Source organism: Peromyscus californicus, unplaced genomic scaffold (genome assembly GCF_007827085.1).
Source record: "Peromyscus californicus insignis strain IS unplaced genomic scaffold, ASM782708v3 Scaffold_8__1_contigs__length_139910024, whole genome shotgun sequence".
Taxonomy (NCBI): Eukaryota; Metazoa; Chordata; class Mammalia; order Rodentia; family Cricetidae; genus Peromyscus; species Peromyscus californicus.
The window spans coordinates 5,512,832-5,653,810 of NW_026294606.1; the positions used below are offsets into that span (position 1 = coordinate 5,512,832).

At 45.4% G+C, this 140,979-nt stretch overlaps 1 protein-coding gene across 1 annotated transcript; it reads left to right on the forward strand.

Moving 5' to 3' along the window:
* Window positions 1–55,957: 55,957 nt before the first annotated feature.
* Slc28a3 (solute carrier family 28 member 3) lies at window positions 55,958–109,579 on the forward strand. Its single transcript, XM_052729274.1, has 18 exons — window positions 55,958–56,068; window positions 78,024–78,113; window positions 82,032–82,117; window positions 82,730–82,821; window positions 84,436–84,625; window positions 87,015–87,159; window positions 89,519–89,632; window positions 90,518–90,595; window positions 91,765–91,845; window positions 93,132–93,212; window positions 94,891–95,016; window positions 97,591–97,721; window positions 99,455–99,623; window positions 100,465–100,662; window positions 106,059–106,140; window positions 106,670–106,768; window positions 106,992–107,103; window positions 109,390–109,579. The coding sequence occupies exons 1-18, from the start codon at window positions 55,958–55,960 to the stop codon at window positions 109,514–109,516; spliced, it is 2,112 nt and encodes a 703-aa protein (XP_052585234.1). The 3' UTR covers window positions 109,517–109,579.
* The last annotated feature ends 31,400 nt before the right edge of the window (window positions 109,580–140,979 follow it).

The window sequence follows — 140,979 nt, forward strand, 5'->3', positions numbered from 1 at the left end:
AAACTAGTGACGGCTAGAGTCACAGGTGCTGCTGACAGCCTCGTGGGGATGGAACCTGGGACCTGAGTTACCAGAACACAGCAAGAGAAAGGGGATCCGGGTGCTGTGAGTCAGGCACCAGGTCAGTGTTTCTTCTTCAGCCAAGAGTGATTTTCCTGTATGGGGCTGAGCTACCGGGGTAAGGGTCCCTAAAAAGGAGGTCTCCCCTAATGTCACTGAATTCTTTCACTCCTTCCCTGGCTTGAAGCAAACTGTGCTGTGGGAAGACTTCACAGGGAGTAAGGAGAAGACTGTGGGAGCTAAATTCTACCAAGAGCCTGTGGAGCTTAAGAAAGAACCCAGGGCAGACCAGAGGGTCCAAAGTACCATGAAACCCCTGTGTCCTGAGTTCAAACCTGGGAGCCAATAGTCAAAGCCTGAAATCTCTCCTAAGCAAAGTCAGGTCTGTGAAACAGAGAGCAGACAGAACTGGTCTGAGCACTTGGTGGCTGCTCCTCGTGGACAGCAATAGTGAGGTCCCCAAAGGAGACAGAAGCTGTGTCTGTTGGTCTTCTGATGGAGAGTCGGCAACATCAGGTCTACAACATTCTCCAGATCTGCTTTGAGCAAATGGCTGGGCAAGCAAGGGCATGGAGGTCCACAGCTAAAGCAAGTCTCCTTTTGGAACACGTACAGCCACGATCCTCAAGAAAGATAAGGGTGAGACCTCCTTTGGGAAGTTCCAGTTTTCACTTTGGCACATACATTCTCTTGTTTTATCATCACCAAAAGATTTGTTTTCATAAAAATCACAAGTTTCTCAGTCTCATCAGCCTCAGTTCCCTTAGACCCATCTCGGTGAGACCAGGAAGCAGGCTAGACCCTTCTCAGTGAGACCAGGGAGCAGGCTAGATCTTTCTCAGTGAGACCAGGGAGTAGGCTAGAGTCCTTTCTCCATAAGATTGTCATATAGGTAGAACCAAATCAAAAGACCATGGGACCCAGTTTTCATACACACTATTTCAGATTGATTGGGTGAAATACTCAGTTTACAGTAAGGACATGATTCACGTTCTGTCAAAATCCATATAATTACAAAAATGTGTTTAAATCATATCACATGTCATTTGTTAGGAACTGAGAAAGAGAGTTCTTTGCCATCTGAATGAACACCTGTTTCAGGCAGACAGGCAGACCTACAGAGCAGCCACACAGCATGAGAAGAGGGTGCCGCTGAGTGTGGAAGGGAAGGCGTGAGGACAAGAGGAGGAAGAGGGGAATCTTTAAAAAGCAATAAACAAATGGAAATCAAAATCAGAGTGAGATGCCACAGCCTGCCTGAAGAAGAGCTAAAATTAACAGTCCGACTCCAGCAAGGTAGCACAGGCCAACTACAATGGGCCCTTCACACATTGCTTGTGGACTAGATGGTACAACCACTTTGGAAACATTTAGAAATCTCTAGTAAAATGTGCAAAACCATCCTGAAAACAATACATGCTGCTGAGGGTTCAGTGGGACAGCTGTGCTTGGAGAGAAACTGGTGTGGCCTCTACAGACATAATAGAGGTTCCTCAAGAAACTAAATCAGAACTCCCATAGACTATAGCAGTCCCCCGCGTTCACCCAGAGAGCTCTGATGTGGGCATCCCACAGAGAGGTTCGCTGTCCATAGCTACCGATGCTCTTTACACTCCAGCAAAGATGTTGGACAAGACGAGGTGCTCATCCACAGGGGGACGGATGGAGAAGATGAGCTGTAAACACACAGTGGGGTTTTATCCAGCTGTAAGGAAGAATGAAATGAAGGTGTTTGCAGGAAAATGTGTGGTGCTGGAGAGAACACGCTCAGTGAATAAGCCAGACTCAGAAAGACAAATTCCTCTGCGTGCATGCGTGCGTGCATGGGTATGTGCGTGTATACGTGCATGCGTGTGTGATTTATATATGACAAGAAAGCTGAAACAGAACTACTTGGAAGAGGGATGGGACCAGAAAGGGGAACAGTACTGAGACTAAATAAGAGCAGATCCAGCAATGCATGAGTATGAAGACATCCTGAGGAAGCCCATTGTGTCCTATGCTAACTTGAAAGAACTGACTTTTTTAAACCTCAGATGGTGTTGCTCCAAACTCCAAAGCTGTCTACCACACCCCATATAGTTTCTCACATGGCCCTGGGTGCCTTTGACTTTCACCCATAAAGCCACCTTGTAAAACTTGAGCCCTCATAAATACCACCTATAAACAGAGTGGCCCAAGGTGGTTTCCTAGGAACTTTATTACATTGTGTTCTGTTGCCATTTACAACCCAGAAAACACCCACAGTCTTTACTCCTAATAAGGGTAAAAAAAAAAAAAAATGAGGGTCCAAATTACACAGTTCTTAGTAGCACTTAATTGCCTGTGCCTGGGATACAGCCAGCCTCCCACCCCCACCCCAGGCCTTCTGCAAAGGGAGACTCACCAGGCCACATCACTCTTGTAAAACTTTCCTGATTGGAGGTGTTTTATTATTCATATAATTTTAATAGCATCTCAGTGATTGTTTGAGGGGCCTAATACAACTTAAGTGAATGCTAAGGACATTACAAGTAGCTCCTTTTAAATTTTTAACCAGAATAGAAGTTTACAAGAAGCATACACTCTGAAACAGCAGGACAGGAGTCGAGAGAGTTTAACAAAGCAACTGAATTCTTCCTGGGGCCCACCTGCACATGCCCCTAACAACTGCAAAACTAATTGCTTAGTGATTTTTCTACTACAAGGTTGTGATGTTTTCTAACTTACAGACCATTGTCAGGAAGAATTATAAGGAAAAATATAGCAAGAAAATATTCTGTTTTTCTTAGACAGAAGTCGATCAAAAGCCACTGGAGAAGAAAAACACTGACTAAGACACGTGAGAACCAACACTGTATGATACAAATCTCCTTAAAGCACCGAAGTGGCCAGGCTTAGAAGAGGCCAATGGTCAGCTTTCATGGATGGGAAATGAGTTTCATTAAATACACAAATAATGCTAGCACGTTAATAATCAAACCATAAACCGTTCCCAGCATCCCATCAGATGTGGTCTATCAGCAACATTCTACATGATGATGACGTACATGATCCTGCTGGTACATTAGGAAACTCAGAACAGAATCCCTCCCAAATCCAGATGCTTGGGCCCCAGCTGTGGGATAGTGAGACATCTTGAGAAAGGCAAGGTTGAAGGAAGAGGGCCATGAGCAGAATCACATTTAAAATTCTTGTTTACTATTAGAGTGTGTGTGTGTGTGTGTGTGTGTGTGTGTGTGTGTGTGTGTGTGTGTGTGTTTGCAGACATGTGGCCTAGCACATGTGTGGAGGTTGGAGATGACTTTCAGGAGTCAGTTTTCTCTTTCCACCAAGGTTTTCAGGGATTGAACACAGGTTTTCAGGTTTGAGCAGCAAGTTCTTTTACCCACTAGGCCATCTTGCTGGCCCTTAATAAATATTTTCACATTTACTAAGACACAATAGTAAGGTAAACAGCACACTGTATTGACTGTGGACAGTAGTGATCTTACACATCTTGGATTAGCAATAGTGGTCTCTGTGCAGTTAATCTCTGAGTTCTTGGCTCCTCGCTGGTATTTATTATGATTCCCTTCCTTCAGATTTCAGAAGGACACTGTGGGTTCTCTGTACTTGAGAAGGCAATACAGACTCCATCTTAGGGAAGGGACACCTGCTGTACTCAGTTCCAGGAAGGACCTCAGGAATGTGCCATGACAGCTAGAACAGATACAGGACAGTATGCTCCTGTAGACATTCTGTCTGTGGTTTGTGGCCCTTGAAGATATCTAGATAATCCTGCTGAGCAGCCCAGATAATCCTGCTCAGCAAGTTGTGGTTCCCCACCAAAAAGTCCAACCCAATAGTTTCAATGTGGTTTTGCACCAAAAGGCTAGACCAATAGTTTCAGAAAATCACCTTGCCAAATATCCCTTCTACCCAATCCCAAGTTGCCAAAGCATGTAATTCCAGGCTTGCAGTTTTTGCCCATAAAAACTCTCTACCCCTGGGCCCTCAGCTGCCACCACTACATTTCCCTACATCTGCCTGGTGGTGGCCCAGGTTCAAACCTGACAATAAAAGGACCCTTATGTGCTTGCATCGGACACTAGCTCCTTGGTGGTCTCTGGGGGTACAGGTACAACACACTCTTGTAGGTTTCCTCTCTTCAGCTTTCCAATCAAACATATTCCACCACACAGATTTGACAGCCCAGAGCCACAGCCACCTCCTCTCCCAAAAGACTATCTGCCTTGGTCTTTGAGAAATTCCAGAGTCTTTTGTTTTCTTCTTAATGCATTTTTGGGGTTTTCCTGCATGTATGTAAGTGCACTAAGTGCAATGCCATGCCTACAAAGGGGTCCCTTGGAACTGGAATCACAGATGGCTGTGAGCCACCGTGTGGGTGCAGGGAATCAAAACCAGGTCCTCTGGAAGAGCAGCCAGTGCCCTTTACTACTGAGCCATCTCTCCAGATCCAGAGTTTATTTTTCAAACAAAACCTTTTAAAATGTCTTGAGCTGATGTATGCATCCACTCCAGGTATCCTGCTCTTCATACATTCCTCCTGATTCTCAGAACATCAACTTGGAGGCCAGTGTGTTTACCCTCCTCCTGTTTCCTCTCCATACCAGGGTCTGTTTTGGAAATCCATCTTTTCTTCTCCTCTTCTTTGGCTGCCTGGCCAGCAACAGTGGAGCTTCACCTACCATAAATGATGGTTAGGTTTCTGTGGCAGCCTGGCTTGTCTATGGTACTCATATTTCAGTGAAACGCTGGTCTTGGTGTTTCTGAGATTCAACTGTTCTGTAGGTAGCATTGGCAATGGATGGCTTTAAGACGATTATGGTGTGGGTGGGCCTCAGGTTAAAGCCTTCAGACCAAAAAAATAAGGTTTCCCAGAAGAAATTCTGCCTTAAGACTACAAGTCTCACTGCATGGTGATGGCACACACCTTTTATCCCAGAACTCAGGAGGCAGAGGCAGGTAGATCTCTGAGTTCTGAGTTCTGAGTTTGAGGCCAGCCTGGTCTTCAGAGCAAGTTCCAGGACAGCCAGGGCTACACAGAGAAACCATGTCTTGAAAGAACAACAACAACAAAAAAAAGACTACAAGTCTCCCCTTATCTGAGGTTTATGTTGGAAGCAACTCAATAACTATTTGAAGCCATACATGATAACAAATTTGCACTGTTTTTGTTATGTATGCAGCCCTGATGAAGTTTAATTTACAAATTAGACATAAAAAGAAATTTAAAATAACATGTAAAAATAGAGCAATTATGAAAATGTATCCCATAATTGGGTCTTCTATTCATCAGGAGCTGGACTTTGAAATGGGACCTCAGCCCCTCCCTCTCCACTCTCCTTCACTTCAGCCATGAAAGACAAAGCTTTGTTCTGATCAATCATGGGCCTCAACCTCCAAAACCAAAAGCCAACATAAGCTGAGCATCTCTAACTGTCCCAGAGACAGAAAGCAATGCCATTCTTTCACTTTCCAGTTTCTCTCTGAAATATCCATTCAGTCTCCATCTTTACCTCTATGGGATTTGAAGGCTTATTTTCTTTTTTAGGAAAGTAAAGGTTACCTAAGCACAGTTCTGTAGCTAGAGTTTTCCTGCCTTGCCCACAGTCAGGACAAATTTCTGTCACCAGCCAGTCCCACAGCCACTCAGGCCCAACCAAGTAAACACAGAGACTTATATTGCTTACAAACTGTATGGCCGTGGCAGGCTTCTTGTTAACTGTTCTTATATCTTAAATTAATCCATTTCCATAAATCTATACCTTGCCACGTGGCTCGTGGCTTACCGGTATCTTCACATGCTGCTTGTCATGGCAGTGGCTAGCAGTGTCTCTGACTCAGCCTTCCACTTCCCAGAATTCTTCTCCTCCTTGTCCCACCTATACTTCCTCCTGCCTGACTACTGGCCAATCAGTGTTTTATTTATTGACCAATCAGAGCAATTTAACATACAGACCATCCCACAGCACAGTTCCTGTGACACCATGATAGAGTGGAGATGATGGGAAGGGATTCACATACTGGGTAGGAAGAAGGGGGACAATGAGAGATATCATCACACCTTCAGAGTGACGGGCAATGTAAAAATTAATTGTTTACGTGGGAGCCCACAAAGATTCCAGCTTGTGATTTGACTTAAGGTCAGAGAGTCAGAGTTTATGTTGCTCTCCAAGGCTGCATAATAGGGTGCAAAGGCATCGTTACCAGGTGTCTTATACTTCAAGGCCGAATCACAAGATGCTTTGCCGTGGGGCATGGTTACCAGGTATTTTGAAGGTCTACACTTGGTTGTATGTTGTGCTTTGATCTTGAAAGGTCTTTTGCCTCTCCCCTTGCTAGTGTATAAAAAGCCCATTAGAAGTAAACTTGAGGCTGCTGGGTATTGACCCAGGACCCTTCCCAAGCTATCGTGTGTCTCTGTCTTTCTCTCTGTCTGTGTCTATATTTCTTCCTACTACTTCTCAATTCCTCACTCCTCCTTCAAGGGACCTTCAACAGGTCAGAACTGGACCCCAACACTGGCCGCTGACATATTTGTGGCTAGAATTTTCTATTTAATATTTTCTGGCTATGTGCTGTGGATAGCTTCAACTGTGGAACACAAAGCCATATGGAAGGGATGACTACCACACAGCTTCAACTCCTGCCCAAATTCTACCTGCCAGCCTGGCCTGGGATTGAGATTCTTTTGCTTAGAGTATTTGACATTGCTGCTGCTGTTGTTGCTGTTATAGCAGTGGCGGCCACCACTGCTACTGTTTCTGGGATTACCATTTCATAATTACTTACTACAGCTAGCACAGTGGAGACCCTGGCAGCAAAAGTAGCTACAATGGTTAATTAATCTTTCATTCTATTGGGCATGATAAATTTAATTCAATAGTTATATACATTTCGATTGGCTTTGAAAATTATAAATTTATAAACTCAAGTTCCATTTGCTTTTGGGATACCATCTTACACGGACTCCAATTTGCAGTAAGGCTCGTTAAGGAAGGGAATGGCTCAGTTGCCTTTAGCCTACTGGCTATAGGTGGGTTAGGACTTCTGTTGGTCTTTTCTGTGTCGAACACACAGATTGCAAGCCCAGTGCCACTTTGAGATCTTTGGCAGCAGTTAACTCTGCAACTCATACACGATTGAGCCTGTATAATAATGAGTATTCAGAGATGGGTAATGCTTGGGGGGTGCTCATCAACCTAAGACAGAGCGCCTGTGTGGCCTGGGTAAGGTGACCTGCTGACTTCCCATGCAACCTAAGTCAGAAGCTCATTTTTTAGTAAAAGGGGGGACCTATAGGTCCCTGACCCCCATTTTCGGTAACTGTTGCCTTGCTTGCTGACCTTGACCTTGATATCCTCCCTATGCTAATTCCCTGCCGGGTTCCACCCTCCTGGGTGCTTAAAGGAAGTTCCTTGTCTGTGTATCCTGCATAATGGGCGTTAACAGCTTAGATGCAAGATTGTAAAACATCAGTAGCGAACTTCTGTCCTCAGGGTTCTCCCATTGTGCTGTAAGCCTGTATTTAAGACCTCTTCCCTCCTTCAATAAACAGCATTTGTCATCAAAAAAAAAAAATGAACGTAGTGCATTCGTCTTGGATGGTTTCCCCTCTAGGCTGGTGTGCTGATTCTTCATACTTGCCAGGTGTGTGGCTGCACTTAATTGTTGACAGGCATCTCCAGGTTGCTTGGAGACACTGGCTGATCCAAGGACAATGAAAGCTGCTGTTGTTGCCACAGCCACCACCACCAAAAAAAAGAAAATCTCCAAAGGTGCCCAAGTCAGGCCTGACACACCCACCTTCCTTTTTATTCTACCACAGCTGATTGATCCAGAGCAGCAGACTCCTGGGTCACCCATCTTCAAAGAGGAATCTCACGGTACATATTAAATTTTATCTCTTTTTTTCCCATATTCCCACCCCCCCAGCTAAGGACCGAACCCAGGGCCTTGCGCTTGCTAGGCAAGCACTCTACCACTGAGCTAAAACCCTCAACCCCTCAATTTTTATCTCTTAATATTCCACTGGTAGGAGATTCTTAAGTCCTGCAGTATTGCTATAATTTAATATTACTTCCTCTATTTTCAAACTGACCTATAATTTAAACAAACTGCCTGGTTACTTGATCGTCCGCCAACACTGGGTTTACACTGGGTGATGATTCAGCCAGGGTAGATGTCTACATCACACAGTGCTGCAAGCAGAGGCAGTATTTTCTTGGACTTAAGTTGGGAGAGGGTTCTAAGTGTTAGAAATCCAAACCCCTGATCAAAAGCTAAGCATTTTTTCAAAACAACTCTTCTTATTTCTAACTACGTGGGTCTAAATACCTCTAAATACTTCAGTCCTCTGCTGGACCTAAACAAACAACATACAACCTACCTTATTCCCAGTAGAAGAATAATCATGATGATCAAGTCATTGGTGGTGTGCTTATTGACCTGGAGAATAAAACTAATGAGACCACACCACCCACAATGTATGTTGTCAGGATTAACCACCAAGAACCATTAGTGGGGGAAGACTGTCAGCCAAGAGAGGGTGCCTAAAATATCCTTAGATATTTTATCCATGTAGAACTGGCCACACTCCATCCTGGTGCCCCACAAATGAACACTGAAGGAAAATTGTTCCGCTCTCCCTGGTCATTGAAAAGACCAAAATATCACAGAAAAACATGGCGGAAGTGAAGGTCCCATCACCTCTCAGCCACCCGAGAAGAAGACTGTAAATCCCATGACTGTGCAGCTCCCACTTGAGGCCCTTGGCCCTGTGGGGGCCTTTTGGTTGCCCCGTACAGATCCACCCCTGAAGTTCTCATCTTGGTTCTCCCTCACACTGCTGTAGATGCTGCAGAAAAGGAGCCCCAAGTCCAGCGGGTGAAGCGCTGTGTCTCTCAGGCAGACCTCCATTGTGTATCAGCAGCTAGAACCAACTTGAAAGTTAACCAACCCCAGGAATAATGGCGTAGGTTTGCGATTCCAGCACTCACCCTTTAAGAGAACTGAGCAATAGATCACAACTTCAAGGCCAGCCTGAGCTTCACAGAAAATTCCAGGCCAGTCTAGACTCTAAAAAAAAGAAGCAAGAAAAGTTTTAGGAATGGGATGGGGTGTGGCTCGGTGGTAAGACACTTGCCTAGAATATTCAGAGCCCTAGGTTTAATCCCAGCACTTCAAAGAACAAAGGACCGAACAGTCTTCCATCAGACCAAAGGAACTACTGTGCAAATGTGCAAAGATTCACTGCACAGCCCGAGCTTTCAGCAATACGTGTAAAACAGTTTGTCTGACTATGGGTGAACCGCTGTTCTCTGCTGTATAATGTGAACAAGGCAGGTTCTTCAACCTCACCAGCCTTCTCTCTGGTGGAGCCAACAGCATATGTTAGTAAATTTTGCTTAGTTGCCTAAGACAATCCTGTAGAAATCCACAGGCAGAAACGAATTTGAGAAGGAAAACAGAAACTCAGTTTTGGTGATTTTCCCCTGGAAAGTCAAAAGACAATTAAGTTCAAGGATCCTTAGAATCAGAGGAGGCCCGGGCTGTGGTGGTGCATACCTTTAACCCCAGCACTCGGGAGGCAGAGCCAGGGGATCACTGTGAGTTCAAGGCCAGCCTGGTCTACAGAATGAGATCCAGGACAGGCACCAAAACTACACAGAGAAACCCTGTCTCGAAAAACAAAATAAAAAATAAAGAATCAGAGGAGAAAAGGAATAGAGAAAGTTCCATCGACACAGGGTGTGATGGTGTAACCCTCTGATCTTGGCACTTGAGAAGCTGAGACAGGAAGCACAGGGCCAACCTGGGCTACATGAGCCCCCAACAGCATGGAAACTTGCAGACTCAGAAGGCCAGGATAGCAGAAGAGACATTTTGGGGGACTTACAGACTGAACCGTGATCCTCATTTTTCCCTAGTCTACTAGGGAATGCTTGAGGCAGGAAACTGTCTTGGATGCTCCGAGCAAGACTGGCAGGATCCCTTTGCCTCTGAGACATGTGAATCTTAGCAACTACAGCTGAAGGACTATTTCTAATTTAAAAAAACAAAAAACAAAACAGAAAACCTAAGATGATCTGGCCACATGTGGGACAGTAATACATTTCTAAAGTGACAGTAGGGTGCATAAGGGAAGCAGTGACTGTCAATCTGCAGCTCCGAGGGGGTCAGTGAATCTGGCCCCCTCCTTCCCTTGTGTTCTGCTGTTCAGTCCCTGTTCCCTCTGCCTCAAATACCTTCTTAGGGCTCACACCAATGCTCTCTCCCTGAGGAAGCCTGTCTGTCTCTCTTGGCTCACTTTGCTCTCAATGCAGGCCATTCAGTGAACTAACCTGATTCCCACAGACTGGGTGGCAGAAATGCTAGAAATTTATTACTAATTTTTGGAGGCTTGAATGTGGAGGCCACATATGGCCACAGCTTCTTCTCAGTTCATCTTTATGTCCTTGTCTGGTTGTACTGGCTGGTTTTGTGTGTCAACTTGGCACAAGCTAGAGTCATCAGAGAGGAAGGAGCCTCAGCTGAGGAAATGCCTCCATGAGATCCAGCTGTAAGGCATTTTCTCAATTAGTGATCAATTGGGGAGGGCCCAGCCCATGGTGGGTGGTGCCATCCCTGGGCTGGAGGTCCTGGGTTCTATAAGAAAGCAGGCTGAGCAAGTCATGATGAGCAAGCTAATAAGCAGCTCCCTCCATGGTCTCTGCACCAGCTCCTGCCTCCAGGTTCCTGCCCTGCTTGAGTTCCTGTTCTGACTTCCCCTAATGATGAACTATGATCTGGAAGTGTAAGCCAAATAAACCCTTTCCTCCTCAGCTTGCTTTTTGGTCATGATGTTTTGTTGCAGCAATTAACCCTAACAAGAACCTGGTGGGCAGGACAAGCTAAATACCTGTGATCTCTTTTATAAGGGTGTAAACTCCATTCATGGAGGTTCCACACTCACAGCCTACTTCCCTCCCCGAAAGGCCCCTGAGGGTCACGGTTTGTTCGGATCTGAAACATCCCTAAGAGTTCACACGTGAAAAGATTAGTCCACAGTGTAGCCGATCAGAGGAAGGGCTTTAAGAAATGAGCTTCTCCTGAGGGCTGTGGCATCATGAATGGAAACCTGACTCTGGTCCCCTGGGAGAGAAGTACACACTCTTAGCTGCTGAGCCATCTCTCCAGCTCCTACAAGATTCTAACTCACAGGGTGAACAGGACTAGAGATGCGGACATGTTGGGGGGAGAAGTGGAGCCCTGACTGAGATTGAAAAGGATGAAGCCCAGAGTATTATGAGCCTGATGTGGGAAAGTGCTAAATAGTGAATGTGGAGATGTGGGTGTGTAGAACCTTCCTTCATACAACTACCCCAGAGTACTGCCGCCTCCCACCTGCGACACTAGAAAGCCGTTCTACAGTTTTTGGACCCCAAAGCCCGAGAACCAGCCCCACAGTGGACACGCAGAAAGCTTTCTGATGCACTGTGTATTAAGTGCATTATACCACACGCTTCATCAACTCCAGCCCAGAATGTCAAAGTTCTCCCAATGCAGAAACCAACTGAAGACTGCTCTCTAGTAAAGGACACCAGCTTGACCTCAGCCTGCAACCAAGTTCACTCAGACATTTTAATCACCCTCCTAGTGTCCCTTTATCCGGTAACTTTTAACAATAGGCTGTTGTTTGCTGCTGGGTCTCCCTCTGCTCTGGAGGTGCACTAACTTTCTGTTGTTGCTTCCTCACCACTGAAACAAACTCTGACCACTTGCTTGCTCAGTTTTTAAAAAGTAATGTATTCCTTCATCCTCTTTAAGACAATCCAATTTGTTCACACCCTACTGTCGTTTGGCATTGTCTTTAGCTATCATTAAAGATCATGTCCACCCAGAGGAGACCACTCATGTGTGTTAGACTTTTCACCACTAGGACAAACACCGAAGAGAAACAATTCCAAAAACAATTATTTGGCTCAAGGATTCGGATGTCTCTGCCCGGGCCTGGCTTGTTCCACTCTGTGTGAAAGGTTTACAACAAGCCCCCACGGTCAGGCGTGTCTGCCTATGCCTGGCGGATACTTCCGCCTGGCTAGGTCCAGGTCCAGATAGCCATTTCCGGGTCAGGGCATCTCGCGGGACCAAGATCCATGACGTCCCACTAGCCACGTAAGCGCGCAACGTGGCCATGTGATCTACGCGCTTGCGTGTAGTAGTGACGCTGATCTGTCCACGCCCAGCCTTTAAAATCAGGCGCCATGTTCCCGGTTCCTTCTTCCTCTCCACACACGTGTTTCCCACAGGCCTGCTCACTCTCTGTCCCTTTAATAAAACTCTTGTTAGCGGATTCTGTCGTGTTTCGTGGCATTTCCTTGCAGGGTAAGCACACAACGCAGTCGAAAAACTAACACTGTGGATCTGCAGTGAGGTAAGCATCACAACATCGGGCAAGCGTGGAACACAGATGGGCCTGTGCTGGGGGCTCCTCCTCCTCCCCTCTCCTCCATTGGATGGTGCCCTCTCCTCTTATTCTCTGTAATTTCTCTCACAGACATTCCCAGAAGTGTGCATTACCACTCTCCTAAATATTCCTAAATCCAGTCAAGATTACCAGTCACACCTTGATCATGAGTGACGCCATTCCCTGAGGCAGGATCCTGAATTGAATTTAAAAAAAAAAAAGCTAGCAAGCTAAGTACCAGCATTCATTGCTCTTTGCTTCTTGCCTGCAGATACAGTGTGACCACTGCCTGATGCTCCTACTTTCCTGATGGACAGCACCCACTAACTGCAGGTACAGGGTGACCACTGCCTCCTCAAGCTCTTACTGACACGACTTCCCTGTCCCCAGGGACCACAACCTCAAACCTCAGAGAGATGGCCCAGTGACTAAAACACTTGTTGCTCTTGCAGAGGACCCATGTTCAGTTCCTGGCACCAACATGGTGGCTCATAATTGTCTATAACTCCAGTTCCAGGAATCTAGCATCCTTTTCTGGTCTCTGCAAGCACCAGGTGGCCTTGAATCCCAGAAAAAAAAAAATGTTAGATTTTTGGACACTTGAGTAGTGTTGGGCTGTTAAAAGATGGGAACTTGCAAAAGTGAACTGAATATGTTTTCCATTATGAGATTCCCATAAGCCAGGGGTGGGATGTGATGCTTTAAATGTGATGTGTTTATACGGCTGTAGAGATGGAGCAGCATTGTCTCACACAGAGGACTCAGTGCATCTCCCCGCATCTGCATCAGGTAGATCACAACTTCCTGTAGCTCCTGTTCCAGAGGATCCAGTACCTTCCCCTGGCCTTTGTGGGTACCTGCACCATGTAGTGCACAGACACACACACACACACACACACACACACACACACACACACACACACACACAAGTGCTAAGTTCAGCTAGGCATGATGGCTCACATCTGTAAATCCCAAGACTCAGGAGACAGAGACAGGAGGATCTCCACAAGTTTGAGGCCAGCCTGGGCTATGTAGTGAGCACCTGACCAGCCCATTGTACAAAGAGATTTGGTCTCTAAAAAAAGAAAAAGTGATCTATGATCTATTAGGTGCCAAGGGGTGGAACTTTGATAGTTGATAATTATCATCAACATGGATGGACTTTTAGGATGGCCCAGGAGACACACTCCTGGGTGTGTCTATAAGGGCGTTTCCAGAGATCTTTAAATGGGGAGGAAAGACCCACCCTAAAAGTGGACTGAGTAAAAAAGTGGACCAGGGAGAGGGGCAGGGAACTGTGGCAGCACCAGCATTTACCTCAGCCTCCAGAGCAGCTGCTAGCCCTTCAGCATGCCTAGACAGATGCCCTCCCTCCCTTAGGGCTTTTCGGGGTGTCTTGCTGTGACAACAGAACATTTAAAGACAATGAACCAGTCATGGGTGCTGGGAGGCGTGAGCAGTGGCAGAGGCATATTTTCACTCTTGTCACAGTAGGAAGCTGACTGCCCCATCCAAAATCGAAAGCTACAGTTTTGAAAAGTAAAAGCTATTCCAGCCTCTCCACCATCCTTCTCTGCCTTCACTCCCAGGAAATATTTTAGGAATGACACCAGGAACGGTGAAAACACACAGTGTGAATCTCGGCAGATTCTGCAGCCTCATTTCTGCTCACTCTCTTCTGCGAAACTTAAGCTGAGTTTGAAATATGTCGACATACAGTTCTCTGTTTTAGGAAAGCATTTTGTGGGTGGGGTAGGTCCATGGTAGAGCACCAGCCTACGACATACAAGGCCATAGGTTCAGACCCAACACTGCAACGGTAAATTAATTAATTAAAATGCCCTTACTCATATGAAATTGTTTCCCTTTTTTCTCTATGTGGTGATACTTTGTTTGTGATCTAACAAAAAAGCTTGCCTGAAGATCAGAGTGCAGAGCTAAGCCACTAGTTAACCACAGAGGCCAGGCAGTGGTGGCACACACCTTTAATCCCAGCTCTTGAGAGGCAGACATCTCTGTGAGTTCAAGGCCACCCTGAGCTACACAAGATTGATCCAGTCTAAGAGAGAAACAATGCCAGGCAGTGGTAGTACACACCTTTGATTTCAGCCCTTGGGATCTCACACCTTTAATCCCAGCACTAGGGAGGTGGAGACAGGAAGTGATATGGCTGGCCAGAGAGAGGAATATAAGGCAGGAGGAGACAGGAGCTCAGGTCTTTTTGGACTGAGGAGTTGATGAGGTGAGAGGTGGCTGTGGTTTTTTCCTTTGTCTCTGTGATCTTTCAGCATTTACCCCAATATCTCCGGCAATATACCAATAAAGATATGAAGAGAGTAAAGTTTAAATATTTGGAGATGGCATTGCATTTAATATAGTGAGGGTAAGTTTAGAAATTGGCAAGCTATAACCTGCAGGTTGAATCTAGCCCTAAATAAAATTTTATTAGAACATGTATTTCCATATTGTCTGTGACTACTTTCACATTGTTACCAGTTTCTCTATCTGGACTCTCCTCAGCAGCCACCATACCTCCACCCCAACGACCTTCGGCCTTTTGTAATCCAGGGCCACACCATTTTGAAAAATTTCTCCATTTTGTTTAAACCTTGACAACTTCAATAATAATGATAGTTTGGTTTCTATAAGTAAAATAACTTCCTTCTCTAGATTCTTGACTCCCTGGCCCTGTGAACCCTAGTAAAGGCCACAAGGAAAGATGTCTGCTGGTTACCTAATATCTTTAACTGACGATGCACTGGTTACTCCTAGCCGTGGCCAATCTTGAGTCCAAAAAACAAATTTACAAAATGGAAATTCAAATCTCCTTCCCTGCACCCCTTCAGTCCTGCAGCTCTCCAGCATGTAAGCGTTCCGGTGGAAGCTCCACTTGGCCCCTGGCATCCGTATATCCAAAGAGTCTGGGATGTTCCCGTGGAAGACCCACCTCAGCACCTGGCACCCATGTACCCAAAGAGTCTGGAATGTTCTGGTGGAAGACCCACCTCAACCCCTCTCCCCCACCACTCTCTCCTCAAACCCTGCCTCACCTCAGAAAGCCTGCCAAATTCAGCTCCTCGCCCAGAGATGCTCAAGACCACTCCCACAGGGTATTTAAACTGCCCCCCAGAAAACAGATACATGGTTTTTTTTGGTCTCTCTTCCCCATCTCCTCTCTGGGGGCCAGAAAATCATCTGGGAATGTTTTAACCATTAAACCTGGGCTTTCTCTTAATTCGGTTTGATTCAGTCTGATTTGGATTGCTGCGTCGGGGGAGAGGCTTTTTAGTAAGGAGACAGCAGGCTCTGATTTTACAGAGATGCCCTCTGCAGGCTTTTTCCCAACATAAAAGCCTGTGCTGTCTTAGGTGGCTTATTCCTCACGTCTGTCCTTCTCACTGGCCTTTCACTTGTAACTGCCATCACAAGAATTCAGATGAAATACACAAAATGTAGCATAGAAAATGAGCAGAATTTACTGCAGAAAAAGTGGTACAGCCTCTTCCTCTGACTGTTACTTGGGGTCCTGCGGTCCCATGTCCTTAGTTTGACAATCTGCTACTACCCGGCCATATGCCTGCCCTGCTCTAATTGCAGTGTTTGTGTTGGGGAACCGGAGGTTCTTCTGTTCCCCATCCCCACAAACCGGGTCAAAGAGACAGATTTTTTTTTACTCGTGTCTGAGTCTGAGGAAAAAAGGAAATGTCCATCTCAAAAAGATGCCTCCTTTTCCAAACAGAAAAGAAGTCTCGGAGGTTTTATAGGATGAGGGGTGGGAGATCTAGACAACTCCACAGTCACTTCCTTGGCTGACAGAGTTCTTTGTCTGTATGTCCATTGCTTAGACAGATAAAGGGTAGGGGCTTTTATTTTATATCTCTTTCTTGGAAGGTCACCTTCAAACCTGGAGTCCTGATTGCTTGCTCAACCTGTTCATTTTGCATGTGCTGAAAAGAAAGGTGACAGTCTGGTGTCTCTTGTAGCTGAAGGGAAGTATACAGATGTCTCTCCTTACACTTTGCAATGTCTCCTCTGGACCATTACAAAAAAACACAAGCAGTGAAAATTCACAGTTGTGGACGTCACTCCCAATGGCTGCATCTACCTACGAAACAGCTGTGGTACCTAAGGCTCAGAGAACATTGTAGAAGAGGGGCTGGAAGGATCATAAGAGCCAGAGAAACAGAGAACTTGCTGTAAGACTGTGGCTCCTAGGAGCGTCAGAAGCGACACCCACAAAGTCTCACCAACACGACTGCCCAAACGTGAGCTGAACAAGGACGACACCAAAGAACACGCCACACCGGAAAGAGAAAAGCCACCCATGTGTCTTCAACCCTACACAAAGATCTACAGGCAGCTAAGAAATGCTGAAAGTGGAGAAATAGTCTCCCCCAGGGAAGAGCATACCAATTGGGTATCCAAATCCAAATAGTCAGCCCTGAAAATGTACATACGAGTAACTGTGAGAGCCAAAGTTACATTTTAAGTTTTAATTACTATGCCCAAGAGATCCATGAAACAAACATGTCCCTGATCTGCAAACCCCTTGCCCAAGGACAGATAGTTCCTGAAATGCTGGAGGCTGCTGCTTATGGGAGACAAGTTTGTTTGACCCATCTGCCCCAGATGTGCTTGATCACAAGTAAGTGGGAGGTTCACAGACAGGAAATACATCAGGATATATGCCTGCCCGATTGGATATAGGATGGAGGTACATCAAGATGTATGCTTGCTCCTGATTGGACCTAATGGGAAATACTTAAGCTGATGCCAAACTTGATTCGGAGCCATTTTTCTGGGCAACCAGAGATGGACCTGGCCAGAGCTCATCCTCCTGGCCAGTATTTAATTAAAGCTTACTTCAAATTTGGCATTAAATTGTGGTAGTAGTCTTATTCTCAACTGGTAGGGTTCACATAACATTATTCAGACTGAGCAGGTTATATTTAGGAATATATATGTGTGTATGTGTGTATGTGCGTGTGTGTGTATGTGTGTGTGTGTGTGTATATATATATATATGTGTGTGTGTGTGTGTGTGTGTGTATATATACATATATATATGCCATGAATTTGAAAGAGAGCAAAGAGCAGTATATGAGAAAGGGAAAGGAAAATGATGTAATTATAATCTCAAAAAATAAAAGAAATAATTAAATATCTCCTCAGTCCACCATTGTCCATCTCTCAGCATGGGATCAGTGTTGCATTTAGTCACGGCAACAGTCTGCAGAAGCTAAGTTACCATTTGTACATTTAGAGCAAAGGTTCACTGAGCCCGACCTGCAGGAGTGAGACTCAGCGTGGAGGTCGTTTTGTTTTAATGTTTTCTTTTTACTTGTTGTAGTTTCCTAACATTTTTAGTAAGTACTGTCACTTTCAATAAGGCAGTAAATCCAGGTCTGAATTTTAAAATGACCATCAGCACCGCCACACTTGTATTTCAATGTCCTAGTTTGCTTAGGGCTGAAAGAGAGGCCACCTGACTTCCCAGCTTGCCTTGAACTCCATTCCCTCAAGAACAGCAGCTGCCATTTGAAAAGCAGGTGCTTCTGTGGCGAAGACATAGAGCAATGGGAGCTCTTAGCAGCAGAAATCCATAGTTCATCAGAAACCTGTCCAAAGGAACCAGATGTGCCAATGGTTTGGGCCATATACTTCCATTCAGCACCTGCCAGCATGAGAACCTTCAAAAAGTACCATACAAAACAAACAAACAAAATCTACTCATACACTGAAACTCAGATGGAAGGGGTCGAGAATCAGGAGAAAGGACGCTAAGGAGTCTGCTCATGTGTCTACAGTCTCTCCACCGCATGTTAATTTGGGGAGGGGCAAGTAAAGGCCTTTTGTGAGGGTTTGAATCACTAAATCTTGCCATCTCCACTATCCAAAGGACACCAAGTCTGCGAAATCGCCTCTGATCCACCTGTGGGAGACTTTGTCAAACTGAGGATGAGCTGGAAAAGAGATGGGCACCATGTGACCCCTGCTTTGCACCTCTGCTCTTTGGGTTCTGGCCTCTCACCCAGCAGTTTGTACCAAGCAGACCACCGGGACAGCATCAGCGGACAGAGCAATTTCCGCATGGGATGGACAACCACCCCATTCCAAGCCTCACGCAACATAAGTGAATTCTTAACTAATTACATAGCGTTCCAGGGGCACAGAAGGATGAGCCACAGGGCCAGCCATTTGCTATTATAAACAGGAGAATGATTAAAACTCATGAATTAAGAGTTTTCATGATTCACGATGTTTTCTGCCTTAAAAAATTAATAATCTTGATTTTATTCCCTCCTTGAATAAATGTACTTATTTCAAGAACAGTAAATCTTCCCAAATCCAATAGAAATCACTATAAAAAAGATTTTTAACAGAAACCTTCTGCTTCCTTTCTGATTAAAAAGCTTTTACTTTTGACCTAAAGGAAAAAATCTATAGTGAGGGTTTGCTTTTCCTAGAAATGCCACCAACCCCCTAACTATGCCACAAAACAGAGGCCTACAGACGGTGATTCTCCACACTGTCACAAGAGAAACCAGGGCCCCTCTTGAGAACTTAGTCTCATTAATAAGGGAATTTAAGCACAGACTCAAAAGGAAGTTCAATGACAATTTTATTAGAGTTTAAAAGAAAAACTCCAAAGCAAGCTAGCTCTACCCCCAACAGCTGCCTACTGGGATGGGGTAGGGCAGAGGAAGAGAGAGAGCCATGCTGTTTGGGTTAGGCGTAGAGGTTGGACACATGGTAGAAAAACAGGATGGGGTAGGACAGAGGAAGAGAGAGAGCCATGCCATTTGGGTATAGAGGTTGGACACATGGTAGGCAAGCAAGCAGGAGGCAGGGAGAAAGCTGTAAAGAAAGAGTGAAGCCCATGTGTTAAGGAAACCATGCTTAGAAAAGATAAGAAAAAGGGGGGGCGGGGGGAGAAAAGGGGAATTTACGTTTTCCAGAGTGATTCAGAAACATTCACAGTCCTAGGAAGCTCCATGGCTGCAGCTCTGGAAATAGTAGCACCTGAGGAGTAGGTGCAGGGAAGGAAGACTATGTTGGCTCATTTAAGGGATAATATTCCTCCCATCTCATTAGCATGGTTTAACACAAATCCATCCTCCTACCTGAGGGTTGTCCTTTGGCCAGATGATTGACCCACCCAAGTGGGGTAGTTCAAAATGTTAAATGTCCACCCAGGCCAGAGAAATAGTTTTCCCCAAAGGGGCCTCCACAGAACCCCCTAGTTAAGGCTGCTATAACAAAACCTCAATGAGTTTCTTCCACAATCAGCAAATTTAAGGTTTTTTTTGGTTTTTTGGGTTTTTTTTTTTTTTTTTGGTTTTTGGAGACAGGGTTTCTCTGTGTAGCTTTGCGCCTTTTCCTGGAACTCACTTGGTAGCCCAGACTGGCCTCAAACTCACAGAGATCCGCCTGGCTCTGCCTCCCGAGTGCTGGGATTAAAGGCGTGCGCCACCACCGCCCGACCAGATTTAAGTTTTAATGAATGCATGTTAGTTGATTTTTCTGTGCCTGTGACAAAGAAACCATCTTCAGGGAGGATGTGTTTCCCGTGGCTCAGGGTTTCAGAGTTCTCAGCTGAAGATCAAGGGATCAAGAAGTTTGTGCCTGGGGAGAGGCAGAAGAACGATATCATGTGGTAGAAGCTACTCACCTCACAGTGGCTAGGAGAGGTGTGGGAGGAGAAGAGAGGAGAGGAGAGGAACCCAGATGAGACACAGCCTCCAAGTACACACCTCCAATGACCTACTTTCTCCAACTAGGCCCCACCTCTGAACATTTCCAACATATCACAATAATACCATCAAGTTAAAAATTCATGAAGCTAGTCAGAGACTCATGATGCAACCATCTCTCCATGACTGGATCCACCAGCTGGGACCACACCTCTCACACGTGAGCTTTGGAGAGATGTTTCACAGTCGAATCATAGCAAGGCAAATATGAAAATAACTTAAAACACAAGTTAAAGTTGTATGAGAAAATTGCTTATAATTTATACCATGAATCAAGAAAGCTGAAAGGTATTTCTCCTGAAAGTTTCAGGTTTTACACTAAAGATGGAGTTCTTCTGCCCTCTTCAGCTGTCTAGATGTTCAGTGAAATCTAGAATATTCACCCAGTGCATACACTCTGAATCCCCCCCAATACCTACCTTAACCCCACAAAATCTCTTCTGAAAAAAGAAAGAAGAAGGGAGGGGTGACTGGAGGGAGAAGGGGAAGAAAAGGAAGAGAGGGGACCCTTGGACATTTTTCTGAACAGTGTCCCCCAATTAATCCATAAAGCACTGTCAGTTAAGGAAACCAATCTTCCTACAATTGCACACTTTCTAGTCGAGGGAGATGAGTCAGGACAATAAGAACAACTCAAAAACAACTTGTGATCCTAGATCAGAGACCCAACCCAGTGTTGAAGCCCAGAATACCACCACACTCCACTAATCAGCAAAAACAAGCTGAAATACCCCAACAGAAGCAACAAAAAGAAGCTTGGCATTTCAAATGATAAAGAAAGCCTATGTGTTTAACTTTATTCTTCATAGATCTAGAGCTTTTTATTACATATTGTCCGGCCATAAATACGTGTAGCCCTCAAAACCCACACACTGGAACCTAGAACCTGATCTAGTGTGATACTATTAAGACAGGGCACTTTGGGGAAATGACACATGGTAGAGAACCTGACTTTGTCTCCCTCTGCACACGGTGGCCTTTTATTCTGCTAACCAGCCGAGTTATGTAACATGCCATCATCGTCGTGATCCTTCTGAATTCAGGGTTTGGGCTCTAAGGTGGACCTACATCGTCTTTGCTCAAGTCCTGACAGTGCTCATGTCCTCACTCATGGAGCATAGCCCTCCTCTCACCGTGGGTCTTTTAGGGTTCCTACTTGGGCAGGATCAGAACCCTGACTTCTCTGCAGCGGGGTCTAAAATCACAGTCCCCTCCTGGGCCCCATCGATACTGGTCTCATCTAGTCTTTTAGATCTTTGTCAGTAGATACGTCACTAAAGATGTGCCAGGGACCTGAAGGAAACTCCCAGATTGTGGTGTCTCTTGAACGGCCTCCCCTAGCATACCAAACAAGCCCACAGCCTTTGCAACCTCTGTCTTCTCTCTGTCTCCCTTCCCCCCACCAGCAAGACTACCACTCTGCACTCTGGTGAAGCTCCTGTTTCCTGAAATTAGGCAATACTTCAAACAAAAAGGGAGATGAACATGGCCCTTGCCCTCCACACATCCCTCTCTCAAGAACCGCAACCAGTAACATCTACTGTGAAAGCCTACCAGGAGCTGCCGAGTCTTTTGCTTGATCTTTTAGCTGCTACTGATAGAATTAAACTTGTTACTCTGTCTTGGCTAGAAATGAGAGTCCTACATGTTTTAATACTTCAGTAATCTTCAGGAGTGTAATAATAACACGAAACTCTAAGCAAATGTTATCAAAAAGCAATTTGGAATGAGCCCCAACCTCGGAACACAATGCCCAAGCTCCCACCTGGGCTCTTGCTGTCCCAGCTGTCACACGAGCTCCCTGACCCTCCCTTTGATAAACAAGCCAAGCACATGACTGCTGATGCCCCTTCCAGCTCCAGTGTATTAGGATGCCTCCATTCCCATTAGCTAATTGGATTAATGGGATGGACTACTTCAAGAATCAAATCAGCAGTTCCTTGGGAAGGGCAGGTTATTTCTGAAGCTCTCAGTTCATAAAGATCTCATTGACCCCCCTCCTGCCGTCTCTCCACAATCCCCTCTGAGGGCTGAATTATGTCGGGAGAGGTCCAAGACAGCATAGGGCTCAGGCTGGAACAAGGCAGATGGGCCGTGCGTAACAGACCGAGTGAGACCTCGGAAGCCAACCGACGCAATTTCTAAGCTCATGCACATTGCGGTCTGGTCATCTTGGAGCCCATTTCTCGTCTGTGAAATGGCCACAATGCTGCTGCCCTGCAAGGCTGCTCAGGAGACCACAAAAGATAATAAACATGTTTGGGGTGATGCAAGGAAGACCTCCTCGTGGCCCACTGATGTTTAAGGATGCTCATAAGTCCACTTATGAGAAATGGCAGCTCACACATTAAGATTTAAAATGTCAGCCGGGTGGTGGTGGCACACGCCTTTAATTCTAGCGCTCCAGAGGCAGAGGCAGGCAGATCTCTGTGAGTTCAAGGACAGCCTGGTCTACAAAGTGAGTTCCAGGACAGGCACCAAAGCTACACGGAGAAACCCTGTCTCGAAAAACCAAACAAAAGACAAAAAAAAAAAAAAAAAAGATTTCAATGTCTTCCTCACCATGCTGTCTCTCTACCACGCCCCTACTACTAACATCCCTTCTACATGCTACCTCAAGAAGGGAGTAGGGGCCAGCGAGTTGGCTCATCATGTAAAGGTCTTTACCACACAAGCCGGTTGACGTGACTTCAATCCCCAGAAACCACATAAGGGTAAAGAGGAACAACTCTACACAATTGTCCTCTGATCTCCACATGTATGGCATGGTATGGCATGTGTATGTCCTCGTATAATATCACCCATACACATGCACAAGAGACAGGGAGGGAGGGAGGGAGGGAGGGAGGGAGGGAGGGAGGGAGGGAGGGAGGGAGGGAGGGAAGGAGGGAGAGAATTCTCCCAAAGTGCTCACAGACCTCAAGTACAAGAGGCTCCAAAGGGAGGGAATTCGTGAGTCCCTGTTGGGGGTCAGTCCAGAGGAGAACATCTGAGAACTACTCCAGAGAACCCACCCAGGAGCCCACTATGCTGAGGAAGGCCAGAAGGAAACAAACCTGCCTTTGACAGGCCCCTGCTGGGTAGACTAGCCCATGACCTGGGTTGAGAACAGAGTAAAAGAATAGAAGTCAATCTGTGTTCAGCAGTGCCCTCCAGTGGCTGTCAGTACAACTGCAGAGCTGCCAACAAAATTCAGATTTTTTTTTTCTCACAGAAAATGAAAATTTGGAATAATTCCAAAGACAATGCTAAATTGTCGTGAAGGGGTATGTTTGTTGTAAGTTTGTAGAAACTTCTCTAAGTTTAAAATGTTTCGGGGTTGGGGATTTAGCTCAGTGGTAGAGCGCTTGCCTAGCAAACGCAAGGCCCTGGGTTCAGTCCTCAACTCTGGGGAAAAAAAAAAAAAAAAAAAGAAAAAAAAAAGTAAAATGTTTCAAAAAGTTTACAGATGATCTTTAAAGAAGGGAGTGACCCTAAAAAAAAACTAAGGGCTCAGTCTCCTGAGAGGACTCCTGTGTTCGAGGTCAGTGCAGACATATTACACACACGAAGGCATCAGCCAGACTTAGCACGTAGCACATAATTATCATTATCAATAAGTGTGAGCTGAATTCAGTAAGGACCAAGGTCTCTGTGACAGGTGGCTTGACTTCTTAGTCACCAGGATGTCCACCAAAATCCAAGCTGTGGAGGGTGGAATGTTCTCCACTGTGAAGTCAGCATCAAGAATGACACCTCGCACATACCATTTAAATGGACTGAGGGAGGCAGAAAACGCACACAATGTATCACATAGCTGTCCCCCAATATACAGCCGTGCACCCTATAACTACATTTCAACCAAGACCCCGCCCCCCAATACACTATCAGAAACTGATAGAGATGCAGTCATAGGGCACTGCATTTTCTTTTTTAAATAATTTATTTTGATTTCACGTACATTTGTGTTCTGCCTGCATGTATGTCTGTGTGAGGATGTCAGATCCCCTGAAACAGGAGTTACAGACGGTTATGAGCTGCCATGTGGGAGCTGAGAATTGAAACCTGGTCCTCTGGAAGAGCAGGCAGTGCTCTTATCCACTGAGCCATCTCCCCGGCCCAGCACTGCATTTTCTAATGTGTGGTGGTTTGAATGAAAATGGCCCCCATAGGCTCATAGGCATTATTAGGAGGTGTGGCCCTGTTGGAGTAGGTGTGGCTTTGTTGGAGGAAGTGTGTCACTGGGGGTGGGCTTTGAGGTCTCAGATGCTAAAGCCAGGCCCAGTGTCTCATTCATTCCCTGCTGATCTGGTTGTAGAACTCTCAGCCAACTCTCCCAGAGCCCTGTTTGTCTGCATCCCACCACGATCACAATGGACTAAGCCTCTGAACTGTAAGCCAGCCTGAATTAAGTGCTTTTCTTTGGACAAGTTGCCATGGTCATGATGTCTCTTCACAGCAATAGAACCATAATGAAGACAAGAGCCTTTGTACTTCCTTCTACAAGGAGTCTTCATGCCATGCACACCGCTGATGATTGGCTTGTTCCCATGGGACCTTCAATCTAGATGTCATCTAAATGATGGGCGCAGTGTTTGTGAACCCTCCCCTGCCACAGAGGAGAGACAGAGGAAAAGGCCCCAATCCTATAAGTCTCCAAGACAAGATAGCAGTGCATGCCTTCAATCCCAGCACTTGGGAGACTTAGGAGGCAGAGGCAGGCAGATCTCCATGTTTTCTAGGCCATCCTGGTCTACATAGCAAGTTCTGGGCCAACCAGGGCTACATAGTGAGTCCCTGTCTCAAATAAATAAATAAATCACCTGAACAGAGGGGAAAACTAAACTTTGAATTGACTGGCTGCCTTTGTTTCCCCTCGGACATAATCTTCTGGGGAAGACAGATCCTTTGGATGTGAATTCATTGTTCTCACAGATCCCTGGCTCTTTAAATGAAACACAGCTTGAAGATTCAATCCTGGTGTGTGTGTGTGTGTGTGTGTGTGTGTGTGTGTGTGTGTGTGTGTGTGTGTCGCGCGCGCGCGCGCGCGCGCGCACAGCAGGATGGGCCATCACTCGCAAGGCTAGTGACAGCACAACTGCCCAGATCTGTTCTATGACGTTCAAACAGCAGTGGGGTCACCTCAGGACGTGCTGCAGAAGTGCCTGTCGCTGAGCAACACACACCTGCGTTTCCCAACAGCTAGGGAAAGACGCAGAGCCTCCTCACCAGGTTTACAGACAAGAGCAAGCTGGGAGATGTAGTCAGTGAGCTGTGCGGGTTAATGCATCATGATCCAAACAGAAAGAGAGCTCAAGCTAGACGATGGGCTGGAAGCAAGATGGAGAATAATTTCTATCATTTCCCATCTGGCTGAAAAAAATCAAATACAGGAATTCGAGACAGAGAAATCTGGGCCTGCAGCATCCAGCAAGGAAAGACCTGGAAAGTTACAGCTTGGCATCAAGGCCTGGGCAGCGTTTGGCATGGAACATGGAAACTGTGTCTAGAATGGGGCAAGTAAGTGGTGGCTGGTGTTCTGGAATGCTCACAGAAGGTCGTATGGAATGACCTCCGAGGAGAATTTACAAAATGGGGACTGAGAAGGGCTAGAGAGATGGCTCAGTGTTGACGAGTCCTGGCTACTCTTGCAGAGGACCCAGATTTAGTTCCCAGCATCCATGTGGCAACCGACAGCCTTCTGTAACTTCAGAATGGGATCTGATGCCCTCTTCTGGCCTCTGTTGGCACTGCATGCATGTGATACAGACATACATGCAGGTAAAACACTCATACACGTAAAGTAAAAATAAATCTCTTTTTTAATAGTGAATGAGGTACCATTCATTTTTACATTTATTTGTTGTGATCATGTGTACATATTGCCACCACATATATGTTCTTATTCCACCATGGGAGTGTCAGGGATGAAATTCAGGTCACCGGGCTTGGTGGCAATCTCACCAGCCCAATTCCATTTCTAATGCTCTGTTAAATTGTGTATCATGTCACCAAGCAAAGCTGGCATGAGCACATTTAGGAAGAAAACAGGGCCATTTATAAGTATGTCCCCATCTGCTGGAGCATTCTCAAGATTCCTGGTGCCTCCTGCCATATCTGTGTGCATGGAGACCTAGCAGCCCACAACATGGACAGAAAGTGAGTCAGGCTGCAGAGAGTCCCTGGAAGTGTGTCCACAAGAGCTCCATTCCGGTTTTTCGTTCCTGGAGGATCCTGGCCTTACCCCCAAGAGCTAATGAGTGTCTAGTCTTAACCACAGCAGAGTCTGAGGAAATGGTATTTTTAACAACCATTGTCTTGTCCATTACTGGGGACAGTAACTAAGTGACCTCCAGGCCCCTCCAACTCAAGAGCTATGGGAATGTCTATTCTGCTGTCTCTGGAGCTTGGTATTTGTTTGGTGTTTAAAAAAGGAAGAAAGAGAGAGAGAGAGAGAGAGAGAGAGAGAGAGAGAGAGAGAGAGAGAGAGAGAGAAGGAAGGAAGGAAGGAAGGAAGGAAGGAAGGAAGGAAGGAAGGAAGGAAGGAAGGAAGAAAAAAGAAAAGAAAGAAATCTGCCTCATTCTGTGTTTAAATGCCAAGTTCCAAAGTCCCATCAGGGATTTCTGCAGCTGCATGCATTGGGAGATATCAGGAAATGACATATAAAGTCTAGACGTGGAACAAAACATAAAAAGATCATCTTGGAGATGAGCCTGGAGAAATGTGAGCACCAACCTTAACTGGATGGTGACAAACCTCTCTTCCCAGCCTCTGCTGGGTACCACAGTGGAGTCTGAGGAAACCACACACAGTCATGGTTATCCTAGTACTGAGGAGACAGGAGCTGAGTGGTCTCCCAGTCCCTGCAAGGTGGAGTGACCTTTATCTGAAATACCTGGGACCAGGAGTGTTTAGATTCAGATTTTTTTTTTCTGAGTTTAGAATATTTGCATATACATCATGAGTGTCGGAGTTTTCCTCAAGTGTGAACACAAAATTCATTAGATTTTATACATACATATACACATCACCTAAAGATAACTGTATACACTCTTTTTTTTTTTTTTTTGAGACATGGTCTTCTCACTGTCCCTGGCTGGTCTGGGATTCACAGAGATCTTCCTGCGTCTACTGCCAGAGTGTTGGGATTAAAGGTGTGCACCTTTACTCCTGGGTAGGTGTTGGTTTTGTCTCAGACTAGATAATCACACAATGTTGTCATTGGCAAAGTTCACACTTGAGAATCATGCAATCAAGTTACAGTAAATAAATAAAATCTCATAACATTTTAAGTAAGCATATTATTTTATGGCTGAAGTCATACGTGTCCTTCGGGACAAACCTGCAAGGGACCAGGCCCTCACTCAGATGGCTACGAACACCCTTCCAACTCTCAATGGTGCAAGTCACTTGCTTGGGCTCTGGGGTCTCACATCCTTCCTTGACATGCTTGCCTGGTTGATACAGCGGTGTTCTTTACCTCCAGGCCCTTCACGGAGTGTTCAGTCCCTATACAGAGGCTTCTCCCTCTGCCTCTGCAATTAGGACCGAAGACAGGGAGGAGCCAGGAGGTGCCTGTTACAGCCATTACATTCCACTCAGTGTCCTAGTTTGCATCTTTGCCTAATATCCATAAATTGAACCTTGAGGGATTGTCCAAAAAGCCCCAGAAGGAGTTATTGTCGTGGGGCTGGGTTACCTAGCACCAAACAAAGTGAAACACTGCCACCAAGTGGCCTTTTCAAGTCATCACAGGCTGGACTCCTTCCTTCCCAAGCATCTGCCTCCTAGATGTGATAAAACTTGAAAGTTCAGTTGGGCCAATAAGCCCTTCCCTTCTCCTTTAAAAAACAAACAAAAAACATTTGATTTATATTCATAGAAATTTATTCACAGGACTTGAAGGATATCTCAGTTAAGTGCTTGCCTTGTAGACATGCAGCCCCCATTTCATTCCTAAACCCTCATTTTTTTTTTATTTTGCTAAAAAAAAAAAACAGATATGGTGGTGTAAATCCAAACCCTGGAGAGGGAAAGACAGGCAGCTCCCCGGGGCTCGCTACCCAGCCAGCCTGGCCTGCTTGGCTCCAGGACAGAGAGAGACTCTGGATGGCTCCTAGGGAACAACACCCATGGTTCTCCTCTGGCCTCCACACACAAGTGCACGTCATATTCACCTTCACATGCACAGAGAAAAGGAAGGGGAGAGGCACTAGCACTAAGGAGGCAGAGGCAGATGGATCTCTGAGAGTTCAAGGTCACCCTGGATTACATGAGATTAATCCCATCTAGAAGAGAAATAGAGCCAGGCAGTGGTGACACACATATTTAAACCCAGTACTTGGGAGTCACATGCCTTTAATCCCAGCACTAGGAAGGTTGAGACAGAAAGTGATATGGCTGGGCGGATAAAGGAATATAAGCCAGGAGGAGACAGGAGTTCAGTGCCCTTTCATCTGAGGACTCAGGGGCATTCAGTCTGAGGATTCGTGGAGACAGGATCTTCCCCTTTCAGCTGAGGAGTTGGTGAGGTAAGAGGTGGCCGTGGCTTGTTCCTTTGTCTCTCTGATCTTTCAGCATTTACCCGGATATCTGGCTCCGGATTTTTACTATAAGACCAATTAGGATTTGTGCTACAAAAAGAATCTGTGTTTGCCTCAGCCAGCTATCAAAGAAAACCAGGACAGCATGGCACACTTCAGCCAACAAAATCAACGGAGCTATGAATTTGCTGTTAGTCAATAAATTCTGACATGATGGAGAGATGCAAACGTGTCTGTTTCTGGCAGGGAGTGCGCATGTCACCTACCAAGTGAGAAATTCAGGCAGACACACACAAAGAAAACCTTCAAATGGGCAGGAGGTCCCATGGAGATCTTATTCTTATAATTTAACCCAACTACAAAGTGTGTTGTGGGCAATGATAATGACTGGGCCTGCCATAACAAAGTAAATGCTGATGGACGCAAGATCAGCATTGCATTCGAAACTCCTTTCTGACCTGTATGGACTACGTGTGTTCTGCTGTGATTGTTTCACTAGTTCGTATAAGGTTCGTGATATTACATGGCTACATTGGCAAACTGTCTGTACCACTTCACGCTTCTTTTAACCCAATAGTAACTTGAATACTATCAGACAAATATTCAAGTTTCTGCTTCCTGAAGAAAGCAGCTGGTTTTTCCTTAATTGATAGTAAAAGGATCTAATCAGACACACTGCAGGTTTTAATTCTTTTTTTAAAAGATTTATTTATTTATTTTATAGTGTAATGTTTGCATGTATCCTTGCAGGCCAGAAGAGGGTACCAGATCTCCTTACAGATGGTTGTGAGCCACCATGTGGTTGCTGGGAATTGAACTCAGGACCTCTGGAAGAACAGCCAGTATTTTTAACCGCTGAGCCATCTCTCCAGCCCGGTTTTAACTCTTTTGTCAAATATGGACCAGGTTGAGCTCCTTGATGGAATTATTCTTTTGTTTTCAATGATATAAACATAGATGTTTTCAGTGTTTGACTTCAATGAGTCAATCAAATAACTGTGTTTGAGGAAAATGGAAAGGCCAGGGTGTATACTGGGAAGGATCTAGAATCAGGAAATGTTGGGACTGGCATCTGAGTGACAAAACTCTCACATGAGTCCTTTACACATACAGATACATTATGTGTGCATATAAGATGGGGAAACTGAGGCCCAGGAAGATAGAATAGCTGACCATTCATTTCTCCATTTAGTCTCTGAAATATTGGCTGAGAGCCCAGAGTCTGAGTTCCTGCTCAGCCTCGAAACTCCTGAGCACCCTCCAAATCTCACTGGGTTTCAGTTTCCTCACCAGCAAAATGATGACACTGGACAGAGAATATCTGTGATTTCCCAACAGCCCTTCCCATGTACCCAACACTCCACATTAACTATGAATCAGACCCACCGCAAAACAGAAACTAGACACAGCCTCCCAGCACAGCCCTCCTTACCCATCACATCTATAGCTCTTGTCCAGAGGGCTCCAGATGTTAAGCAGTTTCCTCCACAGATGGCCTGACCCCCAGGGCTGCCTTTCTACTGCAAGCCTGTGCGGCAGTGAGGTCAAAACTCCCTGCAACCGGATGAAGCATCCTCCCCCAGCAATCTGCAACTGAGAATACTGGAAAATACACTCCTAAAGCCCTCCCAGTCAAGCAGAAAGAACAGTCCATGCCGAGGATTACAGCTGCTTCCATCAGAAGAGCCCTTTTGTGCAAAGTCCACACATGAACCCAAAGACACCACTCACCCTCATCAGTCCTCAGTCAAGCCTGTCTTTTCCATCCCCAGAAAGTGAGGGGAAGCTGAACCCATGCCCAGGCAAGTCTATCTGGGATGTGGGCACCTAGTAGACCCCTAGATAAAGGAGCACTAGAGAGCGCCCTACCAGCCCCCTGCCCTGGTCTGGTTAAGTCACTACCACTGGCACAGGAGGTGGACTGTTAATTCTCTCTCAGCTTCTGAAAGGGCTCCTCCGGGCTTCCAGCCTCCAGCTCTCTCAGTCTCTCTCTCTCTCTCTCTCTCTCTCTCTCTCTCTCTCATACACACACACACACACACACACCGTCCCTGACCTTGACTTCTGTCTCGGTTTCTAAGCCTTGTTCTGCCTTGCTCCTGGTTTCCTTTGTTACAGAAAACTGTTCAAGAGAGCTGCAAGGCCAGGGAGATGGCCCTGTGGGTAAAACCATCAGGAAAGCTTGACAACCTGAGTCCAGATCCGCTGAACTGATGTGAAAAGCTGGATACAGGAGTGAGATCTAGAACCCTGGCACTTTTGTGGGACAAGAGAAGCAGAGATGGAAGAGCCCAGAAGCCACCAGCCAGCTTACCTGGAGCATGCATACAGAAACAGCGGAGACCCTACCTCAAACAAGGCAGAGGGCAAGAACCAATTCTCAAAGGTTGTGCTCTGGCCTCCACAGTACACCATGGCACACACATGGTCATAAACCTACATACACCAAACATACACATACACACACACACACACACACACACACACACACACACACACACGGGACCTCTGAGAACTGGCCTGAATGTCCCTTCCCTGAGAACTAGCTTTCATGGTACCAGAAAGCTACCTAAGGAGAAAGGCAACCAACAGTCCATAATGCCTATGAACCACATCAATGACCCGCACGGCATGATAACCCTAAGTGGCATACATACCTTGGTGGCAACCAACGGTTCTATAATTGGACTTAAGACCCACTCAACAAGAGGAATAGCATGCCTGGTGCTGGAAACCTAGCTAATTAACTAATCAGTACCAGTGAAATCATGGTTATTGGAGAATCTACAACCACTAATTTACTAAACCAGCATAATCTCTCACGACAATCTATAAACACTTGTTTTTATGCCCACAGATAAGTGTAGTGGTCACCCCTCATCAAAGAAACCTCTCTTTGCAACAGACAACAGACCACTACAGAAAACTGCAACCAATCAAAACGCAGAGCTGTGGAGCCCTAAGCACCTAAGGTTGAGGGAACTTTGTGGAAAAGGAGGAGGAACAATTACTGTAAGAGCCATCGGATCAGGGAGTTTGCTGTGAGATTGCGCAACATCAGAAGCTACACCTGTAAATCTCACCAGCACGACCTAATGTGAGTCGAACAAGGAGGACACCAATGGACATGCCCAGCTGGATGGGGAGAGCACACAGTACACACAAGTGACATGTTATGTACTCAACAGGTTATATTTAGAGGTATATACATATCTATAAACACATATGTGCGCGCAATAACAATTGATGAAAAAAGAGGTCATGAATTTGAAGAAGCGTGAGGAGGGGTACTCAGGAGAGGTTGGAGTGAGGAAAGGGAAAGGAGAAACATTGTAATTGAACTATAACTCAAAAAAATTTAAATACTCAAAGAACCCATTTCAGGGTTTGTCATGGGAGGGAGGGAGGAAGGAGGGAAGGAGAGAAGTGTGTGTGTGTGTGTGTGTGTGTGTGTGTGTGTGTGTGTGTGTGTGTGTGTGTGTGTTTGTGTGTGTGTGTGTGTGTGTGTGTGTGAGAGAGAGAGAGAGAGAGAGAGAGAGGGAGGGAGGGAGGGAGAGAGAGAGAGAGAGGGGGAGGGAGGGAGGGAGGGAGGGAGATATCTGCAAAAGAGATCTCAGCAGACATCTAAGATGTATAGAGACCACAGAATGAGGCCCCACAGCAGGGACGAGCCTGCACTTGACTCCAAGTGCCCTGGCTCCAGGCCTTTGCTGAAAGGTGGCATCTCTGCTCTGCACAAAAGACACGTCTACTCCAAAGTTGTGTGTCCCAGGCTGCCCTCACCCTTTTTAAATGTGCCCTTCTAAAAGAACACTTTCTTCCAAAATGAAAGAGAGGCCAGCAAGGCTGGAGCTCCCAGGGGCCCTCCTCCCCCATTCCCGGGAGGTGTCCTGTGTCTCCTTCCCTCTAGCCCCCTCCAAAGCATGCTCTATACTGCTCAAGTGAAGACAATTCCTCATTTGGAACAGTAACTATTATTGGAAGGGCCTGAATCAGAACTCTACACTTCAGAGTGTCACTCAACTGCAATCATAAACCCATGCTCCCCTTAAAGAGAAGCCGTGGCCCTGTGCAGTGTGTGTTAGGTTTCCACAGCAGGTGAGAGCACTTCCTGTTCTGTGGCTTGTAGAGTACCTCCAACTACCCTGCTCAAGGCTCACCTGTAACAAAACTGCAGGCTCAGCGAGGTTAGACTTTAACCTGAATCCCTAAAGCCAACTCACCAGTGACCTGATCGAAAAGCAAGCCTCTGAGGGAGGCTAGAAAGACGGGGAAGGCTGGGGTGTGGGAGGGAAACAGGGTTCAGACGTAGCAGAAAAGCTGGAATCCCAGCACGTGATCACGTGCCCATGGCCCTTCTCTTCCCAGTCATAAGCCTGCAGTTTTCTAGAAATCTCACCAGAAAGTCCATTTTAGGGAAAGGATGGATAAACTCCTTGAGCAACCTTTGTGGCTTCTGGTTTTTACAGAAGTGGCTCCCGGTTTTACAACCTGTGAGATTGTAAGCCCATCCAAGTTGTCTCCAAAGTCAACCTGTCATAGCAATTATCAAGAAGGAAACAGAGGGAGAGGAGGGGTGGGGTCCCCAGAAGACCCCGGAGCAACGAAATTCCAAAACCTTTCCAAAATCCTATCTACAGTCACCAACACGAGATAGGAAAGGGGACTGTCAACCTCACAGGTGTGTCTCTCGTCATCTGATCTCTCCCTCCCCTCCTCCCAGCCTGCCACTCCCTCAGCACACTAACTAAGCTATACTAAAATATCTTTAACAAAATCTCCAGCTCTGCTTCATAAACTGGCTCCTGGAATTCTTTCCAGGGTTGAACCCATGGACTCTGGTTTGGCCTGAGTAAATGTCCCTAAAAGATTAGAGGAAGTCCTCGGCTGCTGACGGTAGTGGCATAAAGCTGTGTCTTTGTCCCCTCAACCACTGACAGTTTCCCTGCATTATGGCAAGCTAAAGTCTTATGTCTAACTTGAATAATCCACATGTCCCAAAAGACAAGACAAGCCCCTCTCCTACAGCTGCTCGGAACCAGGGTTTCTGTCTCCCTGCCTGGTCCCTCATTACAGAAGTGAACAGAACCCCGACACCTAGTTGATGGCTACCTACCTGTGGAATCCTGTTGCTAGCCTTGCAGGGGGAGCCTCATGGAAAGCATCAGCCCGCAGCAGCGGCCAGCAGTTCACATTCAAAACACAGATGTTGGAAATGACGTATTCCTAGGGGAAGGGATGCCTGAGAAATTAGTACAGACATCTTTGATATTACTGTTTCCATTAAGGAACATTGTAAGACTGCTTTCCCCAGTCACCCTCCTACCCATGAAATGCCAACACTAAGATACACTGCAGTATCTATTTGTACACTGTGGCCATGCACAGGCCACAAACCATTACTGTGTATTAATCCATCTTTACACCTCCTTTCAAGACTCCATTTATTCCCAACAGACTAATGTGCCCAAGGAGAAATTCTAAGCTATATATAGCCTGCCTCTCATTTGACCTTGAGGAAGTTGTCACGGGGTGCAGAAGGGGATGGTGTTGAGGAATGGGGCTCACTCCTCCCAGATGTGTTTGGGAAAAGCCCATCTTTGATCTCAGCACTTGGGAGGCAGAGGCATGAAGATCTAGGAGTCCAAGGCCAGCCTGATCTAGACAATGAGTTTCAGGCCAACCGAGGCTACATAGTGAGACCCTGTCTGAAAAAGAAAATATGCGTCCAGTCTAGATTACTGGAGCCCTGGATTCCCAAGATGCAAAGAACAGGAAGCCCTGGAAGAGTCACCACTCCCTGTGGAGCCCAGTGACAATGCTGTAATGACAAAATCCAGGGACTCGTTTGCTTGGGAACAGAAGGAAAGGCTGGAAATGAGTCCAGGGGAGCATCTGAAGGACTACAGAAGGATGTGGGCTGGGGCCTCTCCTCCTCACCTCTGTGTCCCGTGTCCAGAGCTGAGCTGTCCCTTAACATCCAGAGCTTAGTAAAGAGAAGCTGGGCACTAAAAAAATAAGTATTTCAAAATCAAGATAAAAACCCAAATCTTTCCGATAAACTGTGACTCAGCCAATGGTTCAGCCTGGAAATCCCAAGCGGTTTGCTAAGCTAGTCATTGGGGCAGCTAAAGAGCATGAGGACTCAGGAAGAGAGGCTCTGTCCAGTTTCAAGCTGCACCAAGGAACAGGAGAGAAGCAAACCAGCCAGGGAGGCAGGGTAAGGCCAGGCCTGAGCATTGTCTTCCGGCTCCCTTGACCCCTGCACACAGGAGTCCACCAGAGGCTTCATAGCCAGGTGCGTCCCCTATGAAATTCCCTCCTATTTTATTTTATTTCCTGAGATAGGGGCTCACCCATGTCACTCTGGCTTTCCCAGAACTCACTATGTCTACCAGGCAGGCCTTCAAGTCATGGAGATCTGCCTGCCTCTGCCTCTGTCTCTCTGCCTCTGCCTCTGAGTGCTAGGATTAAAGGCATACACCACCACAATTCAATTTAAACATCATTTTAAGATAGGGTCATCTGCTTACATTCCCAAGTCAATAAATAAGTTGAAGTCAGATCTCCCACAATAGAATGTCTTCCTAAGTACAACCAAAGAAAATGTGCGAGGAAAAAACTTACAGCAACTTTGGGGAGTCCAGTGAAGTGAAGCCGTGTTAACGTCCTAGGAAGAGACGCCGTCTCACTCATCAAATGCCCCTCATGCCAAAGCTGAATCCCTTAGGAGATGTGTTATTAGTTAGGTTCCTTTTGCTGTTATAGTACAATGTTTTAAAGCAACTTGAAAAGGAAAGGGTTTATTCGGCTTACAGGTTAAAGTCTATCATCAGGGAAGCGGGGCAGAAACTCAAGGCAGGAACCTGAAGGCAAGAACCGGAGCAGAGGCCACAGTAGAACCCTGCTAACTGGCTTGCTCAGCCTGCTTTCTTACATACCCCAGGACCACCTGCCCAGGAGTGACACTGCCCACAGTGGGCTGGACTTTTCCACACCAATCATTAATCAACAAAATTACCCCCAGATATACCTACAGGCCAATCTGATAGAGGTAACTACTCAACTGAAGATCCCTCTTCTCAGGTGACTCTAGTTGGTGTCAAGTTGACAAAAACTGACACAGTTTGCATAGGATGCATAATCACAGGATGGCTTGAACCCCAAGATAGAGAAATGGAGGTTGGCCTGCTTTGCACACACAGCACTCAGACAGATACACAAACTCCTTCCAATTCACTCAAGTGACTCGTGGCTCACAGAGCTTAGTCTCGCCGGAAACCAACACACTGTGCCTTTTTTTTTTTAACTAGATCTAATTAAGCAATTTTTTCCTGTTTTTTGTTTGTTTGTTTGTTTGTTTTATTTTTTGTTTTTTGTTTTTTTGAGAGAAGGTGTCACTTCCTCAGTCCAGCCTTGCACACTGGGACCCATCCGGGATCCTCATGATATCAAAGCCTTCATATGCTCTCGCCACCTATATACGAGATAGCATTGGTATTTGCATATAACCTACGCGTTCTTTTGCATTTTAGGTCATCTCTAGATCATTTATGATACCTAATGCAATGTGCATGCTATTTAAATAGTTGCTGGGCTGGTAAGATGGCTCATGGCAGACGTGGCCTCCTGAGTCTGCGTCCTGGAGCTTTTGGAAGGAGAGAACTGACTCCCAAAAGTTGTCCTTGACTGCAGAGAGAGAGAGAGAGAGAATCAATAGTCAATAAAAAGATTGAATAGTTGTTATTCCATACTGCCTAGTAATGACAAGAACGATGCCTGCACATGCTCAGTACAGACACAATCCTTCAGGAACAACGCTGCATTTAACCTGTGGATATGGATTCTACAAAGCCCAGAATTTCTTCCAATTATATTTGTTATTTATTTATTTATTTGTATGCGTGTGTGTGCTCATGTCTGTGTGTGAGTGTGAGTGTACCTGCTACAGGCTGTGTGTTGAGGTCAGAGGACAACCTCAAGGTCAGTCCTTGCTTCATATCTTGTTTGAGTAGGGTCTGGTCTCTCTTGTTTTTGTCAGTGTGCTATGTACTCAGGCCAGCTGGCCAGGGCATTTACAGGAGATTCTCCTGTCCCCCATCTCACCATAACAATGCTGGGGTTACAGGCACAACCCAGAGTCTCTTTGACGTGAGTCTGAACTCAGGTCAGCATTCTTGGGCAGCAAGGCTTTCTGTACTGAGCTACCTCCCCAGCCCATTGTTGTTGTTAGTAGCTTACCGTGTTGACCAGTTGTATAGCAACTTGACACAAGCTATAATCATCTGAAAGGAGGGAGCCTCAATTGAGAAAATGCTTCCATAAGATCCAGCTGTAGGCAGGCCTGTAGGGCATTTTCTTAATTAGTGGTTGATGAGGGAGGACCCAGCATACTGTGAGTGAAGCCATCCCTGGGCTGGTGGTCCTGGGTTCTATAAGAAAGCAGGTTGAGCAAGCCATGAGGATCAAGCCAGTAAGCAGCACCCCTCCATGATTTCTGCATCAGCTCCTGCCTCCAGGTTCCTGTCCTGACTTCCTTCCATGATGAAGAGTGATGTGGAATCAGAAGCTGAACAAACCCTTTCCTCCCCGACGAGACTTTTGGTCCTGGTGTTTCATCACAGCCAGAGTTACCTTAACTAGGACACTTACCAAGTGATGCTGCCCCCCCACACACACACACACCCAGCTTCCCTGATGTGCCCTTTGCCCCCAGCACTGCCCACTCCACTCCACTGCCTCAGCGCTCTGCTGTCCTTCCCATGTCACCATTTAACAGCTTCTCTCCACTACACAGCTCCTCAGAACCTTGGGGAAATCAGAATGAGCCCTAAACCTACTTCCCAGACTCCTTCAACTTAGTAAACACGGCCCCTCGTGTTAAAGGATGATAAAACCAAGACAGTGTTCCTTCTCAGACACCACTGACTGACGAGCTTATACCACTCGGCCAGTCCCCTCAGAGGAGGGTGGACACAGACATCCTGCCCTCAGATGGGCTCTCCCAGCTCAAACCAGAAGAACCCACGTAATGAGAATCATTGGTCTCTTCGTGTTCTACAACACTGCCACCTCCCTGGGGAACACAGCTGGAAGACGCCACCAGGACTCCCCCATTCCCTCCAGGGCCCTGTGAATTCTGTGAACTCAGACCCAGTTTTGATAACAGGCCTGGCCTTGGGCCTTTGAATGGCTGCTTACACACTTACGCTGTTGCACACCATTCTGCATGAACAACACCATCAGGAACAGCTACAGGGGTTATCCCTTCATCTTACAGATAAGGAGCTCTGAGCCAACAACACGAGTGCCTTGCCCGGTGGTCACGTGATGGGTGTCTGTGCACACTGGAGTGCTCACCGTCCCTCCTCCATGGCTGGGGCAATCACTCCAGCAGTATATTGTCATACCCTCCCTGTCTCCCGAGAAAGGACGCCACCTTCTAAGAACCATTTTATAATCTCTTTCTCTGAAGTGAACTGCTAACAGTACTCCTTTGTCCTGTGTTCAAGGACCACAAGTAGAAATCACTCCACCTACAAAGTTAGTGACTGTTTTCTTTTCTTTTTTTCCCCCATGCCTGGCTAATTTCTGAATTTTTGAATTTTTTAAATTTTTTTTGAGATTTCATTTATTTTTACTTTATGTGTATGGGTATGTATTATGTAAGTATGTATGTATATAAGTATGTATGTATGTATGTAAGTATGTATGTATGCCTGAATGTTTGTCTGTGCACCAGGTGTGTGCAGTGCCCAACAAGGCCAAAAAGGGGCATCAGATTCCCTAAAACTGAAGGCAGTTGTGAGCCGCCATGTGGGTGCTGGGAATTGAAGCAAGGCCCTCTGAAAGAGCAGCCAATGCTCTTAACCACTGAGCCACCTTTCCAGACCCATTATTGAACTCTTAATCCCAAAAATTTGCTAGTCCCTACGAACACCATAAGGGTACAAGCAATCATGCCCATTTTATAAACGGAGAAACTGAGATCTGAAAACTGATTGGTACAGCAGGCTGTGGCTTCAGACCCGCCGTGCCCGGGCCCTGAGCTCAGACAACACACACACTGCACTGGTGCCATCCACCATCTCTGCAGCCACAGATCTCCATGTGCCATCATGCCCCAGATCGAGGCAGGGCGTCTTTTCTTCTCCCACAGCCTGCCGGGGTTCCTCTCAGAGTGGCCTCTCTCCTGCCTCCACATTCTCCACTCTAATTTTTCTCACCCTTTTCAGACTGCACGACACTTGAGTAATGTCACCTTCGCCATCACATGTGTGGGGAACTTACAGGGATTCTGTCATCAGATGCCTGCTGAGGACATGCTTGGCTCTGGTCAAGACAATAGGCATTTGTCTCTCGGGACCAGGCTCTGCGCTGGGTACCAGGAAAGAAACAACGAGACAATGAGGCTGTGGCAAAGCAACTTAGTCCCTGTTCTCAGGTTACCGGGAATTGAAAAGTGAGTTAATGTTCAGCAGCTGTACAATGAGTTTGCATTCAACAGCGTTGAGCAACTCCTGGGGCTGCTAGGGTCTGCGCTGAAGTGTGTCCCTGCTGTCCTTCCTGCCAGGGAGATTGTTAGTGCCCCCTGCAGCCCCTTCTGACCAACCTGACCCACCCAAGAAAGGAAAACCTGGGAAGGCCATACCCCAAGGCACAGATATGAGACAATCACACACACACACACACACATGCCTTATCACACACTATCAAAGGCCTGCTTGCTCAATCAATGTATTTCCCTTCTCATGGTGTACTAAATCTGGCTATCAATAAAATGTAAAAAATATAAATAAAAAATTATTTTGAATGGGCAAATATCAAAACTAAACAGACACATGGGGATGCTGGAATTATCAAACACCGCAATGAAAAACCGGGCATGACAGTGAAGACCCATAGTCTAAATACACGGTGGGCTGAGGAGGGGAATCCAGAATCTGTGGCCAGCCTGGGATATGAGAAATCTGTCTTCAAAATAAAAAATAGGGGCTGAGGAGACGGCTCAGAGGTTAAGAACACCAGCTGCTGTTTCAGAGAACCTGGACTTGATTCCTAGCACCCACATGGCGGCTCACAACCATCCATAACTCCAGTTCCAGGGGGTCTCATGCCCTCTTCTGTCCTCCAAGGGCACAGCATACACGTGGTGCACAGGCATACGTGCAGGCCAAATAGCCATACATGTAAAATAAAACAAACAAATCTAAATTAATTAATTAAAAACAAAATAAAAATAATTTTGAATGAAACATTATAATGGAAAACAAGGATGCCTTTGCTAGGCTCATCCGTTGATTGGACATGGCTAAGGACGCAAGAACAACCTGTGAGCGTGAATGCACCTTAAAAGAAATCTTCTAAACAAAAACCAAAGAGAAACAAAGCAACAAACTTAACTTTTGCTTAATCTTTAAGCCTTGATATAGATTATGTATATTCTGGGAGTGAGGTTAGAATATCTAAGGGTTATGGAAGTAACCCACAAAATCCACTCTATGAAGATGGTATATTTTAATATATGCTGACGCACAGCTGTTGAAAGAGAACTCTCAGACAGCAAGGGAAGAAACCCCGAGCACATGGATGTGGGCTTGGAGTGAGTGAGACATCCCTAAGTGTGGGCATGGGTTCCTCAAGGAGACACCGCAGCTCAATAAATAGGATGGTGGCGGTGTGTGAAGTCAGTACCGCTAAGAAGCCCAATGGGATCACAGGGTGGTTCCAGGGACACGGAGCAGGACCATGGTGGCTAAGAAAAGTCCCAGGATGCGAAGAGTAGGGCATCTCTGTCCAAAGTCTGCAGTCTTGTTTTAGACTCTCGTATGATGTCCAGGGAAGAGAGGCCCCAACGTCTTGTACATGTGGAAGCCCGGCTGTAACACGAAGTCTTGGTGTAGAGAACTAACAACCCTGTGTCAGCAGCCTTTGCCTCGAATGTGCTGGAGTCCTAGCTTCCGGGCTCCCCTCCTTCGCATCCCCATGCTTGCCCAGTCTTTCTGGGCTTCACTCTGACTTGTCAGAGCTGTGTGAAATCTCCTGGGAGACAGGTTCCTCTTCTGATTAGCCTATTCCAGCGTGAGACTCCTGGGAAATTCTAATTTCATAGGACCCTCATCTCATTCCCGCGGCAGATGGAAGAGCCCAAGTACCTAGAGATTCTCTTCACACTTGCCAGGACTGTTACAAGCTTATGTATCTTTACTTAATTTTTAAGCAACTTAAAATTTAAGCTTTGTTTCATCTTTAAATCTTAATATAAATTACATCTTTTGAGGAATTCATAAGTCTCTCTCTTGGGAATATTTGGTATGTACACTATACTTTTCCCCTAGGACTCTGTCTAAACAATAAACTCACTTTGTTTCACGCTGACTGGTCCTGAAGTTTTTTGTGTGTAGTATGGTCAAGGTCCTAGCTTTACCTAGAGGAGAAAGGGACTCCTCCGGCAGCTGCTGGCAGGGGCAGCTGCCTCCCTAATGCCACTGACAAGCTTAAGGCAGCTTTTCTTGGGTATTTATGAAGCCTGTGGAGAAGTGAATGAACATGGGAGAAAGCTGGGATTTTAAAGGTTTTTATTTTGTTTTATCCACTGGTCCCCCACTGTGTGTGTGCATACATATGTATGTGGTGTGTGTGTGTATTACTCCAGACAGCCAAATTTACTTTTTACTGCTTTGAAATTATGTTAATTATTAGATATGTGAATGTGCTGTATGAGCATATTATACCAATTTCACTTATTGAGTGGTCGTAACAGCAGTATAGGTTAAGGGGTGTTTGTGGGGACTAAGTTAGCGGGTACAGCATATCTTCAGGACAGGCAGATGTTATTCCTGAACTCACAGCCCTAGGACATGTTGCCTGAAGTATTGTTGAGGCAAAGAAAAAGTATTAGAGATTGAATGAATGGATGGATGGATGAACAGTGGGGATGTTCCAGTATTCAGTACACAGGATGGATGGATGAACAATGGGGATGGTCTGAAAGGATCAAGCAGATGTCATAACAGGCTGTTCAGTCTTCTATCAGAGATCAGGCCTCAATTTCAGTTTCCTGAGACTTGAGCAAGCAGTTTCTGGGAGGGCCATGAATAAAAGACATAGTCCTTGCAGTAGCTCCCTTTCTGCATGTACTCTGACTGTTCAAGGTTCAGTCAATTGTTTACTGTCTGGAACCTCTCGCCAACGTAGAGCTACATGGATGAGTCAAGGACAGAGCCTGGGCCACTGATTCAGCCCCCACAGTCAGTACGTGCTAGGTCAGCCAGTTTCCATGGCAGCTTAAGGACAGAGCTTGGGACTTGTCCAGGCCTGCCCAAACATGATAACTGTAGCCCCCAACCAGTAAACTCAAAGGTTACACACCCTCACCCAATCATATGGCGCAAAGACTTGTACCACCCTGCTTGCGGTTTTTCCCTTTAAAAGACATGGACATGGACCAAGCCCGGGCTTTCTTGTTATCAGTAAACCCTGTGTGTTTTGCATTGGGTATCGGCTCTGTGGTGGTCTTGCTTGGGGAATCTCACAACGAGGGCATTACAGGTCCAGTATTCAGTACACAGGATGGATGGATGAACAGTAGGGAATACTGATTCAGTACACAGGATGGATGGATGAACAGTGGAGATGGTCCAGGATTCAGTACACAGGATGGATGGATGAACAGTGGAGATGGTCCAGGATTCAGTACACAGGATGGATGGATGAACAGTGGAGATGGTCCAGGATTCAGTACACAGGATGGATGGATGAACAGTGGGGATGGTCCAGGATTCAGTACACAGGATGGATGGATGAACAGTGGGGATGGTCCATACAATACACCTATGGAGAGACTGTAGGCCATGCATAAGTTTGGGGGGTTTTTTGTTTTGTTTTTTTCTTGTTGGTTTTTTGAGATTCTTTCTTACATCATTTTCATTTTTGTTGTTTGAAATTTTGTTTTGGTTTGGTTGGCTTTCATTTTGTTAAGACAGGGTCTCACTACATCACCCTGACTGACCTGGAACTTGCTATGTAGACCAGACTGCCTTCAACCTGTGCTCATCCTCCTGCCTCTGGCCTCCCAGGTAGTGGGTTGCAGATGTGTGCCACTACCGTGGCTTAGCGTCACACTTCTTAAAACAGTCTCATCCATGTGTGCACTTTAATCATTTCACCCCAACTCTCTCTTACCCACCCCCACCCCTCTGGACCCCCACCTTCCCAGTAAGTCCTTATTCTACCTTTATGTTTTCAGGGTATACTGACTTTAAGTAGAGTTGCTTGTGTTGTTGACTAGAGTGTGGCAACTTACCAGGGGGTTCGTCTCGGTATCACATGTTTTAAATTCCTAATTACATGTGAACATTGATTTTCCTTTGTAATCTTTTGTATGTTCTGTTAAATGATGCATCTACAAATATCATTCTGAAAAGGGAGCCGTAGGCTTCACCCAGACCATCACAGGAGTCCATAGCATAAAAACAGTCACCCTTGACTGGAAGCATAAGAAGTCCCAAGCTTTTCTCTGCCTGTGCTCCGGCTCTCACCTGAGACTCAGGTGAATGGATGGCACTCAGTAACCCCTGGAAGCCCAATGCTGTTTCAGAGTCAGCACTATGAAAACAGCCCAGTGTCTCTCAGGAACTTACCCCTTCCGATCTGCTCCTTACATGGCCTCTCAGCCATTAAAGCCCTAACTGAAGGGCCAAGTTCCTCTCCTTACTCTATCTTCACTCATTGCCATCAGGAAGGAGTACACAGAGTATCAGAAGCCAGGTCATTTCCAGAAAGGGCACCCCAAATCCTATAAGTAAGCCTAGAACAGCTAGGATGTTCCCCATTAGCAAATTTTCAAACCGGAAATCCCCTTCACAGCTAGGACATAGTGGGTTTTGGTTTGGTTTTTTTTGTTTCTCCTGGTGCTAAATATTCATGCACTCATGTTGCCTGTTCTTCCCTAGTCTATCCTAGGTTGGAACAAACCTGGCAGGATACAGGGTCACACACCTGGGCAGTAGGGCTTTTAGGCAATCTCACAGGCACAAGGCCAGCCAAAGTCTGTCATCTGGTCCCTCTTTGGCACAGCAGAGAGGAGGCAGGGGAATACAGAGACCATCCATGGCTTAAACTGACGAATGCAGAGAACTAGAGAGAGACTTTAGTTTGATCACCTTCTTTTCTTTGTATAATTCAACAAGCATGCAATGGCTTCTGAAACTGCCATTCTATCCATCTGCGTGTTTATTCTTAAAGTTCAGTTAAGTTTGAAGACCACTGTTTGAGGACATCGATGAAGTCAGTTCATTTGGGCAAGTGTTTGTGGAAGAGAAAGGAGCCCACCTTCACTGAGTACCTAGTGCATTTCAAGCTCTGTGTTAGGGTTGGTTGGTTTGAGACAGGGTCGCATGTAGCCCATGTGTCTTAGTATCTATTGCTGTGATGAAACATCATGACCAGAAAGCAAGTTGGGGAGGAGAGGGTTTGTTCAGCTCACACTTCCACATCGCTGTTCATCATCAAAGGAAGTCAGGACAGGAGCTCAAACAGGACAGGAACCTGGAGGCAGGAGCTGATGCAGAGGCCATGGAGGGTACCGCTTACTGGCTTGCTTCACATGGCTTGCTCAGCCTGCTTTCTTATAGAACCCAGGACCACCAGCCCAGGAATGACGTCATCCACAATGGGCTGGGTTCTTCCCCATTGATCACTAATTGAGAAAATGCCTTACAGCTGGAGCTCATGGAGGCATTTCCTCAGCTGAGGCTCCTTCCTCTCTGATGACTCTAGCTTGTGTCAGGTTGACACACAAAACCAGTCAGTATACCATGTCAGCCCCAAATTTGATATGTATCTGAGAATGACTTGAACTCCTGCTCCTCTGCCTCTATCTCCTAAGTGCTCAGGTCACAGGCACAGGGCAGCATGTCTGGCTTGTGTTGGGGTTTAGATGTGTGATTCTGTTCAGTGTGATCTTTGCCAAGAGGAACAGGAGGTGCTAAAGCTAACCGTGGGTGGTTTCCTGTCCACACCGTTTTGAATTCCTGTCTGCTCACAGGCCTGCATCCTGGCTTCTGAGGGCTGCATCTGACCTAAACTTCTTTCTCAACTTCTCTGCTTAGACGCCTCATGAGGTCCTTAGCATTTCAAGAGTCTCCAAGCCTTTGCCACCCTACAACGCTCATCTCTGAAACCTCTTATCCCAGTAGATAGCAGCCATATTGTCTCCTGTGGTTCTTCCATCTGTCCTTCCTATTTTGTGTCTCCTCTCCCTGGTTCAATCATTCAGATTCCTGACCCGGACGTTGTTGTTGTTGTTTCTATATTTTTAATTTCTAGGAAATGACACTTCAGTGTGACCCTTCTATGACCTTTGCCCTTCATTACCCTCTTTAGTCCTTTGTCCCCCGTCCATCCCCCGTCCATATCTCCCCCCCCCCCCCACTGTCTGCGTCCTGTGCTGGTGTTGTACCCTGACAGAGTCTAGAATTTCCTGGGATGAATATCTGGGTGTTCCTTTGAAGGATTATCTGTCCTGACTGATGTGGGAAGACCCATCTTCACTGTGGATATAACCATTCCCTCAGCAGGCGTAGACGAATTTCTAAATGGTCTTATTAAATAAAAAACACGGAGCCAAATATAGAGGTGAAAGCCTTAGAGAGATCAGGGAAATAGGGAAAGCCACCAGCCAACCTTACCTCAGCAGCTCTGCAACTTCCAAATGCAAGCTACTTCCTGTCTACCCACACCTTTATTGCCTTGCTTTTCTGCCCTCTCACTGGCTATCTTAGCCCAGCCACCACACTTCCTTGTCACTGTCTGTCTGCACAGACTTCCAGGCCTCTATGGTTGGTACTGGGATTAAAGGAATGTGTCACCACCCTTAGCTCTGTTCCCTAGTGTGGCCTTGAACACTCAGAGACCCTGCCTGGTAAGTGATCAGATTAAGGGCGTGTGCTGCCTGACTTTGTTTACTTAAAATGGCTGGCCTTTTCCTCCTGATCTCCAGGTAAGCTTTATTTATCAAAGCACAAATAAAAATGTCACCACAAGCAGGGGATCCAGAACTGAAGAACTGGCATTAGCTTGTGTATCTCCCTGTCACGACGGACTGTACCTTGAACTGTGAGCTAAAATAAAGCCTTCTCCTTTGTGATGCTTTTCTTCAAGAATTTTATCACAGCAATGGGAAAAGGAACTTAGACACTTCCTTCCCCTTTTAGACTTGCGATTCTACTTTCATATCTTTTATATATAATATGATTATGTACGTATAAGTAGAGTCTTCATGTGAGAGAAAATGCGATTTGCCTTTTAAGCCTGACTTAATTTGGTTGTGTCAACACAAAAGCACAACTTTTACCTCAAAGTGAGTACATAGATAATTCTGGAGCCAAATATGAGTCACTATATGAACCAGGAACACAGATTCAGACCATCCCGATGATCCAAGGTAGTAGCAGTTTTGTTAAGTTTTTATAGTGAAAGGACAATAAAAATTATAAATTGGGTATTTTTAAAATAAATTGATGCAAACATTAGGTGTGCAGGTTACAGTAAAGCAGAATCCACATTAAGAGTTGGGCATCAGAGACGGGGGAAGCAAGAGGAGGAGGGAGAGGAAGAGGAGGAGGAGGAGGAGGAGGAGGAGGAGGAGGAGGAGGAGGAGGCAGAAGCCTGGTACAGTGGTGCACCTCTTTAATCCCAGCAAGGGCAAGATAGGAGGAGGCAGGGACGCTCCCTGGAAGCCTGGAGACCTAGCCTAGCCAAGTTCCTAGGCCAATGAGAGATTTTGTCTCAAACAAAAAGCGGAAGGAGGAGCATCAGAGATTGCCCTCTGACTTCCACACGCCTCTATGCACACCCGTGCCCACAAACACACACAGAATTACAATTAAGTCCCTACGGTCTCAGCACAGTACTCAGGGGGTGACGGCAGATGGACCCAGATCCAACAGCAAGTTAGAGGTCAGTCTGGATTACATGTCTAAAAAAAGGCAGCAAAAAACAAAAAATAGCCGAGTGGTGGTAGCGCACGCCTTTAATCCCAACACTCAGGAGGCAGAGCCAGGCTGATCTCTGTGAGTTTGAGGCCAGCCTGGTCTACAGATTGAGATCCAGGACAGGCACCAAAACTACACAGAGAAATCCTGTCTCAAAAAAAACAAACAAACAACAACAACAACGAAAACCACAAACCATTCTAATAAATTCCAACGGAGCACACAAGCCAACAAGGGTCACAGGCAGGCTCTCAGACCCAGCTCAGCCTCCTCTGCGGTGCCAGAGGCACTCACCACCACCACAGGATGGATCCCCATCCCGAGTATGTATCTATTTCTCCAGCCCCTTCTGCTATTTCTGACTGTCATTTTGTCCTGTTTCAGATGCAGACTGTGACCTTTCCCCTCCATCAAATCCGGCCCCCTGGACCACAGATTGGGGTGCATCCACACAGCTAGCAGGTAGCTGCTGGAGGAACAAGCTGAGGAGGGGTGGGAGAGGCAATGGCACTCCAGGGGTGTGCAGGCAGGGTCTTCCCTCTGCTCTCCTAGCTCGGGCTTTGCAGCTCCAGCCAGGAACTCAGGACATTCCCCTTGTGACGTCAGCTCCTCTCCCGTCCTCATCCTGTCTGTCAGATCAGGGACCTTGGCTTAGTGTGCTTGTCACGGTGACTTCCCCGTGTCTGTTGGTGCTTTGCTCACAGGGACTTTCAGGAAATATTTGAGATGCCCAAGGTGACAAAAGAAGAGTAGGAGAAGCCCTCAAGTCTAGCAATGTGAGCCAAGATATGGGTTAATTGGACCTGTCTCAAGGAAATGTACCAGGCTCTGTTGACTCCCCATGGGAGACTTTGCCTTGGAGGAGGTGGGAATGGGGGGTGGCTTGGGGGGGAAGGCTAGGGGGTGGGAGGAGGGAGGACAGGGGAATCTGTGGTTGATATGTAAAATGAATAGAAAATCTCTTAATAAAAAAAAGATATGGGTTAACTTATTTTCTGGAGATTGGACTCAGTACCCTAGTCATGGTAAGCAAGCGCTCTGGCATTGGACGCCAGCCACCTGCAGCCACGGGTTTAACTTCTGAGCCTCCTGGCTTCTTTGGGTCTAGACAGGGTGACTGGCTGCACCTGTGTGGCACCTGTGTTAGTAGACAACATTGCCCCATCTGCTCTCTCTGGCCAGAGTCATATACCAAACACGGTCTCCACTTCCTGACCCCCTCTCCATCCAGCTGCAAAGAACTGAAGGTTCTTAGCCTCTCCTGGCTACTTTGTGATCACTCACACCCTGGTGAGAGCAAAGAAGAGAAAGACAGAGCTGGGGAGTCAGGATTCCTAGTCACTTCCTGAAACTAAGCAGAGGAGTGGCTGGGAAACTCCAGCCTTGCTGTGTGAGTGACACATAGTATGCAGCTCATTCCAGGCCTCTTGCCCCGCCTGCAGGGCTACAACGGGTTCTCGACCACCCTAAGGACGGAATGATGGGGACAGGAGATACAAGGAAACACACCAAGTCTAGATTCTGATCAAGGTGCAACTTTATTTTTCTCCAGGAAGGTTTATATAGTTCCTGCAGGGTGGGGGGAGCAAGAAGCTGTCATCTGCATAAGGTGGGGCAAGCTAACAGGATGTTTGTATAGGATGTTTACAGGGTGAAAGGGTCAAGGGCTCTGCCTCAATGTCCTGTTGCTAGGCGACCTGACTGTCAGATGACCTAGTTCCCTGTCTTATGGGGGTCTGTACTTTTCCACTAACTAGAGATTCTGTCCCTGTCCCTGACAGCCTCGCACCCAAGCACTCAGCTCTGACAGTTCCATGACGTAAGTCTTGGATGGACACAGGTGTGTACAGCCATTCTGCAGGCTGCAGACCTAAGCCACATATTCGCTTCTTCCTCTTAGGATTATGAGACCCAGGTAAGAGTCACTTCACACTCAGTGAACAAGTTTTGAGCAACTGAATTAAGATTTGGGCCAGACGTATGTAGTTCTGACTGGTCCCATTAGGAGATGGTGTTTAGGAGGCAGAGTCCAGTCTCTCAGAGTTCTTACATCTCAGAGGTCAGAGCCTTTGCCCAGCATGCACCAGGCCCAGGGTTCTACCCCTGGCATCAGGAACAGAACAAATAAGAAGGCTTTGATCATTATCAAACATGTACTGTGCACCAGGACCATTACAGAGGCTCAGAGTTCATCAGTGGGTTAAAAAGTTCTGCCTTCACGGGGCCCACAGTCTAGCCAGGGAGATAGAAATCAACAGAGTGAAGTATTTCCCCCCACCATCAAGTCACCTTATGCATGATTTCCACACACCAGGAGCACAGTCACTGTTCCAGACCCTGTGTATGTACACACATGTGTACACATGTGTGCGTGCGTGCGTGCGTGCGTATGCACCCTTTCTTCCCAGATGCCACACCTTTCAGGTCCTCTCCACCCTGCATACCTGTCTTCTAGTCCCTTAAGTGCCTTACACAAGTCCTGCAGGTGGCTTTCCGGAGAGCCTGGAGTATGCATCCTGATACCTACTAGAAATTCAAAATCCTGGGACCTAGGCCAAGATGGTTTGATGGAAGAGGCATTAACATTATATATGTTTATCATGACTATCATAAGCATTCATTTGGGAAACACTCAACATTTGCAATAATATCTGATTGGTTTGCCAATCTAATAATGTTTCAAGTCGGATTCTCATTAGATCCACCCAAGCCCTTAAAGGCTCCGACAGGTTGCAGAATGACTCAAGACCCCAACCTAGACATGTGAGGATCCAAACCAAGAAGTCTCTGGCTGTCCTTGAACTCCCTATGTAGCCAGGGCTGGCCTTGAACCCTTGATTCTCCAGTCTCCATTCCCTCCCTGAACGCTGAGATTAGAGACATGTATTTCCTGAGACAGCTTTGATCTTAGAAGGTCTTAAGAAAAACAAGAGGCGAGCATACAGGTGGAAGGGATGGAATGGGCCTTGGTGGCTCCACAGAGGCTCACTGTGTCTGTGCGCCACTGCTGCCTGGTGTTCTCCTGCTTTTGTTAAAGTTCATCATTTAGGGCCGGGCGGTGGTGGCACACGTCTTTAATCCCAGCACTTGGGAGGCAGAGGCAGGCAGATCTCTGTGAGTTCAAGGCCAGCCTGGGCTACAGAGTGAGTTCCAGGAAAGGCTACAAAGCTACACAGAGAAACCCTGTCTGGAAAAAACAAAATAAAAAAAAAAAGTTCACCCATTTATTTTAGTGTGTGTCTGTCTGTCTGTCTGTCTGTCTGTCAAAGTAGCCTCAAACTCCTGACAATCCTCCTGCCTCATGCTCCTGAGTTCTAGGATTACAGGCATATACCATCATGGCCAGTTAGTAGAGTTCCTTCATTTTTTTCTTTTTCTTTCTCTTTCTTTCTTTTCTTTTCTTTTTTCTTTCTTTTTTTTTTTTTTTGAGACAGGGTACCTGTACCTGGCCTGGAACCCTATGTAGACCAGGCTGGCCCTGAAGCCACAGATTCCACAGACTTCCACCTGTCTCTGCCTCCTGAGTGCTGAGATCAAAGGCATGTGCCATCCTACCCAGCCTCAGAGTACTTTCTTACCATGCTCTGCACTACAGCAAATACTGGCCTGCTGTGAAGTCAAGATGCTGAGACAGGAGCATTGCAAAGAGTTTGAGGCCAGCCTGACCTATATGGTTCCTTCCAGGCTAACCTAAAAAGCATAGAGAGGTCTTGTCTCAAAATAATAATAAAAAGAAAACAACTTTGGAAGGCCTGGAGAGACAGCTAAGCTGGTAAAGCATTTGCCACACAAGCATTAGTTCAGGTCTCTAGCACCAAGATAAAAAGCCAGTACATGCCCATAATCCCAAAGTTGGGGAGACAGGCAGGAGGATTCCTGGGCTTGCTGGCTAGCCATCCTAACCAAAGCAGCAAACTGGGTTCCATGAGAGACCCATGGAGAGGGTGGAGAGGGATTGAAAAAGATGCCTAACATCAAGCCCTGGCCTCCTCACTCATGTACACAATATGCATGCGCATGCACGTGCACTCGTGCACACGCACCTTGGGCTGGGTCTGCAGAGGTTTAAATTCCACACAGTTGACACACTATTGCTGCAGAGGAATTGCAGCTGGCACTATTGATAACGGCCTCTTTTACAGAGAGAATTCTATCCAAGGTGTGTCCATGCAAAGGTGTGTCTGCTGCCCACCCACCAAGCAAGCTGTTCTCAGAGCATCACACATAAGATGGTATTACAAGGAAAAGCCTTTATCTCAGCACATCCTTTCTCAGAATGGATTTCCTAGAAGGTCTTTATTGACCCAGACGTTGACTGTTGCTAAGGCCTTCACCCGGGACAAGTCAGGGTTTGTTCTCCGGCCTCTGTCAGCCTATCTGAATAGACACAGTGTTACCATTCTTCTGACACAACCGGAGTGGGAAGTCCACACCTGATTAGGGATCATGCGGAAAGGCAGCCGCCAGCAGGTTTGCCTGCAGTCTTTCATGTGTGGACATTCACTCCATGTCCTAAACACTCTCCGTGCAGCAACCTCATCCACTCTTCATCACAGAAGACAAGTGTGACTGAAATCTTCATTTTGCAACTAACAGCAGGTACATAGTAAGACCCTGTCTAAAGAGAGAGAGAGAGAGAGAGAGAGAGAGAGAGAGAGAAGAAAAAGAAATAATGAAGGAACTCTACTAGCTGGCCATGGTGGTGTATGCCTGTAATCCCAGAACTCAAGAGCATGAGGCAGGAGGATTGTCAGGAGTTTGAGGCTACTTCGAGGTATGTAACAAGTACCAAGGCAGTCAATGCTACATAGTGAGACCCTATCTCAACAAACCAACAAACACAAAAGGCAGATCAGGAAGGAAGGAAGGCAGGAAAGAGGGATTCCCCATCACCCTCTCAATCCCCAGAGTTCCAAGGTCCTTCTTCCATCGCCTCTGATCAATGAATAAGTTCTTTACCCTGGAGCCCACCCCTTGCTAGAGCCCTCAAAACACTGCAGAGAGAGCAGGGAGGTCGGGCTGTGATTCCCGCCTCCGTGCCTCTGTCGCTCACACCAGGCAGCTGAGGGCTTCACAGTGCGTAGATGAATTAGACTCAGTCTCCTGGCGGTTCTCCTCCTTCTTGGTGTTTTATTTACCATTGCTCCTTTGCCACACTGTGTAGCTTGCTTCCTACACTGGGAAAACTTGGGACATTCTTTGCTTCCTTTAGGCTTTATTACTTTGCGGAGTTTGCACAAATGTCAGGGACATGAGCCCAAATTTTGACTTTGTGACTTGTGGTCAGGCCCTTGAGAGACTCCCTCTGTCTTCTTGGATTGAGCTTTGACGTGGAAACAATGCAAATGCCTAATGCCACCCAGTGTGCTCAGCACACATTGCTTTTCTTCCCTTCCTTGCCTCCAGAATTGTCCTTTTTGGAATTCTAATCGAAGTGATCGGACAGCTAAATAAGCCACACAAAGGCATTGGCAGGGCTCTGCCACCAAGAGCACTCTGCCGCCATTCCCGGGACCTGGTGGCCGCGTGTGCAGAGGAAAGGGAAACCCAGCTGCCTCTGATTTTTTGAGAGTGCCGCTAAGAAAAGCCTGGGGGCGGCCCAGTTTTCAACATGTATTTCCTTTTTCCTGAAGTTATTTGTTTTTGTTTGTTGGTGGCTAGAGGCTGGTGGCAGGGCCTCACATACTAACACATTCTCTACACTTCCATGCAGCTTTATCCCCAATAACGACTTCTCTGCCCCTGGGTAATCTGAAAAATTAAAGTGGGTTAGGTTAAGCAATTTACAAACCATGCCGGAGGGCTTTTTTTTTTTCTTTTTTAGACAAAAGCTCACTGTGAAGCCCAGTTTAGTCTCAGAACTCATGATCCTCCTGCCTCAGCTTCTCGAATGTGGGGGCACAGGCATGTACCATGGCACCCGGTGTGTTTTATTTTAGCTTTAGCATGGATATCATCGTTAATAATGCTCTTTCATCCTGCAGCACACAGACAGACGATGATGTGTGACACAGGAAGACTCTCCAGAGAACAGCAGAGGCAAATGTGCCTGCAAAGCAGCCCGTGATAGGCTGCCTATCGCGGCACATGCATTACACACAGTGGCCTTAATTATTTTTTTTCCTTTTGAAAATGCCTTCGTAAAGAGCGGCCTGCTTACAGCATGACGTGCACAGGCAGGAGGAGGAGTATGTTTTCTCACGTACTTTCAGTGCAAAAGTTGGTTTCTGTGCATACATGCAGGGATTCTCAGCCATCACGAGGCAAAGGGTTCAGTTATCGACTGGCTGAAACGCCCACTGGTTTGGTTGATACATGGTGCTTTCAAGGTTTGAAAATGAGATTGGGGCTGCCTGGTGATGGTGGTGTGCACCTTTAGTGCCAGCACTCGGGAGGCAGAGGCAGGTGGATCTCTGAGGCCAACCTGGTCTACAGAGTGAGTTCCAGGACAGCCTGGGCTGCAGAGAGAAACTTAACCTCAAAAAAACAAACAAAGAAACAAAACATGAGATTGGAGGACTTGAAAAGAGCCAGAGGGGTTGAGAGATGCAGCTATTTCTAACAAACCAGGACTACTTGACATGAGTCTAGATGATATAAAATCCACTCCTAGAAAATGAGGAAGAATTCTCATCTCTTTTTCTGATTGCATGGCTTGTTTCCATAGTGCTCATAACAGACATCACCACTTTAGTGATACCACCGTAAGTCCAGTCAGTGCTGGTGTTTCAGCAATGGATTCCCATTGGTTCTGGTAGTTAAATCTGCACAGGCTCCAGGTTACACATAAGATCAACCTGTAGTCTGGACGTGACCATTGGGCATGTCAGGGTCATGGTTGTATAGGTAACTTCCTCAGGTTGCAAGTGTTCACGGTGTGGTTGGAGAACGAGAAGCAGTGATTTCTGTGTAAGAAGGGTGGGGTGAGATAGGGTCTTGGGACACAGCCCAGTTTGATCGTGAACTCACAGTCCTCTCTACCCTCTCTGCAGTATGCTCCACTGTATCTAGAGCACTGTATTTTATAATCAGACTGTACAGTCCTCTCTGTTGCCAGAGGATAGGCTCAAAAATATCCATGCATTGTGTCTTTACCCAATGGGCAGAAAACACATTGGATTATGGCTTACTGCCCTAGACTGGGGATTGAACCCAGGGCCCTTGCTGCTCCACAAAACTCCTACCCCTGCATTGCAGACCTAGCTCCGGGACTGTAGCATTTAACAGGCAGCTGAGAGAATGTCAACCATCAGTCAGGTCCCTGCAATTACAATAAAGCCACCCTAAACCGTGCATAAGCAAATGGGCATCTCATGTTCCAGTCAAACCATTCCTGACACTACCATTTTAATGTTAAAAAAGACTTCATTACGTATGTTCAAGGAAGTCTGACTACCACAGTACAAAGGTCCAAAGACAGTTTTCAGGGGTTGTTTCTCCTCTTCTACCATCCCCAAGACCAAAACTGAGTCCTCAGACTTGAGCCAAAGGTGCATTTACCCACTCTGCCAACTTCCTGCTCTTTTTTTTCTCTAAGACACAGTCTTACTACTGACCCTGGCTGAGCTAAAACTACCTAGACCATGTTGACCCCAAACTTGCAGCAACCCTGTCTCTGCCTCCAAGTACCAAGGCTACAAGGATGTGCTGCCACACCCAGCTTGAAACTAGAATCTCATATGACTTTCATGGGTCACAAAATGTTCTTCCCTATGTGTAATAGAAAGTACAAGAGAAATCTAACTGGAGGAAGAATGGAATCAGCTGGGGCAATGCGCCTGTGGGGGAGGATAACTGGCTTAGTTAAGGTTTTTATTGCTGTGAAGAGACACCATGACCATGGCAACTCTTATAAGAAAAACACTTAATTGAGGGGGCTCGCTTACAGTTTCAGAGGTTCAGTCCATTATCATCCTGGCAGGGAACATGGCAGCATGCAGGCAGATGTGGTGCTGCAGGAGTAACTGAGAGTCCTACATCTTGCAGGCAGCAGGAAGTCAACACTGGGTGGTATCCTGAGCATAGGAAACCTCAAAGCCCGCCCCCACAGTGACACACTTCCTCCAGCAAGGCCACACCCACTACAACAAAGCCACACCTCCTACTAGTGCCACTCCCTATGAGCTTATGGGGGCCAATTACATTCACACTACCACAGTAACCAACAGGACACCCTAGTACACATGCATATGAAGATGCAATGATAAAGCCCATTACTTTGTACTCCAGTCTAAAAACATTAACTTAAAATAAAAAGATGATATATTCTTCCCTTTAATTATTTTTCAATTATTCACTCTTAGCTCTTAGACCATATGAAAATGGGAAGTAGATTGAATTTAGCTCATAAGCTATAGTTTGATGACCTGAGAGGAAGAAAGCCAGGGTTTGAAGCCACACAACAAGTTTGGATGATCCCCTAAGCATTATTTACAGTCTAGACATGAAAATGAAAGCCATGAACTGCATAGAAAATACAAAGGACACTTTAGCAATCTTTCATAAAACCACCATCCAGATATGGTTTTTCTCCTATTATATCTACTGTCTCTCGGTATTAAATTTTATAATTCTAGTTTTTCACTAATGAGAAACTACATGATAATAACGGAGGAAGAGGAAGAGGAGGAAGAGGAGCTATATAGTGAGAGGTTCATTTAAAATACTAGGAAGTATATTACTAGGGAGTGAACAGTCTTCTTCCACACATGCGGCACACCTCTGCATTTCTGTTCTTGAGGTTTTGAAACCCTCACTATGAAGCAGGGGGGCAGTGAAAGGCTTTGCAGGCCAGACCTGCATCTGATTCTCCTCACCCTTTTACTGTCTTTCTCCAGACAGAATACAAAGTCATGCACATTGTACCTATCACGTGTCTGGCATCAATGCAGCAACACCCACCTAGCCCCCAATGCCATCCACAGGAAGTAGACGATTTTGCAAAGGACTGCAGAGAAAACGGAGGTTCCCGTTTGTGATGGGAAGTCTATGTTGGGCATTCCTGGAAAGAAGAAGGGAGTGGGCGTGCTCAAAAAGAGACCTCACCCCGCCCTCCTGCCTGCCTCTCCTGCCCCACCCCAATCAGGTTCCAGCCCAAGTCATTTAAAAAGTTGTTGGAAGGGTTTCCAAACTGAGGCAGCAGCAGGTGGCCCTCTGACGCAGCAGAGGCCGAGCTTGCTCTCAGGCAGAGGATGTCCAGGTCAGAACAGGGAAAGAATTCCAAGCCCAGTGGCAGCGAGATGAGCATCGAGCTGAGCCCAACAGCCCCGGGCAACCAGGGTCGCAGCAACGCAGCCTTCCAGGTGAGCAGGACTGAAGGGGACCAGGGAACCTGCTGTCTTCACATCTGGCAAGCTTAGTAACAGGAGCCGTGGGCTCGCTGAGCCACGGAAAGAATGTTAATTCTGTAATGGGTACGCTTTAAGCCCATTATTTTTTCCGACTTGGACTCCTCTGGTTGATAAACCTGAAAAGTGTCTTTCAAGGTCTTGTGTTGATCTAGACTGCACTCGTCACTCGGGAAACAGACTGTCGCCTTTTTCCTTTTTGCCCCTGGACTCACAGCAAGTTTCAGGATTTACCCTCAGGTTTCTTCCCCGAGATCTGGACCGGGGAAGAGCAGGGGCCTCAGACCCCAGTGGAGGTAGCAGAAACATGAGTGGGTTCTCGGCCCCCATGGAATGCAGCCCAGGAGCCTGCCCAGGACAGCCTAGTTATGCAAAGCTGTGTCCTCAGCCAAGACGACTGAGTGATTAATACTACTAGTCTTGGGGCTGGGTGCCACAGGTGACCCAAGAGGGAGGTCAGTATCTGAGCTTGCTGTAATGTTCTCCCTGCCCGGGAACCTGGATTTGAGTTGCTCCTTATTTGGCGAGCAACAGAGCTTTGAAAAGATAGGAGGCTGACCTAAGCAGGGCTCAGTAACCCTTGGGCTTCATGGGCACTTAATGGGCAGAACACAACTTTTAAATGCTAGCACAAGAAGTGGAAGGTAGAAGTGCTTGGCATGAACCTGGTCTCTTCCACCATCAAGTTACTGTAAGTTCCGGAAGACCAGGTTTGATTGTCTATCAGTAGTCACAATGGCTCCCGTCCCGTGGTTTATAGATATAAGGAGTCCTACAAATTAAACTGGTAAAAGACAAGTTGGTGGGAAGGAGGAAAATCATACAATTTTTATTAGCATTTTAAATTGCTCGTGTATGGTGTCTCAGAAAAAAAGAGGCGGAGTGTCTACAGGGGTGGTGTGTGAAGTCCAGGGCATGTGCACCATTTTATCACGTGGCTGCGTACTGTGCAGATGTGACTGGGAAAGACAAGGGACTGGGCTTTAGGGTCAGTAAGTTATTGCAGTGACTAGAAATAGATGGAGAGTTCATGGAAGATAGTGGTTGTTGTCTTGAGGTTTATTTACGCAGACTTCCCGGCTAAAGGGCCGCTGGCTCAGGTCTCGTCCCTGTACGCCGTGGGAGGGAAATCTGTGGGCTGCATTAGGAAGGCCAGGAGCATGGAGTCAGCGTGACACGCTCTTGGGGGACACTGGCATACTGCAGCGGTGGCATATCCTTGAAAGGTGCTGTCATAAGCACAAGGGAAGGGAGCTCAAACACAGGAGCTGCCACCCAGAGGAAAAGGAAGCTTGGTGTAAAATAATGTCAAAGAGAAGGTGGCAGTGGTTCAGGGGAAGGACTCTGCAGAAGGTCTGTGTCACCAGCAGCTGCTACACGGACAGAAGGTGCGGTGAGGGTTCCATTTTTCCAACCGCTCCTGTTATCTCACAGTACAGGTACCATCCCTGGCAAACAGTCCAAGTTACTCCTTCCTCCAAAGTTTATTTACCAGGATTTGGGGGATTTTTGTACACCCATATTTGCTAAGCAGAATCATTACCTGCCACCCTAAATGTGGCCATCGCTAAGAGGGAAGGCCGGTTCAAGCAGACAGCCATAGCTTTTGCCCTCAAGAAGCAGAGCCGGGCAGCAACTCACAGAAAGATGCAACAGAAAAGAAGGACTTGAAAATCAGTGCGGAGCTGGAGCTGAACCTACTGGGGAGCATGAGGGCGCCCTCGAGGAAGTGAGAGCTTTAGGTGGGGCCATCCAACTAGCAGAAGGGGGTCAGCGGAGCTTTGGAGGCAACGAGCTGTCTGTCCACAGGCCCAGGTCATAAGAGAGGAATGCGAGTCTGCAGCGGAGGTGGGGCAGGAGCGCAGGGCGTGAGGAGGCTGGCGGCCCTGATGATGAGGTCTTTATGAGCAAAGCGCTAAAGAGGAAATCTCCAGTGACAGATTGTCAAAGATGCTTTTTGTGACCCTATTGAAGGATGGCTGTGTGGATGGAACACCAGCAAGGAGACCGGGCCACAGGCACGGGCAGGTGCCCCAGTCCAGGCACTGACAGGGAATGAGCCGCTCCAGGGTGAAGAGCAGGGTGGGGACAGGGTGTGTAAGATTCTCCCTCTGAACTTCCAGTTTTCCTCTGTTAGATAGGATCAGAATGTTACCTATACTGAACCTGTTGAGAAAACCCAAGGTGCAAGTATACTGCACTATAAAGAAGGACGTGTAGCCGAGTATTCGGGAGGCAGAGGCAGGCGGATCTCTGTGAGTTCGAGGCCATCCTGGACTACCAAGTGAGTTCCAGGAAAGGTGCAAAGCTACACAGAGAAACCCTGTCTCGAAATAAAAAAAAAAAAAAAAAAAGTACATGTAACACACACATACGTGTTTGTGAAAAACAGAGCCTGGCACACAGTATAAACATAATAACAGTGGTCCTTGGTGGCGTGGCAGGGGAAGGACATCCAGAGTAAGGCTGGTTCAAGGAAAGGGATGAATTCCATTTGAGGCCTGTTGGTTGAGAATCCAAGTGTCTCCATCAAGGTGTAGATCCTCTGGCAAGGCTCAAAGAATGAGGAAGCTAGAGGATTTGGAGAAGGAAGCAGGGAGGGCCACTAGGAGGTCTGAGCAGAGTCGGACCAGTTTGAGGGTAGTCGGGAATGGGAAAGAGGGTCAACAGAAAGGAAGGCAGAGCAGCGGGGAGGACCCGGCATCGCGATCCTCAGTGCCCAGTCCCACACGGAGCTGGTCCTGGCCAGCCCCTCCCCTTGCTGACACCCTTAACCTCTAGCCACGGATCCTACACAACATCCACGCTGCTTTTAAACCTTACAGCGAGAAACACAAACGCATCCTTAGCCGTCTTCACACGGATACAAAGTCGGAGGCTTTGATCAGCCTCTGTGGCGGGCTTTCTAAGAGTCACCGTCATGTTGTGGGCTATTCTCAGTGCCCACAGTTGCATTGACGTAAGCTCTCTGTCCCATAAATATTACTGTGAATGGAGATTTTCTTGGAGATTCTAAAACCAGTGTAGGACTGGACATACTTGCACACCCTCCTGGAACACCAGAAACAATTCACTCTGGGTTGTGCTTAGGAGTGGAATTTCTAGGACGTGACATAGAAATCCATCTATACTTTTTGTTGTTGTTGCCCTGGTGTTTGCTTCTTGTTTTGTCTTGAGGCAGGGTCTCGTGTAGCCCAGGCTAGCTTCTGACTCTCTGTGTACTTGAGGATGACCTTGAATTTATGATCCTCCTACCTCTACTTCCTAAGGCAGGGATGAGGTGTGTGTGCAGCAAAGCTTGGATTAAGTGGTCTGGGGACCAAAGGGAAATGTTGTACATGCTGAGCAAGCACCCTACTAACTGAGCTCAGACACTTTCAACACTAATAACCCCAAACTGGCTTCCCAGATGACTATGCCAATTTAGACCCATCAGAAGGGTGTGGGTTCTTGCTTCTTCTCCTCAGCTTCACAGTTTTCAGTTGACGGTGTAAGTTCGGCCACTCTGGTGGGTGTGTGGCAATACAATTATACAATTATCAATTAACACAGCACACTGAGATATACATCATCAGGCAATATTGTTGTTGTACAAATACCCTCTTTACACAGACTAGACAGTGTAGGCCAGCCTCTGGGCTTGCCAGAGTGAGATGTGGTGAGCAGGATGTGCCTCGCCTGGGTAAACAGCCTCCCTCTGTAAGTTAAAGACCCACACACTGCAGCAGAAAAGGCTCTGGAGGGACCCGAGAGATGGCTCAGCAGAAAAAGGGAGCTGCTGCCACGCCTGGTGACTGAGTTCCATTCATGGTAGGGGCAAGTTGTCCACACACACACACACACACACACACACACACACACACACACACACACACACTGAATAAATAAATGGTAAGCTGTTTTCTATGTATGTGGTGACCCAAGCCTGTAATATAGCACTCAGGAGGCTGAGATGGGGAATCACAAGCGTAAGGTTATCCTGAGTTAATAGCAAGTTCAAGGCCAGCCTGAGCCACACAGTGAGACCTTTTGAGTGAGTAAGTCTCCCAAAGTAGACATATAGTATAAACGGACAGAGTGCCACAGGCAAATCCCAGGATTGGGAGCCTGAGGCAGGAGCATCATGGTGAATTTGAGGTCAGCCTACACAATGTGGCGTAATCCTGTCTAAAAATTGTTTCAAAAAGAAAGAAAGAAGGGAGGAAGAGAGGGAGGGAGGGAGAGAAAAAGGTAAATAGGCTCTTCTATAGCTCAGTGACATACGCTTACTTAGCATGCACCAGGTCCTGGGTTCCATCTCATTGAGGTCTCTAGTTTCCCAGAAACTGAGTTTAATGTACAGTGTAAATGGGGAGTCATTTCCAACCCTTCTGTTTCTTTAAAGATAGTCTTTTTCCCACTCCATAAACACATTTGTCAAGTATCGACACCTGGTACACTTTCTAGAATAGGAAATCTGAAAGAATTCCTCAAACTCAGAGGAAGTGGGAGAAAATCCAGAGGAGATGGAACTGACTCGGGGAAGTCACACAGAGCTCAGTTTCCAAAGGTGACAATCCTGGCAGAGTTTTGAAAGAACACTTTTGTTGAAAGGTATCCCTTAGCACCCTAATTCAACTTTCTTCCTCCTGTGCATGAGCCTTACCACAGGTGACCCTGAGATTCAGGGTAGAAGGCTTGCCTGACACACAGGGGCCTGAGTTCCAAGCCCAGCACCACAAACAACAACAAAACACAAACAAAAAGTCAGCTGGGTGGGACCCACTTAGGCAAGGCTGGGGCACGACCAGAGTCCGGAAATGCTCCTCAACTCTGTGCAAACACTGAGCACCAGCTGAATGACTCAGTGAATGGGTTGGGGACCCAGCCAGGCAGGTTTGGAAAGCCTGTTCAGCAGAGTTCAAACTGGAGAGAGCTCAGGAGAGTAAGTCCATCTGGCAAGGATGTAACCAGCTGGAAAGCAGGTGTAGATCACTTCACGGCTGGGTGGAATCACATAGAGTAGAGGAGGGCTGTCATCTTAACGGAGTCACGTGCAGCCTGCTCAGGGGTTTTTCTCAGGGCTCAGGACAAGACTAACTAGAACGGCCTCGAGCCTTTCCACACATGAACTAAAAAGTATAAAATTCAGGATAGTGACTTGCTTTTGTTGTTTGTTTGTTTTGGAAACAGGGTTTCTCCGTGTAGCAGCCCTGGCTGTCCTGGAACTCACTCTGTAGACCAGGCTAGCCTTGAATTCAGAGATCCTCTGGCTCCTGACCAGTGACTTTGAGTAAAGGAAGTTTTCTTAATATTTTTATTTAATCTTTGACAGTTACACACACACACACACACACACACACACACACACACACACACACACACAATTCTCTTGATCATATCCACACCTTGCCCTTCTCTGCTCCCTCCCTGCCGCCGTAACATGTCAGCACATCCCCTCTCATCATTATGTCCATTTTATTTATTATTTATATTGGTAAAGAAAGTTTTTTTTTAAAAAAAAAAGTCTATTCTACTGCTTCCTAAAATGGACATGAATGTGTCTAAACTAACTTTCATCTGGGGAGAAACCTAAGTGACTGAAAACAAAATCACTTCTCTGACCCCTCAGGAAAAGCACTTGGGCTCAGGCCTTCCAGGCTGAAACACTCCTGAATGATTCCTTCTGAGAGGCCCTCTTACTCCCAGTGATTAAGTGCTGGGCAGAGAACACGGGGCAGATTGTTCTGTTGGACACAATGGCTGACCGTCTCCCTCAGCACTCTATTTCGGTGTCAAAACGATGCCCTCGCTTGCGTTCCTGTGTCTAGTTGGTTCTATTTTCTTTCTATGTTTGTCAGTCTATTAAACAGCTGTCACTTGGTCCTTTTAAAATACCAACTTGGTGTTTTATTGATTTACTCTATTTTTCTAGTTTGTCTCTTTTTACCTTTGTTCTGATCTTCTTTTGCTTTGGTTTGCTTTGCTTGTTGAGCCCAGATCCTTGAGCATGTTAGGCAAGCACTCCATCGCAGCCAGACTCCATCCCTTCTCCTCATCACTATAGTTCTTCCGTCCAGTTCAGTCTGCTGTTCTTTTCTAGTTTCTTTCTGTGAACCGTCAGGTTATTGATTCGGTCTATTTTATGTGTATGCTTGCACATGTGTCTGTACACCATATACATGTTTGCTGTCCTCAGAGGACAGAAGAGGATGTGAGATCCCCTCAATTGGAGTTATGGACAATTGTGAGCTGCCAGGTGGGTGCTGGAAGTCCAACCTGGGTCCTCTGGAAGAGCACATAGTGCTCTTAACTGCTAAGCCATTTCTCCATACCATGATTTAAGATCTTTTTCTTTGTAGGGCAAGCAATTACAAACTCTGGATTTCCCTCTAGCCACTCGTTTAGCTTCATCTCATAAGTTTTATGTATTTGTTTTTGATTTATCTATTTGTTACAGTGTCTTAGTTAGGGTTACTATTACTATGATGAAACATCGTGACCAGGGAGGAAGGGGTTTATTTGGTTCACACTTCCACATCACTGTTCATCATTGGAGGAAGTCAGGACAGGAACTCAAACAGAGCAGGAACCTGGAGGCAGGAACTGATGCAGAGGCCATAGAGGGGAGCTGCTACTGGTTTGCTCCCCATGGCCTGCTCAGCCTGCTTTCTTATAGAACCCAGGACCACCAGCCCTGGGGTGGCCCCACCCACAATAGGCTGGGCCCTCTCACATCAATCACTAATTAAGAAAATGTCCCACCGGTTGGCCTACAGCCTGATCATATGGAGGCATTTTCTCAACGGAGGCTCCCTCCTCTCCAGTGACTCTAGCTTCTGACATAAATTTAGCCAGCACAGACAGGGTGTCACTATGTAACCCTGATTGGTCTGGAACTCATTATGTAAACCAGTCTTGCCTCAAACTCATAGAATTATACCTGCCTCCAACTCTAAATGCTGGGATTAAAGGCGTTTGTCATCATGGCCAATCATGAGTTTTTAGATAGTGCCCTTTTTTTTGAGACAAGTTCTCATGTCGCCCAAGATGTGCCTCTAAGGATGACCTTGAACTTCTGACCCTCCTGTCCTGCCCTGTGCTGGAATTCCTGGTGCAGCGATTACACCTAGCTGGAACCCAGGGCTTCTACTAGGGAGTTACATCCCCAGCCCTTGGAATCTCTCTATTGATATTCTCTAGTTGGGATATTATTCTAGTACAGACTCTAGGCTTCTTCTAAGCTTAATTTTCTTTAGCTTTATGAACACATTGAAAATAGATACCACAATGTGTTTGCAAGTCCAACAACCTCAGTGTGAACCGTCTCATCTGTTTGTGTGTCTCATAAATTTTTTATTTAAAATTGGATTTTTAAAATACAATGTGGCAGCCAGGTGATGGCGGCACACACTTTTAATCCCAGTGTGCAGGAGGCAGAGGCAGGAGGATCTCTGTGAGTTCAAGGCCAGCCTGGGCTACAGAGTGAGTTCCAGGAAAGGCACCAAAGCTACACAGAGAAACCCTGTCTTGAAAAAACAATTAACAACAAAAACCAAAATAATAATAATAATAATAATAATAATAATAATGTGGCAGTTTTAGAAAACAGAGTTCCCACTCATCACTAGAATTTTGTTTTTGTTTTTGATACTAGGGCTTCTTTTGTAGCCCTGACTGACGTCGAGCTCAGTACGAAGTCCCGGCTGGCCTTGAACTTGCAATGAACTTGCTTCTGCCTTCTGAGCAGTTTGTTGTTTGGTTGTTTGGTTGTTCTCATTGGTCATTTGGTGACTGGACTAAATTCTTTGTAATCCATCTTCTGGGTCATGTGCTATATGTGATTCTCGCAGGATTTCTGCAGCTTTTCTAAGCCTGTGGTCTGGGAAGAGCACTTACTTAGCATGGGTGTTATGAATTAACGTGCAGGGGCAGGGGAGGACACCCCAAGGTTATCCTGTGCGTGTAGGGAAAAGTGCTGGGCAGATACAGTGGCGGGCTGGGCAGATGCAGGCCATGCAGGCATGGAGGCAGTGGCCAGTAATTCACAACCCAGATGCTGCATCCACGTGGAGAGTTTATTATAACAGATGAAGAAAAAGATAGAAAAGAGAGGAAGAGGAAGAGAGAGAGGGGGAGGGAGGGGGAGAGAGAGAGAAAGGGAGGGAGAGGTCACGGGTGCACACCTGTGGGAGGAAAGCAGAAGAGAGAGGAATGGGAGTTTTTCCTTAGAATGAAGCTTTTACGTCAGGATGCAGGGCGGAGCTAAGGGGTGGGATTTCAAGGGGCGGATCAGAATATTAACACTAGGAAGGCCTTAATCCCAGCACTCGGGAGGCAGAGGCAGGCAGGTCTCTGTGAGTTCGAGGCCAGCCTGGTCTACAGAGTGAGTTCCAGGAAAGGCGCAAAGCTACACAGAGAAACCCTGTCTCGAAAAACCAAAAAAAACAAAAACAACAAAATAGTGGGAGAAATGGGTTTCAGACACACACACACACACACACACACACACACACACACACACACACACACACACACACTTTTCAAAGCCCTTTTTAGACAACTCATTCCCAGGAGCTATTAAGAAACTTAAAGGCAGGTTAAATACTGGCAGTTTTCTGGGGGAGATTTAGTGTACTTTAGCCCTCTGTGGCTGCAGGAGTATTTTCCCAAGACAGTCCTGTGTCTTGAAGAGAGGCTAGAAGTAGGGGGGCATAAGGTGTCTCGGAGCTGGCTGCACTGAGTTATTACTTGACAAACACCCTTTGGGCGTCAAAAGGCTGCCATTTTCCCCTAGTGCTCTGAAGAAGTAATTTTGACGGTTTTCTCGGAGTGCTGAGTAGTACTGAACACATCTGTAGGCAGGAGTCCATGCATGTTCTGTCAGGAGGAGGATGGGGCTGAGGCTTGGAGCACCACTGCTGTTTGCTTCTTACCAAAGAGAGAAAGATGGCCATATGCAAGCCCTCTGTCCATTGCCAGTGAATAAAGCAGAGCTTTGTGGGCCTGTCCAAGAACAGAGCCCATGTCCACCAGGAACTTCACAGTCATCTCCCGCTCCGGTCTTTTGCTTCTGTGATGCAGACCTTTGTTTTTAAAGTATGCACATGTCTGTGTGGGGGTATGAGCATGTGAGTGTTCACAGAGGCCAGAAGTGTCAGATCTCCCTGGGCTGGACTTACAGGCGGCTGTGAACCACACTACATGTATTGATCCCACTGAGCGAGAATGAAAACCACCACCCAAATTAAAGCCAGTGAAGTGAGCTTTATTTACTGTGCATAGGAGCAGCTCTCCAAAGCGGGATTGAAGAGAGCAGTGTGGGTTAACTTTTCAGGCCTCTTTTATAGGGAAAAAGTGCTAACTGGTGATTTTCAAAGGAATTTGGTAACGTAAGGACTTGGCAAGCAAATTTTACGGAAGCAGACAGCAGACTAGATTATTTGACGGATCATCTTGGCTGAACATCTCAAGATATCTCAAGATTCCTTGGCAGAAAACCTTATCAGGATAGAGTACATTGAGGGATGAGTCAAACTCCATGGGATGGGGAGCAAGTCAAATTCCAGAAACAGGTGAAAGCGCGGTCAGCTTGAAGTTTGCAGCAGAAAGACACAAACTCACTCTGACCTTATAACAAAATGGCTTTTATCTTGAAGACAGAGTCAGGCTGGTCTATCACATGGATGCTAGGAACAGAACTCCAGGCCTCTACAGGAACTGCTCATGCTCTTAGCGCAGCCATCTCTCAGCCCTCAGCCCTTTGTTTTTGTTTGGCTTTGCTTCTGAGAGCCAAAGCTGTTTGACTTCAAGTGTGACCTACAAATTCATCAGAAGTGTAGTGAGCCCTGACACCATGCCACGCATAACAGGAACCACAAACAGAGGGCCTCTGTTTGGCTATCACCAAACAATGACAAACTAGTGCCACTCTGTGTGTGTGTGCAAAATTGTATTCCCGGCTTGGGTGGGGCCTTCACCTTGCCTGGGAATCAGGGAGTCACTGTTTCCACCTGTGCCAAGTGAACGTTTTATATATACTTTCATTCAGTCGAACTATCCTAAGCAGCTATCCGGTGCTAGACAGAAGGAAACACTGACTAGGACACACAGGATGCTGTCGCCTGAGCTATTTTCTATATTTTTATTTTACTAAGAAGAATCAGATCTGGGATGGGAAGGTAGGGGTTTTGATCCTGCAAGTAGACAGGGTAGAAAAGGGAGGCGGACAGCAACACAACCCACGTCCTCTGACTTACCTCAAGGCACCTTGCTGACTACAAAATCCTGGCCCTAAGATTCTAAAATCAGTAACAGACTTAAAATTGAACTTCTGTAGCCTGTGTACTCAAGAACATTCTAGAATAAACTAGTAAGGTGAATGATAAAGAGTGAGAACTAAAGTAGTGGTGTGAATTCTCTATGAAATATAATCGGAAAGCAGCCTGCTAATGCGAGATGAAGCTCTTTGTGCCGTGGAAAAGTGTCAGCCATAGTCTGGAAGAGACCAAGATGGGTCACACATTCTCCTCACCTCCCCATCTTCGGGAGGGTACCAAAGCAACAGGAGCTGTGGGGTTGTGTGGTTGTCCCCTGACAGTCCCCCAGCTTCCTTCAGTGTCCCTCCCTCTCAGTCTCATGACTTTAAAGCTTTGTGAGTTTTACAACATGTACAGGGTTTCTCTGTGCAGCCCTGACTGTCCCGGAACTTGCTTTGTAGACCAGACTGGCCTCAGACTCAGATCTGCCTGCCTCTGCCTCTCGAGTGCCCCCCCAGTCTCCCTGCCACCCACCCCATGTACCCTCCATGCTGGGGTTAAAGGCGTGCACCACCACACCACACCACACCTTGAACATTTCTTTTTCTTTTTTGGTTTTTTTGAGGCAGGGTTTCTCTGTGTAGTTTTTGTGCCTGTCCTGGATCTGGATCTGTAGACCAGGCTGGCCTTGAACTCACAGAGATCCTCCTGGCTCTGCCTCCCAAGTGCTGGGATTAAAGGTGTGGGCCACCACTGCCCAGCTGAATATTTCTAATTAAAGTAACTGAATTCAGAGTTTCCATCAGGTCAGGGATATACTTGCAAAGAAGAAGTTAGAGAACCTTGGCCTAGTGTGAAAGGGCCAGGAAGCTTTGAAAGGGAAACATGTTTCACTGAGACACTGGCCAGCGCAGGTAAAGCACAGGAGATAAAGCAGCAGATGCTTGATGAATGGTAACAGATCAGCAGGGAAGAACAGAGAGACGACATCTCAGGGGCCTCCAAACACCAGCATCCTCTTGGCCCACACGGCTACTTCCTTGTTCCCCTGTAAAATGCAGGCTTCATGTCAGAAGAGGAAGAGAGCTCTGGGGGAGCTGAGCCAGGGCAGCCTGGGGGGCAGAAAGGCTGCTGTTGGTGTTCCAGGTACTGACTGTCTTCAGTGTGGTAGAGACCTTGGCTGGATGTGACAAGTGGCCTCTTGCCAACAGGAAGACTGTGATTAACTTCTGAAGCAGGAGGCACCCCAGCTGGGAAAGGGAAAAGCCATGCACTGTGAGGCAGGAAAAGCAAAGGCTGTGCGGGAGAGTTGAGCCAGGCCGCCTGGATCTGCAACTACAGACATATACACACATGCACATACATACACATACACACATACAACACATACACACACATGTACACATGCATGCACACACACGTTACTCAGGCAGGTTTTCTAACTTTTCTACTTCTTTCTCATCCAAAAGATGTCTCAGCTGTTAGGGCAGGAACTACTCCAGAGGAATGGGACCAGGGTCACCCTGTAACTCCAGCTCTGGGTATCAAATGCCTCTGTTCCCTGTGCAAACCTACATGCACATCTTCACATGCAGACCCACACACATACACATAATTAGAAATAAAAATAAATTCTTAAAAATTTAGGTGAAGGGCCAGAGAGATGTCTCAGTGCTTAAGAGCATTTGTTGAACACAGAGGATGTGTGTTCAATTTCTAGCACCCACGTGGTCATTCACAACCATCCATTACCCCATTCCCTCTTCTGACCTCCACAGACACCAGGGACACACATGGTGCACATACATACATGCAGGCAAAATACCCATACACAAAATAAAATTAATTAATAATTTAAGAAATAGGAGAATAAATGCCCAGCATTATAGCCCTATGGAGAAATGAAAGCCCCAAACCAGAGCCCCTGGGGAAACGGAGGCCCCACCCCTGCCTCGGTGCTCTTGAGCAGTGAATGTAAAGCACCAGCCTCAGCAAATGCTCCAGTATCAGCAATGATTTCATACCATGTAGCTGGACTGCTACCTGAGTTCAGAACTTCAGTTTCTGCCTGCAACAAACACTGGCGTCCCTGGTGTGAGGCCTGTGAAGATGCCACACGATGCTTCCCCACCCCGCTCCTGAGTAGCTGGGATTATAGGCCTGTGCCACCACCCTGGGTCCATACCCAGCTTTGACTTAATCCGTCCACTCGGTGTGAAGCCCCTGAGCCACTCACTAGGTCTGGGCCAAGCATGGCTCCCAGCTGTGCCTGGGAGGGCTTTTGGAGTTACTCTTCAGAGGCCTGGAGTAGGTCACAACTTCAACTGTCAATCTGCCACACCCAGGAGAGGGAACCTCAACTGGAAATTTGCCTCCATCAGATTAGCTTGTGGCCGTGGATGTGAAGCACTTTCTTAATTGAGGTTCCTTCTTCACAGGTGTGTCAACTCACAACTGAAGCCGACTGTGGCCTGGTCATGTCTACCTATTTCCTATTTAGGCAAACGTTTTTCTTAAAGTCTTTATGGCATATAAATGCATGCCATGGTTTCCTATATCTTATATCTATTTAATCATCAACCCTTTGATGTAGGTAACATGGCCAAGTTAATTTAGAAATCTCCACAAAAGAACTGTTTTCCAAATGTAACTTGAGGTCAATGTCACTGAATATGCAGTAAGTCCCAACCTATGACATGCATTTGATATTTGTTTGTTTTTTTAAAGAGAATAAAGGCAGGAGGAAGGAGAGAGACAGACAGAGACAGAGAAGAGACTCACTATGTAGCCCTGGCTGGTCTGGAACTCACTATATAGCCTCAAACCAAATTGTGATAATCATATAAGTCAATCATTACAGAAGCAACCATAATTTGAGTTGTCTAGGACTGATTCTGAGAGGAAGTTATGGGCTGAAAGCGTCAGTAATGACCACCTCTGTCTCAGCCCTACCTGTACCCCTCCATGTCAGCCTGACCTCCTAGTCCAGTCTCTCACTTGAGCAAAGGACTATGACCACTGAGCAGGCAGTACATAGCCCTTGGGAGGCAGAGGTAGAGGAATGGTGTGTGCGTGGTCCAGCCTGGTACAGGAGTTTTTAGGGTCTACACTGGTCTGCCAGGCCCCACAAGTTAGATTCAGCCACCTGTCCCTAGTATGCCAATTAAAGAGATAAATGGTGAAAAGCAGAGAAATGAGATGTTTTCAGTGTGGCTACAGTGGAAAGAGGAACAACTGATAAATCTCAAGGCATCTTCTGATGTGGGTATGAGTTGGGTGTAAGGAAAGGGCAAGAGGGTGTGTGTAATTAAGCATTCCCGGCCAAGATGTGTCCCTACACGTCACTGACCCCTGACCTCCCCTGGGTCTGCTCTGGTCAGTCAAGTGTGATCTGCTATCAGAACTGTGTGTAAATTCTTGCCGCTCTGCCCTCAGCATGAGATTCTGTTAGATAATCCGATAGCAAAAGTGTCTCCCTTTGAAATACCTTCTCTACTGCTCTCCTGCCAGGAAGGTAAAAACCCTGGGCTATGGTATAAGACTCCGTTTGAGAGAGAGAGAGAGAGAGAGAGAGAGAGAGAGAGAGAGAGAGAGAGAGAGAGAGAGAGAGAGAGAGAGAGAAATTGAAGCCATGTTTTCTGTTCTCAGTTTTTGAAAAATACCTGACCAAATTGTGTCTCGGACAAGTGTTGTTATCATCTTGGGGTCATTTGCCTGTGAATATTAGACAACAAATAAACATTCTTAGTCTCAAACTTCATCAGGAGCCTCAAAGGGAAAAAGACTTCTTGCCACAGGCCAGGTGTGGGCAAACTGAAAGGGCACACATTCGGACTACAGTGAAGAGGTTCGGCAACGCCATGTGGAGAAACACGTCACTCTGTGGCTTTCACAGAGAAATCAAAGTATGGAAGTTCTCATGAGAATATCTTCCTTTACATCAAACAGGCCAAGCTAAATCAGAGGAAGGTGAGAAACAGTACTGGAAATTAGAATCAGGCAGAAATCATTATGCACACAGTCCAACACAAATGATGGGCACAGACGTCAACCAACCTTTAAGAGTAAAGGGAGAGTCAGGCATGGCAATGCATATTGTACTCTCAGCACTTGGGAGGTGGAGGCAGGAGGATTACTGACATGAGCGTACCAAGTCAGAAACAGACTAACCTATTGGTGTCTTTCTGTAACATCCGACTTTACCTTTAAGAGTAAAGGGAGAGTCAGGCATGGCAATGCATATTGTACTCTCAGCACTTGGGAGGTGGAGGCAGGAGGATTACTGACATGAGCGTACCAAGTCAGAAACAGACTAACCTATTGGTGTCTTTCTGTAACATCCGACTTTTCATAAAAACAATGAATCTACAGGGTAAGATGTTCGGTGGCATCACTTTGCCACATAACCCCACTTTTCTTGGTGACCCTGCTGTCCTGACCAGTTTATGTCAACTTGACACAAGCTGGAGTCATCTGAGAGGAGGGAGCCTCAATTGAGAAAATGCCTCCATAAGATCTGGCTGTACGGCATTTTCTTAATTAGTGATTGATGGGAGAGGGCCCAGAGCATTGTGGGTGGGGCCACCACTGGGCTGGTGGTTCTGGGTTCCATAAGAAAGCACGCTGTGCAAGCCATGGGAGTAAGCCTCCTCCAGGGCCTCTGTGTCAGCTCCAGGTTCCTGCCCTGTGCCCTGTTTAAGTTCTTGTCCTGACTTCTTTCAAATATTGATTATGATGTGGAAGTGTAAGGAACATAAACCCTTTCCTCCCTAAGTTGCTGTAGGTCACGGTATTTCATCATAGCAATAATAACCCTAACTAGGACACCTGCAAAGGTAAACACAGGATCTTTTTTTTTTTTTCTAGACAGGATCTCACTATGTAGCTCTGACTGGCCTGGAACTCGTTATGTAGACCTAGATGGCCTAAAAGTCAACTGTCTCTGCCTCCTGGGTGCTTGGATTAAAAACGTGTGCTGTTTGCCGGGCGGTGGTGGCGCATGCCTTTAATCCCAGCACTCGGGAGGCAGAGCCAGGTGGATCTCTGTGAGTTCGAGGCCAGCCTGGGCTACCAAGTGAGTCCCAGGAAAGGCGCAAAGCTGCACAGAGAAACCCTGTCTCGAAAAACCAAAAAAAAAAAAAAAAAAAAAAGTGTGCTGCCACAACTAACTATTTTTTAAACATGTATTCATATGTGTTACGTGTGTTTGTGTGAGTATATGTCACATGAGTGCAAGTTCCCACAGAGGCCAGAAGAGGGCGTCAGGTCCCCAGAGCTTGAGTTACAGTGGATGTGAGCCACTGTGGGAATGCTTGGAATGAAGTTGGGTCCTTTGCAAGAACAGTGCTCTTAACCACTGACTCTCTCTACAGCCCCTTGTATCTAAGTTTTTTTGTCTTTGTTTGTTGTTTATTTGGTTGTTTGTTTGTTTGTTTGTTTGGTTGGTTGGTTGGTTGGTTGGTTGGAGGGGGAGTTTGTTGTTTTGTTTGGTTGGTTGGTTGGTTTGGTTGGGGATGTGTTTGTTTGTTTGGTCTTTTGGAGACAAGGTCTCTCTTGTGAGTTGTGTGTGTTGAAGATTTATTTGGGTTTCAAATTATAGTCATGTACTGGGTGTTACAGACAACAGCATAGCCAGTGGTGAGACTTGTTCAAATCTTTTATATCTGAAAATTAAAATCAATATGACTAATACACATTTGTCCCCATCAGTTTTAAAATGAAATTAGCTATCAGCTAGTTATGCTTGGCTTTTCCTTTTTGAAGTGGAATGTCCTCTTGATTCACACCTACTTCATCGTCTGAATCCTGACTGTTGTCTTTTGTAATCGTCCTATGGGGGTGTAAGACGAGTCAGTGGTGTGGGCAGTGAGTGGACAGGAGATTCTACCTCCAGTCGCATCTGAGCGACATCTGAGATCAGTCACTTGAGGAGGATGGATTCAGAGCTTTGGATAGTTTTCCCCCAAAGAACAAAGCAAGACACTGATGTCAGTACAATCAGTGAGGACCGATTGCATTCGTGAACTAGCCTGAGCTTTCAGTTTCTGCAGAGGTGAGTGGGCCTTCTGAGGAAGAATGAGGAAACAGGAAGAGGTTCAGGCCCAGTCAGAGGCGTGGAAGTTGCAAAAAGCAGGAAAGGGTAGGAGGATTTGCTAACTGGCACTTACTCAAGTCAGGCTCTTCCTCTGGTCAACTGGAAGGCTGCCTCCCAGGACCTTTGCAAAGGGTTAAGTCAGCTCTGGTCAGAGAAGTTCTCTCCACCTCTCAGGGCTAGTGAAGGCCTCACTACAATAAGGAAGCTCTCTCATTGCTCCAAAGAGTTCAGGAATCCTCTGCCTCTTCTGCGCCCACAGCGTTTAGAAGCCAGGTTAGTGGTTGTTCAGGTCTCTTACTGTGGAAGAATGGGTGAAATAATTTGTCATAGGTCTGCAGAAAGGTTGAAGTTTCAAAGGCGCTGACCAGTCTTTGTCATTAACCACTGCCACATGACTGAAACCACACTACTGCCCCCCTACATACACACAGAGGCATGCCCACAACCATCACCTCTGACTTTGCCATTGTTGGTCACTCTGGACTTCCTTTTGAGTTCACAAGAAGGCTGATTCCTCCTTTATCACCAGGAAAAGCAACACCACACATCAGTTCAATAACACCCAGTGGGTTGTTTGCGTTTCTGTTTCTCAAGTGTCCCCAGATATCTTTTACACTAATTCCTCTTCCTGTCACTATGGTAAATTACTCTGACAAAAGCAGTTTAGGCCCATTGGTGGAACATGCCTTTAATCCCAGCATGGAAGGCGGAGGCTGCATTCAAGGCCAGCCTGGTCTACACAGTGAGTTCCAGGACAGCCAGAGCTACATGGAGACCCTGTCTCAAAAACAAACAAAAACTAACAAAGAAAGAAAGCAGTTTAGGGGAGACAAGGGTTCCTCTGGCTCACAGAGTTTACTATCTATGGCAGGGACATAAAGGCAGCAGGCGCCTGAAGCAGATGGTCACATGACACCCACCATCAGCAACACGGATGCTGGTGCTCAGCTCGCTTTCTTCTCAGTCCAGGAGCCAAGCACAGGGAATGGTGCTGCCCTGGGTTAGCGTGGGTCTTTCCACCTCAGTCAACCTGATTGATACCATCCCTCACAGGTGTGCCTGGAAGCTAGTCTCCTAGGTGACGCCAGGTCCCATTGAGTTGACACCACAAGTGACTTGGTTATGTGTCTTTAGTTTCTTGCAGTTACCACATTCTCCAATACTTATTTGTATTTGTTTTTCATGGCAGTGGCGGTTGAAATAATTCAGATTAATGAAAGGAAAAAAAAATAGTTCTCACCAAAAAAGGGGGAAGAGGTTGTTTCTTCTGGAGCCAAATAGCCTAGGAACACAGATTGAGGTTACCCCAAACTCTGTGTTCCAATGTGATAGTTTCATGAAGTTTTTACAGCCACAAAGCAAACACAGTCATAAATCAATACAGTTTTCAAATAGATAGGTGGGGTGCTCTAGCAAAGTGATTGGCAGATCCAGCTGGGTCAGCTCTTAAGGGAGAGGGCCATAGAATGGCCCTCATACATACATAGAACGTTCTCACTTTTAGGGCAACAGAATGTTGTTCTCCACCAAGGCCAGAGGTAGGACTTAGATTCCTTTTTAAAAATACATTTTTAATAATAAAAAAAAGAAAAGAAAAAGCCAAGTGTGGTGATGCACACTTTTAATCCCAGCACTCAGGAGACAGAGGCAGGTAGATCTCTGTGAGTTGGAGGCTAGCCTGGTCTACAGAGCAAGTTCCAAGACAGCCAGGGCTACATAGGGAAACCTGTCTCAAAACACACACACACACACCAAAAAAAAAAAAAACTGGTTTAATTTTATTTTATTCATATGAATGTTTGCCTTAGTGTATGTCTGTGCACACATGTGCATGCCTGGTGCCAATGAAGGCCAGAAGAGGGTATCAGATCCCCTGGAACTGGAGTTATAGATGGGGATGCTGGGAACTGAACCCAAGTCCTCTGCAAGAGCAGCCAGTGTTCTTAACTACTGAGCCACCTCTCTGGCTCCAGGGTTTCATTCTTTTGACCAGAAACCAGGAGCTAGCGTCCCCTGAAAACTCCATCTTTTCATATTGTGCCTGGGAGGTGGAGCACAAAGCCGCTGGTGAGGACCGAATCTACTGGTGCCTGTCTGGCTGCCCAGCACTTTAGCATGTTAATTCCTAAGCTGGTCCCGCTGGCAGAGCCTGCTGGAGTCAGGGTGGAGTGTAGGAGTCACTGTCTCAACAGCTCTGGTGGAGTGGAGCCCCAAGTGGACACTGCACAGCAGCACCCTGGTGTTGGAAGCCATGCATTTCATGGAAATATGACCAGGACTTGTGAATTCCAGTGGGAAAAAGCAAAACCCTGTGAGAGAAACCATGAAGTAGGACTTTAGACAACTAAGAAGAATGTTCAAACTGTTTACTTACTGTTTAAGAAGCTAAATGGTCACAGGGCTGAAGCCTCTGCCCCCGGACACACTTACACTTCTTACACTAACTTACTTTCCAGTCTATAGTGTGGATAGCTCCATAGGCAAAACTAATATTTCCCACTATGTACAAATAAAATGAAAGGGCTCCTATGCTCACAGATGTATCCACTTACTGTTTCTTGGGGGCTGCAGACATGGCTCAGAGGTTAAGAGCCCTGACTGCTCTTGCAGAGGTACCATTCCGCTCCCAGAACCTCCAGTTCCATGGATCTGAGGCCCTCTTCTGGCCTCCATGAGCATTGCACACATACATGATGCACAGACATACATGAAGCAAAGCACTCATGAATAATAAATAAATTTTTGAAATAGGATCTAACTATGTAATCCTGACTGTCCTGGAACTCACTACGTAGACCAGGCTCACCTCGAACTCACAGAGATCCACCTGCCTCTGTCTCCCCAGGGTAGGAGGGGAAGACTTCAACTTGGGCCTGAGGAGAGCATAGCTCATTCCCTAAGACCAAGGACAGAGCATTCCCTCAATACACTCTTCCCCTGAACCTTGGGTTTTATTTGCCTGGAGTTTTATTGTCCTTAATCCTTTTTAACTGCTATCCTAGTTAGAGTTTCTATTGCTGCAATGAAACACTGTAACTAAAAAGCAACTTGGGGAGGAAGGGGTTTATTTGGCTTACACTTCCACATCACTGTTCAGCACTAAAGGAAGTCAGGACAGGAACTCAAACAGGACAGGAACCTGGAGGCAGGAGCTGATGCCGAGGCCATGGAGGGGTGCTGCTTACTGGCTTGATCTCCATCACTTGCTCAGTTTGCTTTCTTATAGAACCCAGGACCTCCAGCCCAGGGATGGCACCACCCGCCATGGGCTGGGACCTCCCCCACTGATCACTAAATGAGAAAATGCCTTACAGCTGGATCGTATGGCGGCATTTCCTCAGCTGAGGATCCTTCCTCTCTGATGACTCCAGCTTGTGTCAAGCTGACACACAAAACCGGCCAGTACAACTGTTAATGGAGATGTATAATATGCTCTATCAGAAATACATCTTAATATCTCGTTAAATATGTTTAATAAGATATTAATCTTCAATATCTTAATATCTTAAATACATTTTAAGTTTTATTCACATGTATGCATGCATGCTTTCAGCCCCTGCTCCATTGCTTTGAAACATGCATGAGATTTCTCCAGTCAGTGTCCTGGAGGTTCTTTCTACCTGAGAACAGGGGTGCTTATAGGTGTGAGAATCAAAGGTGTCAGTAATCTGACTTATTAAATAGACAGAAAGAAATGGTGGCTAATAAGTGATAGATGCCTCTGTTACAGACCAACAGTTCCAACTTAAAGAGAGAAGCTGGTCGTTTTCCACCCACCCACCCACACCCATAATAACCCCTACTTCTGTTCTAAATCCTCGAGTGGGAGGCCTTTGTCTTCCTGGAAATATAAACACCAAGGAGTGAGTCCATTGGACAGAGCAATCCCAGCACACAAGGGAAAACCCATTCAGGGTTCTTTCTGTGAGTGTGCAAAGCAGCACGCAAACACACCCCCATACAATCACATGCACTTTTCATGATCATCGACTTAAACCCACAGTCTGAGTCCTTCAGCCAAGATTTCAGACGCTGCCAGCAGGTGGCAGGCATGGTCAGCTTCAAAAGGTTGAAGCTCCTCCAGGGAGAAAATCTCAGGATTCTGGAAAGAGCCAGAAAGAAAATGCTGCTGTGTGGACAAACAACTGAGGTTTAGAACGATATGGTCTGTGGAGTGTCACACACAGTTACAAATAAAAACCCCAGGTCCAGGGGAGAGTTAGTGTACTGAGGGAGTGCTCTGCCCTTGGTCTCAGGGTTTGGGTTCAGGCCCGTGCTGAAGTTTTCCCTCAATCCTCTTCTTACTGCATCTTTAAATTAGGGACCCTGATTTTATTCACACGTGTCATTCAGGATCCTGTTTTCAACTTAAATGTTAAGGAACATGTAAGAATCCATGAATGAAGAATAGTAAAGAGCCCAGAGGGCCCTCAGTGCAATGGCCACTGTTCTGTCCTCTTCCCATTCTTTGTATACATACGCTGCATTTCCTCCCATACCATTACCAGGAGTTCCTGAGAGACCCACCAGAGGGGCCACATGTTACAGGCAGATTGAGGCACTCGCTTGGAGTCTTAGTCTCCTTACAAGAATTTAAAGATGGGAGTGGTGGCACACACCTTTGATCCGGGCTCTCAAGAGACAGGAGGATCTCTGTGAGTTCAAGGTCAGCCTGGTCTACATAGCAAGTTCCAGGAGAGCCAGGGCCACAAAGTGAGAACAGATCTCAAAAAAACAAAGGAGGAAGAAGGAAGGAAGGAGGGAGGGAGGAGAAAGGAAGGAGAGAGGGAAGGAGGGAGGGAGGAGAGAGGGAAGGAGGGAGGAAGAGTAGGAAGAAGGAAGGGAGGAAGACTATTTAAGAACAGACACACAAGGACAGTTTTATTAGAGTTTAGAAACTGAAGCCCTGGGGCATGGAACTTCTACCCAGAAGAGAGAAAGAAGAGGCCGTGCCAGCTGAGTTAAACAGGCATGGAGGTGAGCAACATGTGAGCAAGCAGCCATGCTGCAGAGAAGGAAACTTTAGAGAAACTGTGGCCAGAGAAGAGATGGAAAGAAAAGGGAAGAGTTTGCTTCTCAGAACTACTCCAATTTAGGAAGCTCCAGAGTTGGAGCTCATGCATGTGTCCACACTAGGGCCAGGAATTCTGGGAAGGAAAAGTGCATTATCTTTTTAAAGGGATAATCATTTCTCCTATCGTTTGAGCATGGCTTAAAGGTGGATCTGCCTTCCTGAGGGGTGGTCCCTCAGCTAGGTGATTCACTTGCCCTGCTGAAACATTAGGTCCCCCACCCAAGTCCCCTGGTACTGACTCTGCAGTTAGAGCCAAAGGTGGGAAGCTGTCTGTCCTTCCTCAGTGTGCAGCATGTGGATCTTCCCCATCAGAGCAAAATAAAGCAAAACTCATCTGTTTCCTTATGAGCCCACAATTCCCTGGCAGTTCCCTGGATCGGGTGCCTCATCTGAACCCTGAAGCTGGCCTCCTGCCACTTCTCACAATCCTTCCTGGAATCTTCACTGAAGGACACTTGTGTGTGGGCTCTGACTCCGTATCTTTTCACTTTGCTTTTTTCTTAGGATGAGGACTTCGAAGAGCAGGACACACCAGGAAACAGCACAGTCAGGAGCAGAGTTGTGCAGAATGGGGAACAAGGAAACACCATGCAGGTAGGACAGGTGTGGAGGATGGTTAAGGAACTGTTGCCATGGTGATCCTCTGCCGCCTGTGAAGGGAGTGTGGTTAGTGTGTCCAAGGCAGAGTCACCAGGAAGCACACATACCCTAACAAGGAGGCTTCGCTTTTACAGACAGCCTCAGAGTTCCCCAAAAGGGAAGCCAGTCCAAGGCCAAAAGCCCAGGCGTAGGCCAGCATGGATGAACATCCTTGTAGCTCCGCTACTCACGGGGTGGAGGCAGGAGCAGGGCCAGCCTGGGGTGAGATCTCCTGACAAAAAGAGAAAAGCACCTGAATGTTAAGGCGAAGGAGGCACATGAGATGCCCCTCCCTCGGTTCCATCGAGCCTGAGAGTCCCTTACAGGACTTCAGCTTACACAGCCTTTGTTTATTGTTTTCATTTTATTATTGTTGTTTTGTTTTTTATTGGTTTTTTTTTGCGGGGGGGGGGGGGGGGGGGGGGGGGGGTGCGGCCCTCAAGTGACCCAAGCTAGCTTCAAGCTCAATATGCCACAGAGGGTGATCTTAAACTCCTGATCCTCTGGCTTCAGCATCCCAAGTGTGGCATGACAGGCATGGATACCACATCTGGCAAGGAACTCTGTGTAATTAGATTTAAGTAGAATTTCTTCAGTTGCTGGGGGGGGGGGGGGGGGGGGTGAGTAGTTACTCATGTAGATCGTCCATTGAAAACTAGTCCTGAGTACCAAAAACTGGGAAAACTGTTGCAGCAAAACTGGAAGATGGAAGTTGTCACTTTATCCGAGGGGAGAGTCTTGGTATGTCTTGGAACGTAGCCTATGTTTACGCAAACAGACTCTTGTGTATGTGGATATTGGGATCACACTGTCCCTCTTACTTTCCACTTATCTCATTCCATACAGTGTCAGTGTCACTAAGTGTCCCCCAGCAAACAAGCTAGTCCACACAAAAACCACCACACAGATGCTTACAGCAGCTTTTATTCATAATTGGCAAACCTTGGAAGCAGCCCAGGTACCCGTCAGGAAAACTGATGGACGGTGGTTTGTCCAGATAATGAGATGTTTTTCAGCACTAGGAACAAATGATGAAGGGCTGAGAAGAACTGAAGGGCTGTCCATGCATATCACAGAGTGAGAGAAGCCAGTACAATGGGAACACCCCACGCCACCCCAGTAACATCATCCTGGTAAAGGAAAAACCAGAGAGGAGTGAAGAGATATTGGTTTCCAGGCTTAGGGAGAAAGTGAGGGTGAGCAGCAGGAATTTTAGGGCATTGAAACCATCCTGTACACTACAGCAGTGAAGACCGCCGTTATCCATTTATCCATAGATTGAGTGCTCCAGAAATGACCCTTGTATGAGCCAGGGTTCTCAACAGGAAAAAACTTACAAAATGTGTGTGTGTGTGTATGTGTATATATATATATATATATATATATATATATATATATATATATATATATATATATATATATATATATAATGTGTGTGTGTGTGTGTGTGTGTGTGTGTGTGTGTGTGTGTGTGTGTGTATGGGGGGATTTTTTATTAGAGTGGCTTACAGGCTGTGGTCCAGCTAGTCCAACAATGGCTAACAATGGAAGGTCCCAGAATCTAGTAGTTGTTCAGTCCATGAGGTTGGAGGTCTCAGCTGGTCTCCAGTATACACTGGAATCCTAAAGAAGGAGGCTCTAATGCCAGTGAAGGAACAGACTTGCCAGAGAGAGAGAGAGAGAGCAAGCAGGCAAGAGCAAAAGCTTCCTTCTCCCATGTCCTTTACAAAGGCTGCCAGCAGAAGGTGTAGCCAGATTAAATGTGGATCTTCTCACCTCAAATGATCCAGATTAAAGGTGGGTCTTCTCACTTCAAACGATTTAATTAAGGAAACCCCTCACGGGTGTACCCCGCCACTTGGGTTTCCAGATGTAGCCAATTGGCAAACGATAATAGACATGGCAACCTTGAAGGTAAACTATGGGGCTGGTGTGGCCATCAGTGCAGCAGGTTCATCTGTGGCAACAAATGGACCTCTCTGGTGCAGGTTGTTGGCAGGGGAAAGGACCGTGTGGGGATCTATGGGAAGTCTCCATATTTACAGCTTACTTCTGCTGTGAAGCTGCAATTGCTCTAAAAAGTCTATTTTTTTGTTGTTTCACACAAGAACAGAGCAAAACTTCCATATTTCATAACTATAAACAGGAATGCACAGGCTGAGTAGCAGCTGGTTTGGTGGCAACAAGCATTGGGTGAAGTTAAAGGAAGCCATTCGGTAGGTGTGCACACATCTGTGCACACAGTGGACCCATCAGGAAGCGGGTGTGAGCAGATGGTGGCAGGAAGAAATACACAAATTTCAGCAGTGATGGGGAAGTGGGAGATAACCTGTGATGATGGAGGTTCAGTATAGATTTGAACCCGTGATGATGGAGGTTCAGGATAGATTTGGTGTCCATGGTAAATTAAACAAAAGTGTCCATAGGTGGCAGGTAGCTTGGGGTACATTGACAACAGAACATCATAGCCATTTAAATCAAATATTTACTAAAGTATTGGTCAAGCTAGATGTCAGGTAGGAATAAATGGATAAGGGACTGGAGAGATGGCTCAGCAGTAAAGAGCACTGGGTGCTCTGCTGAGGACCTGGCTGCCACTTCCAGCACCAACATGGCAGCTCACAACTATCTGTAACTGCAGCTCCATAGGATCTGACACCCTTTTTTGTTGTTGTTGATTTTGTTTTTGTTTTTGTTTTTGAGACAGGGTTTCTCTGTGTAGTTTTGGTGCCTGTCCTGGATCTTGCTCTGTAGACCAGGCTGGCCTCAGACTCACAGAGATCTGTCTGCCTGGCTCTGCCTCTCGAGTGTGCCATTACTGCCTGGCTCCAACACTCTCTTTTGGCCTCTGCGAGCACTGCATGCATGTGGTGCATACTCTTATGGGAAGAACATTGATACACATAAAATAAAAATAAGTAAGTCTGTTTTTAAAAGAAGACATAAATGGCCGACTGTAGCCTCTGGAAGTTGGTTGGACTCAGCCTCTCTTCCTGTGGCCCATGCCTTCCTAGTTCTTGAGGAGCACTCCAGAAACAAAGGTGACGGGAGGCAGAAGCAGGAGAGTCCTCGATGTGCTATGTGACCTGTGGTGTCGCTCTGTGTTTTAAGTGCAGAGGGTAAAGGCCACTCTGCGAGCAGCAGAGTGCAGAAGCTTCAGCATCACACCTGCCAGTGTACGGCCAGAGCCCATCCGGACCAGAATGCTCCCCGGCACCTGAAGAATTATTGTGGGATGGACAGAGGGAGCTCTTCTGGGGAAAGGATAGATAGGTCATGGATATTTGGGAGGAAGCTCATTCTGTTCCCAGAAAAACTGTTCGCGAAAAGTGACTCAGGTTTATGTTACACTTAGGCATTAGGACAAGGGCAATGCCTTTGTGAGTCCTGAGGGGCATCTCTCAGCTCTTGAAGGAGAAGGCAGGTATTCATATCTGCAAGCCAAGCCTTGGTTTGGTTTCAGTACTCTAGACAAGAGCTGGTTCAGTGTAAAGGGAGAATTACACAGCCTTTGTTGTTAACTTCCTTTAGCCCTTCCCAAAACCAGAGCTGGTGTCTGGTGTCGAATGACTACAGCAGAAATGAGACCAAGATCAGAAATGCAAACCTGTTCGCTTTTAAAAAATGAAAAAGGTGGTAATGGGGGCTTACCAGAGGCTCCTCTGGGAGGAAAGAGGAAGTAAGTGTGATCCTGAATTTCTTGTGATTATAAAAGGAAAAAAATGCCCATGCCGTAGATAAGGGGAGCCATTTCCCGTATAATAATTTTGAAAGGATTGTTGAACATTCTTTGCTTGAACGCTGAGCAAAGGAGTCCAGAATCCATGGTGCCCAGATTCTCATTATTCTTTCTCTCCAATGTTTGATCTCCAGGGTGACAGGCAGATCACGATTGAGCAGGAGTCTCTAGGAAACAAAGAAGACGTGGAGGAGGATGACCAAGATGAGCATCAAAAAGGGTACCGTTCTTAAGGCAGGGACATCGCCACATCTACCCGCTGTGTGTTTTATTCAATATTTTGTCATTTTGTTTTATTCTCTTCTAAATTAAATTTTCCTATGCTTCATTAGAAATTGTCACCACCTCGAGCCTCATCCATCCAGCCCCACTTGGAAAAAATTAATGGCCTTTGGGGGTGATAGATGTGGTCAGTTTGAAAAGATGTTGCTCTAGGAACCAGTATTTATTTTCACATTCACCCAGGACAGTCTTCTCATTAAAGGTATAAATTACTAACTAATGGCTCCAATCCCTACATAAAGAGTCAATTCATCTTCTCCATATCAATCAATAGCAATTAATTTCTCAAAGCCTACGTTAAATCTCAGGGAACTAGTCCGGGGCAATGGCTCAATGGTAAAGGCACCTGCTGCCAAGAGCTTGGCACACTCATTCAGTCATTAATCCACGTTATGGCCGGTGTCCGTCAAAGATGAATGTTCCATTTCAGCTTTGAGACATGGCTTCAGAAACCTGTTTGTGTTGCTTATGAAGCCTAGCCCAGGCTTCAAATGCCAGATATCTTGTGTTTGGGTGTTTACTCTGTGGGTCTTTTGCTTTTATGTTGCAGGTGTTTGGAAAGAAAGTATGATATGATTTGTGAGATTTGTAGAAAGCACAGAATCATTCTTCGGCGCATCATTGGGGGCATTTTATTGACTGGTAAATACCAAAGAGCCATGGGAATGCTGTTGTCTTTTCTTGGGATCTTTTAAGTGTTAGCTTTCTGTGTAAAGAAAGAAATTGCTCCTTCTGCTGGATCTCACAGACTTATCCAGAGAAGTGGAGGGAGTGCCTACACAGATCACTTGCCTATCTTATTTATGAAGCCAGCCAGAAGTTTTGTTTTTGAGTCTCCTACTGTCTTAGTCCATTTTCTTTGCTGTAATTGAATACTGTAGACTCAATCACAGAGTTCTTCAGGTCCTAGAACACAGTCCAGGATTATGGTGCCAGCACTGGTATGGGCCTTCTACTCCATTGTAACATGGAGGGATCTTTGTAGCATAGGATAACACATATTGACCCATGTCTCTATTGCTCTTTTTATAAAGCCACTAGTAACATCATGGAGGCTCCGCCCTTAGGATCCATCCAATTCCAATTACCTCCTCAAAGCCCCACCTCTGCTACTATCACTATGTGAATGTGGGGATCAAGTTTCCAACACACAGACTTTGGGGGGATACATTCAAACCATAGTACTACCTTATTCCTGGGACTTACAGAGCCCTTGTTATTGTGACATGCTTTTGAGGAAGTGCATTGGCTAATGCATATCCAGAATACCTGGGCAACTGGCAGACTTTGCAATGAACACCAGGTTAAACAAGAACAAAAAGTAATTGTAGGAGTGAATACAAAGTAAGACCCAGGGCATTCTGGCCCACACTTTATCCTACAGGCACATGAGAATGTACCCTGATTTTTGTCTTCCCAAAACAAAAGTCTTCAAAGCTCATTGTAAAAAAAACTTTGTCTATAAAATGTGAACCTTCACACTAAGCCCATAGGCATTTGTAAAGAATACTACACCTCCAAAGCCAAGAGTTGTGCTGGTGTTAAAACAGCTGGAACAGGAATAGCAAGGGTTCTCCAGCTTCCCTCTAGCAGGGCAGAGGGTCTTTTAGGTCTGGCCATATTGGACCTTCAACTGCAGGTAATATGTAGGTAGAAAGGCAAAGCTGCGGAGCAATACTGCTTGATTGGAGGGTACAAGTACACATAGCAAATGCCACTGACCTTGCCACCTCCCTAGGAGCAAGTCAGACTTAACCTGTGGGCCATTGTTTGCTGACTTTTTAGGATAATAAACTTTATTTTATTTTTTTGAGGCAAGTTCTCACTGTATAACCCTTGGAGTCCTGGAACTTATTATGCAGACCAGGCTGGCCTTGCACTCAGAGAGATCCACCTATCTCTGTCCCCCAAGTGCTGGGATTAAAGGTGTACACTACCATACTTGGTATTCTTATCCTGGAACCTGTTCTTTAAATGCAGCAGTAGTGACTAAGTGTCAGGATTCAAAAACTAAGAAGGTGCTGTAAGAGGAAAAAAAAAAAAAAAACAGCATCCTTTCTTCATCATGGTGAAATCTTAGGGACTTGCTTGAAATGAAAGAAAAGCAAAGGGCTCAGCTGAAAAGTCTGTATCCACACTAAAGCACCCTGTATTCAATAGATACTTAAGCCTCCCCTTGCCTAAGTCAGACCCAGGCGGGAAGCCCAGGACCACTGGTTTGGTAACACTCACCGTCTGGATTTGCCTCCTGCACAGGTTTCCTGGCTTTGTTGATTGCAGCCTGTGTACTGAACTTCCACAGAGCCCTTCCTCTTTTTGTTATCACCATGGTTACCATCTTCTTTGTTGTCTGGGATCACTTGATGGCCAAATATGAGCAGCGAATTGAAGAGTTCTTGTCTCCAGGCAGAAGGCTTCTCGACAGACATTGGTTCTGGTTGAAATGGTAAATACCACTTTTTCTCCTACTGCAGTGGAGGTATGTTGGCTCTCTCCAACACTCTTCCAAAAACGTATTCTAAAATTCCATCCTCATTTATGGGATATTGATGCTAGAAATAACTGATGCTAGGCAATCAATTATAGTGCCTCCATTTGACAAGCAAGAAATGAAGACCAGGCTGAGATAATGGATTATAGGGAAGTTATTCAAGTATACCACCAAGCCCCTTGGTTCAATGATAAATGTCCAAAGACAATCTGCTTATCTTCATGTCTGTATTAGAGAGACACCTAGGTATCTACATATTAAGAATTAGCCAAGAACATAGGACAATGCAATGTTCTAGTCACACAGGGATGGCATGAGCTCTCTTTCCACCTTGTCAGTAGAATGAGATCATGATCAATCAGTAATGTCTGTCTTGCCCCAGGTCAGAGAACAGCTGCACAATGCCGTCTGGTTTCAGTGCTGATTTTAGATTGATTTATAAGTACAAAACAGTAAAGACTGATGACAATGTGAGCTTGCATTTTTTTCTAACCTTTTCCCTTTTATATAATTATGCATAATATTGTTAGATTCTTTTACAAAATAGAAATCATAGATTAGATTCAGTCTTGAATATGCTTTATTCCACTTATTATTTATTATTATTATTAGTTTATTTATCCATAGTTTTCAAACAGGAAATGAAGACCAAGATGAGATGATAACTCGGGGTTTTGTTTGGGGTTTTGTGTGTGTGTGTGTGTGTGTGTGTGTGTGTGTGTGTGTGTTTTCAATGCACAATGAACATCCACATTATTTTTATATATTAAGTTGGACCAATTGGTATCCCATTATTTGCATTTATTGGCTACTGAATTTAGTAATTTTTAGATTAGGTTTTCAATTCCTCTCATTTATTTCTATGTCTTTTGTTCCTTAAAAACTAGATCTTGCCGGGCGGTAGTGGCGCACGCCTTTAATCCCAGCACTCGGGAGGCAGAGCCAGGCGGATCTCTGTGAGTTCGAGGCCAGCCTGGTCTCCAAAGCGAGTTCCAGGAAAGGCACAAAGCTACACAGAGAAACCCTGTCTCGAAAAAAAAAAAACTAGATCTTGCTGGGCAGTGTTTGCATACACCTTCAATCCCAGCAGAGGCAGGCAGATCTCTGAGTTCAAGGCCAGCTTGATCTACAAAGTGAGTTCCAGGGCAGTCAGATCTACATAGGGAAACCCTGTATCAAAAAAGTCAAAAACTGGCCGGGCGGTGGTGGCGGTGCACGCCTTTAATCCCAGCACTCGGGAGGCAGAGGCCAGCCTGGTCTACATAGCGAGATCCAGGAAAGGCACAAAGCTACACAGAGAAACCCTGTCTTGAAAAATCAAAAAAAAAAAAAAAAAAAAAAAAAAAAAAGTCAAAAACAAACAAAAACCCTAGATCTCTAAAACTCCACTTGATGCTGAAGGTCTAGCACACAAGTTTCTGTGTCAGCTATATACTAAAATTAGGACATTTTTCTTTCCTCGTCCCATTTTATTTAATGGGAAATATCTATCTTATATGTTGTACAAAAATGTAAGATTTCAGTTTGAGATGTTCCTTCCATCCCTGGCTAGAGAAGACTCAGACAAACCCCCATCTTTTCTCTCTCCCTATGTCCTGATTCTAGGCTTGCCTTGCAGCCAGTACCAAGATGAGGACATGGATAGCTCTGACTTGGGGAGGGGCTTCCTGCTCTAGGAATGGGGCTGGCTCCTCAGGACCTAACTCCCCCTTAAAGGAACCCACATTCTACAACGACCCCCAGGGCTTTTCTTTGACTTTTTGCCATGGGATCTCCTCTCCTTAGAGATGGCCCTACTGGGCAGTTCACAGGACTGGTTCTGTCCATTGAGAACCGCGTGGGCTACCCTGGACACTTCCCACACCTTCATCTAGTTCACTCGGATAGTGCACTCACCACACACTCCTCATTGCCTTCAGAGCCATGAGTCACCTGTCATGTCCACCAGACTCTCAGGAGGGGAGACAGGATGCACAGTCTGATTCAGCTCTGCTGAGGTCCCCCAAATACAGGAAACATGTTCTCTCATGAAGGAAGGAAGGCAACACCCATCCCAAAAAGGACAGAGGGAGACTAACATGTCTCTCAGAGACCTTTAAACAGAGACCAGACACTCCTGTACAAACATCGTTCTCCTCTCTGATGCTCATCTTTGAAGTTATGAGGGTCTGCGCTAGAAGGTAAGAGGGACGTATGTGACTGTAGCCACAACTGACTGAAAGCACAGCTTCCGGTTCTGGAGTGTGTTATCTCATTGTCAGTTTTCATTTGTTAGTGTAAGCCTCATCATGTGACTCAAGTTGTCACAATAAAGGACAGCAGCTCCTTCCTTCCATTCTCGCAGGGTGATGTGGAGCTCATTGATCCTGGCGGTTATTTTCTGGTTGATCCTTGACACTGCCAAATTGGGCAAACAGCATCTGGTATCCTTTGGTGGACTCATAATGTACATCATGCTGTTATTTCTATTTTCCAAACATCCAACCAGAGTAAGTACAAACTGCTCATGGGAATAGGGGATGCATGAGACTCCAAAATAATGAATGGGAAAGAACCTAACTATGCAAATTTTTCTCCCCCTGCCCCCATGTGAGTCCTTAAGGTGGCAAGGGTGCTTGTCTGACTGTTTTATTTCTAGTAATTTCCAGTTACACAAGTAAAATACTCCTCATGTCCACTCAGGTTCCTTTACTGTCAAACACACAGGAAAACTCATTCCCTTTGACCCATTTTATACTCAGTCCTGTACTTTTTAGTTTTGAAACGGGAACTTGTGTATCCCAGACTAGCCTCAAACTCTCTCAAGGATGACCTTGAACTTCGGATCCTCCTGTTTCCTCAGTATTGGAATTCAAAGCAGGTGCCATAATGCCCAGTTTATAGGGGACTGGGGATTGAACATGAGGCTTTGCACATGCTAACTAAGTCCTCTACCAACTGAGCTACATCTCTAACCTTCAATCCTGTATTTTATGAAAATTCTGTTTATGATTTGGGCTTTTTCATTCTCAAAATTTGTCCTGATACACTCTTCCCCTGTTGTATCCAATTCTCACTCCCCTTCCATATATATATTGATATATATATCAGCCTTCAACCCATGAAATGGGTATGAATTCTGGGACTAAAATCTTTCACCTGCAAATCACGATGACAAGCTGTAGAAGTCCTTTCTGGCTAAAAGGATGACCCACGGAAAAAGCATTAATCAGAGAACAAGTTGACCTAATACAAGGAAAATTATTTGCCCTGCTCAGATGAATATCTCCATTCTCTGTGCCATCAATCCCAAGTTTTTAGGTCACTCGTTTCTGCTACGAGATAAACGTAGATGACAGTCCATTTCCTCTGTCATCCTAGGTCTGCATTAGAGGTCATTGCTTCCTTTATTATGGAACAAGAGTCCCTCACTCGGGCCAAATTTCATCTAATTCACTTATAAATTGTCAGATAAACAAGCTTTGAACACAGAAAAATCAATTTCTACCTTTCCATTTTCCAAATGGAGAAATAGTTGTACATGTAACATTTACAATTTGACCAGGTGTCTCAGAGACGATTCTCTGTGCCCAAGTCATTTATCAGGACTTCATAATTACATACTTTTTCAGATTTTGCACCAAGATTTATAAAGAGTGGATACAGCCCTGATATATATTACAGAATGTCTCTATCTAAATGTTCTCTGAGGTCTCTTTGTAGTGAGTGGTGGGCGAATGCAGACTTGCAGCTGCCCATGGTGCTAAGAATGAGGGATGGCTGAGTGCCCAGCTCTAAATAAGACCTCTATAACATCCCCTCTGAGGCTCAGAGAACACTGTGGAAGAGGATGCAAGAATGGGCAATCCAGAGAAAGAGAGAAGGGCTTTGAAATGCCATCCTAGGCACAACACAACCATTGCACTGAATTTACTTCTTAGTTTCACTTCTTGTTGCTTTGACAAATACCCCAACAAAATCAACTTCAGAAAGAAAAGGTCTATTTTGTTCACAATTCCAGGTTATAATCCACCGTTGGGGGAAAATTAAAGTGGCAGGAACTTCATGAAGCAGCTAGTCATATTATTCACAGTCAAGAGCAGAGAGCAATAAATCAATGCATTCATGCCTGAGCTCAACTCCCTTCTCCACCCTTACACAATTCAGAAGAGACTGTATAGGGAATGGTGTCACCCACAGTAGGCAAATCTAACAAATACAGCCATAGGTCAACCTGATCTAGACAATTCTTCATTGAGACTCTTCCCAGATAGTTCTATGTGTGTCATATTTATGATTAAAGTCATCAATCCCATTATTATAGGCTATTGATAAATTCTGGGAGAGGTGAGGTCATTGTCTTCAGTTGCACACCCACTGCTGAACCCACCAGACTCAATGGATAGCTCCAAATCCATGGTCACACAGACAACCCTGTTTAAACTGAGTGAGTTATGAAACAAAGCAAATAGGAATGTGAGAAAGAGATTTGTAAGGATGAGCAGGATAGACAGGGCTGGGAGGGAGACAGGCAAGGCTAGGGAGTGAGAGTAATCAGCGTGATTATATACATGTATGAAATTGTCAAAGAGCAAATTTAATCAATTGGAAAACAATTCTCTGCTCCTGGCTGCTTGGCCTCCCCAGCCACATGTCACACATGAGAATGTTCCTAAGGGAACAGTGGCCTCTTGGACATCTATGTTGAGGTCACCATTAACTTCCTAATAAGATAACTACGACCAAAATGTGTCTGCTACCATTTCTGAAAGCTTAGTCTCTGCATGCCCAATGTTTGGTTGTTCATGTAAGCCTCATCACAATGTTGAAGTTAGCATGATATTTAACGGTCTCCATCTTTCTCCACAGGTTTACTGGAGGCCTGTCTTTTGGGGAATTGGATTACAGTTTCTTCTTGGGCTCTTAATTCTAAGGACTAAGCCTGGATTTATTACTTTTGATTTCCTGGGAAAACAAGTTCAGGTGAGCAGTTCAAAAGAGAGCTGAGTGATCTGGAACAGGAGGTCAGGAGTTCAAAAACCAGCCTTCGCTACAAGGCAAGTGAGAAGCCAACCTGAGCCTTATGAGACTTTGTCAAAAAAAAAAACAAGCCGGGCGGTGGTGGCACACGCCTTTAATCCCAGCACTCGGGAGGCAGAGGCAGGTGGATCTCTGTGAGTTCGAGGCCAGCCTGGTCTACAGAGCGAGATCCAGGAAAGGCGCAAAGCTACACAGAGAAACCCTGTCTCAAAAAAAAAAAAAAACAAAAAAAAAAAACAAAAAAAAAAAAAAACTTGTACCTGTACTTTTAACGTTTGGGTGTAGCCCTCAGGACATTTTTTAAGTAGGTAATTTATCTGTAATATTGTACCCTAATTTTAATTCCATAGCACAAGTTAGGCTTGCTGCTTGTATCAAATATGTTCACCTATGTAGTTGATTAAGCCTGCTGCTGCCCCCTACCTGTGTCATCCATTGACCACACCCTTATCCCTATTGCCCCATCTTCCTGCCCAAGGTGTGCCAAACTTCTGAGATAGTTCCCCAAAATAGAGAAAGAGTCTTTCTCTTGCATCTAGTGGTAACTAGAGTCACGCTCGTATAGCACCCATGGCTTATTGGAGCTGATGACCACAGTCCATGCAAGTCAGACTAAGTGTCAGAAATGGCAGGAAGTCTACATGTAGGGATGATTCCAAAGAAGGAATTCATAGCACTCACTAGAGGATCAATGCTGAGAATATTAACTTCCCAAGCCTGCTTAATGAGTTTGCTGGCCCCATCCATCCTCTGCAGGGCCTCAGGTTCGTCTGTGGCTCGTAGTACTGGTTCATGGTTTGTAATGACCTCTCTCTCTCTTGGACTCAGACATTTCTGGGGTACACTGATACTGGAGCTATGTTTGTCTTCGGTGAGAAGTATACAGACCACTTCTTCGCATTTAAGGTAATTCCAGACACCTTTTCTCTGCCTGCTTATTTAAATGAAAAGAACACTAATGCTGAGACAAAATGTGTTTTTAGGGGTATTATTAATAGATTTTTCTAAATTAGATCTTGCACAAATTTTTCGGGCATCTTGCCTCTGATCAATTAGCTATGGATTGTGGGGGAAGGGTGAGGTAGGGCAGGGGCAGGGTCCAAGAAGGGAGCCATTACTTCTGTTATGGGCATCCCATTTTAATGACTTAATCTAATCTTTTTTCTGTATTTATTTTATTTAATGGGTATGAGTGTTTTGTTTGCATGTATGTATATTGTATCACATGCATACAGTGCCCACAGAGGCCAAAAGAAGACATTAAATCTCATGGGACTGCAGTCATATGTAGCTAGAGTTTTCCTGCCTGGCCCACAGTCAGGACAAATCTTTGTCACCCGCCAGTCCCACAGCCACTCAGACCCAACCAAGTAAACACAGACACTTATATTGGTTACAAACTGTATGGCCGTGGCAGGCTTCTTGCTAACTGTTCTTACAGCTTAAATTAATCCATTTCCATTAATCTATACCTTGCCACATGGCTCGTGGCTTACCGGCATCTTCACATGCTGTTTGTCATCATGGCGGCTGGCAGTGTCTCTCTGACTCAGCCTTCCACTTCCCAGCTTTATTCTCCTCCTTGTCCCGCCTATACTTCCTGCCTAGCCAATGGCCAATCAGTGTTTTATTTATTGACTAATCAGCAACACATTTGCCATACAGAACATCCCACAGCAGTCATAGGCAATTGCCATGTAGTAATTGTATCCTCTGCAAGAGCAGAAAGTGTCCTTAACCACTGAGCCATCTCTCCTGTCCCCGACTTCCTCTAATCTTAATTACTTCCCAAAGACTCCATCCCAGACATATCACCATTGAATTTAGGAAATATTTAAATATCCACCACGTGGACTTTAGGAGACACATCCAAACTACCTCAATAAAGAAATAAAGAGTTGGAGGCTGTCCAGAGGGCAACCGCTGGATAGAAGCAGTCTTTAGTTCAGAGGGACTTTGCTTCTATTGTGATGTTTTGAGGGCCAAAAGGGAGGCAGAGGGGAAGCTTAATAAGAAACTCATGGTACTTTTTGCATTGACCAGTGACCACGTTTGTGCCCCCATCCCACCCACAGGTCCTGCCAATCGTGGTTTTCTTCAGCACCGTGATGTCTGTGCTCTACTATGTGGGGCTGATGCAATGGATCATCAGGAAGGTACTGGGATGCAGGGCTGTTGAAAATGACCTCTCTCTCTTGAACTCAGACTTTGCTGGGGTACACTTGGCTGATGTAGAGTTAGTTCAGATTCAAAGTCCTAACACATGTTATTCGGGCATTTACAATATATCCCATTCTTTCTACAAAGACTCTCCTCTACCACCATCTAAGTTCTTAAGTCCTAGCCCATAATCCTTCATGTGTCCATATAAAGAATTTTACCTCAGGAACCTTCAAAGGGACTTTGACTTGCAACTCACTGGATATCTCCATGGATCCATAAAAGTTACTTCTGCAGCGAGGGGACAGAGGTCAGGTGCCTGCCAGGGAAGCAGCATTATTTCTCCTTCTGGTTTCTACACAGGCCCATAGTCAGGGCTTCCCACTGGGGTACCAAAGGTCCTCCAGGCCTTGCAGATGGTACAGAAATAGAAACAAAAAGAAGTTGCTTTCGCTCTGGAAAGAGTTTTATAAGCATAGAATTTTTTAAGCAAGTTAGTCATATTCTTGTGCCCCAACAATTGAGTCCTCATATTTATCAGCACACAAGGGAGCTAGAGAGGGGGCACAGTTGGTAAGAACACTTTCTGCTCTGCCTGAGTTCAGCTGCCATCACTTACAACCAGGGCTCACAATCAGCTCCACTGACCTCCTCTTCTGGCCTCTGTAGGCATGTGCACACACGTGGCCTACAGCCACACAAAACATACACATACATAAATAAAAGGTAAAGGAGTGTCAGGTGGAGCAAAATGCTGGCCTCATGCCTAGAAAGCAAAATAGAGGGAGACCGACTGAATCCCCGGATCTCCCCAAGAGCGCCTTCCAACAACTTCTGGCCTCCCCTTAGGTCCCACCCCTTAAAAGCGACCACTTCCTAATAACACTGTGGCTGTGTACCAGACATTTCATGTGTAGACATTTGGAGGCCTCTCTAGATCTAACTATCCCATGAAGTCATCACAAAAGAGGAACCCCAAAAATGTGCTTATAGTCATTCTTGGACCACAGAAAAAGTTTCTGTCAATGGTAGCAATTATTTATTCATTACTTTTATTTAATCTACAGAAACCCATTTCTATAGTGCTCAACAGTAGATACAGTAGTGCAGATTTAGAGTGGAAAGACTTGGTGGATTGGCTCTGTGGCTGGAGGAGTTCCACACATGTTTAGCCCATCACCAACCTGCCATCAGCTGTTAAAGAGCCCAGTGTCTTTAACGCAGATTCGATTTTTAGCCGACTGTTAAGTCTTTGCTAACTTTGTCCTTTTCTTCTCTTTAGGTTGGATGGTTAATGCTTGTCACTATGGGGTCATCTCCCATTGAGTCTGTAGTTGCCGCTGGCAACATATTTGTTGGGCAGGTAAGTTGTAATAACAAAAACTAAGCAAAGCAAAGCAGTTGCTGATAGGGATGTTCTCTTTCCAAAGCAGATGAAGATGCCCATGGATGCATCATCTCTTTAGGGTAGAGTGAAGAGTATAAAATAAGAAATCCCTAGTATCGTGTATGTGCAAGTATGTGTGCGTTCGAGTGTGTGTGTGTGTGTGTGTGTGTGTGTGTGTGTGTGTGTGTGTGTGTAGAAAGAGGAAGGGAAAGGGAAGGAGATTATGCTAGTATGGAATTAAGTTATTGAAAGCTCAGAGAGACAACACCATTATTTTTATCAAATCATAGGGCTTCTTGTGTACACATTCTCCACAAATCTTTTATCCATTGAGGCCTTTGGTCAAGTCTGCAGAGGGTAGTAGCTGTTCACCTCAGATGGATTTCACTGTCTGAGCTGCAGATAGTAAATAGGGACCCTCACGGTCCTCCCCGCAATGCTGTGGCAGTGAAGAGGACAGAGAAAAGCTGCCACCAATAGTCCTATTGACACGTAAACCAGCTTCATCCATGACATGTTCAGCCATCCACCTTCTCTGAGCCTGCAGAAAATGCTTTCAGGGTTTTTTCTTCTCATCAAAGATAAACTTTAAGGCTATGATTCTCACTTTCCTAATCCATCAGACGAATAAATACCCTTTTGCTTGAAGCTCATTTAAACAAAGAAATGTAATCCTTCAACACTGGAGCAACCATAAGGAATGGAGAGATTAGGAATGCCACTGAGCTGCACTACTCTAGATACATAGCTTCAGGGAAAATGAAATCCCACAATGCTGCCAGCAACACTGCCCAAAGAAAGTGGACTTGAAGCAAAAATCATGCCATAGAAAATACATAGTCCCAAATCCCAGGCTTGCAACTGCTCAAGGCAGGCTGAGCCTTCTTGGTAAGGCTGGCTCACTAGCCTGAAGCCGTCTTTAGTGTGTGTGGTGGTAAAATGCTTCCTTCCCTGGGAGCTGAAATTATAATAATTATAGTCATAAAATCTCTCAGGACTAATTAAGGTACAGTCTTGAGATGATGGCTAGTACCTGTGGGGTAAAAGGTCTCACGTACTGGACTCCTAAGTAGTCTGTAAATTGAGACCCAACACATCCAATCTCACAGAACAATTAGAAATAATGAGCAGAAAATTGTAAAGCTGCATGCATGCGTCTGTGGCGCTCACTTTAATAGTTAATATGCCCAAAGTGCTGCTGTTATTGATGGAGCCCTGCATTGCAGGCTGCCGGCCTCTGTAATGAGATTCATGCCTGTTCCGCTACACCCTGGCCTGTCAGAGTCTTAATTATGAAGGGGCCTAGAGGTACCTGATGCTGTTCTTTTTTCCATAATGGTCTCTATTTCTACAAAACATGTATGATTCTGTCAAGATCAACCTGGAAGACGGAAAGTTACAGTGGTTTGGAAATCCCCAGTCTATAAGGACAGACTACTAGGTAGAGTTACTTGACCAGTCTTCAGGAATCACCTGGAAAGCTGTCAAAGGACAGACTTGGGGCGGGGCAACCTTAGCGTTTCTGATTCCAGCTGGAGGACTTGCATTTCCAGAGTTCTTGGTGACACTAGAGACGGTCTAAGAGTCTCTAACAACCGCTATAGGGAATACAACATTAAGCATCTGAAAGCTAACATTTAATATTTGTTTCCAGACAGAGTCTCCACTACTGGTCCAACCATATTTACCACATGTCACCAGGTCAGAACTCCATGCCATAATGACAGCTGGCTTTGCTACGATCGCGGGAAGCGTATTGGGTGCCTACATCTCTTTTGGGGTAAGAATGTTTGGTATATAACTAACTGAAGTAAATTCGATCTCCCACTTTTTATTTATTGTTTCTTTTTCTTTCTTGTTGCTGTTGGAAAATGACACCAAGAAAGCATCCCCTTTGTTAGCATGACAAAAGAAGCCATTGTTGCTTTGGCATTTGAACATAGTGACCCCAAGGAGACTGAGGGCTTCGCTGTCATATTCCTGGCACCTTCCTACAATTATACCTAACCACAACAAAGTGATAGTATATGACAAGGTTATTTGCCTAAAAATTTCAATCTGGGGGGAAATAACAAAACCCATTATTGACATCAGCAAAGACAGTCCAAACCAGTAATTCTCAACCTGTGGGTCATGACCCCTTTGGGGGAGTGAATGATCCTTTCACAGGGATCACCTAAGACCATTGGAAAACACAGATGTTTACTTTACAATTTTGCTACTTTCCTACCAGTAGCAAAATTACAGTTATGAAGTAGCATTGAAAATAATTTTATGGTTGGGGGTCACCACAACCTGAAGAACTGTATTAAAGGGTCACAGCATTAGGAAGTTGTAAGAACCCTGGTCTAAACCAAGGGTAAGCAAATCATATCCCATGAGCCAAATCTAGATCCCGCTAGATTTTTCTAGAAGGCTTTGTCGAAAACTAGATTCTCCTATTCTTTTGTTTTGTGTGGTTGAATAGTTTGACCATCAAAGCCAAATATATTTACCTGGCCCTTTGGAAAGGGCTTCTTATGCAGAGCAGTGTTCTTAAAACTTGATTTGTTAGGGTCCCCTGGAAATTTATTAAAGGTCCTAATTTTCTGGCACACACCCGTGAGTAATTAAACAAGAATTTCTTGGAATGAGACCTAGTCATCAATATTTTTTGGCAAACCCGAATTCTAAGAGCTGGTGACCACTTTTTAAGGCTGGGATATGCTGTGGCCCCACATTGATGTAGAACCTAGCAGGGAAATTAGCAATGCAGTGTGCATCAGGATTTCTTAGAAGATATGTGAACTTCATCCCAGATCTTCACAAAGACCTGGGAGAACCCAGTAGCAGGAAAAGGGGGAAAAATCATGGGTTGCTATGAGAATAAGCAATCTATGAAGTTCACAAATGGTCCACCCTCCCCTGCTGTAGGTAAGAATGCGGTCTTCATCAATGAGCTAGGTGTAATGGGAGTGGGAGAGACACTGTTTGTGGGACTCTGAAAATATAGTCAGGATTCTCTAAAGGAACCGAGCTGATAGAATGGTGTGTGTGTGTGTGTGTGTGTGTGTGTGTGTGTGTGTGTGTGTGTGTACATATGTAGATATGATCTATTAGACTGGCTTATAGGATATGGTCCAGGCAGTTCAACAATGGCTATCTTACACTAAAGAGGCCATGAGTACAGTAGTTGTTCAGTCCATGAGGCTGGCTGTCTCAGCAGTCCCAATCTGGTATTGAAGACCTAGAGGATTCCTGGCAAGCAGCTGGTCTTTCAGTTTACATTGGAAGCCAGATGAAGTAGGTTGTAATGCCAGTGGAAGAATGCCACAGCAAACAGATGGACTTGCCATTGAGAGTGAGAGCAGGCAGGCAAAAAGAAAAGCTGGCTTCCATGTCCTTTCACCTGGGCTGAAAGTGAGGTCCACAGTTAGTGTGAATCATTCTGCTTCAAATAATCTGATCAAGAAAATCACTCACAGGAGTGGCCTGAGGCCTGGGTTTTAGTTTATGCTAGATGTAATATCTTAGTTAGGGTTTCTATTACTGTAAAGAGACACCATGACAGTGACAACTCTTATAAAGGAAAAACATTTCATTGGGGTGGCTGATATTTTCAGAGCTTTAGTCCATTATCATCATGGTGGTGCATGCAGGCAGACATGGTGCTGGAGAAGTAGCTTAGAGTCCTACATCTTGTAGACAACAGGAAGTGATCTGAGACACTGGGCAGTATCTTGAGCATATATGAGACCTCAAATCTGCCTCCACAGTGACACACCTACTCCAACAAGGCCACACCCCCTAATAGCACCTCTCCCTTTGGGTGCCATTTTCTTTCAAACCACCACAAGTCAAGCTGACAACCAAGATGAGCCCTCACTGAAGGGGAGAAAATCCAGAACAATTCCAGTGTGGAATAGGTGAGAAGGGACTAGACATGCAATGAGAAAAGGAGAAATATTTTACACAACAAAGAGAGAGAGGGTGAGTTAATGGTGTGTAAAGAGAGAAGAGGCAGGAAGAGTAGGGACTGTCCATTTCTGTCCTTTCTCCATGTTCCTTCCACCTCGCACACCCCCATCTGAACTGGGAATGTGACAGAATATGGACTGTAGGGCCAGCTGAATGTTCAGAGACAGCAGAGGAGTTGAGAAGTCTTTGAAAATTCTTACAATGCAGGATTAGGTCTCATCCCAAATAATCAGATTTAAGTTTCGTGCTTTTCCCAAGGAGGTGTCAGGTGACATGAATTCCTGTCTTGTCCTCTACTCCCAGCAGGACTGGGCACACTGGGAGTGGCTGTAGTTCCAGACCTCCTAGGAAACACTAATCTCTGGCCCAAGATCAACCTCTTCCTTCTCCACCACAGGTGTCAGCCACACACTTGCTAACTGCCTCAGTCATGTCGGCGCCGGCATCCCTGGCTGTGGCCAAACTCTTCTGGCCTGAAACAGAAAAACCCAAAGTAACCCTCAAGAATGCCATGAAAATTGAAAGTGGGTAAGTCGACATGTCATCTAATTAATAATTGTACAGGCTAGGGATGCCAAAATCGACTTTGATAATAGAAAGAAAGCACAGCCAATCTTGGCATCAGAATGGTATTACATTTAATTTCACAGTGACTTCTTAGAGTTTAAGGATCAAAACAAACTCTTTCCATCCTCAGGAGACCCTTTTCAAACATCTGCTTCTTAAGTGCCTGTGATAAAGGTGATTCCGAGGAAATACACCCAGTGTTCCCTGAGCCCTGCTCTAACACTGTTGGGAAGCCACAGGTGACTGTTTCCAAGGTCCCTTGTGGAATAAAAAAGCCGCTTCACTTTCCTCTGCTCTATGAAAAAGAAATAAAAAGTGGCAGAGGGACTGCAGGAGCTAAGATATTTATAAGTATCTTATACTTCACATAATTTAACCAACGCATGTCTGAGCTTCATCCTTTATTCACATGGAAATAGTCATAACCAGAAGTATGAAAACAACTTGTCAAAAGGATTAAATAAAGGGTGGGCATCCCTAACCCAGAAATCTGAAACCAAAACCGCTCTGAAATCTGAAACGTTGTGAGTTCTGTCACGATGCCACCAGTGGAAAATCCGTGCCACCCAGCTCTGTTTTAGGCACGGGTTATTTAAGATACTGTATAGGGCTTGCAGGAGGGCTCGGCAGGTAAAGCCACTCATTATACAAACCTGGAGACCTGCATTTGATCCCCAGAGTGGAAGGAGAGAAGTAACTCCACAGAGTTGTCCTAGGACCTCGGCCATACACATTATGCTCACACAAAAATAGCAAATAAATATTTAATTACTCTCAAGTCATGTGTATTAGGTATATATGAGATATCAGTTAATATAGTTACATTTTAAGCCTTACCCTCCTTATGCAAGACTCCTTTTTATGGATAATGCAACAATCCCAAACACCAAAATAGGAAACATTTTTGGTCTAAATAATTGGGATAAGGAATAGCATCCTGAAGGTTCCACTTAGAGTCAGACCATGAAGATTTGCTTAGTATATTACATAAGGTATGTTATGTAAGGATACAGCCATGTAGGTGAGTGATAAAGAAAATGGAGGTTTACCCCTGAGATTACAGGGGTAAATGGGAAGTCAGAGACGAGCCCACAGAGAGAGTCAATCTTTTTTGGGGGGAGGGGCTTAAGACAAGGTTTCTTCATGTAGCCTTGGCTGTCCTGAAACAAGCTCTGTAGACCAGGCTGGCCTCGAACTCACAGAGATCCGCCTGCCTCTGCCTCCTGAGTGCTGGGATCAAAAGCGTGCGCCACCACCGCCCTTAGGTGATCTTAAACGATGTGGCAGTGATGCAGGCTTCCTTTCAACTGCTACTTTTTAGAGCTAGGAGATTTTATAAACATTCCCTGGTGCTATTTTTGATAAATAGTTTTTAAACTTATACAATTTTGTCACTTCTTTTTTTTAATTATAAATGCCCCCAATTTAAAAAGCACTACTGGATTAGGGGTGGGAATGGGTATGTATACTTAGTGTGCATGAAGTAGAGTGGAGTCCCACATCCCCACCACTGAGAGTCAACAATTCTAAGCCCCATGATGATTTTGAGGCTGTAAGTGACTGAGTACTCTGACGAAGGCATGTGTCTAGGGGTTCACCTCTTACTCAGCAACCATGATTGGGCCATTGCTGTGCTGAAGTATCCATCCAGAGATACTCTGTGGTAATTCTGGAATTCCCATTTTTTGATGAAGTGATTCAAGAAATTTCCTGGAGGCGGCAACACAGGGTGCATCCTCTTCCATTCCCCTGGTAGCAAACATTGCTGTGAATCTGATCGCCTTCCTGGCCTTATTGTCTTTTGTGAACTCGGCTCTGTCCTGGTTTGGAAACATGTTCGACTACCCACAGTTGAGTTTTGAGGTATGATTCTGTCATGTTTTGTTTCTGACTATCTTTGTTTAAGTTTAGGAACCAGGTATGATAGCTCATGTCTTTAATCCCATCACTTAGGAGGCCAAGACAGGGATTGCCAAGTGTGGGCTACAGAGTGAGACCTAGGCCCAGGAAACAAGTCATGAAAGTGTAGCAGCCTTCCCCAACCAATTATGTTGTGCTCCCTCATACACTATAGACACATGTCGGTCCCCCCATCACCCCGCCCTGTGCTGTCTTCCGTCATCCTCTCTCCCCCAGAGCAGCCGTTCTTTGCTGACCTCTTCCCAAGAATGCATGCTATTCTGATGACCCAGTTCTAACGCAATCCCTGCTTTAGTATGCTTTCTACACTATGACAGGACACTTGATTGGGAAGCTTATAAAGAAAAAAGGCTTGTTTAACTTCCTGAAGGCTGAGATCCACAGTGGGGGGATTGTATCTGGTGAGGGTCACATGCAGACCCATGCAAGACAGAGAAGAGAAAAAGGCACATTCAAAATGGAAGGGGAACCGAGGAGCTGACTGTCTTTAAACAAGTACTCTCTCAAATTAATTGATTCCACAGAGAACTAATGCAATATAAGAAAGACACTCATTGATTTTTAAGGGCCATGTACCCATTGATGCCACTACATGAGAATCAAGCCTTGGCACCTGTTTTGTTGAGGACCACCCACATGCTCCTGATATATAAAGACGGGCAGCTGAATGTAAGGGGTTCCTTGTGCCCAGAAGAGGCAGGAACACCCCAGTCACTAAGGGGCGGGTGGCAGAATTAGAGGCAAACTGCTGTTTAATCAGTGTCAACACCTCTGTCTCTTGCAGTTCCTTTGTTCCTACATCTTCATGCCCTTTTCCTTCATGATGGGAGTCGACTGGCAAGACAGCTTTATGGTCGCCAAACTCATAGGTTACAAGACATTCTTCAATGAATTTGTGGCTTATGACCACCTCTCAAAATGGATCAATTTGAGAAAAGCAGCTGGACCCAAATTTGTGAATGGCGTGCAGCAATACATGTCGGTGTGTATAATTATCACATAAATACATTGTGATTTGTTCCTCTGTCTGTCAGAAACTTGAGTGATAGTAGAAGAGAACAGTCCAAAACCTTGATCTTGTAGAGCTTATAATGAGCCCAGCATAATTTGCGGTCATGTTATCTTGACCATGTGATATTTGTGTGGAGAAAGGAAGAAAGAGAGGGAAGGAGGGACAGAGGGAGCGGGGAGAAGAGGGAGGGAATTAAAGACTATAAACACAGACCTAGGCTCATATGAGCTGAGACTGGCATTGGTGCCCAGATTTATCCAGTGCCCTGTATGCTCAAAGTGGCGGGTACTAAGGTAACAACACCAGGGCACCACTGGCCTCTGCTCGTCACCTTTGTGTTACGGTAACACAACACCCAAGGCAGGCAACTTAAGGCAGCAGCTCCTCTTGGCTCACAATTTCAGAGCTTCTGGTTCCCGACCTCGTTGCTCTTCTGTACAAAGCAGTTCATCGAGGTGGGAGCATCCAGCAGGGGAGGACTGTTCACCACAAAGAAACTGGTGGGTAAAGAGAGAGGAAGAGGAGAGGACAGAGTCCCAATACCTCCTTCAAGGGCATGGTCCAGGGACCTACCTTCCTTTCCTGGACCTGATTTCCTGTCCTAGCTTGCTTTTCTGTTGCTGTGATAAACACCATGACCAAAAGCAACTTGGGAAAGAGGTTTTGTTCAGCTTACATTTTCAGGAAAGTTCATGACTGAGAGAAGCCAAGGGAAGGAACCTGGAGGCAGAGACCATGGAGGAACACTATTTCCTGGCTGCTTTCGGGCTCACATTCAGCACCTTTTTACACAGTCCACCTGCCTAGAAATGGTACTGCCCACAGTGGGCTGAGCCTTCCTACATCAATTAGCAATGAAGAAAATACCCCACAAACATGCCACAGGCCAACTGATATAGGCAATTCTTCAGTTGAGGGTCCCTCTTCGCAAGGAAGGGTGTGTCAAGTAGATTTGTCCTCACACCTGCTGAAGGTTCTGTCAACTCCCACCTTCAGCCCAGAGGCCTGTGGAAGATACTCAGTACAGCAGGTCTTACCTTCTTGGAGCTGATAGTTGATCATGAAGGCCTCTTCTAGCATCACGGGTTCTGAGAAACTGACTACATGTCCCTCTGCACCTTATCACCCTCGAAAGATAACGAGGCACCATTGGCACTGTGACAGGGAGGAGGGGAGATAAAACGCTTCCGTCCTTAATGGAAACCTGGGGTCAGTCACCCCATCATCATGCAAAGAGGCAGTCATGTCTTAGGCTTTGATGGAGTGAGGAACTTAACTAGGATGAAGAAGTATCTGCAGCTGAATGACCAATTTATTTCCCTCCAAAGATCAGAATCATCACATAAAGAAGTGAGAGAAATGGGCATTTCTAACCATCTCTGTCTCTCTCTGAAACAACACATTTGGAGTTAATGTCCCCAGCATTAAAGCTTATTGCCCAGTATTTAGATACTCACCCAGAGACCACCCCTTCCTCCCTGGACTCCCCAAAACCAAACATGAAGTATATAAGTGGAGTGACTGCCCCGGGCATCCTCATGTCAATGACTTTGGCAGGGGCACTGCCCCACCAATCTGACAGGAATGGGGGTCGTGGGTCTTCTGTTTCCACTGTTCGTTTTTCAGGTAACCTGACAGTGGGACACGGACAGCTATCCTCATTGTCTGGATGCCATCTAAAGCGTTTGTTTCCCTGCCCAGAGTAAACAATAGGCTAAATTAACTGACATGTTTTCTACTTAGCCGTTGCCAGGAGAAAGTGCTTTTGTTAATGAGCAAAGCAAGCTGCCAGTTCTGGCAAAACTAATTGGTTCTCTGAAAAGCCTGTTGGGAAAGGCGGGGCCCCAATTGTAGAGATGATTCCATTTGGGAGTGAGTCCAGCTGAAGGCAGGCACACAGGGTCCATGTGAAAACAGTTCTGCTCTTATTGAGTCACACTAGGAAAAGCAGTTACTCCAAATTTCTGAGCATCTTGGCTCACACACGGAAGACCATTATCTTCTTAGTACAGCCCGTCTCGTTCCACTGCACAATCATTTGACTTTGGGGGCAAAAGAAAGTGGCATCATCCCAGCCTCCTTTTCTACTTCTGATAAAACTATACACAGCCGCGTCTGCACACACCTCTGCCAGCAATGAGCACTAAAGTGTTAGATGTCTCCTATGGGGTCTGGGTCAAGGTGCTGCATATTTTCCTCAATCTTCTTTGTCCAGGGGCCTCTCAGGCCTTGTTCTTGGTGTGATGCTGATATGTGCATATGCCATACTTACTCTGATAAGCATATAGGTAACACTCTTTTTCCTTTTAGGATAAGTGACTTAGTCTGGACCTCACTGATGGTGCCAGGCAGGTGGAGCTGTTTTCAGTGTCCACCAAGTATAATCATCCTGTGTTCACACTCAATATAGAGTCAAATGCTGTTTGTGAGATGGAATCTCTCAGAACAAGGGTCAGTCTGGATACCCACTGTTTTATATAATGTGCTGCCCCGGCCAGCGGGGTGTCAACGGGGGCGACCCACCTGCGGGAGAGAATGAGAGGGACGGGGGAGACACAAAAGGACGACAGCAAGACAGTGTGTTCTGATCAAGCTGCAAATTTTATTCTCCTCAGCAGGGCTTATATAGCATGGGAGGGGGAGGGGAGGAGGGAAGGAGTGCACGACGTGCCGTACGTGCAGGTGAAGGGGGACATGCAGGTGAGGGGCTACGTGCAAGTCGTGCAAGTCGTGAGGCTGCTAGGTGGTAAGGTCACTGGTCAGGGCCCATTGTTCTGTTGTTATGCTACCTGACCTGCCTGACCTGTTCTTTATCTTCGGGGGCATCCGGTTTAGGGTAGGGGCTTGTTCTCTGGCTTAGCTAGTACTTTTCCATGGTCCATGTTTGGTCTCTGACAATGTGCAATGGCTCAAGGCAGTCCTCAGTTTGACCTCAACAGGGCCTTTGCCAGGTTGGATGTGGTCTACAAAAGCAGTGTTCTCCAGAGAAGCAGTGTGCTCTACAGAACCAGTGTGCTCTGCAGAAGCAGTGTACTCCAGAGAAGCAGTGTGCTCTGGAGAAACAGTGTACTCTAGAGAACCAGTGTGCTCTGCAGAAGCAGTGTGCTCCAGAGAAGCAGTGTGCTCTGCAGAAGCAGTGTGCTCTGGAGAAACAGTGTGCTCCAGAGAAGCAGTGTACTCTAGAGAAGCAGTGTGCTCCAGAGAAGCAGTGTGCTCTGCAGAAGCAGTGTGCTCTGCAGAAGCAGTGTGCTCTGGAGAAGCTGTGTGCTCCAGAGAAGCAGTGTGCTGTGGAGAAGCAGTGTGCTCTAGAGAAGCCGTGTGCTCCAGAGAAGCAGTGTGCTCTGCAGAAGCAGTGTGCTCTAGAGAAGCCGTGTGCTCCGGAGAAGCAGTGTGCTCTAGAGAAGCTGTGTGCTCTGCAGAAGTAGTGTGCTCCAGAGAAGCAGTGTGCTCTGCAGAAGTAGTGTGCTCCGGAGAAGCAGTGTGCTCTGAAGAAGCAGTGTGCTCTGGAGAAACAGTGTGCTCTGGAGAAGCAGTGACTCACCAATCGGCAGAAACTTCTGTGCTGGACCCTTTAACCTGAGAGACAGTCACAGAGCTTGCAGCCTTGAGTGGGAACAGAGCCAGCCCCACACGCCCCCTTTCGCTAATTCACTTTTGTCTTCCCACTGCCCCAGGAAAGGCTACTCACTCTTGCATTTCCAAATGGACACCCTAACATTCTCCTGGGATTGTCTGAGCTGAAGAACAAAGGCAGGCTAGACTGTAAGGAAGCTCCTGTTACAGCTCAAGAGTTCCTGTTTACTGATATAATTAATTAATTTCCCTTATGGCCATTAAAAGACAACACCACCACCCCCCAAGACCTATTGGCAACTAATGACGTTTTTTTTTTCACTGTAGATGACTGTATTAATCACTTTTCATTATTGTGACAAAATACCTGAGATAAATCAAAAGGTTTACTCAGAACCGCTGTTTAAAGGCTTCATTATGGTTGCTGGTAATGGTAAGGCATGAAGGCATGTTCATGGTGTAGGTCAGGAATCTAAAGAAAAGGTTCAGTATTACAACAAACCCCTTCCTCCAAACCCATCAAGCTATGAATCCATAAAGGGAGCAATCCAACTCATGAAGCCAAATATCTCCCGAAGACCCCACCTCTAAACACTCCTACGCTGAGGACCAGGCCTTTAACATGAGCTTCAAGATCTACCATAATAATGACTTTTGTGTGTTTGAATAAATAGACTGTATTAGCATCTATGCCATCCATCATGCATGCCACTTTTCCTTTTCTAGCAGAGCAATATTCTGTTTTATGGATATTCACAATTTATCTATACATTCCTCTAACAAAGAACATTTGAGTTCTAAATGTGAGGCTCCTGTGAGCAAATTTGCACAAACATTCATGAGCAGTGTTCCTGTGAGCCTGCGTCGTTATATCTCCTGGGGTGTAGACACAGACAGTGTCAGTTGAGTGAGACATCATCTCATTGACGGGCTCTTCCTTGTAACCACTGGCTTTCGCACATTCTCAGGAATCTGTGGGCCCTTTGGATACATCATGTGATACATTCTATTTTCTTTTAAACTGTAATTCAGGCAGCATGTGTGACCCCAGTGAGACTCCACTGGTTTACTAGGAGAGCACCATTGTATAACGTTCCTAAAGGCAATGCATAAGCATCCCAGATGAATGCATAAGCATCCCAGATGCTTTATGTCCTGACATACTTAGTAATAGGCAGTTTCTGTTTTTTAATTTTAGCTCTTTCAGTAACTGACAAAATACCTAAAATAAATCAACTTAAAGAAGGATTTATTTTGGCTCTCCATACAGTGGTTGGCGTCCCTGGTGACTAACACTGAGCGTCGTTCCATATGTTTATTACCCATTTGCATATCTTTTGTAGCAATGTATCCAAAACTTGGACAATAGTCTTCTTTTTTAATTATAGCAGCTCTTTACATATTCCAAGTAAGTCTTTTGTCAGATAAATATAGTGTAAATATTTTCTGAGACCAACTTCTTATCTCCACCGACTAGTACTGTGTCTGTTATAATACAGCAGGTGACCAAGTCATATGGAGTATTAGAAGTTATTAATAAACAGGAAGTAGCATTTCTAGATGTCAAATCCACTAATGCCCAGTCTGTTGTCGGTGTTCCTTGAATCTCCACCTTCTTTCCAGTCTCCCTCAAAATTCAAGAGCACAAAGAAACCATCAATGGTTATTAGATAGTCTACAGTGTGTACTTATTTATCAACATTAATTTTGTAGCCAATGAAGCCCAGTTGGGGTGTCAGATTTCTGAAGGTGTGTCAGATCATGTGCACATCAGTGTTTATGCTTGCTTACAGATTCGTTCGGAAACCATTGCAACTTATGCCCTCTGTGGTTTTGCCAATTTTGGTTCCCTAGGAATAGTGATCGGCGGACTTAGTAAGTGAAAAGAATATTCTTCAACAACAGTTGTGACTTTATGAGTCCATCCTGCTCTATAATGCTGTGTCAGGGAAAATGGCTCTTCAACAGTAAAGTCCTCTGGGGTCTATGTTTTATCCTTGCTCTGGACTACAGTTTTCTTATGCACACTCTAGTATTCAAGATAAATATGTTCCAACACATAGATACTTCTCTCAAGCCAATATCATCAGTCTCTTGATTACCAATGCTCATAGATTTATAATAGCTATCTGAAGGGGAATTCTGGGGCCCATGGAAGTTTGCTATAGAAGATGCTATCATTTGTTACTGATGTCTGCCATGGGTGTAGATATAGATGGCAACAGCTAACTAGACATCCATCATCTTGCTGATTGATTATTCCTGGTGCTCTTTGGGCCCTTTGGATAATTTTATGACTTGTTTCTTTTCAATTGACCTGAGAGTCCAGTCACAAAAGAGTTATCAGAAGCTATAAATCTGGGTTTCTAATCGACCTAATCTCAAATGCCTCTTTCTCTTCCAGCATCCATAGCTCCATCCAGAAAGCGTGACATTGCCTCTGGAGCAATGAGAGCCCTGATTGCAGGGACCATTGCCTGCTTCATGACAGCCTGTATCGCTGGTATGACATTCATCCTTCATGCCCTGGGTGCCCACAGGATAGCAGCTTTCAGGGAGGCAGGCTTCCAGGCTGCATGTGCAGCATATGCTGCCTCAGAAAGCTGAGAATCAGAGCAGGGCTAAGCACACTGTAAAGTGAAATGCGTGGGATGGAGTGGAGAAACTGAGAACAGAAGGCGCGTTCTGTAAATTATGACTATAAATGGCACTCTGTTCCTTTCCAGGCATACTCTCTAGCACCCCCGTAGATGTCAACTGCCATCACATTCTAGAGAACACCAATTTACTCAGCAACACAACGGAAGTGGTGTCTTGTTGCCAAAGTCTGTTGAACAGGTACTTTTTTATTATGCTGTGATCTCTTAGTAATAATAAATCCAACTGTTGTGTGTCTTTTCCTGGGGGAGATGTGGGCAAGTATCTATTCACTCCAGGTAGGGCACAGACAATAGACAAAGTGTACAGTTCCTCAAAGCCCTGCCTGCTCGGTGAACCAGTGAGATTAGTAGGCTTCCTTCCAGAAGTGTAGGTAGCCCCAAAATGGTAGTATCAATGAAAAGTCTCATGCCAGTAAGGGTGACGACTTACTGTGTCATAGGGTCCCACCTTCAGTTAACCTTCCATGTGATGCATATTCTAGCACCTCCCAAAACTGCATGTGGTTGAGAGGTGGGAAGTGGTAGATGAGATCCCAGGTAAAAGCTTCTTGACCTTCCTCCCCCATCTTATAGGAAATGCTAATCGATCTCTTAGTATTACCATAGACCTAGCTATCATGGTATTACTGCACTTACTTGGTTGCCATGACTACTGGCCAAGTTTATCTCTGCTCCATGACGGTGGGCAGAAAGGCAGATAGTGTGATCATGTTATCTTAGGAGCAAACAGCCATACTACAGTCCCAGCATAAAGACCACACCCATTTGTTTTCATGGCTTCCTTAACTGTTGATTTCAACTGTCATGTGAGAAAACTCACGGCATTTCTGACAACCCTGTGCCTTTCCTTTTCAGATAAGACTAGAAAACTAGAAACTAAAACACTTCCCTAGGCTGCTCACAAGTGTATAGCATTATACACTTTGTGTGAACAAACTCGCTTAAACTTTGCAGTCACCATGTAAGTTAGGCTCAATCAACTTTCCCTTTGCATTTGACACAATGAAGTCTTGCTGAGGCTGTGTCTATTCAAGCAACACTAGCCTCAGCATTATCAAGACAAGAACTTCAGGCTTGTCCACAAAGCCAGTGTCCTCAGTTATTGCTGCTAGGATCTCGCTCTGGCCTCACCTCAGGTCCACAGTCCTAGAGATCTCAGTTGAAAGAATTTGGATGAGACACACAGAGTGTATAATATTTGTTCCAGAGTAAAGAGGAGCAGCCTCAAGGGATGAGAGTGGACAAAGGCCAACCTACATTTTTAGATAAGCTTTGTATTTATGCAATTTTAAAATCCTTTCCTGAGGAGTGTTTTCCTGTCCGGGTGATTGGCAGGTCTGTTTAGGTTAGTTCTTAAAGGGGAGGGCAAAGCTTTGTTCCTTACAGAAACCTTCTAACTAGATAGAGATGTCAGGATCTCCTAGGCAGTTTAAAATGTCCTGTCTCCACCCAGGGACAGAGATAAGACCAGATCCCACTCTTGGACCCACAGAGAATGTGTGACAGAGCAGATAAGAAGAACTAAAGAAAGAAATCTGTAAACACAGCCATGCTTCCCCAGGAATTGCCTTTCTTTGGCAGATAGCAACAGAACCCTGCTACCTCGGCCTGCAGACCTTCTGTCTAGAATTTCATATAGAATTTAAGGTGGTCCAGTTGTGAACTGGACCCTTCCTTTGTCTGCCACTAATTTTCACCTGCAAAATTAACAGGGACACAGGAAGTAGGGGCAGAGGCTGATTTTGTGGGATGGAATCAAGCATCAATGACCTCAAGACTGCTATTTTCTAACTAGCTACCTACCATTTTTCCTCCTTTTACTGCCTCATTTTCAAAAGAAACCCGGAGATCCTGGCAGCATGGTGAAGGGCAAAGGCGGATGAGAGGATAGGCTACCATTGACTCTTGCCATGCATCTCCACCCTCTACAGTTTTGATTTGCAAGATCAGTGCCCTCACATGTTCTTATTAATGTACAAGCAGTTTTTTTTTTTTTTTAGATTTTGGTTTTATGTGTATGAGTGTATATGCTTGTATGTCTTTGCACTGAGTGCATGCAGTGCCCATGGAGGCCAGAAGAGGGCATCAGATTCCCTCAGGACTGGAGTTACAGTTGTGAGCTGCCATGTGGGTGCTGGGAATTGAACCTGGGTCCTCCAGAACAGCCAGGGCTCTTAACTTCTTACTCATCTCTCCGACCCCTGTTCAAGTGTTTTGTTTTGTTTTGTTTTGTTTTGTTTTGTTTTGTTTTGTTTTGTTTTGTTTTAATAAGAATTGATCCTATCCGGTCACTGCTATTCTGAGATAAATAGGGGGAGTCCTCAAGGCCACCCAGAATATTGAGAACCAAAACTAACTAGCCCTGAGGGGTCTCTGCCTGGGAACAAGGAAATCAATGCATCCCTGTCTACACCCTCCTGTGCCCTCTGAGGCCCAACTAACGGTTTGGTTCTGCTCCCGCCAGCACTGTTGCCAAGGGACCAGATGAGGTCATCCCAGGGGCGAACTTCAGCCTCTACGCTGTGAAGAGCTGCTGTGAGTTGTTGAACCCATCAACACTGAACTGCAGCTGGGTCCCCAATACACCGTGAGCTCAGCCATGTATCCAGTGGGATTCTCTGTGCAGATGCTGGATTTTCTGCTCTGGAGGGCACAGAAAGCTATTGCCACAGGTTGATGAATCCACCACGGACTCAGCTCTAATGGCAAAGAAGGAGGAAAGTCTGGAGTGACTCCTTCTGAGTGACAGTGTCTCCTCCCTCCCTTCCCTTCTTAGCCCACCCTCTCTCCATGGAGAACTTCTATGATGACGTCCCGAACCGAGGTGTGATCTTCAGTCCAAATAATGTTCTCTTCCTATTTTCAAGGATTTCATGAGAAAATATATGTATATGTGTGCATATATGTGGTAGCCCCCAACAACTGGGCTATGACTTGGCCATACCCTCTTACAGTGCTCTAAGTATTTGAAGGTGATATAATTTAAACACATCTCAAGTAAGGTCATCCCACCTCTGCTCTACTTATCTGAAATACCTTCAATTTGACTCTCATGGGAAAGAGGGCTGACCTGCAATGACCCACTCATTGGCTACCCTCTTCTTAAATCAAGAGTCCTTCAGAGAACCATGCAGGCCACATGAAAACCAATATAAGTCCATAAACTTAGAGACTTCTAAGCAATCAGTTTATGTATACCTATGATGCAATAATTCCCCCAAACTTCAACATCTTACAAATCTTTTCCTCATATGTTTGAAATGTTCAATTTCAAGATTTAAGTCTCATAAACTTCAGAGACTTGTAAGCACTCAGGTCATATCTTTTTAAAGTTAATATTGTATTTTCTTAAGAATATCTTTCGCCGGGCGGTGGTGGCGCACGCCTTTAATCCCAGCACTCGGGAGGCAGAGCCAGGCGGATCTCTGTGAGTTCGAGGCCAGCCTGGACTACCGAGTGAGTTCCAGGAAAGGCGCAAAGCTACACAGAGAAAACCTGTCTCGAAAAACCAAAAAAAAAAAAAAAAAAAAGAATATCTTTCATTTGTTCTTTGACAATTTTACACATGCATATAATGTATCTTGATCACACCTACCCCCAACTCCCAGTCTCCCTTCCCTCTCCTCAGACATCCCTCAACATGCCCCATCTCACATTCATGTCTTCTCTTTGTTCTGTAACTCACTGAGTCTGGTGCTGCCCGAGGGAATGTTGACTTGATCTTGTGCAAGTGACCATATCTATAGTGAGTTCAGGAAGGCAGAGCCAAGTCGTCTCCAGAAGACAGGATTTCACAGCACACTTCCCCATTCCCTGGCTCTTCTGTCCCCCCGGCTTGTGTGCTACTCCTGTGCCTTGAGGAAGTTTGTAGAAACGTCTGGTTTGGGGCTGAGCACCCAGTAGTCTCTTATTCTCAGCACATTCATCAGCTTTGAGTCTCCGCATTGCTGAAAGTGGACTTAATCTATGCTGTGTCCATTTCCAGTATCCAGGCCAAAGAAGCAGCCCCTGTGGGGCTCACTGACCTTAGGGGAACATGCACAAACAACATGACAGCTCCTGGAACTTCTGCTAGGAGCCAGATTTGGTGGGACCCTCCTGTAATCCCAGCACTTGGGAAGTGAGACAGGAAGATTATGAGTTCCAAACCAGCATAGGGTACCTAGCAAGACCATGTCTCCAAGCAATAACAACAGAACTTCTGTAAGGTTGTAATATTCTTAATTTCCACTGTATACTATGAGCCAAAGTAAGTCCTGTGACAGACATGATGTCTGTGGCCATAAATGAATTATCCTGTCACAGGAAGAGAATGGTGAACACTTCAAAGAAGTAATACAGTAGACTACCAAGGTGCCTGTTATCCATGTCTCCGTCATTGGGTAGACTGTATTTATAGGCAATTTACTGTGCAATTTTGTTATATTCCTGATGACAAGACTGTAAAACATTAGTCCTCAGTCAAAAAGCCATGTAAGGACCAACCATGAAGGAAAATCAATGCTGACTGAGATGGGAATGCCTTTCATTGATTCTTCCATCAATCAGCAAGACACTGGCATCACCACACATGCCATCCAGGCACCGGCATCACCACACGTGCCTCCTGAGCGTCCAGACACCAGCATCACCACATGTGCCGTCCAGACACTGGCATCACCACACGTGCCTCCTGAGCGTCAGCATTTGGGTCATGTCAGCAGGGCAGCGCAGACACTTCCGAGTCAAACAGGGACTCAAAAGGAAGAGACTCCATGGGGAAAGGGTGACACAACACCTTAAATGATTTATTGTTTCCCCTTCTGATCATGCACAAAAGCAATTTTTTAAAAATAATCTACTTATAAATAGTTGGAATTATTTGTTGTTTTTGCTTTATGTTTGGTGGGGAAGGAGGAGTTACATGACTTCTTATTCCTGAAGTAAATAGATCAAGATAGTTCTAATTTTTTATTTACATCAATCTCAGTCTTTAGACTTTAGGAAAATCCATTTGCATGTCTTTGTGCTCCTTAAGGTTTAATTACAGCCTACGGTGCCACATCATGAGTGTCAATTATTCGTATGTTGTCTGTTCTTTGTCTGCTGTAGCTACTGTCTTCTCTCTGGTGCTTTCTAACTCACTGACTTTTTTCTAGAATTTTCTAGGGATTCCTGAGAATCCCTGAAAGGACCTCTTTGCTGCTTCTAGTGTGCCTGTCTGTCAAACTGTTTTTAACTGTTGTCTTGGTCGTTATGATTCCTTGAATGTTTAACTCTTCTCTGAGCCTGTTGGCTTGCTTCAGGGAAATCAATTACTACCATGTTTGTCAACAGGCTTTCCTCTTTAGTTTGCAAAATAGACATTTGTAATGAAAACAAGGATTATGTTAAAAACTGGAATAGAAAAACCTAACATATATAATAGTTTTGTATAAACATAAGTATCTTTCTCTCCACTCTGCCCACCCTGGTTCTCTGGCCAGCAGAGCCACAGAGCTCACTGGTAATTGATTAGTACACACACCTTTCTTGTTTACACCAACACACAGAAGCACGCAGGGGATTGGCAACTACAAAAGAGCCAGTATTTGCAGGCTACCTTCCACTTTTTTTTTTCTTTTTTTTCAACATCTGGATACACACGTGTGTGGCACTCTATAAGTGAGATAATATAATGCCAAGGAGGGGATGGAGTTAGACTTCCCTAGTGTTCGGATCTTGAATATTTCCCAAAGGTTTATGTGTGGAAGGTTTGTTTCTCAGCCTGTGACACTGCTGGAAGGTGGGAGACATTTTAGGAGGCCTAGCCCACTGCAAAGAAGTTAGGTGCTGGTAGTATGCATTTGAGAGGGATACTGGGATCCCAATCTCTCCTTTTTCTATTTCTCTACTTCCCGGTCACCAGAAAGTGGGACAGCCAATTCCACTACCCACCTCTACCATAATGTACTATGTTGCTACAGACACAATACTGGAAATCTAATCAATCATGGGCAGAAACCTCTGAAAGTGAGCCCAAATAAACCTTTCTTCCTTAGAAGTTGATTGGGCCAGGTGGTCTGCACAGATGCATTCTGTTTTCTTTCTGCTTGCCTCTGCTCCACTGTCCCCAGGCCATGTAGATATAACCAAGTTAGATCACCTGATAAAGTGGCCGCTGTCACTATGCAGCCCTACCTGGCCTGGAAGACACTATGTAGACCAAGATGTCCTCAAATATGGAGGCCTACCAGCCTCTGCCTCCTGTGTGCTGGGATTAAAGGTATGGCTGCTTTGCCTGGCTTTTCAGACACATTTAAAAAAAAAAAAATACTGGTTGTTTGAGAATTTTGTTCAACGTGTTTTGATTATATTCATCTCCACCCCCCCCCCCAATTTTTCCCAGATCCACTCCTCTTCCTTCCCACTCAACTTTGTGGTTTGTTTGTTTGTTTGTTTGTTTGTTTGTTTGTTTCTAAACCCACCAAGATCAATTTGTACTGCCCCAATATTCCTCAATGAGTGGTCTTCCACTGGGGCACGGCCAACTCAATAGAGGCCACACTCTTATCAAAACTCGTTTTTTCTCTCCCAGCAGCTAACAATTGCCAGTAGCTCCATGGCTAAGGGTGGAATTTCATGCTTGAGGCAGCTAAGGTGGGCTGTGTTACCCGCCTTCCCCTTCCAAGCTGAGATATGATATGATCAAGCCACACTTTAAGAAATTAAGTTTGTTCTTTGGCAAGTTTACACATGTGAGTGTTTGCCCTCTGTTTCTGACTACAGTGTGTTATTCTTTATTAAAATACATATCCGTTCCTGTTTATCCCCATGCTGGTCATCCCCAGCACTACAATTCTGGTTTGCTACTTCAAATAGCGTGTGTACACGTTCTTTACAAACCAGGGCCTTCCTATTCTTACAACAGTGCTGTCTCATAGAAAACAATACCGTCTGGGTGTGGGGGTTCGTGACTATATTCCCAGTACTTGGGCACTGAGGCAGGAGAATTGCCCCAATTTCAAGACCAGTCTGAGCTACACAGTTCTAGACCAGCCTAAACTACAGTAAGACTCTCCCTAAAAGGAGTGGGATACAATCAAATAATATGTAATTTAAGATTCCCAAGTAGCCATCATGTTTAAAAAAAGAAAGAAACAAACAAACAAACAAAGAAAAACAGTAAGGAGTAAGATTAATTTAAAAGTATTTCGAGGAGATGTTTTATATTCCCTTATTGAACAAAGTCTTTAAGATCCAGTGTGCATATCTCAAGCAAGGTACTAAAATTTTACTAGAAATGCTTTATCTGTATTTAGATTGCATTAAATTTAAAGCTAAAAAGTAAACTCACATACCCAAGTTCTCCTAAACATGCTTAGTTTCCAGATAATCGAAATTAATGGTTTTAATTTTATATTAAAGCATAGTTGGTTTCTCCATAGTTTAAGCATTAGTGGCAGCCCCACTAGGCAAAGCAAGGTGACAGGTGTCTTTCTGGTAAAGTGTATCTGAACTTCTGGTGTTAATACAGGGTGCCAGGTGATTTTCTGGAGAAATATGTGGTCCTGATTCTCACCTGCCTTGATAAGACGTTCTCATTCTCCCCTCCCCCTCTCCCGCAACACGTTTGCTTAGTTCTCACACTGGCTTCTGAATGTCCTCCATCTAACTGAGGTGGGGGTGCGGGTATTCTGAGGCACTGGCTAGGTTAACAACAGGAATATCGGCTGGTTGGCACCCTGAATGTGTCCCGTCCAGGCAGTGTCACAAGGTCCCTGGGCTGGCTCGGTGCTGCTACCTCCTCGGGAAACCTCTAATGGAGATGCTGGTGCCATTTGAGTTCCACTCACTTCCACAGGCGCAGAAGCAGCAGCCGCTTGTTCTCCCAGTGTGTCCTCTACCCACCTGCTAACCATTCTGTGGGCTCATGTGTCTAAGGCCTCAGATGGTCCATGCTGTGACATTTACTTTGGAAAATTCTTCCAACTAAAAGTTCCCAAAAGCCACAGGATACCAAATAAAAAGTTCAACATCAAGTGTGGGATACCCGCCTGTAGTCAGACCTTTTCGTCGGGACCACTAGCTCCCCAATAATGACACAGAGACTTATTATTAATTATGAAAGCTTGGCCAGTAGCATAAGCTTGTTTCTAACTAGCTCCTATAACTTAAATTAACCCATTTATATTAATTTGCTTTTCACCTTGTGGCTTTATTACCTTTATTTTGTACTGCCCATGCTTCCTACATGTCTGGCTGTCAACTCCACCTTCTTTCCAGGGTACTCTGCCCCAAAAATCCTGCCTTGCTATTGGTCATTCAGCTTTTTATTAAATCAATCCGAGTGACACATCTTCACAGTGTAAAAAAAAAAAGATTATTCCACAACACCTGCCTTACAGCTGTTTAGGGGTGTCCTGGAGAACCCCATTGTCCTTGACTACTTTGCTCACAGGACGTGGAGAATCAACTTGGTACTGACTGGGACGCTTCCTCCCTGCTGGCTAGCTTTTGTGATACCAGAAGGTACCATGCAGGCTGCTGGGGGAGAAGAGTCACCGACAGCTTTATTCACTGAACCCTGAAAGCTGCAGTGATGACTGGCAGATTATGCCCATGACGCACGAGTGACACAAAGATTATGGGCCAATCAGCTGCTCCCTGGCTGGATTTGAGGCCTGCTCCGTGGGAAGAAGTATTTGCTTGATACTATAAATCTGCCCAAGAGTCCAGGACTCTGGAATTCATAGACCCCCAAGAGTGAACCTACTACTATTATTTTCTAAACGAACAGTACCAAACTGTCTTCTAAGTAGATATCTCTCTACATAATATAAATTAGTATATCTCTCAGACCTCATCAGAGAAGTTCCTTTGTGCACTGGACAGTGGTTAGTGCAGAAACTCACAACTAATCAAGGTGCAGAAAATAAGTGTCTGTGGGGTGCTCAGCCTTAGAAGAGAAATTTACATCATACCCTTTTCCAAGGCTCATGGAGCATCGTGGAGATCGGCTGTGCTGGCTGGTGAGCGGCCAATGTTGACGATGCAGCCTCAACAGCAAAGAACTCCAGAATTAAGTACAATGAAATTAAGGTATAATGAAAATATGTTGGGTGCATGCGTGATATTTTCAGAGAATTAATAAAAAATTTTTTTAAATCCCCAACCTTCCTTCAATTTGTCTTTACATTGGTTTATTTTTCATTAATTTGAAAATGCCTTTTCATACACGGCATTATGGCTTCAAATGTGAGTGATTCCCAATTTTATAAATAAACCCTCTATCCCTAGGGAAATCTTAGCACCTCAGCCAAGAATAGACTAGAGTCATGAGATGCAGATAATTTTCTTTGTTTTTCCCCCATTGGTAAAAATCAACATATGCACATACCTGAGTGACAGGTCCCTGTAACTATGCAGAGTACTAACATGCATTCATTTTGCAAATATTCCCACCTAACTGCTCTTAGATTTCTGTACTTTAATTAGGCTGCTAGGGAACTCTAAATAGCAATGATGTGCCTTGCCCACAGAGCTGATTCTCAGTTCCCAGATGATTCTATCAGGCATAGGTATAAAGAAGGCATTAAAGCCAACAAAGAAGACACAGCCCACCAGAAAAGACTACACCAACTGGGCAGGGCCCGGGAACTAAGAAGGAATCATCTAGTTCTACTACACTCTGTGGTCTAATGAGCCGGCAGGGGTCCTGAGAGAGGTCACTTTCTGTGGGTTGTTTCTTTTTTAAGATTTATTTGGTTTTCTTTTTCATGTTGTATGAGTGTTTGCCTGCATGTCTGTTTGTGCACCACATGCATGTCTGATGCCCACAGGAGCCAGAAGAGAACACACGGATCTCCTGCAACTGTTGTTACAGGCAGCTGTGAGCCACCATGTGGGTGCTGGGACCTGAACCTCAGGAAGAGCAGGAAGTGCTTGTAACCATTGAGTCATCTGTATCTCAAACTCGGAGAGGCCACTTTTTATAGGCTGTTACTAATTTTGTTTTTAACCTCAAGCAAATGAATACACTGACTCATTCTGTTTCCTGCTCTGAAGACCATACAAGCTTCTGATAAAAAGTCTGTTATCCTTTACATCCCACTAGCCAAGTTACTATGCACCGTTGCAGGGAGTCCGTCCAACCCTGCTCATTGCCGTCTATGCTGTGCTTCAAGAAGCGCTGAGAAGTAAATCTGTTCATATCAGGTCAGCCCTTCTAAACTATTGTGCATTTTGCAAAAATGGAAGGACAGTGCTTGTGCTGGTTTACGTCAACCTACGCAGGTAGGCCTGGGCTGCATAAGAGGGCAACCTAAGCAAGCCCTGGAGAGCAAGCCAGCAAGCAGCATTCCTCCATAGTCTCTGCATCAGTTCCTGCCTCCAGGTTCCTACCTTGAGTTCCTTGCCCTTGCTTCCCTCTATGACGGACTGTGATCTCTAAGGTGAAATAAAACCCTTTCTCCCCAGGCTGCTTTTGGTCCGTGTTTTATCACAGCAACAGAGACCAAATTAAGACAGCCAGTGATGATTAGCCTCCAAAAGGAGCAAGACAGAATGCCACAAGGTTCCTTTATGCTGAAGGGGATGTGGAAACAGTCTCCCACAAGTTTGAGAAAAATCATTTGGCTTTGACGTCATATGGATATAGTGTACGGACAGTAGTGGAAGTGGGGTGGGGAAGAAACGTGAAAAACAGTTGTTTGAAAGTGCTGTGGAAAAGTCACTGTGCGTGCATACTGAGCTCTGCTCAGTAACAGAGTCTGCCTCCAGCAGAGTGCCACCAGCTGAAAACTGTGTTATTTGGTTGTTATAAAAAATTGTTCCTGCTTATCTGGGAGATGGGCCAGTTCTATAACATGTATGTCTCATTAGAATTATCTGATCAAACACAACCTACCAGCCTGTGACCCCACCACTGAAAGGCTACAGCAGGAGGATCATGAGGTGGAAGCCAGCCTGGGCTACACAGTGAGACTCCACAAAAGGAGAAGGGAGACAGACAGCAAAGAGGAGAGAGAAGAGGAGAGACCGGGAGGAGGGGTGAGGAGGGAGGGAGGAGGGGGAGATAGACCCTGGAGCCCACCTGGCAGGAGCATCTCACAGCACAGCTACTTGCTCTCCTCCATCCGTTCATCAGTCAGCCATGGAGAGCAGACTGTCCAGAAGGTGTGGGTTTCCATGGATACCGAACCAAACAGAAGGAAACAATGTATTCGGACCCAGGAGAGGTCCTTTGTCAAAGAGTGACTTGACTACTGTTTCCATAGCAACAGGCTGTGGAGTCCTCCAACTAGAAAGAGGTGCAGAATGTGATGTGCTCAGGGAGACCGCAGCTGGATACTCAGGGTTTTTGTTTGCTCAAATGCTACTGAAGTATTCAGAAAGAATCCAATCAGAATTCTATTTAAAGCAGGATAAGTAGAGGTTGCTCTGCTCTTCCTGGTCCTCTAGAGAATATGAAAATGAAATTAATTTTTTCTCATGTTCTTAAATTTTTATGTTTTTCCCAAATGTGTGTCTGGACACCATGTACATACAGTACCCACAGAAGTCATAAGAAGACATCAGATCTCCTGGGACTAGAGTTACAAATGGTTCCTAGGAAGTGAATCTTAGTCCTCTGGAAGAGCAGCCAGTACTCTTAACTACTGAGCAATCTCTCCAGCCCCTAAATTCATTTTTAGACAGGGTCTCACCAGGTAGTCCTGGCTGGCCTGGAACTCATAGTAATCCACCTGTTTCTGCCTCCCAAATGCTGGGATCCAAGGCATGTGCCACCATAACCAGCTGGAAATGAACTTATGAACTTTCTCTCTCTCTCTCTCTCTCTCTCTCTCTCTCTCTCTCTCTCTCTCTCTCTCATTCTTTTTTTCTTTTTCTTTTTCAAGACAAGGTCTCACTATGGAGCTCTAGCTGTCCTGGAACTTGCTATGTAGACCAGTCTGGCCTTGAACTCATAGAGATCCACCTGCCTCTGCCTCCCAAGTGCTGGGATTAAAGGTGTACACCAACACCACCCAGGGGCTACTTCACAGAAACCTGGGAGTGGTCTGGGAAGGCCAGACAGAGGTTCAGATTCAGGGGAACTTCGCAGGCCCTGTGCTGGGCCACTCCAGCTGCACTGGTGGGAACACACTGTGATTACAGCTTTGTAAGATGCTCCTATGAAAGTTCTCAGCTTTGTTATAGGAAAATATTAATAACCCTGGGGCTGGAGAGATGGCTCAGCCATTAAGAGTACTGGCTGCTCTTGCAAAGGACCCAGGTTCGATTGCCAGCAACCACACGGAGGCTCATAACCATCTGTAACTCTGGCTCCAAGGGGTCCAACACCCTCTTCTGGCCTCCTCAGGGACTAGTACACATGCATAAATGCAGGCAAACATTCATACATTTAAAAAATAAATATTTTAAAAAACATTAACAGCCAGGCAGTGGTGGTGCACACCTTTAATCCAAGCTTGGGAGGCAGAGGTGGTGGATCTCAGTGGGTTCAAGGCCAGCCTGGTCTACATAGTGAGTTCCAGACAGCAAGGGCTGTGTTGAAAGACCCTGTCTCCACCACCCCCCAAAAAATCAGCTTTATCTAAGTGTGTGTGTGTGTGTGTGTGTGTGTGTGTGTGTGTGTGTGTGTGTGTATTTGTGTTGCAGGGAGAGGGCATGTGTATGTGTATGATGTCTATGGGTGGGTACATGCACACATATGCCACTGCCTGTATACAGATAGGGGAGTGCAGCCTTGTGGAGTCTTCCACTGTGGGTTCCAGAAGTCAAACTCAGGTCACCCACACTTTCACAGCAAGCTCCTTGAGCTACTGAGCAGTTTCACCAGCCCATTATGAAGGATTTCCTCCACTAAACCACTTGTAAAAACCCATTGGGGAAATGACAAACCAGGTTACCTTCATCTGACTCAGACATTTTCTAGAATTTTAACTTAACAGGGTTTCCTTGTGTCTTCAGCCTTTATAATGCCAACATGAATTCAACAAGAAAAACAAAGACCTTTGAGTGGTTATAATCTTTAGGTTCAGTGCAGTATGAAGGAGTCCTAGTTCACAGAGATCCCACCAATGTGACGGCAACAGCAGAGTGGCCAGTGTGCATCTAAGTCCTTGATTATCTGGTATCTATTTATCCAGTCAAAGGAAGGCTAGCAATTTCATCAGCAAATGGCAAAAGCAGAATGCTTTGTCCTTCCCCCATGGCTTCCCATATGTGCAGGGTGACCAGCTGCTCCACTGTGGCAGCTAACTATGCGTACTGCTCTCAACCCTGCTCGATCCTCTAACAATACATCCTGGGCTCTTTCCAAATGAAAGATAATTTCCATTACCTTTCAATAACGAAAAAAGACCCTTTTCATTATTTTGAATACAGCATCTGTCTTTGTTATGATTTATTTAGTAGCCCTTGTTTATATTGCATCCATTTTTCATTTCTACAAAGCGCTGCGGCATTAGCCTCTGCACACGTCACTCTGTAAGTGGATCACCAGGGCTCATGCTGCATCCCTCCACAAGTGTCAAGAGTGGAGGTGGGAATTGAATCTCCAAGTTGTGCTTTATGCAGAAAGTCCGTCCCCTGAGAAGGTGTCCGACTGATACTCCAGAGCCAAGGCCTTACCATCTCATCTCCAGCTGGCAGTTCTCACAGGGGAGGAGAACAAAGGCAGTTAATCATCCAGGAGCCCTAGCTTGTTCCCCGGGTCAGGTGGCCTCAGGTGGCTATGTCGCCCCCCCCCCCCCCCCCCCGCCCCGGAATTCATGATGTCGACAGCCTCACTGTTGCCTTTTTCCTGTCTTCCTGGACATCTGGGCTCAGGCTTTTCCAAGACTATGGGGTCTGTAGTACCTGATGGTACCAACTCCCCACACTCTTCCTAGTCTCCCCTGGGACAGACAGAGAGTCCTTTCTACAGATGTCTAGAGAACTGTATCATCCTCTGGTCTATATCAACTTCACGTGTACGAGTACACCTCTTGGAGATGTTGTGGAAAACAGCTATTGAAACTTAGGGCATAACAATTCGTTGTTTCAAAAGATGTTGCCCTCTGTGGAGATTTAACCAGGCAACACCCCCACCAGCCATCAACAGTGCTGTCTTTTATTGAACTTCAAAGATTTTTTTTTTTTTACCAAATAAAAAAGAACAGCATTGCAGTGCAGCTTTAATTTACCTTAGTTAAGGGAGGTTCTGCATCTCTTTGTATGTATATATGAGCCATCTGCAACTCATCTTCTAGAACATTCAATCTATCCCTCATCCACACCTCTGTTAGGTAGACACACCATTTAGCATATGATAAAGTTTCATATGTTGGAGTTTTGTGGCCTTTTCTGTTCTGTTTCACTGATCTATCTATTCTAATCAGCATTAGATGTATATTTATCTATCAGTCTATCTATCTACTTGTCTACCTGTCATTTATCTATCATCTATCTGTCTGTCTGTCATTTCTATGTTACAGAACTAGCCTCAGGAATTAAGTGAATTCAGAATGTTGGGTTCACAGAAGCATTCATACAGTGAACTTCAGGGGATCAGCACCATGGTACCAAGCTGCAACAATGACTCTTCGTCTTCTATACTCAAAAACCAGACACGGCTAATTAATATTTCATAGAGTAAAGATCTTGTAATTCACTCCTTACCTATCTCCCAAGCTGCCTCAGTGAGTACAATTCACTCCATTCCCTAAGATTCATGCTTCACATTTCCTGCTGGCCCAACTCGCACACACCTGCTACCAACATTACTAATGTCCTATGTTCTCTCTTCCCACCTTGTTTCTTTCAGGCTCTGACTTCAACACTTTGCACCTGAGAAACAACAGAAAGGAAGGAGTTGGGGGGTTGGGAGGGAAAACCGTTTCCAGGGCGTTTGGAAAACCAAAGTCAGCTGTAGCACCTCCTGTTGCTAGGATACAGGTAGACTCTGCACAGAGTCCCTAGCCTGGAAACATATAGATGGGGACTGGTTTGCACCAGTTGCCATGGTGAGAAGGGGTGTTTTCTCCATGCCCATTGGTTCTTATGATGTCAGGAGGCCAGATCTGCTGCAACGGTAAAAGCGCCTCATCAAATCACTACACTTCAGGTTCACACTCAGGCCTTGGAGAGGAAGAAAAGAGGTGCTGAACTCTTCTACAACTTAGAAAACTTAGAGAAAACTCTGTCTCTTTAAATACCTGCTTCTATACCATCCTCAAGCTTATGCTGCTTTGAAATATTAGGCTTTGGGAAGTTAGCACCTGCTAGTCTAGCACTTGTCAAAATGTTATCCCCAAGCCATCTCCAAGCCAGGAGCTTTGCAGGTAGAGGAGAGATGAAGTGTCCGCAATTTTTGGAATATTGATCTTTTTAATTATGTAGGGACAAATAATTTCATTATGAAGTTGCTTTTATATCATTATCTTGAGTCTGATGCTGCCTCCTGTGAGCTTGGAGTAAGCATTCTTACATCATTTCATTCACTCGGGACAGAAAGGTTACTAGGAGCCAGCTAGGCAAGGGTCACACCCCAGTTCCACTGTCTGTCACCTAAGTGGCCTTGTGCAAGTTACTTAATGCCCCAAGTCTTAATCATCTGCCACAGGCAGACGCCAAGAACCATAGTAAAGCATGATTTGTGACTGACAGAGTTTGGTGGTCTTCCCAAAGTTCAGGCTAAGCTGAAGAGCCAGGAAACAGCAGGCATCTCCAGCTCCAGAACTAACAAGACTCAGCTCAGGAGCACAAAAATGCCCCATATATAGCCTCCGCTCCCGCCATCCATGAACCCACTGAGCTCCTTGGATCAGGTGCATACCAGTACTTTACAGTCAATATGAGACTCTGGTCACAAACAGAGTCCACCACAATCGCTTCAGTCCTCAAATCTGGAAATGCCTGTCACATATTGCTCCTGTGTGGGCTCAGCCAAAGGCCACCTGCTGTAGTGACAGTGTGCAGTGCTAAGCCCCACAGCTGGCCACAAGGTGGCAGACTGTCCCCCAGTGAGGGCCATGCACTCTACCGTCACTGGAGAGCAGCCTTTATTCTGGTCTTGATCCTAATTGACATCTGATACACAAAATGACAAGCTAATACTTCGACTCACATCAGCCCAAAACCGAGTTAATGCCAAAATCCTGTAAATGCCGTCCTTTTGTCTAATTGATGGCTCGTGTTCAAGACAGCGGAAGACACACTATCAACCTTCACACATAGCTATGGTCCCGTTCCAACACCAATGACTAACTGCATGAATTCCAATTTTGAAATGTGTGAAGGGATCAAGAAACTGAATGTTGACAGCCATTTTCTGGGATCCCTAGAACTCTGCTCTTAGGTTTACTTAGGAAGAGGGAAATATCTTCAAATATTTCCAGTTCCTATCAGCCTCCCCATTCCAGAGCTGCCTTCTCCCTTTCCTCCTCTGCAATGGTAAATATTTAAATGTAAGAGAATTTAAATATTTCCCTAGCTTTCTACAAGGTCTTATAGAGGCATGTGTTATTGTATGGTTAGAGCCTTGTCTATTTCAATGTCCTCATTTTTTTTTTTTTTAAGAAGAAATTGTCTCAAGGGGGCAGATAAACTTGCCTAAAATGACACAGAAAATTAGTTCACACTGAGCTTGGACTTCATCACCTCTTTGGAAGTGTTACTAATTTCAGTCTTTTATTTAACTCTGTCCAGAAAGTCACAATTCTTTACCCTAGCCACCAGAAAACTAGAGGCGGGGAGAGAAAGTACCAGTGCCGGCCTGTGCTGTGTGACAAACAGTTGTCCCTGTGGAAAATGGTGCTGGGGACACCACTGTCCAAGGAACACTGGGCTACAGCAGAAGGAAAAACTCAAACCCTAGAATAAAGCCCCCAGTGATCCAGCTCTGAGCCCCTCGGAAGAGAACCTCAGATCACAACCCTCACCTGGGAAATGAGAGACCCTGGACACCCTGAGATCTTCCCTCCAAGGTGTGACTATAAAGTAACAAGTAAGGCAGCTGGTTTAGAAGAAACACAACCGGCCCTTACATGTCTGAGCGAGCCCATGGCCTCCAAAGCAGCAGCCTCGGAAAGCTGCCACAAATGCAGGGATGCTGCCGCAGCGCAGAGAGGCTCGTTCCTTTGGGGGTTATCTGCACCGCCTCAGTTGGCTCCCACAGGCATGAAGTTTCACTGTATGAGGGTAGGGTGATTTCTGGAAATCCCAGAGCCCAGTTTTGGTGAGTAGTCAAAGGAGAGAGTTGTATGCTGAGCTGTCAGCCAACTGTGGACCCTGACATGATAATGCAGCCGCCAAGCTCTCGTCTCCCAGATGCTGCGGCCGTCCTGACCTCTCCCCACACTGAGGCACTCACAAAGTCACATAAAAATATGTAGTGATGCTCAGTGGACAGCACTCGATAATGACAACAGCAGCAGCTCTTGGAGTTTGCTCTCCCTACATTGAAAAAGAATACCTCATTGTAAAAGGTGGGCGGGGGGGGGGGGGGGGGGGGGGGGGGGGGGGGGGGGGGGGGGGGGACCAGGGGCTGGAGAGATGGTTCAGCGGTTAAGAGCACATGCTGCTCTTCCAGAGGACCTGAGTTCAAGCCCCAGTACCTACAGCGGGTGGCTCATAACTGTGGCTACCTATACTTATATCACATAAACACAATTAAAAATAAGATGAATTTTAAAATAATAATAAAGGGTGCCATGCCACAGTTGGCAGCAGACCCTCCAGACCCTCCATATCAGGTTGACTGTACTGGACTGTGCCACCAAGAGGAAGTCCCTGTGCTCATACATTACTGTTGTGATAAATACTAAACTGCTCATCTGGACTCAAATTGAAAAAAGTGAGGCTACATGACTGAAGAATTACAGTCTCCACCGGGGGTCCTGAGATGTGTGCTAAGTGTTCCCAGGTCCTCAGTGTGAGGGCATCCTGAGATGTGTGCTAAGTGTTCACAAGTGTTTGGGGGGGTGGTCCTCCTGAGATGCATGCTAAGTGTTCACTAGTCCTCAGTGAGAGGGCCTCCTGAGATGCATGCTAAGTGTTCACTAGTCCTTAGTGTGAGTGAGCACAGGGCTGACTTAGCTTCAAGGTTTCTTTTCATCATTGCTGCCCAGTGATGGTCTCTTTACTTTTTAAAAAAATGACCTTTTGTAATGAGAAAAAGCGATGTACCTGTCCAATATTAAAAATTTAGAAGTTGAACAGTGGTGGCACACATCTTTAATCCCAGCACTCGGGAAGCAGACACAAGTGGATTCTGTGAGTTCGAGGCCAGCCTGGGCTACACAGTGAGCCCTAGGACAGTCAGGTTGCACAGAGAAACCTTGTCTCGAAAAAAGAGACAAACATTAAGATGGTTTGTTCCCTATTATGCCTGTGCATAGAATGTTCCACACCTTTCCTCTGTACAATCTATGCATATAGACAACACGGAGTCATCTAGCTGTGTCTAGGGGAAATTACCTTTCCATGTCAGTTCATTTTCTTCTAATACCTTTCAAACATCCCTCATGGTTCCAGTTTCTTCTAGTTTAGCTGATCCAACATTCCATCCAGGACAATGCATTATAAAAACTGTTACCTTCCTTAATCGCCTTTCATCCCGAACATTGTTCTACTATCATTACTTCATTTTTTTATACATATTAATCAAAATACAATGACATCACTTCCATTTCCTCCCTCCAGCCCCTTCCAAAACACCTCTCTCCAACTCATCCCATATTCCCCACTCTCAGACTGAGAGCATGTTCTCCCCCTGATTGTTATTGTTACACACACACACACACACACACACACACACACACACACACACACACGCACACACACACACACATTTATATTTATATACATATATATATACTTATATGTACTTATGATATTTATGAGTCTGCACAAATACAATCACACATCAGCAGACCTTAGAAGAGAGCATGTCAGTGGTCTGGCTGAAGGCCTACCCTCGCCATTTCTTCGCCTCTTTGCTTCCTTAGGCTCTGTCACCAAGCTTATTCTCCCATTATCATATTATCTGCAAACTGGAAAGTATACCCCAAGTATTAAATTATAATATTTATCTGCTAGACTACATCAGAAAAAATGTATTAAGCTTCATGTCACACTACATCAGGAGACGCTGAACAGTTAGGTGGTCCCACGAGTGAGGCTAACTCTGTCTGCTGCATTAGGAAGAATGGCAGCCTAGTCTACAGAGAGGAAATAACTTCAAACTGACAAATTACTTTTCAGGCTCTGAATCTTTGTGCCAATATCCTGATTCAAATTTACACCAAAAGTAACTAACAAAGAGCAGAACAGGTAATTCTGATCCCAACAGCCACGGGAGAGACAGTACATGGGGAAGACAGAATAGTACAGCATTCAAGGGCCCCTCGACAGTCCAAAGTGATGGACAGAGCGGTGAAGTCTGATGTAAACTCACAAGCCAGGGACGCGAGGAGTCAGAGTAAACTAACGTCAGCACCAGGCATTGTGTAGTCCTTTTGTATGTCTTTAAGCTGCAAAGCTCTTCACAGGGGATGATCCAGGATTCTGACTTCTCTTTTAATACTCAGTAGCCACGGTGGTAATGCCAGGCTTACACATGCAAATCCTTCAGAAATAGAAACTGACTTGATCCTCCCCGGAGGAGCCTGATCTAAGTACCTACTCGAGCAGCAGTCGCAAGGTGGGAATTGTCACCCCCAGCCAAGCAGCAACCAAGCGCTTTGGTCCCATCTTTTCATCCATTTATTCAATATGCCCAGTCTGGGGCATAAGACACTGTGACAAGGACTCTGTGTGGGTAACACTGAGCCATCAAATGAGGTCCTTCCAGGTGTTCATACCATCAGGCCACCAGAGTATGACCCAGTGACCTTGTCAGCCCTGATAGTCCGCATTAGGTTGTTCGCTTTTTCAGAACGAAAAAAGCACAAGAGAAACATGACGCTGTTGGTCCTCTGAAACATCCCACTGTTGTCCCTACCAGGTAAAGAGGAGATTTTAAAGCCTCCAGGGCCACCATGGGAAACATGGAGTGGCAGTGTTCTTTGGAGTACTGAGTGGAAAGGATTTCATTGCCCAGCTGGTAGACTCACGGCCATTAGCCACACGACATTCCGTAACTTCTGTGTGTAAGATCCAGCCAGGGCTGGGGGCTGTGACTCGGCGGCATAGTGCTTGCCTAGAGTGTGCAATACCCTGGGGTCCGTCACCAAAGATAATAAATTATCAACCAGGTGAACTTTCTACTAATGAACAATATTAAGTTGAAAATTAAACTGAACAAAAAGAGAGAGAGAGAGTATCATGGGGGAACGGGCTAGCGGCTGCTCACCTGCTCTAGCAACTGAAAAGCCTGTCTCTTCTGTTTTAGAACCAGAACCGTGTGTGCGTGCGTGCGTGCGTGCGTGCGTGCATGCGTGTGTGTGTGTGTGTGTGTGTTAGAACTGAAAGGTGTGCGTGCCGTGCTGACAGCCCTGGTTAGCAGACTCTGACCTGGGGAGAGCTGGGAGCGACTGGGTCCATTTTCCCCGTGGTTTACCTCTTTTCGTTCACCGTCTTCCCACGCAGCAGCCAGCTGCCGTTTCTGCAGCATCCTGCCCTTTTCGCCCGGCACCCCGAGCCTTGACACTTCAGGAGAAGACTTCTTCCGTAAAGATCACGGCGATTTTCTCTGGATTTCTCTTCTCTGCAGGAAGCTAGAGATGCTTCTTTTAAATTTTTCTGGATAGTTTTTTCACCTGGCTAAAGTGACCTGAAAAGTCAGTACGGAAGAAGAGTTCCCTTTGGTACCCGCCGGCAACAGTAATTAAAGTCCACAGGGATCCATCTTCCCTCCCTATCAACACTCACCTTCAGAAGCATTAAATGCTCGCTTGGGAGCTGTGTGTTTTCTTTCACATCCCTCAGAACTTCCCTCACTCTGAGCACTAAGCCTGGCTGCTTCCCCTAATTGCTCTCCTTCCTCACTTAGAATTAGCTTGTGATTAATAAGTGAATGCTTGATTCCGTTAAGCAAACCAGTTATCTTTGAACTTTCTACCCAGGTGTCCAACGCTGGACCCAACACAGATTAGTAGATGCACACAAACTGTCTGCTCCGGGGTACAGTTCCTGACAGGCTTCCGACAAACCATGACTAATATTCCTCTCAATTTGTCTTTTCTAACCTTAACAGTGGTACAGATGCCATCTCTATATCAGGGGAATAGAGATTCCCCTGGAGTCCTGACACTGTAATAAAACTCCCACTGCAGATTAAGAATGAGAAGGGGGACTTAAATAGCAATCACTAAGCTGACCAGTTTGCAAAGAAAAGGGAGTCTGTATATACTGTTCTGTAGTGGGTAGCTGTTCCAGCTTTGGCCTTGAAACACTGCCCCTAGAGTGACAGCAGGTAACTGCCATACCTGACTATGACCTGCCCCTGGGGCTGACCTGCCTCTGGGGCGTGGCCAAGACGGACCCCCTTAAGACTCAAGGTGCATTTGTGCTTGCTTTCTCTTCTGGATACCTCATAGCCCTGGAATCTGGATGGGAGACCAAGCTGGAGTTCTCTGCTGGATGGTACCTCATCTCTCCTGGATCCTATAAACCATCCCTATTGGCTGTAAGTTATCCCAGAAATAAACCTCTCTTGATTACCAGATAAATTACATGGAATTGCCTCATTAAATACAGCAATGCTGTTCACAGATTTAAATTAGTCCATCCACTATGGAAATCAGCATAGAGGTCCCTGCCCCCCCCCAAAAAAAAAACCTAAAAGTTGACCCAGCTGTACCATCTTAAGTGTTGGCTTGAAGGACTCAGGATCAGTGATGCTGTGGGATGTTCTGTATGGCAAATGTGTTGCTCTGATTGGTTGGTAAATAAAACACTGATTGGTCATTGGCTAGGCAGGAAGTATAGGCGGAGAATAAAGCTGGGAAGTGGAAGGCTGAGTCAGAGAGACACTGCCAGCCGCCATGATGACAAACAGCATGTGAAGATGCTGGTAAGCCACGAGCCATGTGGCAAGGTATAGATTAATGGAAATGGATTAATTTAAGCTGTAAGAACAGTTAGCAAGAAGCCTGCCACGGCCATACAGTTTGTAACCAATATAAGTCTCTGTGTTTACTTGGTCGGGTTTGAGCGGCTGTGGGACTGGCAGGTGAGAGAGATTTGTCCTGACTGTGGGCCAGGCAGGAAAACTCTAGCTACACAGTGAGTCAAAGATCCTTGCACATCCATGTTCACAGCAGCACTATTTACAACAGTTAATTCATAGAACCAAGCCAGGTGTCCAGTAACAAGAATCAATGAAGCAAATCACACACACACACACACACACACACACACACACACACACACACACACAAATTTTATTTAGTCATAAAGAAGGCAATTAAAATGGATGCCACTGCAGATAATCGTATTAGTTAAGCTAGATACAGAGAGACTGATATCACATTCTCTCTAATTTATGATTACTATATTTTGTATAGATACATAAAGTTATGTATACGTGTATAAACGACATGAAAGTAAACCCAAAATTGTCTAGGCCAATGAAGGGATCAAAGAGGAGGGGTGGGGAAGGAGTGGAGGAGAGGATGATATGGGAGCACAGGTCAAAGGAAATTATATACTTATATGAAAATATCGTTATGAAACCCAGTAGTATGTACACTGAGTATATACCAATTTTAAAAAGAAGAATAAAAAGATTAAGAATATTCATTCAGCTCACAGTTTAGGGTCTTCAAGGGCATCATGTCTATGGAGTTCTGTCTTGGCTTGTTCTAGTTTGGGGTCTTCAAGGGCATGGTGCCTACTGAGCTCCATCCTGGTGAGTGCCTTCTCCCTTCCCAAGTGAGTCAGATGATGGTGGGCGGGGTGTGGGTGGGAATGGGGATGGGGGATTCAACCATGAACAAGTGAGCACACAGCCAGAGAGGAGGCAAGAACAGGTGGGCCCCAGCTCAGGCTTTCAGGACAGTAAAAGATATCAGGAGATTCCAGGTGGCTTTCTCAGGAAGTTCAAGGGAGCTATCTCAGGAGATTCCAGGGGGGCTATCTCAGGCTTCTTCCACTGATCTATGAACCCCCTAGCAGGCCCAACAGCACTACACAAGAAGTCAACCCTCTCACAAGCACATCAAACCTTTGCACACGGCAGTCCTCACTCTCTAGATCATTAATTTAAGGGAATCTGAATCAAAATAAGCTGAGCCTATTCAGAATGCTATGAACTCTCAAGGACTGGATTCTCAGGGATTTCATTTTAAAACCAAGTTCCAAGGCCTCACCTTCCTGTGGATTCTAATCCAGAGTTGGGTCCATGCATCTGTGTTTTTGATACATTCCTGACTCCATCCCAAGTGAATAGTTCCTGGGAATGGACTTTAACACACACTGCTCCAAGAACATTAATAGTCATGGATTTTGGTCAGTGTTTGCCAGTTTGTTTATTCAACAAATGGTGACCAGGAATCTGCCTATGTGTAGCCTATCACCCAAGGACTAGACACATTCCTTGTGGACGCACCCTCAACAAACTTCAGTTTAGCAGGATAAATGAGTCATAACACAAGTAAACTAACCAAAGGTCAGGGTGTCATGAGAGGGCCAGAAGCATGCTACAGGAGTTCTGAGGAGGAAGTGGTAGCTCTGAGCTGGGAGGCACACAGAGTGGTTTCCAGGAAGATGAGATGCCTTAACCCTGACAGCATTCAGGCCCACGGAGGTGAAAGAGAGGAGGCATTCTGAACATTCATGATGACCAAAGGTGCAGAGTGGGGACGTGAGGGCTCATGTGGTGAAGATGCTTGGATCAGTGCACAGGATCCAGAGAGCAGCACTGAAGCTGGATATTGAAGGGCTTTACAAGCCAAGGTCACAAGTAAGAGCTCAAAGTGTGCTGGAAAGGGGATAAATGTGAGCAGATTTGTGAGCAGTCACAGGCTGCCCTAAGTGTGCAGCACCATAGGGTTCCTGGCAAATGAGAGGGAGGAAAACCCACTGATCTTTCTCTGTAAGTATCCACTTGGCCCTGAAGTCCAGCCTGGAGCTCCATCCTTCCATTATCCCTTAGTGTAAGATGTCCAACATGAGCTCACACCTCGCCTTCCCAGGGACCCATGAATGACAAAAATGGGTGGGAACTTTCACCTAGAGAATTTACCATCATGGGGCTTATAAGTATCCCTTGAGATGACAGTGGGCGGGTTACCTTCTAATTGCTGTGACAGAGTACATCTAAAAGCCACTGTGTCCAGTCGGGGCTCTCTAGAGGAACAGAACATATGGAATGAATATATATATAATTTTTTATATGTGGGATTTATTAGGATATCTCACAGGCTGTGCTTCAGCTAGTCTAGCAATGACTGTCTATCAACAGAAAACCCAAGAATTCAGTTGTTGTTCAGGCCACAAGGCTGGATGTCTCAGCTGGTCTTCAGTATACACTGGACTCATGGAGAAGTAGGCTCTAGTGCTAGTGAAGGAATGGACTTACCAGTGAGAGTGACAGCAAGTCAAGAGTGGGCTTCCTTCTTCCCTGTCCCTTTATACAGGACTGCTGGCAGAAGGTGTGGTTCAGATGGCTCTTCCCACCCCAAAAAGAATACAGATGAAAGGTGGGTCCTTCCACTTCAAATGATTTAATTGAGAAAAATTCCCTCACAGGTGTGCTCAGCCACTTGGGTTTTAGTTAATTCTAGATGTAGTCAACTTGATGACCAAGATCAGCCATCACAGCAGCTTGAGGAAAGGAAGGTCTATTTGGCTCAGAGTTTGAGGCTACAGTTCATCATGGTAGAAGAACATGAGGCAGGAGCACGGGCTGATCATATTGTATCCACAGTCTAAGCAGAGAGAGGAATACTGTGCTTGCCTAACTTTCCCCTTTTTATTTAGTCCAGAACCTCATGGAATGGTGTTTTTGTCATGGAATAATTCTTTTGCACACTGTGAAGATGTGTTGCTCTCATTGTTAATGAAGAGCTGACTGGTTAATAGCTATGCAGGGAGAGGTTAGGTGGGAGAGCTGAACTGAGAGAACACTGAGAAAAAGGAGGGCAGAGTCACCAGCCAGACACAAAAGAAACAGGAGATGGTTATGCCATGCTGAAAAAAGGTACCACCATGTGATAGATCATAGATAAGAAATATGGGTTAATTTAAATTGTAAGAGCTAGTTAGTAACAAGCCTAAGCTATTGGCCAATCATTTATAATTAATAATAAGTCTCTGTGTGGTTATTTGGGAGCTGGCTGGCAGGACAGAAACTTCCACCTACAAATGACACCCACCATCTGGCCATGTATACCCACATAAGACCTGAGAAAGCTTAAGAAAAGGTTCCAAACACACAGAAATGAAGCCAAATGTGGCTTCCTAGTCTCACAGTCTCATGCCCGCCACAGTACACAGATATGTCTCCTGGAAGCTGCCTGCAAGATGGAGCCAGCCGCCAACCACCATACACTAAGCTGAGCCCTGCCAGTGGCTGACATAACAGTTTAAGATTCATCTCATGCAATCAGAGAACACTACAGATGCTCAATAAAGACAGCTCCTGATGGAAGAAACCTCTAAATAGGTTACAGTGTGTTTAAAAACATACATAGGCTTGAGAAGGAAAGGAGGATTTAGACAGTCATAGGAAAAAAAGGTTTAAAAATAATAGTAAAGTCCTTAAAAAAGGAGTAAAGTAACATAAAAGAAAAAAGCCACGTAAAGATGGAAAATACACAGGGAGTCTAGACCCTGTATGGTGTTGTGTTGACTTTGAATTCTTTGATTGCTGATGAACAAATGACAGCTGCTGAGAGACATTGATTGTGAAGGCTGCTGGATTAAACCAGCCTATGTATTTTAAAAGTGTCTAGACTTCAAAGTGGAAGTCAAAAGATGTGTTACTTTGAGGAAGAGGTTCTGTTTTGTTCCCACAGAAAATGAAAGGCTGTGGATTTGTTCAATGTTGAAAATGATCAGGTTTGATTGGGGAAGACCCCCTGAAACTCCTGGCTATAAACATAAAGAAATAAACCTAGAAAAACTATAAGACACATAACATATATTTTACCTACTCAAACATAAAACAAAAAAAATGATCTTTGGCTAACTTGTGAACAACACACAGTCTATATTTACATTAATGCAGATATGCATATTAACTATAAAAGTTTCTGTATTTTCAGAGCAAGGGGGACCAGACACCAATAAAAATGGATGGCTCAAGTGATCCAATGTTTCAGAGCACCTCTGTTGCAGTTTCCTCAGAGTTCTGTATCCAGAACGGCTTCAAGGCTGCTGGCTGAGATGATCCAGCCTCACAGACTACTCCAGGGAAAACTTAGCCATTATCCTGATTTTCTCAAGGTTCCCCCAAAGACACTAGTGCCCCCAGAGAGCAGGAAGCAGTCTAGAGAAAACAACACCTACATTCCCAAGCAATGGGTTATGGGTGTTTGTCATTATTTAGGGAGAGGGCAGAGGTTGGTTACAAGTTGTTATTGGTCATGGTCAAAAAACAAAAAATGCTAAACAAGAGTTAGATTCAAAGATCTCTTTCTGAAGAAGAAGGGAAGATATAAAAATGAGAGAAAAAAAAGGGTAGATTATTGGATCTACTTTAAAAAGGGGGATATAGGAATTATAGAAAAAAGCAGATTATTGAATCTACTTTAATCCAAAAAACACTTATTAATCTCAAATTATTTTACACTGGTATGGATTTTGGTTTATTGATACAAATTTAAAGTTATTTTTGTTATGCTGTATGTATGCTTCTATTCTTGTTTTAGGTATTGTGTTTATGTAACTCATTTAAAAATGTAATGTATAATTAAGAAATACAGGTTAGTAACTAGTCATCTATAGTAATCAAACTTATAGTCATATTAGGTATGTTTTCAAGGTTAAGCAGATATATTTAGATAGATACATGGTCTTCAAACACTTCAAAGACCTACAGAATGTGGCATTTAAAATGTTTTAATAACATAAGGCTTTTCATGACAGTGAGACATGTCTGCTCCTGGCAGCACCAATTTACTTCAGAGAAGATGGTGGCATCGAAAAAACTCCACATGGAATTTGCTTTCTTTATGGCAAAACCTAGTCATTTGGGGGGAAAAACTGTCCTTGTTTTGATGGTTGACAGTATGCTGTCCAAACTGGACCTGCAGGATGCAAAAAAAAGCAACTACCAAATTTTGCCAAGACAAGGTAGGACAGTCCTTCAAAACTCCCTGCTTTTCAGAAATGTCTGTCAGATATACTCTAAATTTGCCAAATACAAATGGACTGGATATTAAAACTGTAATTCTTGCTTGATAACTGTTTTTTTGTATATAATTTTCCTGTTAAAGTTAAAACCTCCTTTTTAATTAGGCAAAAAGGAGGAAATGCTATGGAATAACCATTTTGTACACTGTGAAGATATGTTCCTCTCATTGTTAATAAAAAGCTGACTGGTCAATAGCTAGGCAGGAAGAGGTTAGGTGGGAGAGTCAAACTGAGAGAACACTGGGAAAAAGGAGGGTGGAGTCACCAGCCAGAAGCAGAGGAAGCACATGATAAACATGTTGTGCTGAAAAAGGTACCACCACATGATAGAGTATAGATAAGAAATACCTGTTAATTTAAGTTGTAAGAGCTAGTTAGTAACAAGCCTAAGCTATCTGCCAATCATTTATAATTAATAATAAGTCTACATGTCATTGTTGGGGAGCCAGTGGTCCCAATCAAAAAAAAAATCTGTCTACACAGACACATACATCATGCATAATTTAAAATAATAAAAAGAAATCTTTTAAAGATTACAAAAATGGAAACAACTACAATGATAATGATAATACCTACCAGACTTAAACTCTCAGCATAGTGAATAAATATGAAACATGAAACAGAAATCCAAAACCGAATCTTAAACGACGATTCCAGCAGCTCCCAGGAAAAACAAGTACTCCTGTGCAAAGAGGATGTCACCAGAATCGCACCAGCTTAAGCACAGAGACAAAGCATTGCCATACAAACTAACTGAAAAATGCCCTCACCCTGGAAGGCCTCTTAGTCAAAGATCGACAAGGACAATGGTGAGAATAAGACTCTGAGATCGGTTCTCTAAAACTCACTTCCCATCGACCTCCTTCAGGGAAACTAACACATTGGTGTCCTGACAAAATATAGTAACGGCTCCTGTATGCATAGTGCTTCCTGGACCAGACACCGTTCAAACTGCTTTACAAATACAGATCGATTGACTCTTTACTCCAAGGCCTGGGAAGTAAACACCTCATTATTGCCATTTTCCTGGTGAAGTTGGGCCCCAAACACCAGGTGCTAGGCAGTTAGCAAGGGGCAGTGGAAGTCAAAATGAAAGGGGTTAGAGACTGCCAGACCAATAGGGGCACTGGTTGCCTTTCCAGGGACTCAGTTCCAGTTCCCAGCACCCATATGGTGGCTCACAGTTGTCTATAACTCCAGTTGAGGGAAATCTGAGACCTTCTGACCTCTTCAGACATCAGATATGCACACAGCGCACAGACATACATGCAGGCAAAATACTCATGTTCATAAAAATAAATAAAGAAATACTTTTTTAAAAAAAGAATAAAGACCAAGAAAGGGAGGCAGGAAGGTAGTGTCCAGCACCACCCAGGGTTGTTCAGCACGACTGTTGAATCCAGAGCCAAGTGGAACCTGACTGCTGAATTGTCACACACATCTGCCTCTTGGGAAAGTAAGGCTGGTCAGCGTGTGACCGGCAGGAGGGAAGTCATAATACATTATGTCCCTCTATAACTAAGGCATAAGCATGTAAAGGCTGATTATTGATTCTGTGAACAAAGGTAATTAATTATATATGACAAGGAAGACAGAATTTTAAAAAGGTAACTTTTCATCAGAATTTAAAGATAAATGGGAAGACAATTGAAAGTATGGAATCCAATCAAGACTGTTAGAAAGGCATTCTTCAGCTATCGATCAGCCAACAGGGGATATGTTACAGATGATTTTAATATTTGTCTTTAGAAAATGGATTTGTGTGGAGAAAAAAAGGGAAATTTTAGTAGTACCTAACTCTTTAAGTGGTATTCATATAGATAAAGTCTGATTGCTTTTTCAGTTAGGTAAAAGAAAGCGGTGACTAACAAGATGAGGCACAGCCTGCTTCAGGTTTCAAACATCCAGAAATGCTGCTGACTTTTGAAGTTGCTTAAGGGGCCGGAGAGACAGCTCAGTGGTTAGAACACTTGCTGCTCCTCCAGAGGACTGAGTTTGGTTCCCAGCACTGGGAGTTTGAACCTCTGGCCTCCACGGGCACCTACACTTACAGACACATATCCATATGCAGATATACACACTTAAACACAGTTAAAAATAATAAAAATAAATCTTTTTAAAAGTTACTTAAACACCGAGCCAGGCAGTGATGCACACACCTTTAATCCCAGGGTGCAGGAGGCAGAGTCAGGTGGAGTTCTGTGAGTTCGATGCCAGCCTGGTCTACAAAGTGAGTTCCAGGACAGCCAGGGCTGTTACACAGAGAAACCCTGTCTTGAATCCCTCTCCCCCCCCCCCCCCCGCCCCCACGCACACAAAGAAAACCAAAGGAAAGAATTGAAAAGATAATTAATTTTACAAACTAGAACAGAAGGGTTTTGCTGCGTTTGGTTCTCAGCACCCACACTGGCCACCTGTAACTCTGGCTCCAGGGGATCTAATCCCTTACATCTCCACAAGCACTGTATTCATGATTAAAAATACAAATAAATATTTTTAAAACCCGGAACAGAAAGGAAACAGCCCTATGTCATATGTGAATATTTGTTTTTAATAAGTGACTAAAATCCAATATAACACATTTCAAAAGAATTTATTTCACTATTTTTGCTGTACTGAGACTCGTCTCAAAGTCAACAGGCTGAAGACTAGAAATCTGTTGCCTAGAAACCACCCAGTGTGGTGGGAAGAGATTATATGATAACATAAAACAGAGAGGAACAAGGCTGCCTGCCCCCTCCCGTGTTTAAGAAGACAGAGAGGGAAATGGACGGGGGTGACGACAGGCCAATCCTTGGAGCACAAAGAACCCAAGAAAGTCCACTGAGGCCCCACACATTCTCATTCTGCCTTTTGGGCCCAACTCAGCTGCCCCCAGAGAACTCTGGGAATTTCACATCATGGGGTGACTTGACTGAACCCTTTTTCCTTACTCATAATTTATTTAAATGCCAAAAAATGCTGTAAGCTGTCAACATTTAACACGGGTGACCTCACTTATGTCTCTAAATTCCCTCTGAGTGCTTCACAACACATTATCACCTCACCTCATCTCATTAACACAGGGTCTTAAGAAAATGACATTTCTCAAAATGAAATGTTACATGGACCACAGCTGCAAAGTGCCGAGAGAAGGCCGCCTGCAGCCCAACACCCACAGCACACACAAAGACAAGAAATCTGCTTTCAGAACACAGAGAGGACGTGTCTGTGCATTACGCACTCCCAGCACCAAAGAGTGCCCTGGAAGGGATCTGACTTCCCATGCCAAAGTGCAAGGCAGATTTCTGGACACTCCATTGCCAGATACTCCCCCAAATCACCACACAACAGCATGGCCCAAATCAGTAGAGACTTTGAAAACAACTACTGGAATCTGGGTGTCTTTAAGACCATGAAGTTGCCTGGAATGGAGGAAGGCAGCTCTAAGACCTGTTACAAAGTCTGTGCCAATCCTCAAGAGCATTCTGGAAGCTCGCTGGACTAGAGTTTGGGAAGATGGTCAAATAGATCTGGAATAGATTTTCTAGACCAGCGGTTCTCAAACTTTCTAATGCTGCGACCCTTTAATACAGTTCCTCGTGTTATGGTGACCCCCAACCATAAAATTATTTAGTTGCTGCTTCATAACTGTAATTTTGCTACTGTTATGAATCGTAATGTAACTATCTGCTATGTAGGATATCTGATATGTGACCCTATGGCGACCCACAGGTTGAGAGCCACTACTCTAGTTTCTTTGTGCAGAAGGGGTCATCAGTGATAACCCATGGGGGTCCTATAATAAGATTCAGAAGGAACTCCATGGACACTGGAAGCCCCAGAAGAGAACATGTCATGTATCAAAACCCACAGCAGTGGTTTTAGAGTGTCAGCTGTAACAGAGCCCAGAACAGCCTGATGCTCCAGCTTGGTGACCCGGGTCTCTGCCAGTCAATCTCCTCTACTGTCTCTAAGATTGCCTATCTATGCTACAGTTAGCTTGGCTCTAGACAGCTTCCAGATGGCCTCTCTTGCCAAAGCAGGGAGCACTCACCCCGTGCACCTGGGCCCTGAGTGAGTGGCATTTGGATGTGAATGTCACCCCAGTCTTTATTGCCTCACTTGAATACAATCTCTCTTTTGGATTCCTGAAACCACTTTCTTGACTTGGTGGGAAGCCAGTGTCTATTTGGTTCCCAATATTACTTCTCTGCACTCTATCCATCAGGAACTTAGAGTAACTGGAGATGGATGGAGAATCTCTGAGCATTTGGCTTCCCTGTGAGTCTACTCTATACATAACCAGCAGGCCTGTGAAGTTACCCAGCTTCGCAGGCCCAGCCCATATCTGTCCCTCAGGGTCCTGCCTATAAAATGGGATCCTATTGTACCATAAATGTTTCTTCATCAAACATTCATGAAGCCTGCTGTTACCCAAGCAAAATGCTACAAGAAAGAACACAGATGAAACAGAGAGATGCCTCTCACCCACGTGATGACAACCTGCTTGTCACCACTGAAAGCCACCCGATACTTAGCTGTATGCAGGATACATATATTTTTACATCTTAAATTACCTGTTGGCTACTCTCTTTTTAAAGAGGATGGTAGGCAGGATTTCCTGAGGGTGGAGCCCCTTCATACCCAACACCAATAATCGCATCAGTCTTCACAGCTTGTGGCTGTAGAATTTGAAAGTTCCTCATTCGCCTCATCTGGTTCCTCTTACAGAGTTACAGGTGGTGAACTTGCAAGTCCCGTGATAACATTTTATATTTTAAAAAAGAAGAAAGGGAAAAAGAAAAGGAAGCAAAGCCCAAGGAACTAAGTTTCTATGGTAGATGCCGATCTATGTGTGTGGGGGGGGGTCTCTTATCAAGGAACTCATTTGCATATGTAAGCAGCTCATCAACCCTAACTAGCTTCTTTGTGGGCCGCTTAAAGACAGCTGGGACTGGAGAGCTGGCTCGGTGGTTAAGAGCACTGGTTGCTATTGCAGGGGACTGGAGTTTGGTTCTCAGCACCTACATCTGGCGGGTACAACAACCTGTAACTCCAGCTCCAGGGGATATGATGCCCTCTTCTGGCCCCTGTGGGCACTGCACATACATGTACAAACCCACACCCAGACACACATAATTAAAAATAAAATCTTAAAAATGGAAGAAGAAAAAAAACCTGGAAGCACTGAGTTGCTGGGGGAAGGTGTGAAGGTTAGGGCATTGTGATTATCAGAATAAAATTTACCTCAAACCTAATAAAAGTTTAATCTTTGGTAGGCACTTGCACAGAACACCTTAAAGGCATACACATCCCAATTAGCACACCTTGACTTCTCATTTATGATTGTTTGGGAGTTTTTTCATTATAAATAAACACTTGTTCTTTGCAAATAAATACTTAAGAAAAAATCTTTTTATTACATAGGATCCCCCCCAGCCTTATAAACCCCCATCAGCCTGGTTCCCTCCTGATTCTCAATCCTGTGAATCCAGACTGGCTCACTGAGGCAAGTGTGGTTGCAGGGCACAGAGAAGGGAGGTCAGCCCTCACAGACTCAGGCCTCTCATTTCTTCCTCACCTGGGTCACAGCAAAGTCCAAATGTAAACTGTAACAAGTCTTTCTCTGTCCTGCCAGCCAGCTCCCAAATAATGACACAGAGACTTCTTATTAACTATGAAAGCTCAGCCTGTAGCTTAGGCTTGTTCCTAACTAGCTTTTATAACTTAAGTTAACCCATTTATAGTAATCTACGTTCTATCACATGGTGTTATTTCTCTTCTGTCTTGAACCTCCTGTTTCTTCGTGTCTCCTGGCTTCTCCTGCCCCTTGATTTCTCCTCTTCTTTCTTTTTCTCCCTGGAAATCCTGTCTATACCTCCTGCCTACCTATTGACCTTTCAGCTCTTTATTAAACCAATCACAGCAATATATCTTCACACAGTGCACAAATATCCCACAACAGTAAACAGTTACTAAAATAAGTAAAAATGCTGTAGTAACTCATTTCCTATATATCGACAAATAGTTACTAGCAGATAAATTAGCCGAGGAAATATGGGGGGTTATGTGGTAAAGGATGTTTCCAGGCAGATGAACTAATTAAAGGTTGAGATGCTGAACAGCATGCATGGAGCCCGTGGGTTAAAACACTGGTTTTCGTCAGTTAGGGTCTTCAGTTAGGTCCAATGACAGCATACATCAGACACTTGAAGACTCGAGGCCATTTATCCGCCTTCTCCTATACAGTGAGACTTTAGTATCTCTCCCCCTGACAAATGGGTGTGTACCCCTCATCTCAGGTCTCTGGTTTCATACTTGAATCTAGATGGGCCGTGGCTCCTGAGCCTGTGTTGTAAATTGCACCTTGTTAGCGTTCTCTTGCAATAATGATACTTTACAATACCTTATGAAGAATGATTTATTTTTCTTTTTTCTCATGAGAGAAGTACATCAAAAGTTTTGATAAACTCACACTTTGAGTGTGACCATAGGGAAGGAAACCAAGGGCGGTCTCAGTTCTCTCTCTTTCCTGACTCCCAAAGACCATGCTGCAGGATGCTAATTTATTGGATTATGTCACTTCCCTTCTCAAATTCCGTCAGCATCCTTCTCTGATATCTACCAATTTCATGTCATGTTTAGATCGAGTCACAACACAGTATTTTGGTCTATTACGGTCTGTGGATACTAGCATGGCTCTACAGCTTTATGTTTGTGCCTGCCCCCTTTTAAGCCGAGTTAAGTGTCATCCCCATTTGCCTCTTTAAGGATTAACTTTGGTGGCTGCTTAGATCCCAGCAAAGGTGCTCATTTCATACATAGT

Excerpts from the sequence above, each read along its gene's own strand:
- Slc28a3 (XM_052729274.1), top strand. The coding sequence starts at position 55,958 with ATGTCCAGGTCAGAACAGGGAAAGAATTCCAAGCCCAGTGGCAGCGAG. Across the intron at positions 56,069-78,023 it reads GCAGCAACGCAGCCTTCCAG|GATGAGGACTTCGAAGAGCA; the intron begins GTGAGCAGGACT and ends CTTTTTTCTTAG. Across the intron at positions 84,626-87,014 it reads CATTGGTTCTGGTTGAAATG|GGTGATGTGGAGCTCATTGA; the intron begins GTAAATACCACT and ends CCATTCTCGCAG.